This window comes from Oryza brachyantha, chromosome 10 (assembly GCF_000231095.2).
Source record: "Oryza brachyantha chromosome 10, ObraRS2, whole genome shotgun sequence".
NCBI lineage: Eukaryota > Viridiplantae > Streptophyta > Magnoliopsida > Poales > Poaceae > Oryza > Oryza brachyantha.
Genome location: NC_023172.2, coordinates 7800533 through 7936192, shown reverse-complemented (window position 1 = coordinate 7936192; position 135660 = coordinate 7800533). Strand labels below are relative to the sequence as shown.

The 135660-nt window shown below is 41.5% G+C and overlaps 5 protein-coding genes across 10 annotated transcripts; 3 read left to right on the top strand and 2 right to left on the bottom strand.

Moving 5' to 3' along the window:
• The first annotated feature begins 33988 nt into the window (after positions 1-33988).
• LOC107305057 (probable polyol transporter 6) lies at positions 33989-40901 on the top strand. Of its 2 annotated transcripts, XM_040528181.1 has the most exons (3): positions 33989-34165; positions 38706-38864; positions 39217-40901. In XM_040528181.1, the coding sequence occupies exons 2-3, from the start codon at positions 38765-38767 to the stop codon at positions 40638-40640; spliced, it is 1524 nt and encodes a 507-aa protein (XP_040384115.1). In that variant the 5' UTR covers positions 33989-34165; positions 38706-38764; the 3' UTR covers positions 40641-40901. The 2 variants fall into 2 exon arrangements, with proteins under 2 accessions (XP_040384115.1, XP_040384114.1); XM_040528180.1 differs by lacking the exon at positions 33989-34165 and having other exon boundaries at positions 38432-38864.
• Positions 40902-54431: 13530 nt separating this feature from the next.
• Positions 54432-59011, top strand: LOC102722147 (NAC domain-containing protein 83-like). Of its 2 annotated transcripts, none has more exons than XM_040528325.1 (6): positions 54432-54558; positions 55564-55736; positions 56787-57034; positions 57128-57289; positions 57637-57973; positions 58353-59011. In XM_040528325.1, exons 2-6 carry the CDS (start codon positions 55571-55573, stop codon positions 58619-58621), a joined length of 1182 nt encoding a protein of 393 aa, XP_040384259.1. In that variant the 5' UTR covers positions 54432-54558; positions 55564-55570; the 3' UTR covers positions 58622-59011. The 2 variants fall into 2 exon arrangements, with proteins under 2 accessions (XP_040384259.1, XP_015697473.1); XM_015841987.2 differs by lacking the exon at positions 54432-54558 and adding an exon at positions 54720-55390.
• Positions 59012-66020: 7009 nt separating this feature from the next.
• On the bottom strand, positions 66021-67743 carry LOC102712939 (putative UPF0496 protein 5). Its single transcript, XM_040528463.1, has one exon. The coding sequence runs from the start codon at positions 67489-67491 to the stop codon at positions 66358-66360; it is 1134 nt and encodes a 377-aa protein (XP_040384397.1). The 5' UTR covers positions 67492-67743; the 3' UTR covers positions 66021-66357.
• Positions 67744-87920: 20177 nt separating this feature from the next.
• Positions 87921-92282, top strand: LOC102721865. The gene is made up of 7 exons (XM_015841921.2): positions 87921-88099; positions 88226-88750; positions 90722-90848; positions 91251-91393; positions 91609-91671; positions 91753-91818; positions 91932-92282. Exons 2-7 carry the CDS (start codon positions 88580-88582, stop codon positions 92007-92009), a joined length of 648 nt encoding a protein of 215 aa, XP_015697407.1. The 5' UTR covers positions 87921-88099; positions 88226-88579; the 3' UTR covers positions 92010-92282.
• A 58-nt stretch (positions 92283-92340) lies between these two features.
• LOC102712667 (pentatricopeptide repeat-containing protein At2g01390) lies at positions 92341-97026 on the bottom strand. Of its 4 annotated transcripts, none has more exons than XR_005812593.1 (4): positions 96277-97026; positions 94349-95422; positions 93028-93215; positions 92341-92943 (listed from the first exon to the last, which is right to left on the bottom strand). XR_005812593.1 is itself a non-coding variant. In XM_006662226.3 (2 exons), the coding sequence occupies exons 1-2, from the start codon at positions 96947-96949 to the stop codon at positions 94440-94442; spliced, it is 1656 nt and encodes a 551-aa protein (XP_006662289.2). In that variant the 5' UTR covers positions 96950-97026; the 3' UTR covers positions 93880-94439. The 4 variants fall into 4 exon arrangements, 1 of the variants encoding a protein (XP_006662289.2); XR_005812594.1 differs by having other exon boundaries at positions 93028-93206; XR_005812595.1 differs by lacking the exons at positions 92341-92943; positions 93028-93215 and adding an exon at positions 93242-93298.
• Positions 97027-135660: the final 38634 nt, after the last annotated feature.

The following is a 135660-nucleotide window of genomic DNA, read 5'->3' as shown; positions in this document are numbered from 1 at the left end:
GGAACGGTTCATGGGGATGATCCCGGGCGAAGGCGGTGGTTTGGATGGCCTGGGGTGGCTGGGGGCAGGGGACGTCGCCAGGATTCGTGGGCACGCGGCGGTTCATGACTGACAACTCTTTGGGCCTAGGTCCCCGATCATATAGATGGACAGATGGGCCGCACGGCCTGGCACGACTCAGACACGATTAGGCCCATGCCGAAATTCATCGGGCTGGCATGGCCTGATCAATACGCCGTCTAGATCCATTGCACGTTGTCTAGATCCATCTCACCCAGCGGCGTGCACTAGTGATCAGGAGAGCTTTTCTCTAAAACCATCATCTCAACATCTAGCACTAGGAGAGGACAAATCATGTTTTTTATAAGTGCTACACACAACTTGTAGTTTCTCCACAACTGGTTGTCTTACTCTATGTTCGGGCCATATGCATCATCCTCAACATTTCACTGCTAAGTGTCATCGATGTGATCCCAGCTATGCACAAAATTCCCGAGTTAACTATCGGTATACACATCAATCATATATGCTACTTTTGATGTATATCATATACATTATGTTGTTTAGATGCCTATATGATAAGTACATGACATGTTTTAGGCACTTTACGTGTTTATTTTTATGATTTCTTATGTAATAAATTAAATGTACATGTGCGATATCTCTAACATTTCAACATCAATGTGAAAACAATGTGTACCATCTCTTCAGATAATTTTGCAAAGGGACTTTGTAAATTTCAAATATTTTTATAATGTTTTGAGGTTGGAAAGAAGAGGTTATAAACATATATTTCCATAAAGTCGTTTTTACAGCAATTTCTTTATCACATATAGTGAGGCAATAACTTAAAATCAAAATAGGAGATTTGGAAAGCACGAGAGTATAGAATATTGCTATATACTCTCATAGATAGTTTTTATAGTTGAGAGCAGGGTTTTCAAAACAATTTTAGAATGCCAAACTAACAACCAAACTTGTAATTGACTCCTACGTTGTATCCTGCCTCTAGAGGCTCCTTAGGTTTAGGGTGAGACATGGGTCAATTTGATATTATGTTTTTGGGAAATTTGCTAAAATTTGATAGCTGGGTGGGTTAGGGATATGCTTTAAAGCCTTACTTCTCGTTGTTCATTGTGTATATTATTCATGTAAGGATGTACCAAGTGACAATCAAATGACAATCTACACTAGTATGATGTAGATATAAATAATTCCACTAACTTGTCGTCTCCTACATTCTTAATTTCAACAACAAATTCACCGAAAGACAACTTTATTCCATCAGAAAATACATGAGGATGTAAAGCACTAGACTTCAAGGTAAAATTTGTGACACCCAACCTAAAAGATAATGCACTATCATTCTAATACAAACTCGGCAAAACAGGTAGCTATCAACTAAATGACTAATAGATATGAGGTAGAAGCACACATTCACCACCACAAACCAACAGAATCTGTAACACTATCAGATGAGATCAGATACACTTTTAACTTAGTAGGCATGGACTACTTCATTGGTTCTTCCCTAGGGGATTCAACAATGTTGACGCCGAAGAGGCGAAAGCCCCTATGGATGTTGTTGAGAACAGACCCAGCCATCCTCTGTGGCTTCACCTCCTTGTTGTTGGTGACGCTGAATGTGATAGGGTGGCTCCTTCCTTCAATGGAGGTAGCATTGACGGCCATGGCTATGCCAGTTGATAAAAAGACACCAGTAGAGGTACCAGCAACCAAGCCAATGGGTTGGCCAGGGTAGTGATGTTGCATGTGCCTATTGAGTGCATCTTTACTGAGGAAATCCCTTCCACACTTGGTGCAATCATGTAACATTGCCCTCTTCTTGTTGGCCCATGAGTGTAGGTCTCTTAACATTGGTGTCCAAGAACTAGAGGCATACCTAGTGCCCTTCCGCATCTTGGTTGCCCATGTCTCCTTGTTATTCCCCATATGACCAATAGGAGGAATAGTGGGTGGTTTCATAGCAAGCGTTAAACCTGCCTGCTCATGTTGGCCAAGGGTAAGGCTCAGAGATACGAGTTGTGCCTTGCCATGGGCCTCAATGTGTGCCCGCCTTGGCAGCTCTGGTGCTTCTTCTAGACCATGGAAAACGTTCCTCTGGCTCTGGTGGTTGGTGGAGGCCCAGTTAGCTAGCAGTCCAATTGTACCAAGATCGTCGGCGTTCTTCAATGAGCTCTCACCTGATTTTCTCTTTTTTTCCACCATGGTCACCAAATAGGAATTAGAAGACAAATCAGTTGGCACCACAACAGAAGAGGAGGATGCCAAACGCACCTGCACACGACCACCATCTCCTTCTACTTGGATCGCATCAGAATGAGATTGCGCAGGAGCAGCTCCCTGGATCCACCCCTCTGTTGGTGCCGCACCAGGAGAGGAATTTGATCTAGATGATTGTTGCCCGTAGCATCCGCCTACAAGCTCGTCTGTGTTTGCCCCAACATGGGGTGGTGAAGAAGGCATAGATTGTGATCCGCGACGCCAACGCGCATGAGTCCCGCGCCGCTGGCCACCTATTATGGCGCAACGCTCACCTCCCTCGGCCGGACCGCAGAGTGACCGGCGTTTGGCATGGAAGTGGTGGCTCGCGGCGGAGGGTTTTGATTCCGGCGAGGGAATCCGGACGGGGACGGGGGCCATGGGCAGCACCGGCTCGATTGATTCACGAACACTTCTCTAGCCAGAGGATACTGCTGGCGTTTGGCTGTAGTGTGAGAGAGCGGGGTTTCATGCATGGTATTAAATAGGAAAAGAGGGGGCGGGGGGTGAGCTGGCTCGGGTGGCTGCACCGCTAATTCTTCCAGATCAGTGCCCGCTGCCCAACATCATCCTTTAGATGGTGCTTCGCACTCCTTATTTTGTTCCCTTCCGCTGGCTCGGCGGTGGAGAAATCTTTTGCTCAAAGGCAGATGATAGCCATTGCATTTAATTGAATCTATTTCAGTGAAGGCAGGAGTTGGAATCTGAAAGGTAAATATCCAAATATTAAATTGAAATATTTACAATTATGCCGAGCAACATACCATTTATATATGTACATAAGTGAAATATACATTTTTCAATAAAAAACTATAGCCAACAAATCCGCAAACATTTCACTCTAATCATCACATGGGCATCTACCAATACTGATTACGTGTATTACAGAAATGTAATGGTCAAAACAAGGAATAACATATGATGGAAAAAAATTAGGACATTACCTTAATTCTGTACATATTCACTGCCATATAGGGCCCCTAAAACGTGCGTATAGCTCAAAATTTTACATGCCGCCATTAATAACTAGTTAAATGTACTCATCGTTTTTAAGCATATGGTTGCTGTAGTATCTGTCATTTCTATCCTTATGAACAATATTATATCTCGCAACAATACCCTGTAGAAATGTGAAAATACTAATCATGTTACGACTTAAGAAGAACAATTCAAAATCTGACTCAATCTCGAATAGGGAGCTCTTGACTAGTTTATATAAAAAAAGCCACAATTTTGTTCCAAAATTTGTAAATTCCTGATGATATCAATGTTGTTTCCCAGATGACCATTTGTATTTACAATATGAACTGGAGCCCTGAATCAGCCGGTACAGAAGCTCTGGCACCTCCATGGCATGTTCCTCGGTATTAATCACCTTTCCTGACCATTGTACTCCAGATGTTTTGATTGGAAAAGGTGTAGGTAGAGCGGCTACTCCAGTTGTTCATGAGTTATTGTAATTTTGTCAGCATTCCCAAATTTTAAAAGCAACATATGTAATACTTCTGAATTCATGTTGTCTAGAATGTTTCAAGTAATTCAAATTCCTTTAGAAATTAGAATCTTTACAGTTTCTATGGCATCAGCTGCCTTCTGTACGTCACTTGTATTGTAGACGGAGCTGGCAAACACTATTGCAAAAAAGGAAATACCAGGTTTTAGTTGGCATAATGATTAACCAATCACGACCACCGTTGTGAGCTACCATCATAATTAATTGCAATTGAATCATTTTAGTTATCCCACAAGGTGAAACTAGTGTTTCTAAGAATGGCTAAGTATCTCTAATAAATCTAGCAAGATGACTGTATAAGACCTAAGCAAGTCAAATTACCTAATGATATTTAAAAATAAAATGCAATTTTTGAATGAAAGCGAGAATTTAAATGTAGGATCAACATTCTCAAAGGATTTTGGTTATGCATGACTTGCCTCTCTGATTTTTCAACTCTTCTAAACCTTGTTCAAAGAAAATAGGTTTCTCAAAAACATCGGTAGCTAACGAAAAAACAAAACAGGCAAGAGCAGTACATCAGGATACATCCCAAGCACACAAAATTACTACTAAAAGTTTGATCTTTTTTTTCTATGAATTTTGCAAGTTGAATCACCTCAAATGAAGGCCAGATGACTTAGTTATGAAATTTTGAAGTTTTAATCTATTTAAATCCTTTAGATTAATTACTAGATGGTTTATCATGCAATGAAGAATAAATTTTAAATAGAAAAAAATTATTGCGTCATCAAATTAAGAGAGAGGAGTCAAGAGCCACTGGTAGGTGGGCTCTAGCTATCAGAGAGAGCAGAGAGAGAGATCCAAGAGATCAAACGACACAGATCGATTGACTAGGTTTGACCAGGATACGAACAGCTCGGATTGAATCCGGGCTGGATGCCATCCAGGCGAAAACGCAACCGCACAAAGGGTGGCCACATGGCATAGTTGGCGGGTGAGGTGTATGGGCACGCCGACATGCCGTTGGTGGTGACTGGTGACGCCAATGGTAGAAAAGAAAGACACTGGGACAAGAGGACAACGTGACAAACTCAGCACGCTATGGCGTGAGGGGAAACAGCGGTGAGCGATGATCGGCGAAGGCGCACAGGCGACGGTTAGGAGCCAGGATTCCTTGTGTCTAGGTGATGTCGAAGGTGGCAGCTGTGTCCTTTGTTGATGACAACAGTGATAGCGGCGACCAGCTGAACGTGATGCGCAACAGCGGTGCATGGTTTTGTGGTCCACCGATGGATATAAAGCAGGGCAACCTTCCAACTTGGTTTCAAACAAAAGATAAGGGCTCTGGGGTAGAATATATTGGTTAGGGAGTGAAGGTCCTAGCTGGACACATCCGGTAGATGGCAAAAAAGGAAAATGCTCATTGGAATTGGAAAACATGAGTTTGGTGTCATCCAAAATTTGGGGCAAACAAGAGAAGAAAGAGAGGGGATCAGAAGCCCTTTACAAATTTTGGAATCAATAGCCTGAATTTACTCGATTTGGAAGGGAGAGGGTGACATGTGCAAGTTGGTCTCTGACTCGAGGTAGGAGATGTATCTGACTAGGGGACCCCACCTATTGGCAAGAAGGACAGATGATGGAGGTTGTGGGCCTTGCTGGGCTGGTATGGATGACAGAGAGGAGTGAGAGAGTTGGGCCAACTTTGCCCTAGTTGGCCTAAAGAGAAAAAGAAAATATTTTTCTTTATTTTAAACACTAAAATGATGTTTCATTAACTAAAATTTTTCCCTTGCTTCAAAAATTACTAGAAAAATCCAACCGACTTATAGTTTAGCAAAATATTTAATAAAATGTTATGTGGCCACTTTAGGATTTTAAATAATTTCTCAAAATGCCTTATTAAATTATTAATTTAATTAGTGGATTTTTAGGATGTGGCACATATCCTGTCATGGAACGGTTTCCTTCTCTTTCTTCATTTGCTCACTTACCGTATCATCTTTTATCCTTTGTGGCAACTCATTTAATTCTATGGATATTATCCTGGTCATTGCATTGTGAATGCCCTAGGGATGATAAGGATTAGGTTTGCACATGTTTGTGTTGGAAAGGTGGCATGGTGCTTGCTGGCTATAAATACAAAGCCTCCTATCAGGTAGTATACACATCGACGAGCCAAAGCCATCAAGTCAACATCCAGTGATATATGCCGACTACATTGCCACAACATATTCCACCTCATACTTTATACTCTATGATAACCTTCATCAATATCTATAAACATGAGTAGAACTATTATCCATATAGAGGATCCATACATGAATAGAAATCCCCAGCTCTTTTTCCTTATTACATCAATGTGTATATCCTCATACAAGACATATTGTAATCCTTCAAATACCGTAGTAGGGATCTTACCCATCGATAGTTCTTATCCGAGTTTAGGTGTTGGATCTTCCAGTAGGTTCAATTTGGCCATGTGAAGATGTTCACATTTTGATAGTAATCATCACCAAAGAACCAGTACATCTGCATGTCTACTCGTTATCAACCACACTCTCACATAATCAAGATCACCACGAAGGTTTTGCTATTGCAAACAATAGAAGACATTCACAAGAAGAAGCATAATACAATCAAAATTATGAATAATTAAGGTCATGAATTTTGGGTTCCACAAATTGATCTAGCGGTGGAACTTCGACGATAATGAAATCTAAGCAAAACCTAACTTAAATGATGAAGGCTACTGAATATATAACATTAAGGACGTCCAAGGGTTAGCTCTAAGGGAGTTGACCCCCTAGCCCTAGCCCATGACACAATTACAAGGCCTAAGACTGAAAACATATTCGGACTGGATGAGGTATGTGGCTTGTTTTAGTCATTCCAGATAACTTGGGAGAAATTTTGACTTGAAGCTAAAATCATCAGAATTTGGCTCCATAATCTTTTTAATGAGTACATGTGGGTCTCGAGAAACCTTCTGGATGTCACGCCCAAAAATTTACACCAAATTTCTAAACAATAGCATGTATTAAATCTCGGTAAAGAAATCAGCCCGAGTACACACTATGACAAATTAATACACAGTTCCACGACTTAAAAACAAATAAAAACAATTATCTATCGAAATGCAGCGGAAAAAGAAAACAAACTAAACCATCTGATCTTCAACTTCAGCTGGCGATGACAGCTCCACACCATAGGCATTCTTGACGGCGGATTGAACCTCACTCCAACCTTACGGACGACCTTTTGACTGCAACTTTGGCACTTCCTCCGGTGGGGAAAAATTAAGCAAGGCTGAGTACAAACCACTGTACTCAACAAGTAACTCCCAAGAGAGAAAGAATAATGAATGCAATTGGATAACAAGGATAGGCTAATGTTAAATTGCATAAAAGCAACATTAATTTAGCAAAACAGATAAATAAAATAGAATAAAAAAGTAGAGTAAATAGTTAAAATAATCATCCACTGTTCAACACCACGTTGCAACAGGCCCAAACCACTGCCAAACGTTACACCACGTAGCGATAGGGTCAACCCTCTCCCCAACGTTACACCACGTTGCGACAGACCCAAACCACTGCCAACGTTACACCACGTTGACAGGGTCAAACTATTTCCAAGTTCATCAAGTTATTGAAAGGTTTACTAATCCCAGTGAATCTGTAAGTTCGCCCCATAACCGCGAGCACGGCTATTCGAATAGTTTTACTCTGCAGAGGTGTATAACTTTACCCACAAGACACAGTTCCAGTACACTTGAACATGCGCCGGTGTATCACCACGATACCACGGAAAGAAAACTGTGATAGGACCCGTCACATAACCCTCCCTATTTAATCGCACCTCACTTCAGGTTTCACCCCCTCCTTTTCACCAAGTCGGGGCAATCCCCTCTTGTGCCTTGGTGAATCCGGAAGCAGCAGAGGCTTTCATTACACCATGATTGCCCGTCCATACTCAATCACGTCCACCCTTGCCTTGGTACGTCAAATAGTTCGAAGTTATGCTCCAAATCCCACCTTACCCATTTTGGCTTGTGGTTAGTACGGGTAAGACTTCCAGGGTTTCCCGAGAACCAGTCCTTAATTGTCATGGGCGCGACTCTCAAAACCATGCACCCACAGCCTACCATAAACAATATTTTAGTTGTATTTAATCCACAACGGGAGATTAATCATGATCACAACCATTAAAGGTCTATCAGAGTCTAATCAATAATTAAATAATAATTGGTCAGCAAGTTGAACTAAGCATGGCTAAGCATTGACTAACCCTAATTCTAGTCAAATTAACCCTGGGATGACAATAATAATGAGTGGGAATCAACGGCTATAAATAAGGGTGTCCTAAATTTTCTTGGTGCTCTCGATCCCATCAACCCGGTTGAACTCACTTGAACTCAATGCACTAAGCAATGCATTGGTGGCTTGAGCATTCTTATGCTCATTCTTGTCATCTTCTTCGGTGGGCGCGGTTGGATTCTGCAAAACATAGTCATTTTCGACTATCCTCCAAATAGATGGGTTAATAGACTTTAAGTGCATCTTCATCCTATGCTTCCAAGCGGCATACTCCGTACCATTGAAGTACGGGACTCTTCCGCTATAAGAGGAATAGGATGTAGATGTGGAGTATTCATGCCCGACAGCGGAGTAATCACCACTTCGGCCATGAGGAATAATCGCATCATCACCCTTTCTCTCTCCCGACAAGATCTCTCCAAGCGGTTAAGCCTAATAAGGAGATTAGGCTCTGATACCAATTGAAAGAGTATATCAAGGCCTAGAGGAGGGGTGAATAGGCGATTTAAAAATTAAACCTAAAAAGCGGAAGGTGAGACGTTCGGAAGTGTCACGCCCAGAAATTCCTCACACGAATTTCTGAACTTAATTGTGTATTAAATCGCTGTCCAGGACCAGCCAGGGTACACAAAAAGACAATGTTGATTACATGACCATCGTTCTTAGAAACAACTAAAAATTACACTTATTCTAGCGGAATTCCAGCGGAAAGAAAAACAAAGGGGTAGACTAGCTCCAGCGGGTACGGCTCCAGTCCACAGGCAACGCTTCGACGGTGGAACAGCTCACTCCTGAGAGGCACCTCCATCGGACTCGACTTCTAGCTCTGGGGTGGGAAAGTTAAGCAAGGCTGAGTACAAACCACCGTACTCAACAAGTAACACGGACAAGGGGGAAAATAAATGATGCATAGGGATTAACAAGGACAGGCTAGGGTTAGTTGCAGTAAAGCAGCAGTTAAACAAATAACGTAAATTAAAAGAACAAAGGTAATTAAGTACAGTAAAACATAAGTAAATAAACAGTTGTAAAATACCACAACACTGTCCAACGTTACACCACGTTGCAACAGGCCCAACCACTACTCAACGTTACACCACGTTGCAGTAGTCCCGGGTGATAACCAATTACTCAAGTTATTAGAGGTTCACTAATCACAGTGAAGCTGGGAGCTCGCCCGTAACCGTGGGCATGGCTATTCGATTAGTTTATACTCTGATCAGAGGTGTACTACTGTACCCACAAGACACGACTCCACTACACTTGAACGTGCGCCGACATACCACCACGGCATACCAGAAAGGACACCGTGATAGGACCCGTTACACAACCCTCCCTATTTAATCGTACCACACTTCAGGTTTCACCCCCTCCTTTACACCAAGTCGGGCAGTACCCTCTTGTGCCTTGGTAGATCCGGAAGCAGCAGAGGCTTTCGTTACACCACGATTGCCCGTCCATACTCCATCACGCCTACCCTTGCCTGGGTACGTCAAATAGTTCGAAGTCATGCTTCAAATCCCACCTTACCCATTTCGGCATGTGGTAAGCACTTAATTACTTCCAGGATTTCCCGTGAACCGGTCCTTAATCGCCATGGGTGCGACTCTCAAAACCATGCACCCACAGCCCACCATTATCAATATTTTAGTTGACATTAACCCGAACCGGGTAATGAATTAATGTCTCAGCTATTCAGAACTAAGCATGATTAAATGTGATCCCATGAGCTATTTGTTCTAAGCATGGCTAAGCATTAACCTAGGTCTAACTCTAATCAAGTTACCCTTGGTCCAGCAATGAATAAAGTTGGATAAACAACGGCATAATAATAAGGTTTACCCAAAAATAACATAATGTAAATATTTTGACTAAAACGATGCACATTTGAAATAATAAAGCGGGGAATTTGCAATAATGGGTTCAATATGTTCAAGGATGAGTGTCACTTGCCTTGCTCTGGCTCTTGGGGGACTTCGGCGACGATCTCGAAGTAAACCGGCTCTTCGGCGGGGTCCGAATCTAAGCGACAAAGCACAAAAATAAATAAAACAGGCACAAACACTACTGAAACAGCAAAAGAAACTATTTTTAATGGATTCTTGACAATTTTATGAATTTAACGAAATTTGAATGGACCTAAACGGAGACTAGATGAATTACTTATGAATTTTAGAAGTTTTCTGGGTTTTTTAGCTAAACAGAAAAGTCCTAAATCAATTATTGCGCACTTAATGGGGCTGCTGACGTCAGCGAGGAGAGAGGAAGCTGACGGCTGACAGGTGGGGACCACCTATCGGTGAGAGAGAGGGGAAGGGAGAGACTGACACGCGGGTCCCACGGGAGGAGAGAGGAGGAGGGGCACGGGGACGGCTGACGGGTGGGGCCCATTCGTCACCGAGAGGGGAACAGAGAGGAGGGGAGCAAAGCGCGCGGCTCGGGCGGACGGCGGCGGCCGGCGGGAGCTGCGCGCGACGCGGCGGTGGCGGCTCACGGCGACGGCGACGGCGGCGCGACGGCGACGACGACCGGCGTTCGGCGACGGCGCGACCGCGACGACGGCCGAGGCGGCGATGCACGTGGCGTAACCCGGCAGAGCAGCGGCGACGGCGGCGCGACGACGACTGGCGAGAGGCGAGCGCGGGCATGCGCGAGCGCAGGTGACGGCGATTGGACGACGGCGTCGTGAAGGCGACGACGACCGCAGCGGCCGGCGGCTAGGACGAGCTTCGCACCCGTCCGGCGACGGTGCGCGGCTCGGCGGCGGTCGGCCGGGAAGGGGGAAGAGAGAGGGGAGGAGGATGGGGACGCTCACCGGCAGCGGCGAACGCGCGGGCGGGTCGGCGAGGTGGAGGCGGAGGTGGCGACGCGGGTAGGAGCGGGAGATCGGCAACGGCGGCGGAGATCGACGGGTGACGGCGAGGGGGCCGGACGCGGCGGCGAGCGGGCGGCTAAGGAATGCGCGGCACTGGGGAGGCTCCCTGGCGACGACGAGGGCGGCAGCAAGTCGCCAAAAGCGAGGCGGAGGTGGTGACGCAGCGGGACGGCGGTGACCGGCGGCTGGCGACGAGATTGCGCGGCAACGGCGAACGACGACAGCGCGGCGGCGACTCGGGCGACGACGAAAAGTGAGCGACGGCGCGCGGCGGCTCGGGATTTAAAGGGCGGCGGCACCGGCTAGGGCGGGCGGAGGTTGGAGACCGAGTCGGGCACGACGCGGTCTCGGCGGCGGCTGCGGCGGCGGCGCGGAGTCGGACTCGGCCGGTGCGGCGCGGGCGCGGGCGCGGGAACGGTCACTGACAGGTGGGCCCCACCTGTCAGTGGCGCGAGAGAGGAGGGAGGCGACGCGGACTCGCGGCGCGGGCGCGGCGCGACGAGCTGGGCTGAGCGGCGGCCCAGGCGGGGCGCGCGCAGGCGGAGGGAAGCGGCCGGTGCGGCTGGGCCGGCCGAGGGGGAGTGGGCCGGCTCGGCAGGGTCGGCTCGGGAAGGAAGGAAAAGAAAAGAGAAAAGGAAAAAGAAAAGGAGGGAGGAAAATTGGACTTCGGCCCAATTTGAGAAGGAAGGGAAAAAGAAAGGAAAAAGGAGGGAAAAAGGAAAACCCCACTTTTGCCGAGTTTTAAGTTAATTTGTTTGGTCGAATTTTATACTTCTGCAATTTGAATTTAAATCCAGTTAGTCGATTTGCGAGCCTCGATTTAATTAAATTAGGTTCTTTTAGAGGGATTCTTCCTGAGTTAATTAAGCCAATTGTTATTTACGGATTTCTTTTTACGGTTTAGGCTTAGGACGAAACTCCGGGTGTGACAAACCTACCCCCCTTAAACGGAATCTCGACCCTGAGATTCGGAGGCACTGGCGAAGAGGTGCGGTTGGGCGGCCTTGAGCTCATCTTCTCTTTCCCATGTCGCTTCTTCTTCTGAGTGGTGACTCCATTGAACTCTGCAGAATTTGATCACACGGTTCCGAGTCTTCCTTTCACTGGTTTCTAGAATCCGTGCTGGCTTCTCCACGTAAGTTAGATCTTCCTGTAGATCGATGTGCTCGGAGTTGGTCTGTTCTTCAGGCACACGTAGGCACTTCTTGAGCTGCGACACATGGAACACGTCATGGATTCCGGCCATGTTAGCGGGGAGTTCCAACTGATACGCAACTTCTCCCCTTCGTTCCACTATCTGGTATGGTCCCACAAAACGTGGTGCCAATTTTCCTTTGGTCTGAAACCGGTGTACTCCTCACAAAGGTGTGACGCGGAGGTATACATAGTCTCCTGCTTCGAAGGCTAAGTCCCTTCGACGATTATCTGCATAACTCTTCTGTCTGGTTTGGGCGGTTTTCAATCTTTCACGGATTATTCTGACCTTCTCTTCGGCCTGGCTTAGAACTTCAGTCCCAAAAACTTGGCGTTCTCCTGTTTGATCCCAGAAGAGGGGTGTACGACACTTCCGCCCATACAATGCTTCAAAAGGTGCCATCTGCAGACTGGCTTGACAACTGTTGTTGTATGAGAACTCTGCATACGGCAAATTCTTATCCCAAGTTCCACCAAAGTCGAGAGCGCAAGCTCTGAGCATATCTTCAAGAATCTGATTTACCCTCTCGGTCTGACCATCTGTCTGTGGATGATAAGCCGTACTGAAATTTAGTCGGGTCCCCAATTCTTCCTGTAGCTTCTGCCAAAACTTTGAAGTAAACTGACTTCCTCGGTCGGAAACGATCTTCTTCGGTACTCCATGTAGACACATGATCCTAGCCAAGTAAATCTCGGCTAACCTTTTCCCCGAGTAGGTGGTGTGAACTGGTATGAAATGAGCGACCTTCGTCAATCGATCAACAATTACCCAAATCGAGTCATGACCGGCAGCAGTCCTTGGTAAACCAGTGATGAAATCCATCCCGATTTCTTCCCATTTCTATTCTGGAATCTGGAGAGGTTGCAATAGTCCTGCTGGCCTTTGGTGTTCTGCTTTGACTCGTTGACAAACATCGCACAAGGCGACATATTCTGCTATTTCTCTCTTCATACTGACCCACCAAAACTTTTCTTTGAGGTCTTGATACATCTTGGTACTCCCGGGGTGAATAGAGTACTGGGTTTGATGAGCTTCTTGGAGTATCAACCCCTTTAACTCCTTGTTATCTGGTACACACAACCTGTTTCCCATCCAGATTGTCCCATGTTCATCTTCTGAAAAATCTCGAGCTTTACCAACTCGCATATTTTTCTTTAGCTCGGCTATCTCCGGATCATTTGCTTGGGATTGGCGAACCTGATTCACCAAAGTGGGCTGCGCTTCTAGGGCTGCCACAAAGCCTTCTTCGACTAAACCCAAATTTAGTCGTTCAAACTCCTGTTGTAACTGCTCACAAATTTCCGTTGACATCGCAGAGCTGCAGTAAATCTTCCGGCTCAAAGCATCTGCAACTACATTTGCTTTGCCTGGATGGTAATGGATACTTAGATCATAATCCTTGATCAATTCCAACCATCTTCGCTGACGAAGGTTCAAATCTGGTTGTGTAAAGATATACTTTAAACTCTTATGATCCGTATACACTTCACACTTGTTACCGATCAAGTAGTGTCGCCAAATCTTTAGGGCATGCACCACCGCTGCTAATTCCAAATCGTGAGTCAGGTAGTTACCCTCATGTGGTCTCAACTGACGAGAGGCGTAAGCAACCACCTTTCCTTCTTGCATTAGCACACATCCCAGTCCTGATCTGGATGCGTCACAGTAAACCTGGAAGTCCTTCATTTGATCCGGCAAAACCAACACGGGTGCCGAAACCAACCTTTGCTTGAGCTCTTCAAAACTCCTATCGCACTCACTGGACCACTTGAACTTCTCTTCCTTTTTCAACAACTGTGTCATTGGCCTGGCTATCTTCGAGAAATTTTCAATGAACCGGCGGTAATAGCCCGCAAGTCCTAAGAAACTCCTGATTTGGGAAACCGTCTTAGGCGGGGTCCACTTGATCACTGACTCCACGTTACTGGGGTCTACTGCTACACCTTGGGCATTGATCACATGGCCAAGGAACTTCACTTCATGCAGCCAAAAATCACACTTGCTGAACTTGGCATACAACTGGTGTTCTCTTAGCTTCTCTAGCACAATCCGCAAATGTTGCTCATGCACTTCTTCTGACTTGGAGTAGATAAGAATGTTGTCGATGAAGACAACCACAAACTTATCCAGGTATTCCATGAACACCTTATTCATGAGATTCATGAAGAATGCCGGGGCATTAGTAAGTCCAAACGACATTACCGTACACTCATACAAGCCATAGCAAGTAGTGAATGCCGTCTTAGGGATATCTTCTTCCCGAATTCTCAACTGGTGATACCCTGATCTCAAATCGATCTTGGAGAAAACTTTGGCTCCCTTCAACTGATCAAATAGGTCATCAATCCTTGGCAGAGGATACTTATTCTTGATAGTGACATCGTTCAAAGCACGATAGTCCACACACATTCTCTTAGTTTTGTCCTTCTTCTCCACAAAAATAACCGGGGCACCCCAAGGCGAGGTACTCGGTCGGATATAACCTTTCTGGAGCTGTTCATCCACTTGCTTCTTCACTTCTGCCATCTCATTGGCGGCCATCCTGTAGGGTCTCTTATAGATCGGTGCGGTTCCTGGTACCAAATCGATACGGAACTCGATCTCTCTTTCTGGCGGCATTGTTGTGAGATCATCTGGGAACACTTCCGGATACTCTCAAACCACTGGTATGTCTTCCAACCTCTTTGGGTCTTTGGCTTTTTCCGAGCGCTGCTCTTCGGCTTCCATCTGATTCAAACAAGTCCTGATTGATACTGACTCCAGCGACTGATAAGTCACCACTTTACCACCTTCACCGGTCAAGGTGACTGTACGCTTGGCACAATCAATCACTCCTTGATGCTTTGTAAGCCAGTCCATTCCCAAAATGACATCTAGGTCTTTAGATTCGAGAAGGATGAGATTGGCTAGAAAGGGTGTCCCTTGGATTTCTATGGGCACATCAAGGCTATAAAGGTCGGAAAACATACTATGCCCTGGCGTATTAACCCGCATCGGGTTTCTTAACTTTTCCCTTTTTAACCCAAGCAATCCCACAAACTTCCTTAAAATAAAAGAGTGTGTAGCACCGGAAACAAAAAGTACTGTAGCAGGTACGGAGTTGACAGGGAACGTACCCAGTATTACTTCTGGCGCAGCCTGTGCTTCTTCGGCGGTGACGTGATTCACGCGAGCTTGCACGAACCTTTGCCCACTGCGCTTCGGCTTTGGGCACTTGTCAGCAAAGTGACCTAGGTCGCCACAGTTGTAGCACACTCCAGGCTTTGCACCTGCATCCTTCCTGACTGGGGGAGGTTGAGCTGTTGGTGGAGGAGCATTCAGATGCCGGGGAGCTGGTGCAGGGAGAGCGCGTTGAGATGGAGCACGCTGGGATGAACCGCTGGAGAAGTTGCTGGGATTGTAAGGACGATGTTGGCGGACAATGAAGGTTGATTGCCCGTGCTGCTGATTCGAGGGATAGGAGCCGGTGTGGAATCGGGGCTTCTGAGGAGGCGGCTGGTTAGACCTGAACTGCGAAGCCTTCCTCTTTCTATCCATCTGGAGGTGCTGGTCCTCTTGACGGATGGCCTTGTCTACTAGTTTCTCAAAGTCGGCATAGTCGCCCGAAAGCAACTGCTTCTTCAGTTCATCATCCAAACCTCCGAGGAACTTTTCTTGTCTTTCGGCGTCGGTGCGGACATCCTCGGGAGCGTATCGCGCTAGGCGATTGAACTCATGAAGGTACTCAGTCACCGTCTTGGTACCTTGCTGCAAAGCGCGAAACTCACGCTTCTTCTGGGTGACTATCCCATCGGGAATATGGGCCTTGCGGAAGTTAAGACAGAATTCCGCCCAAGTCACTTCCGTGGTAGCGGTGCGGGTAACCAGGAAATTATCCCACCAAGCAGAGGCGGGACCCATCAGTTGATGTGCGGCAAAGGAGACCTTCTCTTGGTCAGTGCACTGCAGTAGGTTGAGCTTCTTCTCAATAGCATGGAGCCAATCACTTGCCTCCATGGGGTTGGTGGTGCTTGAGAAAGTTGGGGGACGAACACGGAGGAACTCTGGTAACTTGGACTGCACAGGGGGTGGTCCCTGCTGTTGCTGGTTGTTCTGGTTCTGATTTAGAAGCTGGTGGAGCACTTGTTGGTGTTGCTGCTGTTGCTGTTGCATCTGCTGCATCATCCAAGAGAGCATCTGCGTCTGGCTAGCAAGAATCTGGGCAAGCGACGGGTTCTCTGGTGGAGGCGGCGGGGGCGGTCCTCCGGTGCTGGACTGGTCGGTGTCGCGGTTGCCGTGGCGGGTGTTCACCATCTGCGGGGCGGGAGGAACAGAAAGAGAAAGAAGAAAAAGAAACGACTAAGCAAACAGGGGTTTTATTTAATTAGTGAACTGTAATTGTCTTGCTTAAGAAACACACTTAAAACCACACAACTCCTGGCGGCACAACCATAACCCCACTACTGCTATGGTTCACCACTAGCCCCAAGCGAAGCAAACCTAACACACCAAAACTAGCACACAACGACTAAAACGAAGCTAAGGGCGGCGTCTAGGGCACGGAAGGAGAGCGACGATCGACGACAGGGGACGGATCTTCTTCCTCGTCTTCAGAGCGGCTTCTAGAGTTGCTAGGGAGACCATCTTCATCTTCACCAGAAGCAGACTCACGGCTGCTAGAGACTGAGACGACCCTGTTGTGGTTCCTTGCTGCGTTGAACGGGGAGACAGCTTCCTCGGGCACAGGGGTCGGAGAGGTTGGCACCATCTGCATCAGGGGTCTTGGTTCATCCGGGGCACCGGGGTAAGACTGAACTCTGGGCGGCCCACGGGTTCGCTTCCTTGCCGTCGTGCGACACCTTGCACCTCCGGGCTCTGGGAGTCCTTTGAGCCTGGCGTTCTCCTTCTTCAAGCGGTCGACCTCATCTTGCAGACGAACGATCTGGGTGAGCTTGGCGTCGTTCAAGGCCTTGGACGCTTCGTGGAGGTCGTGATGCATCTGGTCGAGGCCCTGCAGCACCGTGCACATCCTACCGAAGGTAGGGTCTTGCTCGCTTCGGGCAGACCGAAACCTACTGACCATGGAATTGGGTCCACGACCAGGGTGATACCGGTAAGCCGAATGTCGAAACGTCAGGTCATGCCTGGCCCTGAGCGTTGTCATCAGACTATAGGCAGCTTCCTGGCAGGCATGCTCATGCGAACCTCCAGCTCCTTCTGCTTCCAAGTTAGGGAGGAAACCGGGGATTCCATGTAGCTCCAATCTGACTCGGTGGGGAAACTCGCTTTCCAGAGGATGGATCGTGGTGTACTCCGGCTCATAAGGGTATCCTGCCGTGAACGAGACTCTTGCCAACTCTGCCACGAATCCAGCCATTCCGTTTCCACGATGATACAAAGGGTGGTCAGCCATCTAAAGAACACAAGGATTTGGAATCAATAGATGCAAAATTTTACTTCAAGATAAATAAATCATAAAAGAAAGAAAGTAAATAAAGTTTTACCCGTAAATCGATTTACTCACGCTTTTCAATCAAAGGGGTTTTGTCTTTTTAAATCACTCACGCTTTTGAAAAACACTAACCCATTTTCAAAACACTCCCACTTTCGCAAACTATGCACAAACATGAAAAGCAGAGGGCTCTTAGGGTTTCCATTGAGCTGATCCTACGGTCAAAGGAGGCTCTGATACCAACTTGTCACGCCCAGAAATTCCTCACACGAATTTCTGAACTTAATTGTGTATTAAATCCCTGTCTAGGACCAGCCAGGGTACACAAAAAGACAATGTTGATTACATAACCATCATTCTTAGAAACAACTAAAAATTACACTTATTCTAGCGGAAATGCAGCGGAAAGAAAAAGGGTAGACTAGCTCCAGCGGGTACGGCTCCAGTCCACAGGCAACACTTCGACGGCGGAACAGCTCACTCCTGAGAGGCACCTCCATCGGACTCTGCTTCTAGCTCTGGGTTGGGAAAGTTAAGCAAGGCTGAGTACAAACCACCGTACTCAACAAGTAACACGGACAAGGGGGAAACAAATGATGCAACGGGATTTACAAGGACAGGCTAGGGTTAGTTGCAATAAAGCAGCGGTTTAAATAAATAACAGAGCTTAAAAGAACAAAGGTAATTAAGAACAGTAAAGCATAAATAAAATAAGCAGTTGTAAAGTACCACAACACTGTCCAACGTTACACCACGTTGCAACAGGCCCAACCACTACTCAACGTTACACCACGTTGCAGTAGTCCCGAGTGATAACAAATTTATTCAAGTTATTAGAGGTTCACTAATCACAGCGAAGCTAGGAGTTCGCCCGTAACCGTGGGCACGGCTATTCGAATAGTTTATACTCTGATCAGAGGTGTACTACTGTACCCACAAGACACGACTCCACTACACTTGAACGTGCGCCGACATACCACCATGGTATACCGGAAAGGAGACCGTGATAGGACCCTTTACACAACCCTCCCTATTTAATCGTACCACACTTCAGGTTTCACCCCCTCCTTTACACCAAGTCGGGCAGTCCCCTCTTGTGCCTTGGTAGATCCGGAAGCAGGAGAAGCTTTCGTTACACCACGATTGCCCGTCCATACTCCATCACGCCTACCCTTGCCTGGGTACGTCAAATAGTTCGAAGTCATGCTCCAAATCCCACCTTACCCATTTCGGCATGTGGTTAGCACTTATGTACTTCCAGGGTTTCCCGTGAACCGGTCCATAATTACCATGGGTGCGACTCTCAAAACCATGCACCCACAGCCCACCATTATCAATATTTTAGTTGACATTAACCCGTACCGGGTAGTGAATCATTATCTCGGCTATTCAGAACTAAGCATAATTATATGTGATCCCATGAGCTATTTGTTCTAAGCATGGCTAAGCATTAACCTAGGCCTGACTTTAATCAAGTTACCCCTGGTCCAGCAATGAATAAAGTTGGATAAACAACGGCATAATAATAAGGTTTACCCGAAAATAGCATAAAGTAAGTACTTTAATTAAAACAATGCATATTTGAAATAAATATGTTCAAGGATGAGTGTCACTTGCCTTGCTCTGGCCCTTGGGGAACTTCGGCGACGATCTCGAAGTAAACCGGCTCTTCGGCGAGGTCCGAATCTAAGCGACAAAGCACAAAAATAAATAAAACAGGCACAAACTCTACTGAAACAGCAAAAGAAACTATTTTTAATGGATTCTTGATAATTTTATGAATTTAATGAAATTTGAATGGACCTAAACGGAGACTAGATGAATTACTTATGAATTTTAGAATTTTTCTGGGTTTTAGCTAAACAGAAAAGTCCTAAATCAATTATTGCGCAATTAATGGGGCTGCTGACGTCAGCGAGGAGAGAGGATACTGACGGCTGACAGGTGGGGACCACCTGTCGGTGAGAGAAGGGGAGAGGGAGAGACTGACACGCGGGTCCCACGGGAGGAGAGAGGAAGGAGGGGCGCGGGGTGACTGACGGGTGGGGCCCACTCATCAGCGAGAGGGAACAGAGAGGAGGGGAGCAGACCGCGGCACGGGCGGACGGCGGCGACCGGCGGGAGCGGCGGGCGGCGCGACGGCGACGGCGCGACGGCGACGACGCGACGGCGACGACCGGCGAGCGGCGGCGGCACGACGGCGACGACGGCCGGGGCGGCGACGCACGGCGACGGTGGAAGGACAGAGGCGACGGCGACTGGCGAGCGGCGACGGCACGGCACGCGCGGGCGCAAGCAACGGCGGCCAGACGTCGGCGACGCGGAGGCGACGACGACCACGGCGGCCGGCGGGAGCGGCGGGATTCGGCCTCGTCCGGCGACGGCGCGCGACTCGGCGGCGGTCGGCCGGAAAGGGGGAGAGAGAGGGGAGGAGGACGGGGATGCTCACCGGCGGCGGCGAGAGCGTGGACGGGTCGGCGAGATCGAGGCGAAGGTGGCGACGCGGGTTGGAGCGGGAGATCGGCAACGGCGGCGGAGATCGTCGGGTGCCGGCGGCGGCGGAGAGGTCGGAGGAGCTGCGACGGGCGCGAGATGTCCACCGGCGACGACGAGAGCCCGGGAAAGGTCGGCGACACCGAGGCGGAGACGATGACGCGGCTAGGCGGCGACGACCGGTGACTGGTGGCGAGATTGCGCGGCGGCGGCGAACGGCGGCAGCGCGGCGGCGACTCGAGCGACGACGGAAAACGAGCGACGGCGCGACGGCGACTCGGGATTTATAGGGTGGCGGCACCGGCTAGGGCGGGCGGACGTTGGAGACCGAGTCGGCGTCGACGCGGTCTCGGCGGCGACTGTTGCGGCGGCGGCGGTTGCGGCGCGGCGGCGGACTCGGACGCGACCGGCGCGGCGCGGGCGCGAGCGCGGGGAAACGGTCACTGACAGGTGGGCCCCACCTGTCAGTGGCGCGAGAGGGGAGGGAGCGGCGACGGACTTCGCGGCGCGGGCGAGCGGGGCCGGAGCCGCGGCCCAGGCGGGAGCGTGCGCGGGGAGGAGGCCGGAGGCCGGTCGGCTGGGCCGGCCGAGCGGAAACGGGCCGGCTCGGCTGGGCCGGCCCGGGAAGGAAGGAGAAGAAAAAGGAAAAAAAGGAAAAAGAAAGAGGGAGGAAAATTGGACTTCGGCCCAATTGGGAAGGAAAGGAAAAAGAAAGGAAAAAGGAGGGAAAAAGGAAAACCCCACTTTTGCCGAGTTTTAAATTAATTTGTTTGGCCAAGTTTTATACTTCTGCAATTCAAATTTAAATCCAGTTAGTCGATTTGCGAGCCTCGATTTAGTTGAATTAATTCCTTTTAGAGGGATTTTTCCTGAGTTAATTAAGCCAATTGTTACTTTCGAATTTCTTTTTACAGTTTAGGCTTAGGACGAAACTCCGGGTGTGACATGAGCACAACAACTCCCCGCCGAAACGTATTCCGCCTCGGCACTGGATTGGGCGACGGAGTTTTGCTTCTTGGAAGACCAAGAAACAAGGGACCTACCCAAGAATTGGCAAGTTCCCGATGTGCTCTTCCTATCCACCTTGCACCCGGCATAATCCGCATCAGAATAACCAATGAGATTAAACCGTGCGCCCTTAGGATACCAAAGACTAAGATTAGGTGTATGAACTATATATCGAAGGATTCTTTTAACGGCCACAAGGTGACATTCCTTGGGAGCGACTTGAAATCTTGCACACATACATACGCTAAGCATAATGTCCGGCCTAGATGCACAAAGATAAAGCAAGGATCCAATGATGGAACGGTATACCTTTTGGTCGACGTCTTTACCTTGCTCGTTGAGGTCAAGATGCCTATTTGAAGGCATGGGTGTACGGGCCGGTTTGGCATTCTCCATGTCAAACTTCTTGAGCATGTCCTTAGCATATTTGGTTTGGCAAATGAATGTTCCCTCCTTTAATTGCTTGATTTGAAGACCGAGGAAGAACTTCAATTCGCCCATCATGGACATCTCAAAGCGCTTAGTCATCATCTTACTAAACTCATCACTAAAAGCTTGATTAGTAGAGCCAAATATAATGTCATCGACATATATTTGGCACACAAATAATTCTTTTCCATGTCTTTTAGTAAAGAGAGTGGTGTCGGCTTTGCCTATTTCAAAGCCATTTTTTACAAGAAAATCATGAAGGCATTCATACCATGCTCTAGGAGCTTGCTTGAGCCCATAGAGCGCCTTGTGAAGCTTGTACACGTGATTTGGGTACTTGAGGTTTTCAAAGCTCAGCGGTTGTTCTACATATACCAACTCATTAATAGGCCCATTAAGAAAGGCACTCTTCACATCCATTTGGTATAGCTTGAAGTCATGGTTAGTTGCATAAGCAAGTAATATCCGAATTGACTCAAGTCTAGCAACCGGCGCGAAAGTTTCACCAAAATCAAGTCCCTCGATTTGTGTGAAACCTTGCGCCACTAACCTTGCCTTGTTTCGTGTAACAACGCCGTTTTCATCTTGTTTGTTGCGGATGACCCATTTTGTACCAATCACGTTTTGCTGTGGTCGTTCTACTAGCGACCACACTTGATTGCGCGTGAAATTGTTGAGTTCTTCTTGCATGGCCATCACCCAATTGGCGTCTTCAAGTGCCTCTTCCACCCTAAGTAGCTCAATAGAGGAAACAAACGAGTAATGTTCACAAAAATTTGCGACAAGAGATCGAGTTGTTACCCTTTATTTATATCACCAAGAATGTTGTCGGTGGAGTGGTCACGATGAATGCTTTGATGAACTCTTGGATATGGTACTTGTGGTACTTCTTCACGGCTTTCTTCATCTTGCTCATGGATTGTTGGTGACGGTGGTTCTTGCACTTGTGATATTGATGGCTCAACATGTGTTGATGAAGAAGGGTCATCTCTATTTGACACTTGAGGACGTACATCTCCAATAGCCATCCTCCGTATAGCTTCGTAGGGTATTTCTTCTTTATCTAGCACATGAGAATCAACTTGCTCCTTTTGGGAGCCGTTAGTTTCGTCAAACGTCACATCACGCGCGATCTCAACAACACCGGAGGTCTTGTTGAAAACACGGTATGCACACGAATTTGACGCGTAGTCAAGCAAGAACCCCTCATCCACTTTAGGTGCAAATTTGGATGCTCTTGCCTTCTTGTTAAGAATTAAACACTTGCTACCGAAAACTCGAAAGTATGAGATGCTCGGTTTGTTACCGGTAAGAAGCTCATAGGAAGTCTTCTTTAGAAGGCGATGGAGATACAACCGGTTGATGGTGTGACATGCGGTGTTGACGGCTTCGGCCCAAAACCGATCCGACGTCTTGTACTCATCTAACATGGTCCTCGTCATCTCTATAAGTGTTCTATTCTTCCGCTCTACTACACCATTTTGTTGTGGGGAGTAGGGAGCGGAGAACTCATGCTTGATGCCTTCATGATCAAGATATTTTTCAATGTTGGTGTTTTTAAATTCACCACCATTGTCACTTCGGATTTGCTTGATCTTGACATCAAACTCATTTTGGGCTCTTCTTGCAAATTTCTTGTGTCTCACTCTTGTTATGCAAAAAGAAAACCCAAGTGTAACGTGAAAAATCATCTACCACTACAAGACCATATTTGTTACCTCTGATGCTTATGTAAGCAATCGGCCCGAAGAGGTCCATGTGTAGAAGTTCCAAAGGTCTTGTGGTGGTCATCACATTCTTGACGGGGTGTCGCGCTCCAACTTGTTTCCCGGCTTGACATGCACTACACACCCTATCTTTCTCAAAATGCACATTTGTTAGTCCTTCAATGTGATCCCCTTTTAGATGTTTGTGAAGATTTCTCATTCCAACATGGACCAGTCTCCGATGCCATAACCACCCCATGTTGGACTTGGCCACTAGACATGTCTCAAGGTTCGCTTCTTTCGAAGAGAAGTCAACAAGATAAAGCTTGCCCTTGAGAACACCTCTAAAAGCCACGGAGGAATCATTCCTTCTAAAAACGGTCACATCCATATCGGTAAATAGACAATTATATCCAAGCTTGCATAATTGAGAAACGGAAAGAATATTGTAATTTAGAGATTTTACTAAAAGAACATTTAAGATAGAGAGGTCATTGGAGATTGCAATCTTACCCAATCCAACGACCTTTCCCTTACCATTGTCTCCAAAGACGATGTTCTCTTGAGAGGATCCATTTACATCAAGAGATGAGAACATCGACTTTTCTCCGGTCATGTGGTTGGTGCAACCGCTATCGATCACCCAACTCCTTCCACCAGAGACATATTCCTACAAGAGTTCAACTTCTTGCTTTAGGTACCCATACTTGCATGGGTCCTTTTATGTTAGTGACAAGTGCTTTTGGCACCCAAGCAGCTCTCTTGATAGAAATATGTTTGCCCCGAGGACCAACATAGCGAGCCACAACACGACCATTGGCATTCCTCCTAAGAACATAAGATGTGTCAAATGAACAATGAGGCATATGAGTAATAGTGAGGATACTTTTGACCTTGACAAAGTTGTCAAGCCCTGTGATCTTCTTGATCATCACACTCCTATCAACTATTCGCTTAGGTGGAGAAATGTATCCAAGGCCTTCACGGTTGTGGTTATCACATTGGTACCCGAGGTACTTCTTTAGGGCCTTACTACCCATGTAGCACTTGAGAAGCCCATTGTTGAGTAACCCGATGAGCTTCTCATTTTGAGCGGTCATGGCTTTCACTGCCTTGGCGTTTGAGGTGCAAGCATCAAGGTCATGGTCCTTGCATTTAACACATGGCGTTTGAGAGTTCCTAGGTGTGATGGCCCGGAGCATCTTCTTCACAACATAACTATTCATCATGTCCTTACACCCAAGTCCCTTGATCTCGTTGACGATCTTGCTCAACCGGTCGTACATCTCACTTGGGGTCTCCTCCGGCTTCAACACGAACCTCTCCAATTGTCCCTTCAAGATTTCCACCTTGGATTCACGCACCCCGTCGGTGCCTTCATGGACATTGCGGAGGATGTCCTAAACTTTCTTGGCGCTCTCGATCCCATCGACCTGCTTGAACTCACTTAAACACAATGCACTAAGCAATGCATTGGTGGCTTGAGCATTCTTATGCTCATTCTTGTCATCTTCTTTGGTGGGCGCGGTTGGATTCTACAAAACATAGCCATTTTCGACTATCCTCCAAATAGATGGGTTAATAGACTTTAAGTGCATCTTCATCCTATGCTTCCAAGCGGCATACTCTGTACCATTGAAGTACGGGGCTCTTCCGCTATAAGAGGAATAGGATGTAGATGTGGAGTATTCATGCCCGACGGCGGAGTAATCACTGCTTCGGCCATGAGGAATAATCGCATCATCACCCTTCCTCACTCCCGACAAGATCTCTCCAAGCGGTTAAGCCTAATAAGGAGATTAGGCTATGATACCAATTGAAAGAGTATATTAAGGCCTAGAGGAGGGGTGAATAGGCGATTTAAAAATTAAACCTAAAAAGCGGAAGGTAAGACTTTCGGAAGTTCTGGTAAGTAGCTTCGGAAGTTCCAATCCTTGAGGGGATTGTACTCTCCGTTGAGGAGCTCAAACTTGAGCCGGGTTCCACAACCCTTTCCTCGGGGGTGCACTCGTGCACTCCCCCTCACTCGAGGTATCTCTTCCCTTTCGAAGGTGAGATTCAACCTTCACAAACCTTTTCCCGGCGCACCACAAGAGCTTTGGTGGCTCGAGGAATGACGTCTAGCCGTCTAGGTGTCCTTAACCACCAAGAGTAACAAGCTAGCAAGGAGATCTTGGGATGAATCTAGTGCTCACGAAATTTCTCACGAAATTAACACCAAGCACTCAAAACAACCAACTCTCACACACACAAAATCCAAATCACTTAGATCCGTGGAGAGGAGGAAGTGAGAAAGCAAGGCTCAAAGTGAATCTCAAGAAAAGCAAGCCAAGGGCATAGAGATGAACATGTGAAGCAGCAACCCTAGCTTGAGGGGTTAGGGGTATTTATACCCCTCTCAATTTATGCCCGTTGGGGGCAAAAGATTCTTTCTTCGAAACTTCCGGAGGTCTCCTTCGAAACTTCCGGAGGTCTCCTTCGAAACTTCCGGTCAGTTCAAAATAGCAGCCCATAACACTGAGAAAATTCAAAGTCAACTGTGAAAAGTGAAGTCAATGGAAGTTCCGGTCAAGACCTTTGGAACTTCCGTGAATCTTACAGAACCGATTCTGGCTCCTTCGGAACTTCCGAAGGTCTTCTTCGGAACTTCCGTGAATCTTACAGAACCGATTCTGGCCCCTTCGAAACTTATGATCGTCTGTTTCGGAACATCCGTGACTCTTACAGAACCGATTCTGGCCCCTTCGGAAGTTCCGACAGTACCTTCAAAACTTCTGTGAATCTTACGGAACCGATTCTGGCCCCTTCGGAAGTTCCGACAGTACCTTCGAAACTTCCGTAAATTCCAGCACAACTTCAAAAAGATAGCAAAAGATCCACTTCAAAAATATTTCCGAGCACCGGATTCATTTCTAGATTTCATTTGCACACCCCTCTTTATAGTACGGCATTCAAATTCAAAGTAAATACACACGCCAACACGAATATACCGACTTTACTTCTCTTTTCACGTGGGCGGCGCAACAACAACTTTTTCATAAGGACTATTTATACCTTCACATTCTCACACACGTCATTAGTCCTCATCATTTAATTGTCATTAATCACCAAAACAAATTATGGGCCTAGATGCACTTTCAAAACCTACGACAAACAGAGCAAAACAAGCAAAACAGGCTATAAAACTACTAAAACCGAGAAAGAAGCTATTTTTATGGATTCTTGATATTTTTCTGGATTTAATGAAACTTGAATGGGCCTAAACGGAGACTAGATGAATTAGTTATGAATTTTAGAAGTTTCTGGTTTTTTTAACTAAACATAAAAGTCCTAAATCAATTATTGCGTAATAAAGGGAGGCGCTGATGCCAGCGGAGGAGTGAGGAGGCGTCGACAAGTGGGGGCCACATGTCGGTGGGAGAGAGGGGGAAGGAGGAGGATGACAGATGGGGCCTGGGGAAAGAGAGGACAGGGGAGGTGGTCGGCGGCTGACAGATGGGGCCCACCCGGCGGTGAGAGGGGTTGAGAGAGAGGAGACCCGGCTGCTAGGCGCCATGCCTCCGCGCCACCGGCCGCCGACCGCCACCGTCCGGCCACTCCCTTCCCCCTCCGTGCCGCTCGGCCGCTCCATCCGCCCCCGCCCCTGTTTCCTCTCTATGACCGGTGGGACCCACCCGCCGGTCACCACCTCTCTCGGGGCCGTGGGCCCCACCTGTCGGTCCCTTGCTTCACCGACTTGTGTGCCCCGATGACATTCCTCTCTCTCTCCCTTTCTCTCTCTGACCTGTAGGGCCAGGCTGTCAGCCCTCTTTCTCTCTCTCATGGGCCCCACATGTCATCCCCTCTACTTCTCTCTCTGTCACCACCAAGTGGGCCCGGACTGTCAGCCGCCTCTCTCTCCTCGCTGACATCATCTCCAATTAATTGCGCAATAATTCATTAAGATTTTCTATTTAGTTTAAAAACACAATTAATATTCTAAAATTCATAACTAATTCATCTAGTCTCTGTTTTAGTCCATTCAAGTTTCAGTAAATCCAGAAAAATGCCAAGAATCCATTTAAAATAGTTTCTTTCTCTGTTTCAGTAGTTTTATAGTCTATTTTTGCTTGTTTTGCCATGTTTGTCGTAGGTTTTGACCCCGTAGCAGCACCGTTCGTTCTTGAAGTCGTCGCCGAAGTTCCTCGTGGGTCTGAGCAAGGCAAGTGGCACCCTTATTAGATCATATTGAACCAATGTTTACGAAATCCCCCGCTTTACATTCAAACATGCATTGTTTTAATCTTATTATTTTATTTATCTATTGGGCAATTACCTTTATACCCGTTGATCCCACTTATTATTATTGTCATCCCAGGGTTAATTTGACTAGAAATAGGCTTAGGAAATGCTTAGCCATGCTTAGTTCAACTAGCTCTCCTGTTATTGTTTAATTAACTGTTAAACTTTGATCGCCCTTTAATGGTTGTGATCATGGTTAATTTCCTAATATGGATTAATGACAACTAAAATATTGCTTATGGTGGGCTATGGGTGCATGGTTTTGAGAGTCGTGCCCATGGCAATTAAGGACCGGTTATCAGGAAACCATGAAAGTCTTACATGTACTAACCACAAGCCAGAATGGGCAACAGTGAGACTCGTAGTCTAGCTTGTCCCTATTCAACGTACCGAGGCAAGGGTGGGCGTGATGGAGTATGGACGGGACATCGTGGTGTAACGATAGCCTCTGCTGCTTTTGGATTCACCTAGGCACAAGAGGGGGCTGCCCGACTTGGTGTAAAGGAGGGGGCGAAACCTGAAGTGTGGTGCGATTGTCTAGGGAGGGTTAGGTGAAAGGTCTTATCATGGTTTCAGTACTGAGGTATCGTGGTGATACATTGGGGCATGGTAATATGCTTGGGAGCCATGTCTTGTGGGTAAAGTTGTACACCTCTGCAGAGTAAAACTATTCGAATAGCCATGCCCGCGGTTATTAGGCGAACTGACAGATTCGGTGGGATTAGTGGAACCTTTAATAACTTGATTAATTTGGAACTGCTTTGACCCTATCAACATGGTGTAACGTTGGCAGTGGTTTGGGTCTGTCGCAACGTGGTGTAACGTTCGGCAGAGGGTTGACCCTGTCGCTACGTGGTGTAATATTCGACAGCGGTTTGGGCCTGTTGCAACGTGGTACAACGTGGTGTTATCTTTACTTTACCTTTTATTTCAGTCTATTTTATCTACTGTTTTGCTTAATTACTGTCGCTTTAGTGAAAAATTAACCTTAGCCTATCCTTGTATCAAATTGCATTCATTATTCTCCTCTGTTGGGTGTTACTTGTTGAGTACAGTGGTTTGTACTCAGCCTTGCTTATTTTTCCCCCACTAGAGAAAGTGCTAGAGTTTCAGTCAGAAGGTTGTCCGCAAGGTTGAAGTGAGGTTCAGTCTGCCGTCAAGAATGCCTGTGGTGTGGAGCTGTCTTCGTCAGCTGAAGCTGAAGATTAGATGGTTTAGTTTGTTTTTTTTTCGCTGTATTTCGATAGATAATTGTTTTTATTTATTTTTAAGTCGTGGAACTGTGTATTAATTTATCATAGTGTGTACTCGGGCTGATTCTTGGACCGAGATTTAATATGCTATTGTTCAGAAATTTAGTGTAAATTTCTGGACGTGACACTGGATCAGTAAATAGGGGCGTTTGAAGTTGATATTCTCAAGATGACGTCTGAATCCGAGTACAAAACGTGTGAAACTTTATTTCTTGTCTTGTATAGGCCAAAAATGACGTGGGAAGTATGAGTTGACTAGAGAAATGTCATGATTTGGTCCCCAGTCAACTTCATTGATCATCCTCATATTCCGTACACTTGACCTCCTTTGCTTACTTGTTCAATTAATTCTACAAACGATAACACATCGAATCCATGGTGTAACATCCTTTGTTTAAATATATAAAATATAATTCGAGTTAAGAAAGTATACACCTATGTTTTAATAATATATAACATAGGTTTGGTCGAATCCAAGTTGGTCATGTCTTATTAATCCTCCCCTTCTAGATAAAAAATCGTCATCTATTTGACATATTTGTTAGATCCAATAAACTTATCTTTGTTCATAATAATTATCGACGATCTGGATCTAACAGTAATACTACAGGGTAGATAGCGAGGCACAAAAATTAGTGATAAGAAGTAGACAAGAGGTTACCTAGGTTCAGGCTCTCAGTATGTGAGATAATGTACTACTCCTGATTGGATGTTTGTATTTTGGTGAAGAATAGATCAACAATGAACTAGCTGATCTAATATAATGTGCACCTCTTAGGGAGCACCCTACCCCCTTACATACCGAGGGACATAGTTATATATAGAGACCTAATTTGATACGATTAAGACCTACCTAGCCCACATATGGTAGAGTCTAGCAATCTGTGCATACAATCCGGACATTACCAAACTCCTAACCGACCCGGTAAAAGATTACATTGTCCTTTCTTGTTCGGTGTCCTTTCCCTATTCAGATACTTACAAGTTAAGGATACTCCATATGTAGATATCAAACCTCTAAAGATTATTTGATTCTGAAAGTTTGACATGTTGAAAATAATTTCTTGTACTACGTAAGGCACAACACTCCCCTTCTTGAAGAACAACCTATAGCTCATTACCACAACTAAAGGCACCATATATTGAAATATTAGTTCTCATATGTTTCTATGCAAATTGCACCTTATCAAGAAAAAGAGGTATTTGAAAATCTTAAGAAATGTATACTCTGTGCACTAAATATTCTACATTGTTATCAATCTTTTCAGTAACATGAAACTTCATATGAGAAGGACACAACAAAACATAAATAGCAAATGATTTCTTCTATGAACAATTGAGTGGACATGTATCATGTAATATATCCTAAAGCATTTAGAGAAGATGAAAGTCTAACTTTTTCATTTACTAGAAATGTGAATAACATGTTTAAAATCAGCAAAATGTGGTTCAAAAATATATCTGACAGGTTCATTCACTAATGGTGGCATGAGTATAAGTGGGGCATTGCACAACTCTACTTTGTCACAAAGAATAACATCCAAATCATCTTATAACAAATAATTTTATTATAGGGTTCTACTAATGGTTTCTCTAAACTAGCATGAGTAGTGGATAATTATATTTTCTCTTGAGCAAACTTATGTTGCTTAAGCTCAATATTGTTAAATGTACCTATCACACACTCCTTAGATGGAATAGGAGTTTGTCAATCAAAACATCCTGAAACAACCTCGGACTAATAAATATATCTTCCTTCTCCGTGTCTTATGTCTTGTCCTCATCAACTACATTGTGCTCCAACACCTACAAAATATTAGTATCGATAGCAACGGATACAACAAGTGACTGCTCCTCCAAAGCACATAATTCACCGTTTCAAGTAGTTGCAGAGTAACTAACTATTCTCTCGTAAGAACTTTCATATCATTCCAAGTTAAGGAAAATTTATCCTACGAAAATGTTAAATTTTGCCTCCAAATTAAATCATCAGAAGTGAATACACCAGCAACACTCCTTCTGTTTCTGACACATTTGGCGCTAAGCAAACATGTTATGAGTGTATTATTCCCAATTAACGTATGCTTTAAAACCAAACCCATTATATGTACTCCCTCTATATTTTTAATTTTTAATGTATGACACCGTTGACTTTTAGAATCACGTTTGACCATTTGTCTTATTCAAAATTTATATCCAAATATGCAAAATTATAATGCATAATTAAAGTTTCTATAATAATAAATCATATTATAACAAAATAATTAATAATTATATATTTTTTTTAAATAAGACAAATGGTTAAACGTGGACCTAAAAGTCAACGGCGTCATATAAAAAAATATGGAGGAAGTATGTGTCTATTGCGTGGCATGATACGTGGTGTGCCGCCGCCTGTCCATACCCGTGGACCTGGTCAACGGATCACCGTCGGCCCAGGTGACGCTGACCCATGGGGTCCACCTGTCAGCACCGTTCCCGCCTTCACTGATGTCAAGGATTAATAATTTACACAATAAATCGTCAAATATATTTCTGTGTACTAGAAAGGATCGTTATACCTATAAAATTTATAACTAATACATACGACCTAATTTATTTAAGTCCATTCAAATTTCATTAACTTCATAAAAAAAATGCCAAGAATAGATTAGAAATAGTTTCTTCTACTGTTTTTGAGTGTCCATTGTACTGTATGCATGCTAAATGTGTTGAGTTTATTGAATATTTTCCATACATTATGAAGCATATAAAAGGGAAGTATAATATTATTGCTGATGCTTTGTCTACCAGGTATACCTTGTTATAACAACTTGATTATAAGTTTTTTGGCTTAGAAACAATCGAACAATTGTAGAATTCATATGTTGATTTTAAGGTTGCTATGCTAAACTGTAAAGAAGGTGAGAGCTAGAATACATTTATTTTTCATGATGGATTTTTATTTTGAACTAACCGGCCCTTATGCATTCTAGCTTGTTATGTTCATCTTTTATTGTTGGTGTAGGTTTGATGGGACACTTTGGTGTCAAGAAGATGAAAGATGTTCTAGCTGATCACTTTTATTAGCTGAAAATGGGGCATGATATTGAAAGATTTGTTTCTCGCTGCATGAGCTCTGTCAAAAAGTAATGTTTGAATCCACATGGTTTATATATGGTTTTTCCTATATCTAGTGTTACCTTAGGAGAATATTTATGTGGACTTTGTTCTAGGACCTCCTATGACTAAGAGTGGGAAAGGAATAATATTTTTGTTGTGGTGGATGGCTATAAATAGATAAATAAATATTAATGGTATATTTTAAAACTGTGCGAGTTAAGATGACATGGATTTCGATTTGGGTCAGACGCTTGGTGGAGAGCTTTTCCAGTTTATGTCATGTTTTTCTTATCAACCAAACCATGGTCACATATGACATCGTTGGTCTCAAACTAATTTCATACGCACGGCATTAAAGTCATCGGAGTATCTATATACGCACCGATGTACATGCGTACAGTACATAAATTTCGTAGGCGCACACAAGGCATATACGTAGTTAGTAAATGGTGGATAAGCCCAAAATTACATTAACCTCATTTAAGGTTATAAAACGTTTTGATCATTTTAAAACTTATATCGATATTAATCGATTTGTATATATATAATGCTGGTATTATACATTTGAACAAAAAATAAACAAAACATCGGTTAGCCAAAGCGTGTGCATGAGCTTTTGAGTAGTACAAGTTAGCAAAACCTCAAATTCATCGTCAAAATGATCCCACAAAAAACTGCCGCGTGCATGAGCTTTTGACCTAGGTCTTAAATGCATTAACACAATTAATATCCACGACATGCGGACACACACGATACCCAAATAGAATCAGTAAAGTGAGAACACAATTTACCTTTTAATTTTTTTCAAAAAATCCATGTAAAATTTCAATTAACAATAAATCTACAATCATAGTAGCACTATGATTATGTTTCCACTTTTTATATAAAAATGAAACCAAATAAATGTTTCACCTGAATAGGGTGAGAAATTCACGTTTAGTATAGATTTTAATTTCAAAGTGCAGAATCGCACGACATATATAAGGCTTGCGTGGGGAGAAGAATGGCTGGCACAAAGGAGAGAAGAAATGGGAAAAAAAGAGATATGAAAATAAGAAATGGAAAAGAAAGAAAAAAATGAAGGAGAAAAGAAAGAAAAGGGAAAAAGAAGAGAAAAGAAAAAAAGAAAAGAGAAAATATGGAGATTGGGAAAAAATGAAAATTAAAAGGTTCCTAGTAGTGGTATCTGTGTAGTGTTTTAAATTAAATATTTTCATCAAATAAAAAGATTAATTGTAGTATGACTCTTGAGAAATTATTGAAAATGACATGATAGGTTTTAACGTGTCTCGATCATCCTTCGTTGTTGAAAGACTATCTGTTATTTAATTTGTTTATGATGTTAAGTATAATTTACTGTTCTGAACTCTAAGTTTTCTGATGCGACGTACACTTTCTAAATTATATTTTGACCATAATTTGCTATTTCTAACTTAACGTGCAAAATTTATTTTAATCTTTACAATTAAAATTAACTTAAACTGGTGCATCACACAGATATTTTTATACGTGTACATGCATACCGTACATATAAATTTCGTAGGCGCACAAGGCATCCACGTAGTTAGTAAACTGGAACTAATGGATAAGCCCAATCGACGATTCGACGAAGTGAATGGATAAGCCCAAAACTATATTAACCTGATTTAAGGTTATAAGACGTTTTGATTATTTTAGAATTTATATTGATATTAATAATTTTCTATATATACTAGCTAAATTTCCGTGCTTTGCTATGTAAAAATATAAATTATACACATGTTAGTACTGTTTGGAACTTGTTTTTTAGAGATAAAAAAATAGAACCAACTACTATAGTTATAGATGGCATATTCACTGTCACCATCGCTATCCTTGTTTAATAGTATAGATAATGTTGGTATATATATGAAAAAAAAAAACAAACAAAACATCGGTTAGGCAAAGCGTGTACATATATAGCTAGAACAACAACTATAGCAGTTAGCCAAAGCGTGTGCATGGTCGCGTGTCATGCAAATTAACCGGGAAGAGATAAATTAAGAGAATTTTCTAACAGTGACAACCCCATCAAGCAGCTGCCAGGCAGCCGGCCAGATCATGCATATGGTAACTGATAACTAATATCGACCGCTGAAATGCAAAAACGACCCAGGTCACATTACTTCTCTTCAGATATAAGAATGAACCGACGACGTGTGCGAGCGAGAGACGAGAGATCGATAAACCCGCCCTCCATCCATCCGGATTCCGGCCGGCGTTCGGTCAGTTCCGGCGTCTTCTCCGGCGGCGGCTGCCGTGTTTCTGACCGGAGTCAGACCGGGATTCTTCAGAAGTGATCGATCGATTGCACAGGTGCGTGCGTGTCCACGTCCATCTCGCTCATGATCTGTGTACGTGCTTGCGATTCGTTGAATTAATGTCCTTTCGCATTGACGAACCTGTCGTAATCCCACCCGATTTGATGGATCGCCTACGCATTTCGTAGAGTTTGCTTTGGACTTTTTATTGAAATCAGTTTGATCTGGACTTGATTTGGCCTCCGCTCCGTATGAACCACTATCTGACACTCGTCTCTCCATTCCTCTGCTTAATTAGTCAGCCGTTGTTAGGCAGCCTGCAGTTTAGTTTCGCTTGGACTTTCCTGGATTCATGCATTCTCTGGATATATATCCAGACTATGATGGGTTCTTTTACCGTCTTATCCTCATATTATTCTTAGTTTCACGTGTGTATGCTTTCTAAATTATTAAATGATCCGTTTTTTTTAAGTTTATATATAGAAGTTCAGATACAGAAGTTCATCTGAATATATCTATATATATATAACATATGTACAAAATCATCGAAAATATTCGCGTTTTTTTAAGTTTATCTGAAAATATATATAGAATATATATATATATATATAATGAAAGTTTATATATAGAATGGATGTACAAAATCATCGCGTTTATTTAAGTTTATATATAAGTTTATCTGAAAATTTAAATAATCTTTCATTTTTCATCTTTCATCATTTACTCCATTATATAGGAGTAGTTAACAATGCGATGATTTTGCAAAACAAAAAATGTTTATGACGAACAGGATAAGTAAACGATATATATGTACATGAGTATTTAACAACGCGACGATTTTGCAAAACAATAATTGTTTATGACGAGTAGGATAAGTGAAGGATATATATGTACATGAGTATTTAACAACGTGATAATTTTGCAAAACAATAATTGTTTATGACGAGCTGGATAAGTAAATGATATATATCTACATGCAGACATGCCAAACCAAAAAGGATATATAAACTCGTACTAATTAACTAGCCCATCCACAGAACAACAGAAGTGTTGTGTCAGTGCACGTAGCTATCCTCCGACTAACATTAGTACTAGCTGTGATACAAGAGGTTCAGGGCTAATCGTGATACAACTTTCTTATTGGATAAACGGCAATTAATTAATTAATTCTGCCTGGTTGTAAGGATAATTACATATATTCTATTTCTTGTTTAATATTGTGTCGTGCCCATGCATGTTAATTAATTTCGATGTTTGATCAGCTCGTTTTGTCTTTTGTTTCGATTGTAGTATTGTTTCTGGCCACGTATGTACACTGCACCAATGCATATGTGCATCTCTGCTTTTGCATGACGACACGGATGCATCTAAATATTTTAAGTTAATTAGTGCACACCAATTATCCGGTACATATGCTTAATTAATTATTTTGTATAATAAGACTATAGCTATTTGTTTGACTTCTTCCTAAACCAAATGTGGTCTTCTACCGGTTGCTTTCAGTATTGATATTGCCTGATTTTGTATGGAAATTATACTCCAAGTCAAAGATGCTTCAGCTGCTTGGCCAGCCAAGAAGAAAAATACAAACAGATAATAGATCATGATAAACATTGCTGATCCTATTCTTTTATACTCCGTATGTGCAACTTTTAGTATTTAAAAAAATTGTTCCAAAATCTAATTGTGTCTATATTCTAATATCAACCAATCACAATCTTCAACTATTTAGGATGCGTTTGGTTCATGGTCAAGCAAAGATAGAACATAGCCATTCATGTTTTGAGGGATATGGTTATCTATTTTTTTTTGTTGCTGAGTAGGATTAGCTAATTTTTTTTGTTTGGTTAAAGGGATAAGAAGAGAATATGTTGAGCCAGTTTTTTTTTTGACACGATGGATAGTTGTTATAGTCACCTTTGGTGAGAATACCTCAAAACAAACAATATTACTCTCTTAAAAGCAATCTGAGTTTATCAATTCTAATAGCATGCAACGAAAAGAGATCAAAATGAAGTAAAAAAATCATACAGTACATGAAAGAAAAAAAAAAGAAAGAAAGAAAAAAGCACATCAGCACCCAGTCATCGTCGTCGTCGTAGAATCATCGTCGTCGACCCATCACCGTCCCTGCTCGACGCCGCTCGCCGACAACTGTCCCGCGCCGGCTCTCGCGTTGGCCGCCACCCCCGCGCCGAGCGGCGAGCGCCGCCCCAGCTTGCTCGACGACGGCCACGGCTCTCGCGCTGGCCGCCACCCCCGCGCCGAGCGCCGCCCCAGCTTGCTCGACGACGGTCGCGGCTCCCGCGCCGGCCGTCGCCCAACCTCGCTCGACGCCAGCCGCCGCTCCTGCTCCCGCGCCCGCGCTGCCCCTGGTCGCTCGACGCCGTTCGCCACCCCAGCTCGAGCGCGGCCGCGGCTCCCGCGCTGGTCGCCATCCCGGTCGCTCGACGTCGGCGGCGGCTCCCGCGCCGGCCGCCGCGCCCGCTCCCCCACCGGCCGCCGCCCTTGCTCCCGCGCCGGCTGCCGCCTCTGCTTTCTTGCTTTGTCCGGTCTCGCACGGGAGAGTGACGCGAAGGAGGCCTGTGCTCGCTTCGTCCGGGCGGGCGGCTGTATCCGGGCAAAGCTCTCCATCCAGCGTGGGCCAGCGTATCCTCCTTTCGCCTAGCAACCAAACACATCTAAAAATCGGATGACCAAAGCATATCCACTCGTATCCTGCTATTGAAACACATCCTTAGTTTCTCCATTTGCTTCTTTCGCATGACTAATCATCACGTTCCCTCTGGTATAATTTTACAAAGTTCCCCAGTATTTATTTCCAACTCGGAACCGAACTATACTTAATAATATCTTACAATAATTGAGCGTATAACCAGATGCTCTCCTAAGGGACTTCGCAAATGCAGCCGCTTGTTTAGTTTCTACATACATGGTGCCAGCAGTTTAACAACTACACAGTGCAAAAAGGGGAAATTAAAAAGGCAGCTAAGATGAAAAAAAATAAATAGTATTGTACTATTCTTTATATATATAAAAAAAAATCCATCTCACACACTCAGAAGTCAGAAAGAGGTAAGAGAGATGTGTCCCTGATAGGATGTTGGTTATAGCAAGTGAACATGGTGAAAGCAGCTCAAAAAGATGGTAGTTAGGCACCAAAAGTTTTCAAACACGTCGACCATCCATGCATCATCTGTTTACAATTATCTGGATTGTTCCAGATATTCTCAGAAAATACTCTTTTAATGATGTGGTTGTACCATAGTATTCATATCATAACACAAAGCTACAAAAAGGCAGTGACCATCTATATGATCTTGTATGTTTGACTTAACAAGCACACAAAATCCCAGAAAGGATGAAACAGGCCCGAACTGAAGGGTTCCAATCCAAAGCCACATCATGCAACCAATAAATCAACAAATAGCTTTCAATCCAAAAATAAATAAATAAATAAATAGACACCAAACATATTATTGTATCACTGTTATGATCAATATACCCCCAACAAACATGATAAGAGTACACGTACATTGTTTTGGTGTCATCTGAAGTCTGAACCCAGGAGCAGATAAACAAAAGAGCAGAGAAGAAAAAGGAGCTCTCTCTCTCTCTCTCTCCATTGTTGACCTTGAGCTCAGCTCATCCATGGATAAGATCCACTCGGCTGTCTCCCAGAAGAAGCGTACAAAGCTTCTCTCCCCCGTTGAGCTAGCTGTCCATGGCTGTTGCAATTAAACAACTCTTTGTCAGCAATATTGCTCTCAGCCAAAAACACCTCTGTATTCCTGTAGAGAAAACATGCACCCCCACTGTGTTACATTCTTTTTCAGCGTGTGCACTGTTTCCTTCTCTTTTTATTTCAGAGAGAACTTTGGAGATGAGAAATTGATGGGAGATACACTCTCATAGCATCTGATTGTTAGCTTATCAACAGAGCCAAATTTTAAATTTTAAAATCTAATTCTGGAGTTGATTTTTGGGCCTATTTGTTGCAGTCTTGGTTTATAAACCACTTCGAATATAAACATAAAAGTTTTACCAGTAAATCAGTTATGGATGCTTCAGGTTATTTTTCAACACCTTATCAACAGTAGCTTAAACGATCAGTACTAACAACTGTTTCCAGCACGTAGAGACAGTGGTGTGCTACCATTATACAGTATTGCACTGTTTTAGAGTCTAGGAGAATAAATATCTCTGAAACTTTATACGGAATTGCCGTGTTCCAAACAGAGCCCCTAGATCTTTTTTTTGCCGTTTACTCTTTCGTTGTATTGTCCACTCCATTTCCCATCGGCTAATCGCAAGTCGACAGTGGTATGCAGACTAGCGTACCTACCATTACAGGGTCTCAAAAAATAAAGTGCACAATTATTCAGTCAAAAACAGAAAAGAAAAAGGAAAGAACATATACACCTGCAGCCATCTGCAAAGCCATCACAATTTTATTTACATTTCTTTTCTGCATGCTTTACACATTGTGGAGTTGTGCACTATGTCAAGCTATAAAGAGGCCGGAGTAGAAGAGTTGTGTGGCTTCTCTTTGTCTTTGCTGAATTAGTTGAGCTCTGGGTGTTTGTTTGTTTCAGCTCGTGTGTGAGTAGTGTGACAGACAGAGCAGGAAGAAGACGACGCAGCAGCCGCCGCCATGGGAGGGGAGAAGGAGAAGCAGAGGGACGGCGAGAAGAACAAGTATGCCGTGGCGTGCTCCATCATCGCCTCCATCATCTCCGTCCTCATGGGCTATGGTAACTACCATGGAACACTCCCCTCTCGCTTTGTTTCTCCGACCATGTTTAGCGGTGGAGTCAGTAGCATCTCGTAGCCCGGACAACCAGAGGTGTGTGCTAGCGATATATAATTTTTTACATGTGTTATGACATAAGTATAGTGAAAATGCTGGTGACGGAGCCTGGATGGTCACCCGACATACCATGTTGAAAATAGTTCTTAGAGTTACCCGTCTAGTGTGTTTTCAATAGAAATTTAGCGAGGTTAAGAATTTACTGTTGGATCTTGATCTGTTTGATCTTTTGTGAGTGTGGTGTTTTCTATGTAATTGGAAAAAAATTTGACATTTGTCAAAAAATAAAAATGCAGATACGGGTGTGATGAGCGGGGCGATGCTGTTCATCAAGGAGGACCTGAAGACGAACGACACGCAGGTGCAGCTCCTCGCCGGCATCCTCAACGTGTGCGCGCTCGTCGGCTCGCTCACCGCCGGCCGCGTCTCCGACCACGTCGGCCGCCGCCTCACCATCTCCCTCGCCGCCTGCATCTTCCTCGCGGGCTCCGTCCTCATGGGCCTCGCGCCCAACTTCGGCACGCTGCTCGCGGGCCGCTGCGTCGCCGGGGTCGGCGTCGGCTACGCGCTCATGATCGCGCCGGTGTACGCCGCCGAGATCGCGTCCGCCGAGATCCGCGGCTCGCTGACGTCGCTCCCGGAGATCTGCATCAGCTTCGGCATCCTCATCGGGTACGTCGCCAACTACCTGCTCGCCAAGCTGCCGCTGGTGTACGGGTGGCGCGCCATGCTCGGCCTCGGCGCGGTCCCGAGCGCCGCCCTGGCGCTCGGCGTGCTCGCCATGCCGGAGTCGCCGCGGTGGCTCGTCGTCCAGGGGCGCGCCGAGGAGGCGCTCGCCGTGCTCCGCCGCGTGTGCGGCAAGCCCAGCGAGGCCGACGTGCGGCTCGCGGAGATCAAGGCCGCGGCTGGGCTCTCCGAGTCCGAGGACGGCGTCGCCGCGCCGGGCAGCGGCGGCAAAGGCGTGTGGAGGGAGCTGTTCCTGCACCCGACGCCGCCGGTCCGGCGCATCCTCGTCGCCGCCCTGGGCGTGCACTTCTTCCAGCACCTCACCGGCATCGAGGCCGTGGTGCTGTACAGCCCGCGCATCTTCAAGGCCGCCGGCATCGCCACCCGCAACGAGGTGCTCGCGGCGACCATCGGCGTGGGCGTCACCAAGACGGCGTTCATCCTGACGGCCATCCTCCTCGTGGACCGCGTCGGCCGGCGGCCGCTCTACCTATCAAGCCTCGCGGGCATCATCGCCTCCCTCGCCGGCCTCGGCCTGGGCCTCACCGTCGTCGAGCGCTCGGCGCCGCACCACTCGCCGGCGTGGGCCGTCGCGCTCGCCATCGCCACCGTGTTCACCTTCGTGGCGTCCTTCTCCGTGGGCGTGGGGCCGATCACGTGGGCCTACAGCTCGGAGGTGTACCCCCTCCGGCTCCGGGCGCAGGGCGCCAGCGTCGGGGTGGCCATCAACCGCGTCATGAACGCCGCCGTGTCCATGACCTTCGTGTCCCTCTACAAGGCCATCACCATCGGCGGCGCCTTCTTCCTCTTCGCCGGGCTCGCCGTCGCCGCCGCCGCCTTCTTCTACCTCCTCTGCCCGGAGACGCAGGGGCGGCCACTCGAAGAGATCGAGGAGGTGTTTAGCCAGGGGTGGGGCGCGCGTCGCCGGACGTCGGCGGCGGCCGTGGAGCTGCCAGCCTCCAACTCCGGCTGCGGCGGCGCCATGACGGCGTAGTGCGACGATGTGTACGTGCAGCACAGTGCGCGCGCGCGTGCATGAGATAACAGCGGTGTCCGTGAGTTCGGAAAAGAACGAACGTTCGCTAGTTAGAGATGGAAGTGGAACGTCCATTGCAAACGAGCTCGCGGTTGAAACTAGCCACGAACAGCGACGTCTCAGTGTGAGAGCACCTATATGCGTATTGACTCCTCGAATGCATGCTTAGTGGATTATGATTTTGCAACTGTAAATAATAAAAAAAAATATCTTATAGCACTGCACCAACATATGCCTTCTGTGTGGTGAAGAAAATGAACATCAATGTGGTATTAAAATTTAAATAAGGATAATACATGATTGATGGGTTTTATGGGTAAAAGGAAAATATTTTAACATTAGAGGAAAGAAGTTGATTCCATGAACCAACATTTCTTAAAGTAGTTCGAATAGCCCACCAATATTCATACCTACAAATCAATGCACCTAAAAGTACCACGTACTAAGAATCGCTGCATCCAACGTAGAATTAATTAACGTTCGTCATAGATGGAGAACCGAATCATGTCATTTATCATGTTACGGACCAAGAACATCAATCCATATAATTAAGAACAAATTGAATATACAATAAAAATATAAACAAACACTGTCGTTTAGGCAATAGAGGAGAATGCGTCATACCATGCCATGCCATTATTTACAACAGTAACCTAGATCAGTGTGCCACTTGAAGAGGACAAAGATGATGGATGCTAACCTTGGGTAACGAGCGACGACGATGGTGACATCCTGATCAGCTGATCTGGTGGTGCAATGATAGATACCAGACCTCATAGTCACGGCCACCTTCAAGCTCACTCTCGTCATTGTCACATACGAGATTGTGGTGGTTGGATCTGGTGCCACTCGAGCTCTAGATGACTTGACCCAATGATGCATGATCGAGCTCTAGATGGTTGAATCCAGCAGGAGCTTCTGAACTCGAAATGTGGACGAAAGAGTGGACGAAACTCCCAAAATTCCATCAGGGATGAGAAGCTATGGGCGAGGGTGATCGATGAGGATGGAGCGATTAGACGTGAGGATGGGTAGCCGCCACTCGCTAGGGAGACATGGCTGCTGCTCACATGGTGAACTCGCCATATTTTCCCTGATTTTGTACATATTTTCGCCATAATTTATAATTTTTCCCTGATTTTGTACATATTTTCGCCATTCAATGGTGAACTCGCTGATGTGTTACTGATTTTAGTCATATTTTCACCATTCAATGGTGTTTTTTCTGCCAACCTTTTCGTTCCTGATTTTTTTTTGTTTTCTTTTTGCACCTATTTACTTATGTATTACTTTGCAGTAGTATAGTTTTTTTTTTTTGCGAGTCAAGTGTGTAATCAGTCATTTTAGACTCAGTTCTCGTATGCAGCGAGTTTAGAGTTTTCAATGTCTGTAAATATATAAAATTAATATAAGATAAATAATATTTGTCTTTTTTATAAAAGAACATGGTGCCACAAATATAGACATTCCTAGATAAACATGTGAGTATTCGTGTAGTAACTCTCCAATCCGGTACCCCTCCGTGTTTTAATTTATGATATTTTGATTTTTAGACTTGATATTTGATCATTTATTCTGTTCAAAATGTTAGCGTAAGTATTCAAAAATATATATGGTGCTTTAAGTACTTTTAGGAATAAAATAAGTTATAGAATAAATGATGTGTTTAAAAAAAATTAAATAATACAACAATCAAACTTTATATAATTAGCGTCATACGTACATTTAAATGTGTAGGGAGTATAATTTAAGATGGACCAAAAGCTGCGGTGTATCATTCGTTTGGGCATTGTGGCCCAACTAATTAATGGCCGTGTTCTTTCATCATTTCGGCCCTAATTTAATGTTCTGGGCTGCAGCAGCACTCTGCTGGCCCAACTAATTAATGCTTTCCATTTTTCTTTTCATCTTCCTCTGAGAGCATGACACGTCTGAACTAACGAGAAACTAAAACATGTTTCTGCTGCTTGCAAAATGCATCTTATATTATAATCCCAAATACTAATTAATCCCATCGGATTAATCCAGGTATCGTTCTCGGTTGGTCGATCGCATGTTTTAATTTTGTTTGAAACTTAAGGAGTATATTGGCTAATACATCAATATAAAGTGGGCAACTACTTAATCACCAAATATTTTTTCAAAGGTCTTTCTGATGATGATTTGCTAAAGCAAGAGTAGGTCAATTGGCAGATTAGTCCATTCAAAGGGCACATCAAAGTCATGGAGGCTTGCGTACGTACGTGCGTGCACTCGGTGGACAATGGTCAAGTGATCTTCCGTAGACCAGTTTCATGGGTTTCAGCTAATTGGCAACCGGGTATTTCCCTGATTTGGTAATTAATTTCGTGTAATTACATGACCAAAGTGTACTGTCTGATTGGAATCCAAGAGAGGCTAGAATCTGGTAGGAAATTTCACCTCAGAGAAAATTTTTGACATGAAGGTGAAAAGGTCATGTAGTTAGGTACAGGCCAAAGAGGCATTACTGTGAGTAGTTAATATTATTGGATCATGCATATACATCTTTCAAGCTCGGTTTACTGATGGAGAAAAATAGAGTCTAGATGTTTGGGCAATGGTTGTGTGGGGGTAGATTTGAATAAAAAAACAAATTATGCTAGTAGGAGCGTTTGCTATTTGTTCGGCTTTTTACTTACTAGAAATGATATAATTTTTAATAAAGCTTTAAATAAATTTTATTTCGGGGTACTATTCGGAACAACCTATTGGCTCCGATCATGACCATGCTACAAAAGTGTGATTGCTGTCAATGGGTACGTAAACCTTAAATACCCACTCTTTGTATTTTAATCATTATTATTATTTAGATTAATCATTGCATTTTACAATCAAATATCCATAAAAAATATTAAGATTATAATTACATGAAAGATCATTTCATTGACAATTTAGTAATATATGTACTTACGTGAAAAATACTTCTCATGGAAAATCTAGTAATATATGTTATTTTAACGCTATATATATTAATATTTTTACTTATAATAACTTAATTAATGCCTAGAGATTTGGCAGCTCAAAAAACAAATCTGTCTATATCTATCACCGGGTCTGATTAGCCTGTCGTGTATAGGAGCCGGATGCCCGCACCAAACACCTATAAATTAACCAACATTTAGACTTGCTTGAAAGGAAGCTTCCTGTGAATCTATTGAGTATGGTCACAGTCAGCATACTACTATTTGAGAAGTAGTAATTGTCTCTTTCTAATGGTTGACAATTATCTATTAATTACAATATGTTATTTTTAAAAGTACCCTCGGATATTATGGTTGAGCATGCGCCTGGAGAAACATTATTTCACAAACGTATGCGGGGAGACTAATTACAACAGTAAATTTTGCATCACCACGGTTTCTATTTTGAAATGCACACTCTGTTGATTTTTTTGACATAGGGCTTGACCATTCGTCTAAAAGAAACATATATAAGTATCTATTATTTTTTTATAAATTATTAAATAATTACACTAAATTTTTAAATAAAAAATTTTATGTCAAAATAATAATGCGTTCGGAAAAAAATAGAGGGAGTATTGTATGTCCGCAACACTCTATGGTGGGATAAATTTGCACAAAACAGGCATGCTAAGAATATTATAGAAAGCCAAGCTTTAATTTGCACAAATTTGTGTGTTTTAATTAGTACATTGTTTAGAAGGTTGGTGAAGAAATTCAACAGAAAACAGATCATGAACTTATAATCTAGTCCACTACCGCTATATCAGAAGAGAAAAAAGGAAGAAAAGTACAGACACGTTCATGTACTTATATTTTTTATTCTATTTTTAGATGAGGTCAATGCAGCTTTTTATCATACCAGTATGAACACACAATGAAACAAAATGTCCCTCGAATAAAGTGGAATAATTAAGGTGGAAAGTTCCACTAGTTAAAGAAAAGCGAATGTATTGATCTTACCCAAAATCTGATGATGATTGTATTGATTTTTGCCATATTCAAGATGCGCAATCAACAGTGAGAAATGAAACAATTACCCCTGCATGTTTTCGGTTTTCCTATCACACAGATGTAAAACATATTTTGTTACAGCAGATAGTAGCATCTACCACCCTAAATAGAGCTTAAACATCACCCAAAATATTTTGTTACAACACATAGTGCCATTGAGCATGTAGTTATGCTTAGAAAAGAATAATATCTTCTTAAGAGATTATAAGCCCCCAGTTTAGAGGCATTTGGAATAGTAAATAACAAATGGTAAAAGTTTTGGCATTGCATTTTTTCATGTTGGTGTTTAAAGGCATGCAAAAGTTACCAACTTTTTGGCAAAAGTGAGAGGTGGTTCGCGTCCCTATATATTTTTTGATAAAATTTGCTACTCTAAACTGCCAAATGTTAAATACAAAGTTATCATTTTTTACCCTAGTGTTTAGACTCATTTTACCAAAAAGTATTTCAAAATAACAAAACTTTTACCATTTTGAAGGATCTAAACAGGGGTTTTAGCCCCGACAAAAGAGGCTAGCTCCATCCATGCCCGAGGTGGCAACCAAACAACCTTGTGTTTATCATATCGGTGCTAAAACAACACTATTAGTCATTGAGTGAATGAGGCTAAAGCACAGCCGAACACATGAAAAAAACATTGTAGACTCTAATTAAGCTGTTTGGGAACGATAAGCATGGGAATTTTTGATATGCTAGAGTTGAAAGAGAGACGGAAAGAAACAAAGAGAGTTGCTCATCAGTCATGATCATCAATTCATCATGCACTGTTGCATTTACACGGTTATTGGCCACCGGCCTAGATGCTTGTACCGAGTACAAATGGAGTGATGAATCCACATGTGAAAAAGCTTCGAGAGCCAGCTGCGCGCCATGCACCAACAAAAGAGAATTAATTAGTAAAAAATTCTAAAGTAAGACAAATAACAAAAAAGTACTACACAATTAATTAGTCTAAGGCCAGGTTTAGTGGGGTTTATGGAATTTTAATCTCATTAAATATGATGTCATATAGATAAAAATGGTGATGTGAGTTGAGTTTTCTTATAATCAAATTTATGTACACAGTTACCTAGAACATGAAATTATATTGAAACCTCCAGTAAGAGTAATTTGTGTTATTTTCACATATTTAATTAATTCTTATTGGTCACTTGGATGCAATATTTAAGTGATATGTTAGCTTATGAAACCATGAAGTAAAATTTTACATTGACAACACTTGTGTCATTCATCTATTTAATTAAATATATTTTGATGATATGACACTATTAAAAACCACACAATAAAATCTTGCACTAAGAATTGCCTAAGTAGTCCAGACGAAAGCATGCATCGGTGTTAATCAGCCAGTTAGAGGGTGTTTGTTTCCACCCAACTTTTTTTTAAGTCCATGTCACATCAAATGTTTGGACACTAATTAAAAGTATTAAATAGACTATTAATAAAACCCACACTATACTCTGGACTATTTCGCGAGACGAATCTATTGAACCTAATTAGTCTATGATTAGCAAATGTGATGCTATAGTAAACATTTGTTAATCGTGGCTTAATTAGGCTTAAAAATTTTGTCTAATGAAATAGTCTTTATTTATGCAATTAGTTTTGTTATCAGTCTATATTTAATACTCCTAATTAACGTCAAACATCCGATATGATAAGAGACTAAAAAATCCCTGTTCCAAACAGTCGTTCTTGGGTAGCTTTGGCGATCAATTTTTGTTTACTGTAACACATGATAGGACTCGCTCAATTAGTAGTACTACAAGCCTACGATTTGCACAGAACAAGCTTTGGTCATGCAGTACTACACACTCCAAAAAGTAGTACTGATAGAGATCTGGGTGTAAAATTGAGATTAAATGATTAATAATAGTAGCTAGATGCAATCTTTGTTTGTTCAACGATCTTTGCATTGTCAGATGCGACACTGGTTATACTTAATGAACAATGCAATCTTTATTGTGTCTCTTGCATACTCATTTTCATATTTATAGTTTTGTCTCCATGTTGAACGTTTCTTTTAAACGCTATAGGTCAAATAAATGACATTTGCATCCATATACGTACGTACATTATCTCGTGATTTACGTTAGATAGACTACATTTACCCCCAGCACCAACATATATGTATCAAATCTAATTGCTTGCATAGAAAGACAATGCTCTTGAATATATACTCACATCACAGATTACATCTGAATCCACCATACACATATATATGTTGCCATGCCCAGATACTCCCTCGTTTTTTTAAAAAAAAAACGTTTTGGATTTAGGGCATTAGTTTAGACTTCAATATGGATATTAATTCAATCATTGAATTTCGCAATCAACTATTTATAAAACTATTTTAATGTATAATTATACGATAGTGTTTTTTGTTGTTGACAAAGCTAGTAATGTTATGTGACAAATTTTGTTGTAGGACACTTAAATTTTATGTAAATTGCTAATGGACAAAAAAAGTGTCATTGTTGGAAGACATCATACCTATTGTAATTAAAGAAAAAACCACGTTGAAATGGTAATTTTGCCCCTCGAGTCAATACATGTTGCTTAGCTTATGGTTTGGAGCAGATCACCTATTCACCTCTCCTTGACAAAGTACCAATTATATTATGAGAAAATTTTCAAAACTTCAAATTATACATTATTGAAAATTTTAAATTATACATCACGCAAAAAATTCAAAACTGTGATTTAAAATTTTGAAAAATTTGCAAGATGTGTTTTTTGAAATTTTCTAATAATGTACTTTGGATTTTGAAGGGAAACAAGGGAAAGGTGGTCTGCGTCGGACCAAGGCAAGCTACATGGACTGGCCACTGGGGAAAATCGCCATTTCAGCGTTCTTTTGGGTGTCCTAGTCGTAACACTATTTACCATGTCCACTACTATGTTACACATATTTTAAGTGTCTTACAGTAGAATTTGCGTGGTATAAGGTCCAAATAAAAATAAATAAATACTATCTCCGTCTCAAAATATAGATATGGCTTTCTAACAAAGCAAATATGTACATGCTTTTGTCTAAATTTGTTATATATAAAAAAAATGTCCAATCTCGAACTAGGTAGGTAGCCACATCACACGTTTCAAAAGCAACATCTATTAGATATATAGCGGATGTTGCACACTTAAACTATGCCAAATTTCATAGTACGTACACGTACGTTTAATGTCTATGCCCACATGTTTTAATTAATCTCAGATGGATAAGAGCCAGGTGCCCCGTCAAACTCCTTTTAAAAGCCACCATTAATTCGGCCATGTCCCGTACGAATTAACCTTCCGACAAATGTACTTCCTCATTTTCCAGTGTTCCATGGAATTAGATTTAACCACTTGTCTTACTGAAATTTAACCACTCGTCTTACTGAAAAGCCTACAAAGATATTAATTATTTTGTTATAATTTGTTTTTTCAAGGTTTTAAACATGACTTATATTTTTTTTATTTGTGCATGAAATTTTTGAAGACAGATGATCGAACGTAAGTTCAATAGTTGAAAATTTGAGTTGGTATACATTGAGTTTTGTCACAGTCAGCATTATGTATTACTACCCCCTCTGTTCCTAAATGTTTGATGCCGTTGACTTTTTTATACACGTTTGACCATTCGTTTTATTCAGAAAATTTTATAAAATATGTAAGTTATATATATGCGTAAAAGTATACTTAACAATAAATAAAACGTTATAAAAAATTAGTAATTATGTAAATTTTTTGAATAAAACGAATGGTCAAACGTGTATTAAAAAGTCAACGGCGTCAAACATTTAGGGACGGATGTATTATTTGACAGCTACTCAAATATTTTGTTTCTGGTGGCTTACACTATACTAATTACAATAAGTTTTAAAACTATGCTCGGATATGGTAGTTGAGCATGTGACAGGCCAGGAGAAACATTTCCCTACTTAATGCTGGTGATTGGAGACCAATTAGTTGCATAGTAGATTTTGTAGCATAGGCTCTAGCTTTTCACTTATGCTTATACTTATAAACCAAAATTTAAATTTTAAAACTTAAATTTTGTAGCATAGGCTCCAACTTTCTAGTGTTTGCTTCCATATCACTATGAAGACGTATATAAAGGTTATATATATAAATTATTTTTAATTATCAATTAGAAATTTCGCTTGTGCTTATAATAAGCAAAAAAGATTGGGCTGTGAAATTTGCTAAAATCATGCTTACGCATATGATGTATTATAGAGAATCAAAACTTGTGTGTATTAATTACTAGTTCTGTGTTTCATATTATAACATGTTTTGGTTATGTCAAGATTTATCTATATATCAAAATATATATTGTTTATATATATACACACATTATTATCTATATAAATTTAGACAATACTATACAATCTTCCATTGAGAAACTGAGGTAGTAAGTTGAATCTTTGGTTGGTGAAGTAATCCACGGAAAACAGATAATGTATCTACCGAAAGTTAGGTTGAGAAAAGAAAAAGGGCAAGAAAAGTACAGAGACGTCAGTGGCTTTTTTCTTGAAAAAATCTTTTTAAGTGAAGTCAATGCAGTTCATTGGTCAGATCAGGATGGATACAGAAGAATGATTTTTGAACACTAAGAATCCCTCCTTATAAGCTGACCCGTAGTAGCTACTATACCTAAAATATAAGTATTTTTAGTTTATTAACAGAAATTAAGGCTGAAAATAAAATACTATAGTGTCATGTAATAAATGAAGAATGGATGAGTGGGAGGATAGATAATGATAAAATGAGAAGGAAAAGGTAATATCGTGAATAGTATAAAAAATACTTATATTTTGGTATAAGATTTAAGTATCAAAATATTATATTTTAGGATGGAACGAGTTGTCCCACTGAAGGCATGATCTTGCCCAAAATCAAAATAAGGATTTGGCATATCACGATCGATCTGCAATCAATAGTGTGATAAAGAAACAATTATAGTCTACATGTACATTTTTCTATCATGCAATGTCATACAAATTAGCACTCACTTTTAATAGATTAACCCGATCCGTCTTGACTGAGCCACAGTCAGGCAACCCTCGATTTGGACACCTAAACTAGCAGCATCTCTCCATAGTAGCAAGTTAGAAATACTAAAATTTGTGCAACCAAACATCTCGTAAATGCTAAAAAAGCATATGAGACATACAAACAACACAGCCCATAAATGCTAAAAAAAGCTAAAACATATGACATATATACAAAGCAAACATTGTTTTGGAATAAGTATAATCCGTTTAAATTTGATATATATGCAAGAGTTTGAAATTAAGTGGTAGAGTTGGTCAGCAGTCAACTTCATGGTGCATTTGCAAGGTCGTTGGCCACCAGCATAATGCTTGGACCAACCTGAGTGATCCACATCAAAATGTGTCATCCTCGAGAGAGCCAGCTGCCAACAACTTAACCAAAGCAACAAACAAGACAAATTAACAAAATCCCTGGAGTCAAGTACTCTTTTCAAATAGATCAGATGCATATATATATGTGTGTGCACATGTTGGCTTGATTAGCTTAGGATAATTAATTTTGCTTAAGTACATGATGATCAAATTAACTCATCATCTAGATATCCTTGGCTGGACTCGATTCATTTTTCTTCAGAGCAAGCTGGTATTACCCCATTTCGATTACTAGAAATGTTAAGAGTTTACCAGGTCTGACAAAGGAGGAAAAGGAAAACGAAACAAACTTGAATATCTACTATTTGACATTATATACTCCTAGCTTTTTCTTCAGTGGTTGACATCATAATATGTTAGTTTTAAAATCATTAGTAGAGATATTGGGAATATGCGTTGAGAAAAACTATTTGACCACTTAATATTACAAAAACTACATAGTAACTTTAATATATAGCGGCACACCCACAGAATTATAATTAAGGGTCTAATTATGTTTGCACAAATTCATGGAGAGTACAAATTTGTGTAGAATATGATGTAGTAGCTAGCAACTTTGTGGGGAGAACATCCACGGAAACAGATAAGGTTCCAACCAAAAAGAAGATTCCTAGCTATGACATGTTGTCCACTGCCACTATCTCAAAGAAAATAAATAAATAAAAAGAGAATAAAGGGAAATGTACGGACAAGTCAATGCAATTTGTTTGCTAGTTCTGAAGTATGAACACAAGAATAATTCTTTATCCAACATCCTATGAATCTCTCCTTGAAAGCTGGCATGTGGACCAAGAATATAGTGGACAGGTCTCCATCTCTTAGCCAAAATCAGATAAGGGTTGTTAATTTTTTTTTCCTTTTTTCTGCATATTCCTTGATCTACTATAAATAATGATGAAGAGATTATATATGAGTATTCACAAAATCTCATCCATTCTGTATAAAAATAATTTCATCTTTTTGAGGGAACTGGCAGGAGTTCCGCCATTTCTATAAAAAATATTCTATAAGTAGTTGGTAGCTTGTGTTGAAGCGAAGGCTCTGTTTAGAATATAGATGCCAAAATGATGAGATTTTATAAATGTTCGTACATGCTCGACCAATAAAATGTTCGCCCACAGCCTCAAAAAAGAGGCTAATTAACACTTGCCAATCTCTTGCTATGGCGTATTGTACCTTTTCTATGCAATTTGGGCAAATCCTAAAATTTGGTGTATTCTACCTTTTCCATGCAATTTGGGCAAATCCTAAAATTTGGTGTATTCTACCTTTTCTATGCAATTTGGGCAAATCCTAAAATTGGTCCATTACATTTTGCAGGGTTGCAGTAAAAAGATGGGCATACAGTCCACTAAATCGGACGACAAACTAAAGGGATAAATATCCATAAAGATATATCCTAGTGCTGAAAAGAACGGATCAAATTAAGAGGTTACAAGTCATGGTCGATGACCACCACCTTTATGCATGCTTTCATTCCACCACCCAAGTAATAAAAAACATGACAAACAAAAGGCCCATGGTACACGCCAGCTTTGTCTGTCATCATTGTTCAGCCACGTTTAATTACCCTCGGCTTGCAGCCATATGCAAGTGCTCTCTCCGTCCCAATTTGATCGTCGTCTAACAGAAAAACAAAAATCTCGGTTTGATCGTCGTATTTAAGTTGAACGGTTGTTTTTCTGGGGAGAGACGTGGATGTTGCTTGATTCGGATAAAAATATGTGCGTTCCCGTTGAGAATTACTCATTTGCAACATGCATCCAAATCACGGCTCAATCCGCATGGCACCAAGCGACATAGCACCTTGATCGATAAGGTTTAACTTCAGAAAAAACGAAGGCTACGTTATCCTTGGTCTTAGTGCGAGATGTTTATACGACGATCAATAGGGAGTATTATTTAATCTCTTAATAATTACAGCTCAAAGTTAAGGACGTTTATGGTGAACAATGTTGGCTGGATAAACTCTTGGGATTAGTGCATTCTTATCTTTTTGACTTCTGCTTAGAGCAAGGCTAATAATATAGTCAACAAGCTGGCTATAAGAATCTTTATAGTCTCCTTATAGTCCACTCATATAATGGTTAGCTCTTTCATCTTTAATACATGACCTACATGTCTCTCTCACATAGTATTTTGATTCTTGTGCCTGAGCTGGCTATAAGCTTATAGCCAGCTTCTCCTCTCTCTCCTCCTTTCTCTCTTCCACATCAGCATTTAGCTGACTTATAGCCTGCTATTATACTTGCTCTTATATGCTTATAAGTCACAATCTAAACTCTTAACATTGAATTTTGAGTTTTCTCACCACGGTTTATTTTTCAGCCTTAGCTAAGATCCCTAAGAACACATGTATAAAGACTTTATTCATAAATTATTTTTCTTTTATAAATATGGCATTTGATTTTCTTTTCCTGCAAAATCCAAAGGATTACCCGGCCTTTTGTATTACTAGACCTACACCCTGAAGTTAATTACACACACGAGTACAGTACTCGCCCTTCTAAATGATTACCGCTAAGTTTACTGCATGAACAGCGTTGCACAATGAATTGGTATAGTAAATGTCCAATGCACAAATATCACATATTCGTTCTGTCGCAATATAGTATAAGACGTCTTTGTCGATCTTCCGCATAAATCCATGTTTAGAAATTTTGACTTATAATTAAGTTAATACTATATGTGTTTAATGCCATACAGGCAGTATAATTAAATTCGTATTATACGATACTTATTTATAATTATTGGTAATATGTATTAAAAAGAAGTCACTGAACATAAAAAGCTAATATAGCTTATACATTTTTGAACGAAGCGAGTATCTTTAATATCTCATAAATAAATACCTGTTCAGAAAAAATCTCATAAACAATACTCGAAAATGAGGATAAAAACGAACATACCCACAAACGAACACTGACATATATATTTTTTTTATCCTCTATTATCGTAGTTAGTATACGAGAGAAAAGATGCAGTTCCACTATAAAATCAATGATGAAAGGTATCAAGATTGCGAGTGCTGAAAGGAACCTATCACTGGAGAAAGCTACTATGAGCTTCAGGCTGCCACCAACCAACAAGACGACAAACAAATGGCGGCCATGCAACACTACACGCCAAAGCTTTCTCGTGCCATCGTCTATGCATGGTTTCCATTACATTTTTTTTACGTCATTAGAAAGATAATAATTAACTTGGGTATATATCCCATTTATGCATGCAGCAATTAATTAATATCCGAGTATAGTTATTGATTGATCTCTTAATTTAGTAGTAGTACTGAAAGTTACATCGTGGTAACTAAGATGAACACATGTGAACCATCCGATCGAAGATAAACACATGCTTCTATATTCCATTAATCTACGGTGAAAACTGGATAAACACTTGGAGAATTAATTACTCCAGACATGAGGAGTAGCAGCTATCGCCAGTAGTTTTAAGAGAGCTGCTCAATTTAATTAGAAAAATGGTGCTCCGAAATAACCTTTTACTACTCCACTACGCTGTGTAATTTAAGATAAAAGATGAAAGTTTATTTAATTTTTAATAGACTATTTTATGGTATATTTTAGAATTAACTATTATAAAATTAAAAATCTACTTTAAAATTTCTAAGATGATCAACTCTCTTATGAATATATTTTAAAATATATAACCAGTTTAAATAATCTGAAATATGGATGGCAGGCTACAAGAGCATGTATGGACACGTAGTATGAACACTACTTTTGACTTTTGTCTTCCGAAACATGGTTAACTGCATCATTATCCCTCATGAGCTGAGAAGAATAACAAGAACCCACGTGAATCCTGAACGTTCGACCCTCTGACATGCGGGACCCACCGACAGTATATTTGACGGGATCGTCATCCTAAGGACGGACGGCCACGATCCGATCCCCCGAGCTGCCGTCACCGTCCGACGTGGGCGCCGGGCCCACCGTTGACGTCAGCGCCAGGGCGGAGAGCCGCCGGCCCGCAGCAGCTGCTGCAGCGCGGTGAGGTGGCGTGGCACGGCGCGCCAGTGCGGCCGAGGTTAACCGTGGTTTAGGCTGGCTAACTGCGGGCGGGTTTAGACTAACGCGGCGGCGCGGCCCGGCCCAAACCACGGGTTTAGTCCACGTCCACCCCGCGTCCGGTCGATGACAGAGCGGGCCCACCACGTCCTAGCCCCCACCGTGTCAGCGACGATACCACCTCGCTCGCGGCGCGGTGGGGCCCGCCCGTCAGCGGGTGGGGGGTGCCGCGTTGCGTAGGTGGTGGCACTGGCAGTGACACTACTAGTGGAGAGCGAGGAGTATAAAATGCGGACACGCGGTCCGCCACCACCCACCCGCCCGCGGGGGCCTCTCGCGCGATTCGTCGTCGTCGTCGTCGTCACCGCCACCGCGGCGGCGGGAGGCGGCGGAGAGGCACCAGCACCCCCCGCCCAATCGTCCGTCCGCTCCTTGCTCTTCGGTTCGTCATCATCATTTCGGGGGGTTGGGGGGGGGTATTTCGGTGTGGCGTGCTTCGTGGGGGATTCGGATCGGGGGGAGGGGCCCCGGGGGGGGGGGGGGGGGGGGGGGTCAGGTTCTTGATTCGATGCGCGGTTCGGGAATCGGGGGTTGGGAGACGGGGGAGGAATCGGGAATTGGTTTGGTTTGGTTTGATGGGGTTTTGCCGGTCGATTCTCCTCACCGCGTCGCTTTTGGGGGTTTATCCGGGGTGAGGAATCGTTTTGATGTGCTCGGGTTCTTGCTTTTTTGGGGTGATCTTCTGTGCAATCTGACCTCCCGAATTAGAGTTAGTTCTGTATTTGGGGTGGGATTTTCTTCGACTTGATTGCGGAGCTGAATATTTTATTGGTTGTTCTTGATTTATTTTTTTAAATTATTTTGTTTTTCGCGTGTCTTCTCCTTGCTTGATTGGTTCGTGAGTATGCATTAGTTTATCTTCGTCGCGTTCGTGGAAATGTAACCAAATGTAAAAGAAAAAAAAAGAACTAAAAGCTAATCATGTTCTGTTTGGGCTTCTCTGTGCCTCTTCTCGTCTTCGTTATCTTTGATGGCTACAAAGTTGTTAGTGCATAGCTGCTGCGGAAGAAAATAGATCATGAATTGCACATCCATCTTTTACCAGATTGTGTGAAATTGATAAAGATCCAGTTATGGCATTCTTGTCCTTTTATTATGTCGTTTATCAAATCAATTAGCAGGTGTATCTTTTTTCCGTGCAAACTATGTTCTCTTTCGACATTTTTGTCAGTCCAAGAATCGCTGAGACAACGAACCTTTTACTAATTATGGTGGTGAGCTACTGAGTTCTAGGTTTGCTTTATTATCTGATAATTTGGCAATTGGTAGCTCTGCGTAATGGTATTGTATATGTGGTAGTGTTCAATTTTGGTAGGCATGGTACTAGATTTAAGTAGTGCGTCGACTGAAACTGGTTCTTTCTTTTTCTTTTTTCTTTCTCTTCTAGGACAATCATGTCTCCTTCAGTTCCTGGGTTACCATTACTTAACATCAGCATAAGCAGTTCTTGGAGTGATGAGGAACGTGTACGATTCTTGGCGGAGAGGAAAGCAGAGCACTCTCTGCCAGAAAATGTAATGGTGGGGGTGAGCTTTCACCTCTTTGATCCATGGGACTCAGGTTAGTGTGCAATCTACACAGAAGATAATTATTATTATGATATTTTCTGTCGTTCTGGATTAATGGTATTTGTGATCTGACTTTCATAATTGAGTCGTTATAGACCCTGAAGGCTTCTTTGTTTTGTCCTTTTTGAGTTGTTATATACTTTAGTGCAGTGTATTGTAAGATTGGGCAGTATGACAGCATTTATTTCTCAACTGATAACTAAAAAAAGAGAAACCTGCATGAATTGATACCTAGTAATATTTAGGATTAAAAGGCATAAACAATACTTTATACAAAGGCAGAAATAAATATCCTGAGCTGTGATGAAAACAGGGTTCATGTGCAGGAAAGCACTTCTGCCCTTGATTATGGCACAAATTGCCAACGTGAAGTGCTCATAGACAGATAGACTACCACAGGATGTTATATGAGATTTGTCACTTCACATTACATTGACCATTTTTTCCCCATTTTTCTTTATAGCTTGTGCACCAATTTACTACCCCTGGTTTTGCTGGAAATATCTGAATGACATTCTTTGATTATTAAATTATGTCCAATGTATCACTTGGCTAGAACATTTTAACTCTGCCATCATTACTAGAGTATGCAATCATGAAAAGTCACTATTTGCCAGTTAAACTTAAGTTTGGGAGATATCAGAATGCACTATATGCCATTGGTTGTCATCAACTTTTGTTTTTAATTGGGATCACTATGCAAGCAGACCACATGCTAACATTTCTGGGCTTAGGTTCATTTCAATATTAGAATGCGTACCTAAGTTGTTGATCTGTGCCTTTAGTATCCCACATTATGATACATCAACGGAAGTTGAACGCATGGTACAGTAATAAATCAACTGAAACCATATATTAATAACACTATTGCATATTTTATATTAGTATAACTTGTACCTGGTTTCATTTTGCACTAGAACTAAAGTTTATCCTTTTTGCATACCATAATTCCACATTTTACTGTTATTGCAATGATGTTTAATGGTTTATTATCTTGTTGATCCGCAGTAAAGGATAATCTGACAGATAACTTCTCTTGCAGAGAACTTATGGTACATGAATTTTTCAGATGATCAACAATCCCCTAAGAATGGCGAAAATGCTATTATAAAGTCAAAAACTGGATACTGGAAAATTGTGGATACTGTTAGAATACCAACAAGTACTGCTATTGTGGGTATGAAAGTTAGGCTGGACCATTATGAAGGTGAAGCACCATCTGGTAAGAGAACTGGGTGGGTGATGAATGAATATCTGGTTGAAGAGAATGATGAAGCTAATCTACCACAGGTAACCCATGGTTGTTGATTGATGTCTTTTTGCATATAGCATATAAGTTTTTTCTCCAGGGTCATTGATTGATGCCTTTTGCATTTTTTACAGGACTACAAGAATTTGTGTACAATATACTTTCAGGAAGACAAAAAATTAGATGCTGGCAATAAACAGATATGCCTGAGTGCAAATGCTCGTAATGATCGCAACGAATCTTACCTTCAATATCTTGCCGAACTAGAAGAGCAAAATGCTGCATCAAACCCCCAGGTTTGTATCCTTTTCTTGTAAGTCATCCTTAGAAATACCCCTGAATCTTTTAGTTTTGCTCATATGTTTTTCATTTTAATGCAATGTATACTTTGATCCATGATTGTTTGTCATGTAAAATTAAGATATAGCTATAGCACTGTAGAATCCTGTCATTGTAATTCACATTTTTATTTAAATTTTGAAGTATTTAAGGTTTTCTCCTTTAGTACATACAAAACTGTTGTTTGTCAGGGCATGCTCCAATCCGATCTTTTACTGCTTATTGCTTCGTTCCACATTACTAACTGTGAATATCTGACCAGATGTGGGATAATACTAATGAATATTCAATCTATGTATGCCAGGCTGTATCTGTGAACGAGGAAAATGTCTCTTCCAGCAAAGGACTGGATAGGCAGAAAACTAACGCTTCAGATGACCAGTCTGTTAATTATGCCCCCTCTAGTGAAGGCTACATAGAATTGAATGATTTGTTAAGCACAGATGCCTCTGCATCAAGTTCAGAATACTCAAGTCGACGGACTATGATTTCTGAAGAGGATGAGTACTTTGATTCTGATGCATTTCTGAGGGAGATTAGGAATGACCATAACACAGATAATGAAGAGCATGCAGACAGCAAGTTTAGCGTAACTGTGCCTAGTAAATCAGATCACGTGGTTATCAGTCCCCCAGAACAAGGTAAGATATCCCTTCTGTTGCTTGTACTAGAAACATAGTGTAACCATGTACACGACCATTTGAAAGTTTATAACCATGAGAGCTTGCAAGTGTTCACACAAATAATAGGAATCAAGAACTATCGATAAAGCTAAGTTTACAGCTGCAGTTACTGAAATTGTTATGCAATGTTTCTTTCTTTGTTTCTCACTGGTACTGGTGAAATTCTTGATTAGCATGCTTGTTCAACAGTATTATTTTGCATACGAGTAATGTGTAAGTTACTCTTGTCTAGATTTACATGATAACTTCTCAGCTCATTAACTTCTTTTATTTATCTTGTTTATACAAAAATGTGCTCGGCGGATTTACACTGAAGTTGGCATCTCTATGCGTGCAGGGTTTGTTGACAACCTTGATAACCATGCCATCAGAGCTGGAGATTCACCGCAAAAGTCAATGCAAAGTGGTAAAGCAGATCAACACTCAATTGAGGAGCATCCGCAGAACATTCCTACACCTTCCTGTTTTCCGATAGGTCATGTCAAACGAAGCCGTTCTAGTAGTTCTAGCAGCTCTCAGGGTACCAGCAGGTCTCCCCAGAGAGAGCGATCTACCAAAAAATTTGGGAAATTAGGAAAGAAGTACTGCTGCTTTGGATCATTCTAGTCGAGTCCATAGCATTTCTATATTCTGTACAGGAAGACACGGACTGGTTGCCTCAGCAAAATTATACGAGATCTTCTGAATTCTGATAGAACATAGTCAAAGAAGACAAAATTTTGAAGCAACAATGACAATGATCAACAACACTACGAACTGTGGAAAGTTACATTTTTGTTTTGTTCATATAGTGTGAAGATATCATTATCTTGATGAATCTGTCAAACTGAAGTGAGCTACCTTTAATTTCATTCTTGATTGATAGGGGCAGATATTCACTGATTCCTGTTTCTGAAATGAAGATGGCAGTAGTTTCTTATCATCACCAGGTGCTCTCATTTGTAAACATCAGCAGTACAGTTTTGTATGATAGAACTTCACACTTTAGTAAGTAAATACTGATTGCCCAATACTTGGTTATCCTGCATGAGATAATAGCTAGCTTACGATGGCATTCTGGAATGTGGCTCGTGCTTTTGATTTTATGAAGCAATACTCTGTGTGGCCTGTTACCTGTTGATAAAAACTAGCTGAGCTGCATAGATGTTTGCACCTGATTGTTAACCATTTCATTTACATGTTCTTCAGCTTCAGGTTTTCTTATTGAGTTGTTAATTTGGGTTTAGCTTTCAGCACATTAGCAACAGATAAGGTGAGGGTTCATTTGCCATGTGAATGAATTGCTGCAAATTGTAAACCTCTTTCCGTAGTATGGTCATGCTCAGGGTACACAAAACCGCCGGAGAAATCCAAACCGACTAGCGATGGAGCTACGGTTACCGTAGAAACTGTAACAAATTTAAATTTGAAAAAAAACTGATAAATTTGAATTTGAAAATTTTGAATTCGTAAACGGTGAAAACCAAGATATTGAAAGGGCATCTAGGCCCCTAATTTGTTTTGGTGATTAATGACAATCAAATGATGAGGACTAATGACGTGTGTGAGAATGTAAAGATATAAATAGTCCTCATGAAAAAGTTGTTGTTGTGCCGCCCATGTGAAAAGAGAAGTAAAGTCGATATATTCGTGTTGCCGTGTGTATTTACTTTGAATTTGAGTCAACTAGGAATGCCGTACTATAAAGAGGAATGTACAAATAAATCTAGGAATGAATCCGGTGCTCAGAAATATTTTTGAAGTGCATCTTTTGCTATCTTTTTGAAGTTGTGCTGGAATTTACGAAAGTTCTGAAGGTACCGTCGGAACTTTCGAAGGAGCCAGAATCGGTTCTGTAAGATTCACGGAAGATCTGAAGGATCTAGAATCGGTTCTGTAAGATTCATGGAAGTTTCGAAGGTCTTGACCGGAACTTCTGTTAACTTAACTTTTCACAGTTGACTTTGAATTTTCTAAGTGTTGGGGGCTGCTATTTTGAACTGACCGGAATTTCCGAAGGAGACCTCCGGATGTTCCGAAGAAGGAATCTTTTGCCCCCAACGGGCAGAAATTGAGAGGGGGTATAAATACCCCCCAACCCCTCAAGCTAGGGTTGCTGCTTCACATGTTCATCTCTAGCTTGCTTTTCTTGAGATTCACTTTGAGTCTTGCTTTCTCACTTTCTTCTCTCCACGGATCTAAGTGATTCCTCCTCTCCACGGATCTAAGTGATTTAGATTTTGTGTGTGTGAGAATTGGTTGTTTTGAGTTGGTTTGAGTGCTTGGTGTTGACTTCGTGAGAAATTTCGTGAGCACTAGATTCATCTCAAGATCTTTTTGCTAGCTTGTTATTCTTGGTGGTTGAGGACACCTAGACGGCTAGGCGTCGTTCCTCGAGCCACCGAAGCTCTTGTGGTGCGCCGGGAAAAGGTTTGTGAAGGTTGGATCTCACCTCCGAAAGGGAAGAGATACCTCGAGTGAGGGAGAGTGCACGAGTGCAACCCCGAGGAAAGGGTTGTGGAACCCGGCTCAAGTTTGAGCTCCTCAATGGAGAGTACAATCCCCTCAAGGATTGAAACTTCGGTAAAAAGTCTCCGTTTACACTCGTGGTGAAATCTCTCTAACTTGTTATTTAAGCTTTGCTTTTGGTTGCGCGTACTCTAGTTGCTGTTTGTGCAAAGCTTGGAGGTGGTTTGCTTATTTGAGGTTTGGTTGGCTAGATCTACTCCTTTTCTCGTTCTAAATCTGGTGCTGTCGGAAGTTTCGAAGATCAACGGAACTTCCGAAGGCCGGAAGTTCCGAAGCCACTAACCAGAACTTCCGAAAGTCTCAGCTTCCGCTTTTTAGGTTTAATTTTTAAATCGCCTATTCACCCCTTCTAGACCTTAATATACTCTTTCAGATATGTCGGCAAAAACCGAAGCCACGAGAAAACCATGGAGAGTGAAATCCAAGGATAAGAATTAAAAAATTCAGAAAAATAGTGTAAAATTATATAAAAACAAAATAAGTAATATCCTATAACGGTAACAGTTATGACATGTTATTTGGAAAAAATGAATTTCGCTATGACCTCTGACATTGCAACAATTATATATATGACAATTGATAAGTGATAATTAATATAGAACACAAGTGGTAATTTAAGTACATCACAATACCAATAATAAGTAACACAAATGTTACATTGTCCATTTTTCCTAGGTACGTCTCCCTACAAAGTACAAATATATACGTACAGATAATTTAAATAGTAACTATTAACTGTATCATTTTTATTTTTCATATAACCTTAACCCTACGACATACAAACATAAGTCTAGATATCTACAAATCCTTTAAATACTAACTAACAACTTCATTTCGCATTTTTCATGCAACTTTATACGTATAAACAATTATTATAAAATGTGTACAAATCCATTACATTCAAATATCCAAACCATTTAGATCCATTTTAAATTATATATTCACACGTGGGCAGAAAATACAAAACCGTCGGTTGTCCGAATAAATCACCAATTAACGTATGGTTATCACGGTTTGGAGTGGTAACCGCGCCATTAAGGTGTCAGTGCTAGCTCCAACACCTGGTGGTTACTACCCCCAAACCATGCAGCCTCCCGGTTGGGTTCTGTTAGGCCGTCCTTGCACGGTGTATTTTTTTTTCTTTTTTTTTTGCCAATTTTTCATTTTCATTTTGTTGCTTTTCAATTTCTTTCTTGTTTATCTATTTCTTTCATCAAAGATCAGTACAAAACATATTATTTTAAAAAAAATCAATTTTTAATTCGGTTATTTTTTGTCCTAAAATTAGTTATCGATATCACACCTTAGTGGAGGCCTCGGTTACTACGGCGGTAACCGTGGTTTCGTGAACACTCGCCGTGCTTGCTTATTCTACCACCAGCATCAGCATTGTCCAACAAAACCTTCAGAACCAACCTTTACTCCTTAGCATGTGTTTTAGCTCTATGGATTCTCCTTGATATGGTAGGTTGTTAATCGGTGCATTCTGTGCAGTTTTTTTCTCTGGAAATCCGATGCTTGAGTTGCAATGCTCCGAATTGTTTCACAACCATATTCACATACATGATTCAAGTTCAGTTAATTATAAACAATGACAACGTTGCTTAATAACAAAAAAATTGTATATTTTGTGCTAAAAAGTTAGCAGCGTTATTGATTAAAATACGGATAAATGATATTTAAACCCTTTTATTCTAGAGAGTGCAATTTAATTGAAACCAGGTGCTATGTTATTAATTTTCTCGTTGGTAAGGATATGCAAGGGGTATTGTAAGAGTAAAATTCATGGTTCTTTGTACCAGGTAAATAAATAGAAATGATTTTACTTTGGACAGGTTGTAGAGACTTTAAAATGCATTTATTTTGGGATGTGGAAGTATGCTTTGTGGTAGAATATTTTTTAAAAGAGTTTTCAAATGGGACTAAATTGTAAAAATCCAGCATGCATGCTTGTCAAGAGGACAACATGATAGCACCCTGGCCATCTCAAAGAAATATTTTGCAAAGTAATTTCAAATGTGCAGGTAACTGTAAGTGATTTGAACAAAATATGGAGCAGTATATCTCACAGTTTAGCTGTGGCATCATGGTTGCCAAAAACACAAGTTAATAAAAAGTTCAAAAGAGAAGCAATATCGCATTTTTTTTCCCTGTGGTAAAAGGTTTTCCGATCCAAGTGTGTTGGTGCTACTTCTCGTCACTGTCTAGTTACATGGTGAATTTGGACGGCTAAATTAACACCTCCGGATTTCCACTTTTATTTATAATTATGAACTAAAATTTAAATTTTTAAACTTAAATTTGAAGCTGATTTTAGGGGTTGTTTTACCAAAGTTTATTTTGCAGTCTCGACTTTTGAATCGTGCATAATATTTATATCAAAATTTTATTTATAAATTATTATTTATTTGTAAATATGACATTTGGCTTTTCCAATCATTCCTTGGAGTGCAAATGGTGTGGATTAAGCATTTGCTGCTCCTTTCAGATAAGATATGATTTCTATTATAGAAAATCTAACAAATGTCATTGTCAAACACTTAATTCTAATAAATGCCATTGACGAGTGTGAGTTCTATAAAATATCATCATACATACGAATATGTCTAAAAAATGTCGTTGTCGTTAGGGTTCTGTCAACTTTTTCCGTTAAGTGCTATAGTATGAACAGTCTATTTAACGGCAAAAAAATAAATGGAAACCTAACGGCAATGACATTTTCTAGACAAATTCGTTTGTATGATGGGATTTCTTAAAGCTCATATTCGTCAATGGTATTTCTTAGACCTAGAGGTTTGTTAATGGTATTTTTTAGATTTTCTCCTAGTATTATTCATTTCCTTCAGGGTTTGTATTTATGGAGAAGACACCAATCGCTTTTCATGGACGGATATAGTTTGCCCCTCTGATTTTTTTTTTCGCATAAACTGAACTACCGCCTACCGGTGTCCTTTTGTTTTCATGTTCTTCAGAATCTTTTAACAAGTTTAACGATGATAAAATCTGTAACATTTTAAGATAAGATGCATCAATCGGACACACACTAGAAATACTAAAACGTACTACAATTCAACGGAAACTCAACAGCAACTAGCTTTTTTTTTTTTCGATAATGGAAATTGATCAACCCTGTACATCAAAACATGTATCTGGTGATTGGTGAAGCAACAACTAGCTGCTACTTGAGCTAAGAAACTACGGAAGCAGGAGGAACTATTGGAGGCTGCAGTCAGACAAACCGTAACATCAACGACGCCATGATTGAATATTCTGCTCATATCAGGTGTATGCTGGCTGTGGTTGCTTCTATATAAAGAACTACTCAACTTTATTTTATATATGTTTAACCAGTTGCCTTATTCAAATTTTTTTATTAAATATGTAAAACTATATATATACATAAAAGTATATTTAATAATAAATAAAATGATATAAAAATGATTAATAATTATGTAATTTTTGAATAAGACGAGTAGTCAAACGTGTATAGTATTAACGAAACCGGCTCATTGTTTCGCTGAAAATCTCTCCTATTGTTGGCCTCATTGTTTTGCTAAAAATAAGAATAATAAGCAGAGCAACTTATGAAAAATAAAAATAATAATTTATAGTTAAAATTTTTACATGTGTTCTTAGTAGGTTGAAAATAAACTACGATGAGAAACCCTAAAATTAGCTCCAAATTTAAGTTTTAAAATTTAGATTTTAGCTTATAAGCATAATCATAAGAGAAAATACGGGGACATATTTCTCTCAATCATCAAATAATTGAGTAAAATGTGATCAACCTAATGTTTAGCATGTAATAGGGAGGATATAAATGAGTACAAAATATTTTTTTAAGTAAACATATTGCCTGTCATCGTCTTCCCCTTGGTTTATCAACTACAGCCAAGATTTGGGTTGTTTTTCGTTGTTAACTATTTTCCATCATTGGTTTTATATTGTTAAGAACATAGATACATTTTTTCCATAAAATTTTCTTAGTTGCTTCGTTTATGTGGCTTCGGTTTATCAGCTGTAGCTCAATAATTAATAACCATTATGTCAAGCTAATAAATAGCACATATTAGAAACTAAACTCTGATTACAGCCTCGAAATTATCGATTATGTCATACAAATAGCTGAATTTCTTTACCACATGAAGCCTCACCTTTGTCGTGTGAATCAACATTTATTCCACTGCTGCAAACACCATGGAATGGATTGTAAAAGTTGAGCATACCTAATCTGTATGCAAACATTTATGTGGCCAAATATTGATTTTGGAAATGTAACAGACAAACAGAGAATTTTGTATATCGTTTTTTTTTGTTATCAAATTTTATCGAATAATACAGCTTGCAAACAGATAAACTTGTTTGAATCATGTGAAGACTTCTTTTTATACAATTTTGATTCTGTTCACTTGATCTGTAGATACATATCACCAGACAAATGCTGACTTTAATACTTTTAAACAAGCAGCATTTGTCCTGAACTTAGTGTCCTAGCTCCATCTATCATGAAATGCAGTAATGCACTAACCATCTCAAACAAGCTGCAGATTATACATCAGATAGGGAAAACAAATTGACAAGCATGCCACCTTTTAATTGAAAACAAAACATGTGAATCAAATTTCATGACTCGGGTGACAATGTGGCATTTGCAGGGAGGATGTGACCAAGAAGATGCTGCAAGTTATCAACTCATGAAGCATCACAATCTGTTGCATGGAATCTCTGTATGTGACAAAGTATTCGGTTCGTGGCTGCTATCAGCAACTTAAGTCATTGGATTCTCCCTAACTGTACTGATAAGTGACAATACCCTCCAGACATCCCATTGCCATTTGCTGAGTTTCTGAAAAAGACATATTCAGGGAGATTGTGGAGCATCTTCATGACATTACTATGTTAGTTGATATCCGCAATTGAGTTAACAAACAGATAAAGGCTTGCCAAAAGGCAAAACCAAATTGCTGTAAATTACTAAATTTCACAAATATTATGAAAAAACATAGACATTATATATGAGTACGCAGGGAAGAAAGTATATTATACCAATGAGATTTGGTTCAGTCCAACAAAAAGTAACAAAAAATACCTTGAGGTACCACTACCTCACAGGATCAAATCGTTTCTGATCGTTGAATCTAATAGTGGGAAACGATTTGATATCTTGAGATACCGGTACCTCAAGATACTTTTCGTTGTACCGGAGTAAATCTCTATACCAATACTACATACCAGACTGCCAAACTTTCAGCAACCATAATGGTTTCCTTACTTCTCTGTTGTTGTCAAAGGAAACCATACCTTCCATGTTGGTTGATATATCAATTTATTTGCAATTTCGTCAGTCTAAAAATGGTCCAGGAACTCAAAAGGATTCAATTTATTTGTAATTTCATCCAAATTAAGTGTCACCATAACACCAAAAGTCGAACCAAATGATAAGACTAGTAGCTAGCATCAATTTCACCTGCTGCAAAATTTCAGCAAAGTGCACCTCATATGATCATATCACAACTTAACAACATAAACATAAATCACACCACAACAATAAACAATGGACAACTCTCCGATACATTTTACTGGTGCCAGAAGAAAAATGGTAATTTTTGTACTTTGTTAAATACTTGATTAGCGATATTTTGTAATTTTGTTTTCTTTTTGCAACAAAGATCACAACAAAAAGGACAATATTACCCATTCACATTTCTACGACACAACCGTCCGATAAAAATGATCAACGGTATGAATTAAATTCTGCTATCAGCAAAATACACCGGAGTCAGCCCCGCCCCATGAACAATACCTTGCAATCTTGAATCATGCTCCCCTAAGGGTCAATTGCTAGGATGGTGGATGATCCTTTGCAGCACGACGGTCCTCGCTTTGCGGATGTCGCGGCTACACCGGTCTGCCTGCTCGCCCAGTTCATCCACGCTCTTCATGAACACTTCCAGCTTCTTCTTCACCTCCTCGATCACGAATTTCGCCGTCTCCTCGTCGCGCTCCGCGAACTCCACGCAGTCGACCATGGAGCTGATCTGAACCTCCAGGTGGTCGACGACCGCCCTGATGCTGTCGAGATCCTTGATGGCGATGAAGGTGCCCACCTGCATTGCGCTCACCACCTCCTTGTGTCCCTGGAGCGCGTCCTGGTACTTCTTTAGTAGCGAGTCCATCCACTTGCCGGCGGAGCCCACCGGCATGGAGGCCGCGGCGGCGAGGGCCGCCGCGACGGGCGGCGCGGCGATGGCCGCGGCGACGACAGAGCAGACGAGCAGCGCGGCGAAGGTGGTGAGGAAGACGATGCTGGACACGCGGCGCCACACGCGGACGGACCGGAGGCTGCGGTCCAGGCGGCGCTTCCGCTGCTGGAGCTTGGCCACCATGGCCGTCTGCTGCCGGTACACGGTCTGGAACGCGGCGAAGAACTCGTCCGTGAAGGGATCCCCGGCGGCCTTGAACTGGCGCAGCTCGGCGAGCGTGCTCGCGTACAGCTCCGGCGCCGGCGCGGCGTTGCGGTGGCGCTGGAGCGCGAGGTGGAGGATGAGCTGGGAGTCGCGGGCGCGGTGGAGTGAGTTGTCGAGGGCGGCGAGGAAGTCGAGCGTGTCGAGGCTGACCTCGAAGTAGTCCTCGACGAGGTCGAACAGGTCGGGGCTCCGCCACACGTCGCGCTTGCAGTCGAGCAAGACGCGGACCACCTCCTGGTTCATGTCGACCAGGCAGCCGGTGACCTCCCGGAGGGATCCCAGCGACATCGAACGCACCTCCACCCCGGACGCCACCGCCGTGATGGCGTGGCTCGCCCGCCGCCGCAGCTCCGTGTCGAACGTCCGCAGCTCCGGGTCGCCGCTGCACGCCGCCTCGTACGACCCCGGCTCCTCCTCCTCCTCCCCCATCGCCGCCGCCGCCTCCGACCTCCGGCTCGACACGAGCCGCCGCGGCCTCAAAGCGCTGTACCGATTCCCCATCTCGTGATACGAGAATTAACAGAGCAAAGATCAAGAAACCGAGTTGCGAGCGATCTTTGTAGCCGGCTGAGTGCGGGGAGTGAGGCGAGAAGAGAGAAGGGCGGTGGTGGTGGGCGTGGATGGCTTGCACGCATTAGGAAGAGAGGAAGGACGTCCAGCCAGGAGGAGGAGGAGGAGGCGGCGGCGGCAATGGCGACGCGGGGAAGCAACCGGAGCAAACGAAGCGCACCGCGCCGCACGTGCTCTTCGTTTCCCAGGAGGGAGAAGAGCGGAAACGCGTGTAGCAGGCTAGCAGCTGGACGCTTTATGACATTCACAGCGGAGGCCACCGTACGGAGTGTCAACTTGATTAGATGTACGGTATAAAATTTGATTGCTAACGAGACTAGCATATTATTAAAGTAGAGTTAATAAATTGATTCGATATATATGTCTAAGTTATTTTTCTTTTTAAAAAATAAAAGGGAGTTGGTGGTGGGATAGGTGCTAGATTCACCATCACCACTACTCTCCTTTATAGTAGTAGATACAAGGTGGTCTCACAAGTGATTTAAATTTTTTATTTCAACCCCTAATCTCAATTTATACGGAAGTGCAAAACTTTAGAGGAAATCTTAGTTTGCTGGTAATGCTTTTACTCATATATTTTCTGTATATATATATGTGATCCCATGGTTGTAACATGTTCATCAGAGCGAATGGGACATTGGGAAAATTACAGTAGGCATTAATTTGTCAAGGCGGACAAGGCTAGTCATGTTTGCAAGAAGCAAAAGCAGTTAGGGGTCATTACAAATAAGAAATAAATTTTGAATAAAATTTTTATATACAGATTCTTAACTATTTAAAAGCAAATACTGAGAAAATAAACCAGGATGAAAAATCTTAAAATCAATATAGTTAAAGTTTTAAATTTTGGCTTATAAATATAAACAAAAGCGAAAAAACGTAACACTGTACTGCGTGAAAAATAAAAATGCAGCTACCGGTTCACGGTGCGCCACAAATAAAACTAGTAGAAGGCTGACTGAGGTGGTGTTTAGATTGAGAAAATTTTTGAAAGAATTGTCACATTAAATGTTTGATCGGATGTTGGAAAGAGTTTTCGGACACGAATGAAAAAACGAATTTCACGGCTAGCCTAGAAACCGCGAGACGAATCTTTTGAGCCTAATTAATCCGTCATTAGCACATGTGGGTTACTGTAGCACTTAAGGCTAATCATGGATTAATTAGCCTCAAAAGATTCATCTCAAGATTTCTTTCATAACTGTGCAATTAGTTTTTTTGGTTCATCTATGTTTAGTGCTTTATTTAGGTGCCTAAAAATTTTTTAGAAAAAAAATTTAGGAACTAAATAGGGCCTGAGATGTGTAGCTTTCAGTCAAAGTATAGTGGATCCATCATCCAAGCATGTTTGGTGCGTACCACCACTTTGTTGTCCCTATCAAGCTAGATAGATGCTGTCAATTCAACTAACTCAGTTGATTATGACAACTAAATTAAGCGTGGAAGGATTAAGCGGATAATTTGCCGTCCCTTGATGGCGATAGATCCACTCGGTTGTAGGCTGTCTTGAGTTCGCGGGTACAGTCGTGGGCCGAAGATCAGCACATGGGCTGATTTCTGACTGGGCTGCAGGCCTGTGCTTCTGCTGCCTTCATGCTACTTGTTTCTCGTTTTGCTTGGAGATGCAGAAATGTTTGTTTACAAGATTCAGATCAACTCTCATATGAATAAAATATATTCAGGACTCCAGTATGGAGAGGTCTGCTTGCCTTCTATTTTACTCCTTCCGTCTCAGAATACTTCCTCCGGTCTCGTTTATTTATCACCTGACCACCTTTGAAATTTTTTTATTTTTTAAACCTTTTTAACAAATACTTTTATTACTAAACCTCCGGGAAAAATATTTTCACCGCATGAATTTTTTGGCCATGCCACCAACATTGACATGGCGAAATGGCTTGTCACGCTATTGTCGATGCCGTGGAAGCATTGTCTTGTCTTGCCACGTCACTGACATTGTCGTGGCAAGACTGTTATGTCATGCCACGCCGTCAGCACTTGCGGCACCCAAAGGTTCAGTTTTGGAAATATTTTGCCGGTGGTTTAGTAATAAAATTACTTACTAAAAGGTTTATTTAATAAAAAATTTTCACCACCTTCAGGGGTTTGCTAATACTATACACTCCACGGTATAAACATTTCTAGAATTTAAATTTTAATTTAGAATATATTGAAAGTATAAGCATATAATAATTTAATCTATCGCATAAATAAATTATGACATTGTAAAATGAAAGCATAGCAAGACATGGATCAATCAACATGAACAGATCTAATCTAAACATGTATGCGAAAGAGCTATACACGAATAGATTAAACAGATGTAGAACTAGATTAAACATAATTAACCTATACCGAAGGTTGTTCCGAGGAGGATTGGGCGCAGCATGGACGAATCGTGGCATAGATGGATGTTGACGATGGCGAGCCGCAACCGATCGACGAGGAAGACGAGCCGTCATGGACGAACAACGAGCAGTCACGTGGAGCGCCTCCTAAAAACCTTATTCGCCCTCTCCCGGCGCAGGACTTCACGAGGACGATGGTTCTAGAGACCTGCTCTCCCGATCGCCGGTGCACACAGGCGAAGGGGATGGACCAGACGACGGTGACGGCGCAGCACACAGAAAAAGGCAAACACTAGATTGTTTTCACGTGTATTTACGAAAAGATATCGGTTCGGTATATATAGGAGGTGTGATCAGTACGTCTACCATATCCGGACTCTCACGCATGGAAAATCCGATAAGTTTCCAAAACTAACACCAAAATTTCCGTTTATCATTAGGTGAGATTTTGTGATTTTCTAGGAATTAATCCTCACATGGGCCTTAGCCTATTATCCAATTCCTAACAGAATATAAGCATTTTATGCCAATTTTTATTATTTGAATCATTTTAATAATTTTAGAGTCAATCAAATGTTTACAAAGAAAATCTAATATAACTAATTTTAAATTTAGAAAATTTCACAAAACCTAGGTTTTGGTGCATATCTATTGCAAAACCCCGGTTACTGTAATTTGTTTCATGAAACCCTATATTGGGGCAAAATGTTTCAAGTGGCCACGTGTTTATGTAAAATACTTATTTTCATTATGATATATGATATTTCTAATATATAAGGTGGTCCAAAATGCACATCATTCATATCTAATTATTTTCTTACTTATTCGCACAATGCATGATTGTAAAAACTTATCACAATCATCGCTACTAATACTAATGACATATTAAACAATTATATATAAAAAGGTTATACTATCGATAATTAACACATATTGAAAATGTGGCTAATATATATATAGTTAGAAATATCACATACTGTTTTTTAAAACTATTATATATAAATATATTAGCCAAATAGATAATATAAGCTTAAATATGGGGTTCCTTAAGACTTAAGTCTCAAAACATGAGATTTTCCGAAACAAATCACTGTACGTAAGGTTTTATGTTACACGTGCCTCTGAACCTGGGGTCTCATCAAATTTACTCTAAAATTTACTACTATTACTTAAATAACTAAAAGAGAATATTTAGCGTTTTCTTACGCTGACCAGCTGAAAAATATTTATCCTAGTTTTCACCACTGAAGGTCAGCGGTAAGAAATGTCAAAACTCTTGGATTGAGCGATGAAAACAATTGACAATGTGACATGTCCCGTATGGGGACACGATCCCTCTTCTTGTGACTTTATGCCTGACACGGGCCGGCTTTAAGTGATGGTCCACTTCCATTTCCCTCTGCTGACAGAGCTGACGCACAACCGCACAAACACTTGTTGTTTTTAGCGTAAAATATTCCAAATTTATACCGTCTTGTTTCTAAAACATAAGTATTTATAGGTTATTTATCAGACATTTAGAAGATATTAAAATATTTTCTTTTATTTATTTCAGTGTTTTTAAAAAAAAAGTAATTTGATTAGATTCTCTTTCTAAGCATTTGATTGGATCCGAAATAATTGAAATCACATGAATTAGTGCACAAATATTTATATTGGGGTATAAAATTTGAATCTTAGAAATGCTTGTTTTGGTCATGTTTTCTTTTATCCACTATAATTGTATGGAATATGAGGAATATTAGCTTTTAAGGACAAAGGTAGGGATTGATAATGAGATAGTTCGGCTCGTTTGGACTCATCCTCTTTTCCGGTATAGTTTGCCCACAAATCTGAATTATTAAAAGACCACATCATCATGAAATTATAGCCGTTCGATCAAAGCCAATTAGCTTTAAATATGTCGTCACGTATACATGGATTTCAGCGTATTTGATCCACCCATCCTCTTCAGCCCAAAGCCCACCATAGAGACAAAATCATATATTTGGTCACAATCCATCCGCAATTTTATTGATAGAGATGCCAACGGTTAGATTTAATACTAATATTATTAGATACATACCTTCTATTTTAATCTAGCTTCAGTTATACTCTATTTCTACTATTTGATGTGATCAATAAAATACACCTTATATATTTGCATGTTAATTACTCTGAAATTATGTCTTTACATTATCTTTTATATGTCCTTCATTTGGTAATTGTGCTTACAATCCATTACAAATTCAAATTCTTAATTGATGTTATGGTTCTTATTACAAATCTAAAACTCCACGCATGTCAATGGTTTATACTAATGTTCAAATTTTGAAAATTTCTAATATACCTACAGCAACGCGCGGGGTATCAACTAGTTATCTTAATAAGCCAGCTCGGTTCATGTCACTAACCTTAACGAGTTAAAATGCTGGCTCGTTTCAACTTTCGAGCTAACCCATTAGGCTCATTAACGAGTTATATCTTACTGAAATAATCTATAATTTTAAAAGTACACATTTAATCATATAGTAACATAATAGTAGACATTAGCTAATAAATAACTCATTGAATACATGTAGTTTGGATGTAATTATGAGGATTAAACATTAGTTAAGAAGCCTAAGTATATGAAGATATAATGATATTTTACCCTAACGAGCTAAATGAACAGCTCACGAGCTAGCTCGTTAAGATCATGAGCTAAAACCCAACTCGTCTTGATTCATTAAGATACAAATTCAAATTAACCCGAGTCAAGGTTTGTCACGCCCTGAGTTTTACCCTAGCTAAACTTAATTAAATAATGCATTAAAAATAATTTATTAATTAAAGTTAAGGAGAAAACTCAGTGTAATAAATTAATTTAATTAATTAGAAGCTTTTCGGAATGTTCTAAAATGTCCTGAAAATATTTTAAATGATTAACAGGATTTAAATTTAAATTGTAGTCAATAAAATTTGCTCTAATAAACTTAATAAAAATCGGTAAAATTAGAGACAATTTCTTTTTTTCTCCTCCTTCCTTTTTCTTTTCTTTTTCCCTTCTCTCTATTTCCCTTTTTCCCTTTTCTTTTTCTCTTTTCCTTTTTTTTCTCCTCCTAGCCGATCTAACCTCCCTCTCTCCCCTTGTGCACGATCTCCACCCCACCTCCCCTGTCGTACTCTCCTCTGCCACCTTTCCCGTGCATCCTCCTCCCCCTCAACAGCCGTGCAGCCCCACCTCTCCCTCACGGTACAAACTAATTCCAACCTCTTTTTTTTATCTATTAAAATCTTATCTATTTCTTTTTAATAGGAGATTGATAACTAGATTGATCTCTAGCTCCCCCTATAAATACCCCCCTACACCCTTGCCTCTTTTCCCCGTCTCCCTCTCTCGTGCACCTCCTGCCACCTCCTGTCCGGTTCGCATATATTTTATTCTTACGAATCAATCTAAATTCATCTACCGTTTCATTGTTTAGGTTTTCTAGCCGAATAGCGAGGAACAACACCAATCCGTCGCTGATCTCTCCACCAAATGTCAGGTTCGCATACGTTTTACTCATGCGAATCAATCTATTTTCTATCTACCGTGTAATTGCTTAGATTTCCTAATCTAATTAGCTAGCGTGAGATTGATCTACAGTGCGGACTTTAATTTTGTACGTGTAGATTGAATTTACGTTAAAGTCGTCTAATTTTAGTTTAGCGAGTCGTTAAATCTCAATTTATCGGGTCGTTAATTCTTGTCGTTGTTCCGCTAACAGTGCACGGTTTCGTATTTCGGATCTGATTCGTTGTACGAATTTCTAATTCGTGCACGTGTTAGTTCTTTCAAGCGAAGGCACATTCTATTTGCAACTTCCCAATCCGCGACCCACCCGGCGCTCGAAGTCTCCATCGCCTCCCTCGGCCCACTCCTCCTTTTCCTCTCCTCCAGCCCAACTCCCTTCGGCCTCCTCCCTGCGATCCAGCAAGCCGGCCCAACTCTCCCCATCGCTCAGCCTCTCCTCTCTCTCTCTCCCGCCGACAGGTGGGGCCCACCTGTCAGGGTCATCCCCAATCTCTAGCCGGTGCCCGTGCATTGCCGCGTGCCCGCGTTCGCGCTCGCCGTTCCTCGCCCTCGCGCCGCTTCGTCGTCGCGCCGCCGCCCTCTGCCTGCACCCGCGTCGCTGAAGCTGTCGTCGCACCGCTGCGTTGCTCGCCCGCGTGTGTCGCGCTACGCCGCGTGCTGCCGCGTCACCCCGAGCTGCGCCACCAGCCGTTGCCTCGCCTCGTGCCGTGCCGTTGAGCCACGCCCTCCACTCGCGCGCACCGCCGCATCGCCGCGCCCCGGTGCTGAGCTGCCTCGCCGCCTCGCCGCCGCGATGCCGCCTCTGCTCATGCCCGCGCTCCACGCGTCGTCGCCGCGTACGCTTGCACCGCCGCCTCTCTCGCGCCGCCGTCGTCGGCCGCAAGCTGCCTCTCCTCGTGCCATCGCCAGAGCCGCGTCGCACCGCCATCGTGCGCAACGCCACGCCATCGGCCGCCGCGCCGCGCCGTGTCCTCGTCCAAGCCGCGCCGATAGCCGCGCGCGCTCGCCACTAACTACCTCCCCGCCTCCTTCACCTCCGCGGCATTCCATCGTCGTCACCGTCGCATCCCGGCTGCCCATCCGCCTCCTCTCGGCCACACCACCCCGCGACGCCGCTCGCTCGCCCCGCCACCGCGGCCACCTTGCTCGTGTCGCGCCCGTGCCACCGTCCCGGTTGCCGCCTTCCTTCTCTCGGCCGTCCTCCGCGAGCATGTCGCTCGCGCCTGCGTTGTCGCCGTGCCGCACCGTGCGATCGCTCCGCCGTGCCTCACCCGCATTCAGCGCCGCATCAACGCCGTCCGCGCACTGCATCCGCGCTGCGTCGGCCACGCCTCGCTGCGCGCCGCCGCCTCGCTCCCTCACGCCGGCGCAACCACCACTCTGCTTTCCCCAGGCACCACCAACCGCCGCCGCGAATTCTGCGAGCCCGCCGCCAACCACCTCCCCGCTTCTCCCGACGCCGTCCCCTTTCCCGCGCCCACTGCCAATGACCTCCCCGCCCTACGCGCGGTAGCCGCCACCTATAAATCCCCCTCTCCTCGAGCCGCCGGCACCTTTTTCCACACGTCCCTAAGCCGCCGCTGCGCCCATTGCCTCGCCGCCGCCGGCCGAGCTCGTGCCTCACCGCCGGTCGCCGTCGCGAAGCCGCGTCATTGCCCATTCCCGCTCGACGCCGTGCTCGCGCCACCCTTTGGCATCGCCGCCTTCTCCCCTCTCCTTCCTCCCGGCGCACTCGCATCTCCTTTCCCCGACGCCGCTTCGGCGGCCGCTGCTTTCCCCTCGGCCGCCGCCTAGCTGCTTCGCGCCGCCCTTTCCCCGGCTACCGTGTCGTCCCTCCCGACCGTCGCCGCCGTGCACTGCGTTCGGTCTCCGCCGCCCCGGCCATCGTCGTTCCCACCGCCGGCCTTCGCCGTGCGCCGCTCCCCTTCGTTGCCGCCGGTCGATTCACCGCCGCTCTTCCCCCTCCGCCGGCGAGCCGCCGTCATGGCCGCCGCCTCTCGTCTCCTCCGCCGCCGCCACTTAGCCGTCCGCATCGCCTCTGCGCCGCTACGCCGACACCCTCGCCCACACCGCCTCCCCTCCGTGCGCGCGCCGTTCACCGTCGCTGTCGTGCGCCGTTGCCGCCGTCGGCCATGCGCCTCCTCTCTTCCTCGGCCGCCGCCTAACCGCGCTGCTCCTTAGCGCCGCCCCTCGCCGCGCCATCGGTCATCGCCGCCGTTCGCTGCCGTCGGTCCGATGTCGCCGTCCGCCGCTCGCGCCGCCGCCCCGCCGCCTGCCGCGCCGTTCGGCCGAGCGCCTGCGCTCTTCCCTTCCTCCTCTGCTCTCTCCCTCTGTCAAGTGGGCCCGGCCCGTCGATCGCTCTCTCCCACCGTGGGCCTCACCTGTCTGTCCCTTTCCCTCTCTATCTTATGGGCCCCGGCCCGGCGGTCCCCTCACCTCTCTATCTTGTGGGCCCGCCCTGTCAGCCGAATCCCCTCTCTCTCCCCATGGGCCACACGGCCAGCCCGTCTCTCTCACCCCGTGGGCCCCCTTTGTCATTCTCCTTGCCCCGCTGCCAAGTGGGTCCCCTCTATCAGTGAGTGTCCTCTCTCTTTGCTGATGTCATTGCCTCCAATAATTGCGCAATAAATCAGTAAGATTTTCTGTTTAGTTTAACCACCCATAAAACTTCTAAAATTCATAGCTAATTCATCTAGTCTCCGTTTAGTTCCATTCAAGTTTCATTAAATCCAGAAAAATGTCAAGAATCCATTAAAAATAGTTTCTTTCTCTGTTTCAGTAGTTTTATAGTCTGTTTTTCCTTGTTTTGCCTTGTTTGTCGTAGGTTTTGACCCCGTCGCAGCGTCGTTCGTTCTCGAAGTCGTCGCCGAAGTTCCTCGTGGGTCTAAGCAAGGCAAGTGGCACCCTTCTTTGAACATATTGATCCCATGTTTATAAAATCTCTGCTTTACATTAAACATGCATTGTTTTATGCAAATCTATTTATTGTATTTATCTATTGGGCTATTACCTTTATATCTGTTGATTCTCATTTATTATTGTTATCCCAGAGTTAATTTGACTAGAAATAGGCTTAGACAATGCTTAGCCATGCTTAGTTCAACTAGCTCACCAATTATTATTTGATTATTGATTAAACTTTGATAGATCTTTAATGGTTGTAATCATTATTAATCTCCCGATGTGGATTAATAATAACTAAAATATTGCTTATGGTGGGCTGTGGGTGCGTGGTTTTGAGAGTCGTGCCCATGGCAATTAAGGACCGGTTCTCAGGAAACACTGGAAGTCTTACACGTACTAACCACAAGCCAGAATGGGCAACGGTGAGACTCGTAATCTAGCTTGTCACTATTCGACGTACCAAGGCAAGGGTGAGCGTGATGGAGTATGGACGGGCAATCGTGGTGTAACGAAAGCCTCTGTTGCTTCCGGATTCACCAAGGCACAAGAGGGGACTGCCCGACTTGGTGTAAAGGAGGGGGTGAAACCTGAAGTGCGGTGCGATTGTCTAGGGAGGGTTAGGTGAAAGGTCTTATCATGGTTTCCGTACTGAGGTATCGTGGTGATACGTTGGGGCATGGTAACATGCTTGGGAGCCATGTCTTGTGGGTAAAGTTATACACCTCTGCAGAGTAAAACTATTCGAATAGCTGTGCCCGTGGTTATTGGGCGAACTGACAGATTCTTTAGGATTAGTGAACCTTTTAAATAACTTGATTAATCTTGGAACCGGTTTGACCCTACGCAACGTGGTGTAATGTTGGAGTGGTTTGGGTCTGTAGCAACGTGGTTTAACGTTGGACAGAGGGTTGACCCTGTTGCAGTGTGGTGTAACGCTGGACAGTGGTTTGGGCCTGTTGCAACGTGGTGTAACGTTAGACAGTGGATGATTATTTTAAATGTTACTTTACTTTTATTTCAGTCTATTTTATCTACTGTTTTGCTAAATTACCACATCTTTGAGCAATTTAACCTTAGTCTATTCCTTGATACCCTATTGCATTCATTATTCTCCCTCCTCTTGGGTGTTACTTGTTGAGTACGGTGGTTTGTACTCAGCCTTGCTTAATTTTTTTTCCACCAGAGCAAGTGCCAGAGCTTGAGTCAGAAGTCAGAAGTTGTTCCCAAGGTTGAAGTGAGGTTCAGTCCGCCGTCGAGAATGCCTGTGGTGTGGAGCCGTCATCACCAGCTGAAGCTGAAGATTAGATGGTTTTAGCTTTGTTTTCTTTTTTCCGCTGCATTTCGATAGATAATTGTTTTTATTTGTTTTTAAGTCATGGAACTGTATATTGATTTATCATAGTGTATACTCGGGCTGATGCCTGGACCGAGATTTAATACATGCTATTATTCAAAAATTTGGTGTAAATTTCTCGGCGTGACAAGGTTGACACAAGTCGATCCGAGCCATGAGCTTAGAGTTTTTTGTCCACCCCGAGAAAAAGGGAGTAATAGTACAATGTGATATGTCATTTGTTATTTCTCTCTAGTTTAGTTATCTATTATCTCCATCTTTAAATATAAGGGATTCTAAAGATGAATTTATTTAGATAAGTTCTTGTCTAGGCTCATCACTAGAAACCCATAACTTGGATGGATGTGGTTTAATGGAAGATGGCCATTTAATTTTATGAGGTGTTTGGTTCATGGGCGAGAAATTATACATGGCTACTAAAAAGATATTCTCACAATATGCAGGATAATTGAATCCGGCTGATTTGGCCTGACAGACATCCATATTTTGCTCTACAATGCAGCATTTTTATTAGATGTAGTGGGTTTATTTTTTTAAGAAGCTTCGAATGACTTTTTCATCTATACAATTTATCCAAGGTGTGATCCAATTACACCATTATCATTGTTATAATTAAATATTTAAAACAAGATGTCAAATGATTATATACATAGCTTATTGTTGTATATTTGCTCTACTTTTTATTCATCTCTTATGTATTTGCACCTATTTTGATATCATGAGTTTGGCCGTCCCTGTTTTGAATTGATTATTAATATTATTATTCTTTCTCAGCAGCCATCTCTAACCAAAAGTTAATGAAACCAAGCAATAAACCAATAATTCGATCAGCTTGTTGTTCACATGTTCAGGACAATTAATTTACTATCATTTTGAAATACCAAAACACTCAAGATGGACACCGCAGCAATTTGTTCAATGATTTAAGCTCTTTCAGATCACAGTATGCTCCATAGGAAAATGTCTTGAACCTCAAACTTTAAATGTTTCTCAAAACAATGCTCCCACCATTAGAAAATATAAGGCTCGGTTTGACTGGAAACAGACTCCCGTATCAAAGCTTCGACCACCAAGTTGTTTTCTAAAGACTATTATTATTACTTATTAGTAGTGAAATCTACTTATGAATGTACACTGTAGACCATAGACTTATCTCAGCCGAAGAACCACATACCAAATTCTATATGGAAAAAAAGTCACGTACATGTAGATACAGGATATGGTAGAGAAAGGAATTTGTATCCCATAAGTAAGGATTTAGCAATCTAATCCGAGTACAGTAAGCCTACCCAGTCGTATTGACTAACGACTTCTCAAAATCCTACATGGATTCTACCAATATTTTCTTGCATAGTTTCTATTCTCATCTACTTAGTTTTATATGAAAAAATGGTAACTCTGGGTATTAAATATGAAACCCCTGAGAGGAGAGGACAATCCAATAAGGTTTGAGAATCACATAAGTTTTAGAGATATATATAGGGGGTAATTAAAAGCCACCCAAGACAATTCTATCAAGTCGATATGGAGAAGACCGGCAATGTCATCCATAAACGTGCTCATGATACCATGCTGATATAGTTGCATACTGGAGTAGTATTTTTTTTACTGATATGAGATCGATATAATGACGAAATTGGCTGTGACGAGTGGGAGTAGTGCTATTACCCACTATTATAGGCCCCAAAAATGTATTAAAAAAGTATGTCCTCGTTGCTATAGTTCCTCATATACTTGGTCGAACCTACGTCCTTAAATACCGTAGTCGGATATCTATGCGATGATTAAATAGAAATTCAACTGTGCTATCTTTATTCATGTAGCACCATATAATAGTGCTAGTATATTTCTAGCTTAACAAAATAAAATAACTAGTGCTAGTATATTTTTAGCTTAACAAAATAACATTTCACTCCATTCTTTTTAAACTCAGCTCTTAAATTTTTAGACCAAAATGAGGGGCATATTATCAACATATATCAGGTAGTAGAATTATTATATTACTTATTAAATATTTTACCTATCCCAAAATAAATTTATTTCTCTACTTTAACTTCAAATAAGATAAACTTATTTTTAGTACGGATGAATTGTGTTACTGCGTTTAAATCTCCCTGGCATTAAACCCGTGGCCTACTAGCCACCGTATAATCACACAAGAGATATAAATCACAAATTGGAAATTTCCCCGACTAATGATTCACTGGTTCATCCAAAAACGAAGATCACAAAATGTCATTTTTTTTTTTTTGTTGCAGATTTCGGTGTTTCCAAAGACTAGAGAAGAAGCCGACATCGCAATTGTGACTTTCTAGAAAGCCACGCATCACTCTCCATCTCACCAGGGCCCACACATCAAAAAGAAAAAAAAAGAAAATAATAATCCTCATCGGGCCCACACACCTTCCCGCGCCATCGGACGGCGGAGCACCCCGCTGATCCGGCCACGGACGGCCCAGATCGACCCCCGCGCTGCGCCGCGTCGGCGTGCAGATATCTCCGGGCCCCGTGGGCCCGACGCGTGGGACGTGACAAACCCCCTATCTACCATCGAACCCGATGACGGGTGGGGACAGTATGGGCCCACGTGTCGGGGACACGAGCGGGTGAGGCCATGGGTGGAGGGGGTGGGGGCGTCTGGTCCGGATAAGACGGCCCCCTGCCTCCGCATTGACGCGGGTGACGTCACGCTGAGACCCACGCACCTTGCCCTCCCCGTGACGCCGGACGGTGACGGCGTTAGGCCTCTCGCGCGGTGGCCCCCATCGTGGGGCCCACCTCCGGCTTGGAGAAGGGGTTTTTTAGTTCTGTTTTTTTTTTCTTTTTTGTCGCTGAGTGGTCAGGTGCTGCACGCAAGCTTTTGCTTTTATTTTGTTTATTTATTTGTATTTTTTTTCTCCTGTAACGCTGTTCTGTTTCTTTTTTTTTTCTTAGACATGCTTTTGTCTCGTGCTCGTCTACCGTGTGGTTAAGGGTTCGCTAATAAGGCTAGATTGTAGGAGTAACATGGTGCGGATTTTGCTCGTGAAATCTTTTTTGACAAAACTTTCTTTTATATACGCATAATACTGCTATTGATTTTTTTATTTAACATGACTTTTGAATCATTTAACCATTTATCTTATTAAAAAAATTATATTATATTTTTTATATTAAAGGTACTTTAAGCACTACTTATAATTTTGCATATTCCAATAAAATATAAATTTAAAGGTCAAGATTGTCAAATAATAAAAAAACGGAGGGTAAAACTGACAAGTTGCTATTATGTAGGCTTAATCAACTGCTCATATTAACTAACAAATACTCCCTCTGTAAAACATAATAACATATACTCCCTCCGTCCCAAAATAAACCAATTTTTCACTTTTTATCTATAATCTTTGACTCTTTGTTTTATTTAAAAAAATTTTACGATTGATATTTTTGTTTTTATTAGATGATAAATCATGAATAGTACTTTACGTGTGACTAATTTTTTTCTAATTTTCTGAAAAATTTTTAAACAAGACGGATGGTCAAACGCTGGGCACAAAAACTGAAGAATTGATTTCTTTATGATAGAGGGAGTAGAGTTTAAATTTTATCCAATAATATAGCTCCACCTACATATTCATTTTAATGAATCACAATCATCCCTCATTAAAATTTTTCACCCACTTTCTTATATTGGTAAGCGGAGATAGTACTAACTCCGTTTTAAAATATAAATATGTCTAGATTATTTAGTGGAGATTACGGTTTAAAACAAAACACTATAGTATCCCTTAATAAATAAAAAAATGGATGGAGGTAAGCGGGTAGGTGAGATAAAATAGAAAGAATTTTGAATGAAAAATAATCAATGTGACAAGTGGTACTATAAAAAGTGCTAGGAATACTTGTATTATGGTAACATGTTTGAATTTTAAAAATACTTATGTTTTAAAACATATGAAATATGAAGTATTGTATAAACACTGCATTTACAATGACATAGGTTTGAAACCAACTCTCTCGATCCTAAAATAAATTATTATTTTGGATTCAAAATGTACACCTAAGTGAACACTTTGAAATACTTCTCTCACCTACCGCCTCTTTTTTAAATTTCTCTAAATCTTACCCTCAACCAACTAAACATCTCTCATTTAATTAGAAGTATCTTAGCCATTGTCTCCCATCATAATTCACCAGGTCTCTTCAAAGTAGTCAATTATTTTATAATACAGGGAGTAGGTACCAGACCTGATACATATGTATCAGGCATGTTTGAACAATTCACTATTCCATCATATCCGCATAAACTTTTCATGTTAAAAATAAATTATGGTTAACTCATGTAAACCATTGTACTTACTCCGTTCTATATTATAAGATTTTATGTGTTTATATTCATGTACGTATCTACTACTACTATAAAGGGAGTAGTGGTGGTGGGTGGTGGTGAATCTGCCACCTACCCACCATCAACTCCCTTCTATTTTTTTAAAGAAAAAAGTTGAGACCTATATGTTAAACCAATTTTATTAACTATATTTTAATAAAATGCTAATGATATTTTTTAATAAGATTTCGTTGCAACGCATAGGTAATATGCTAGTTAATATATATGTTTTTATGTGTCTATATTCATTAACGAATTTAGGCAAGACCAAAAAGTCTTATAACATGGAACGGAGGGACTATGTCTTAAACAAATTTGTAAATTACCCACCCCCACCCATTCCGTAATGTGAGATACTCATAAAATGTTACTGCCGCTAAGTTTTCTACATCGTAGTGATAGTTTAGGACCCCTTTGATTCAAAGGAATTTCATAGTAATTTTAGAGAATTTTATTTCTATAGAAAATTTTCCTACAATGCCCTTTGAATCAAAGGAACAAACCATATGAAATCATATAAAATTCCTATGCAATGCATCTTCCTATACAAGTTTTGGAGAAAATTTAACGAGAGGTTAAACCTCATGGAAAAAATCTTTTAAAGGCCCCTTTGAATCACATGAATGAAAAAACAGAGAAAATAAGAAAAACATAGGATTCTGACAAAAATGTAATTACAAAACAGAGAATTGCAAAATATAGGAAAAACATAGAAATTGCCGTTTGATTGGACCCCAGAAAAAACACAGGAATTTAAGAAGAGATAAAGACTCAAAAGTATATTTCCATGAGGTTCTACCTCTTGTTAGATTTCCTCCAAAATTTGTCTAAAAAGAAGCAATCCATAGAAATTTCATAGGATTTCATATGATTCATTCCTTTGATTTAAAGGGCTTTGTAGGAAAAAAAATTCTATAGGAATGAAATCCTCTAGAATTCCTATGAAATTCCTTTGAATCAAAGGGGGCCTGAGTCTATATCTCTCCTTAAATTTCTGTGTTTTTTCTGTGGTCGAATCAAATGGTCATTCATATATTTTTTTCTGTGTTTTGCAATACTCTGTTTTAAACCTACATTCCTGTCAGAATCCTATGTTTTTCCTATTTCTTCATTTTTTTATTCATGTGATTCAAAGGGACCCTTATTATACAAAATCGGGAAAAAAAGAGAAAGATTTTTAAAGCATTGCAACACTAGAAAAGGCAAAAGGAACGAAGGGAAACAACCCTGGAATAGAAAAAGGTCAAGTCGATGGAATTTGGAACTTAAATCCTCCGGTGATAGCATTTACTAACAAGCTCCCTTTGTTGAAACAAATTCAATTACTAACTACGGCTCCCATATTTTTCTTATATTTACGCTTATATATCAAAATTTAAAATTTGAAACTTAAATTCAGAGCTGGTTCTGAGATTTATTTTATCGTAGTTTATTTTCCCAGATTTGTCTTTACACATCTAAGAACACGTATATAAATATTTTACCCACCAATTATTTTTTTATTCATTAATAAAACATTTCACTTATGCTTATTTTCAGTGAAAGAATTAACACTTACAAATCTCTATGTCCATATTCATAATCACAAATTATTTTTCCTACAAATGCTTAGGTTTAGTAATGGTTATTTACATATACTTTCTCTTTTCAATGTTAGACTTCATTCGCCGGCAAGACACGAGGGAAAACCCCTTTTTTTAGCACGCTTCCCAAACTAGTAATTATGACGTTTTATGGAAAAAGAAAAGTTCCATCTGAAAGTTAACTTAAAAATTAAATTAATCTATTTTAGATTTGCAAAGACTAATACTTAATTTACTATTCATTTCATCCACCATATGAGCCAAAAGTAGTACTTATAACTTTATATATACTATTTTACTATTATGGAATGGGATGTTAAGAAATAAATATGATGATCTACCTTTAGCTATGGACTAATCATATAGATTAAAATATATTATCTCTCTCCTCTCACTTATCTTTTGCGAGAGAGCTAGAACTACCGGATATAATTTATGGATTCTACCTTATATTCATTACTATCTTTATACATGGTGCAAATTAAAATAGCAAAAGATCAACTATATGGGTCCTATCTATATGGACTAGGCTGCATTCTTCCCCCTTACTAATCTAGTTTCTTTCATTTTTCGTGCACACACTTTTCAAACTGTTAAATGTATAATTTTTTGTGAAATTTTTCTATACGAAAGTTCCTCTAAAAATCATAACAATTTATTTTTCAATTTTTTATAACTAATAATTAATTAGTCATGTACTAATTTATTTGTACATTTTTCGCTTCGAATAACTAAGCCATTGCCAAATGTGGCATAAGTAGTCCATATACATCGAGCATGCCCTCACTAATAAGATGCCTCGTTTACGTGATCATTATATTCTTCTTTTTCCCTCGCTCTTAAATTTTGTGCTTGTTTGGATTGGACCAAAATTTTGCCATGCTAAAATTTTCTTTACTTTCTCACCTTGACGAAGCAGAGATGGAAGAACTCAAATTAACAATCACAATGCAATCATGTATAGGGTCAAGAAAATTTCCACTTCATGTAGGTGCCAAGAACTAAAGGCCAAACACAACACATTTACTATGAACGGCCTAAACCGACTTCTGTATAAAATCTTTATAAAGAAAACCTGTCAATTCCTAATAGTTTGTGTGTTATCTACCTAATCGCAAATGTATTTCAATGTTTTAGACAGAGCGCGGACAGTAATGCATAACAAATAGCCTTCAAATCGAGATCCTCCGCAGAACTGCGGACCAGATTTATAGACTCCATATATAAGTGATTTCTAATACAGAAACGAAATAACAGAGAGGTTGCTCAACCGTCGGTACCATGGTTTCAAGTGAAATACTTCATTTCACTTGAAAGTGATAGAAAAACTCAATCCAAAAACGACGAATGTGTCTAAATTCGTTATACTAGAAGATGTCACGTCCAATCCTAGTAGGCTAAGTTTTCTTTTGAGAAAAATCTAAAAATGTCATTGACAAACGTCTAAGTCTAAGAAATACTATTGACAGATGCGAATTCTAAGAAATGCCATCATACAAATGAATTTGTCTAAAAAATACAATTACTGTTAGGTTTCCGTCTATTTTTGCTATTAAATACACTGTTCATACTATAGCACTTAACGAAAAAAGTTGACAGAAACATAACGGCGATGACATTTGTATTTATTAGATAAATTTGTTTATATGATGGTATTTTGTAGAACTTACACTTGTCGATAGCATTTCTAATAGTTAAGTGTTTGTCGATGGCATATTTTAGATTTTCTTTTTTTGGACACATGAAGTAGCGCCATGTAAATAAATCTGTCATATTTTATTTTGAGGACATAGCGAAGCTATTACGACTTCTTCCTTTTCAAAATATAAGACATTTTAGCTATATTTAGATTCATCTATTAATTAATATATATTGTTTATATATATGTCTAGATTTATTAACATCTATATAAATTTAGAAAACGCTAGAAAGTTTTACGTTATGAAATGGAGATAGCATATATTAATAGAAGAATTGGTCAACAGTTTTGTGGTAAAGCCCCTTGTTATGGATAAATTACACATAAGACCAGAAATAGGCAAAGGACTCAGTAACAATTAAAAAATAAAAAAAAGGGGGCAATGCGGTCCTTCATTGAGCTCTGCACGGTGGACACAACAGGATGTCAGTTGGCTGGTTGTATTGTACTTGTAGGTAAACGACCGGATCGATCCTGTCAGCGACAGAGAGGAAAACACAAATAACTGCAGTGGAAACCGATAAGTATATCTGGATCACTCCAGGAGTTAAGCCATAGTTGGTGCCAGGCTGAAGCTTGATAGGCGTTACAGTCTCATATTCTTTCCTCGTACTTGTAAGTCAAAATTTTAAATTTCAAAACTTAAATTTAGAGTTAAATTTTATGTTTTTATCATAGTTTATTTCTTAACCATTGCTTTTAGATAGTTAAGAATATATATATATATAGAAAGTCTCTATCCTACTATCAGATACATACTCCCTTCACATATAAGTTTTACACCCTAATTATTTTGTAATCATTAATAAGCCATTAATATGAGGACGTGATCAACTCAGATATGATCATATCAACGTTACACCTTGATGGCCCAAATGTGCAAGCATTCTAAAATGCATATATTTGAACAAAAGATATTGCACAATTAGTTGTGCATGGTATCGTTTGAAGAACTATTGGCTTGGGCAAAATGAACGGAAGCGATACCTTGTGAACTATCTGAAATAATCAAAAGCAAGTCACGTACCTTTGAATTTGTTTTTGGACAGACGTCTTGTAATTGTATCATAGACTGGGCCGAGGTGGTGGACTATAGCTAACCCTAGAACGTCTATAGACATATATATATATGTATTCAGTGGCCATCATTGTTTTTAGTTTGTGTTTTGTTTAGACTATTTGGTCGTCGTAGTTTCACCACTAGATCGGGACCTCAAATTAAAGATATTAATCTTTTATGTACAACTCAAATTGCATTTATTTTGATCTAGTAAAATTTTTTTCGATTGTTTATAGGAGAAAAACTTCATGATGAGATCAACTACATGAGATCGTGATTGGGGACGACTAAACGTGCGGGTGCAGTGGTTGTGAGGTAATGATCACTGATCAGTTGTCTTAAAATGTAAATGTCTTTGCGTCACCAAATAAAACCTATCGAAAGATAAAAATGTTAACTTATGCTTAATAAAATAAGTCAAAAGATGATGATATTAGTTGCTTGACAAATAAGAGTCACCGAAGAAGATGGAGATGGCTACCACCAACGTTTGTTGTACACCATGGAGAGATGAGATGACCAATGTTACTAAGATTTGCCCAGATCTAGCCATGACCCAGTTGACGACAATGACGAAGAATCCGAAGACATGCCAACGTTGATGAAACCACTAAAAGACTAAAAAAATCACCGAAGACATGCCAACCCATGATGCTAGAACGAGCACGGATGATGTCTAGTACAACCACCTCAAACAAAAAAACAGTACTATGAGAAAGACTAAACAAATGAAAATAACCGAAATGATGGATATGCAAAGAAGACATGCTCCGACATATCTCTCCCTTGTCTCTGAGCAATGCCCCTCGGATGAGGAGAAGAAGGGATCTAGGAGGGAAGAGGAAGAATAGCTTCCTCTGCTCGAGTGAGAAAACTCGGTCTCCTTAAGCTCATCACTCAGACCTTATTTTTTCTTACTGAAAGATGAATGATAAAAGATTTAATTTTTGTGATAGCTATTTAAATGAACAAATGATAAAATTAAGTACTACAAATTAATCTAATTTTTTAAAAAACCCTATTTAGCAGTTCAAGAAATATGAATGCAAAAATCAAGAAAAAAATTAAGGAAAATCTAAGAGCAAAATGCAGGCTCACTACTATAGCTCTTGCCTACTACCCCATATGTGTCCACCACCATGTAAATCCGGAATGAGTCCAGTAGTACTACCGCCACAAAAACCGCGGTCTACAGGGGACAAAAAAAACCGCAGAAAGAGCCAAAGCGAGGAGTCAAAGACCCGGCCCGCCAAAAACCCGGTCCACGAGCCAAAAGAACTCGCTACCCGGCTCCGAAATTCAAAACCATTCGAAATCCTGCCCAAAAATAAAACCCCCTCCCCCCGCCCCACCCCAAGGGCAGCCCCGTCATTTCGCACCACCTCTCCCACGCCGTGACGCCCCAGACGGCCGCCGTCAGCCACGCGTCGTGCCTCCATTGGCCCGCGCCGGCTGCCCCGGGATTCATAGCAGCAGGCACGCACAGTGGGGGAGGGCCAGGGCCAGAGTAGTAGTACTACCGGCACAAGAAAAAACACACACACACACACATCCACACCACACTCCTCTGCTACTACTACTGCTCCCACTCTGCTCCCAATCCCCTCGCCTCCCCCCGCTAGGAAGAAGGCTCCCCCAATTCGCGGCGGATTCGGGCCTCCGCTTTGCCGCGATCTCCGAATTCCGGGTGGGTGGGGGTCTCCTCTCCCGGATTGGCATTGCGTTTCTTGATGCGTTCTTTTATTTCTTTTCTTTTTTTCTTTTGGGTGGTGGGTTTCTGATCGGGAATTGGCGGTGTGTTTGTGCTGTGCAGGTGGGGGGTTTTTTGGTGTCCAATTGGTGCGAATTGTGGGTTGTGGTCGATCTTGTGGCTGGCCGGAGGAGGAAGAGGGGGTTTCTGGATTGGTGTGGTTTTTTTCTTGGAGTGATCGAGATTCGGGGTTCCTCGTGTGATGCGGCGATGGGCGAATTGAGGCGGAATTGGAGCGAATCTCGGGTCCCCGATGCCTGATCTCTGATTCTTGGTAGCTACATTCTCCTGATTGGTGCGAATTTTTGGGGGAATTTCTCGGATCAAGAATCGGCCCGCCTGTCCCTGCAAGAACAGGGGAATTGGGGGAGGGATTTGGAGGCGGGAGCGATCGATCCGGGCGGCGGCGGCGGCGGGATGATTGCGGCGGTCGGCCGGGGGCCGGAGGGGTGGGGCGAGGACGAGATGTCGGTGCTGCCGCGGCACACCAAGGTGGTGGTCACCGGCAACAACCGCACCAAGTCCGTGCTCGTCGGCCTGCATGGAGTCGTCAAGAAGGCCGTCGGCCTCGGTGGATGGCATTGGCTGGTAAAATTCTCCCCCAATTTGGTTTGCATTCTCCATTCCACAGATCTTGATTCGGACGCAATGCGGAATTGCTTTTCGATTTTGGTTCTGCTTTTGGGGTTTTGGGGTGCGCCAATTGGGATGGGGGGTTTAGCCTGATTTTGCTTAATGAGCTAATCCGGATTAGTTTCTTTGCAATTTGGATTGGTGCTGTTTTGATCCGATTATTTCGGGTTCGAATTGCAGCGATGCCGATGTTTCATGATTTCTCCGTTTGCTGATTGAGCAATGGCGAAGGTCTTGATTGCTCTAGATCTTGTTATGCATCTAGGGTTCCAATTAACAATTCTTGGCTGTAAGGCGTTCTGGATTGAAATTTGGATCCTGTTTGCTCACTGTTTTGGTTGTGGTCCTGGTTGCACTGGGGAGATCTTTTTTTATTCCCCCCACTGCTCCTGATCTGTGTTTCAATTAGGCTGTCAGCATCAATTGTGGAAGTTGTTGACCAAGATTTGCTTGTAGGTTGGATCTGGAGTATCTAGTTTCAAATCTGATAGCAATCAGTGCTAGATTTTAAACAGATTTGAAATGAGCAGCTGCATTTGTTGGTAATGGGTAGAAATGCAATCAGTGTTTTTTAAGTTTGTCAGTTGTATGGGTAGAATGCCGTATGGTTCCCACCACTGCATGGAAACTTGTGAGGATATTCTTGGGAATATCCTCATGTCTTCCAAATGGAATGGATCAATTTTATCTTGTAGATGGAAGGGAGATGGTAATAGGATGTTGTTTTTTCAAGCATCTATTGTGCTCCAATTTTTGTCCATAGTTCAAATTACAAGATGGGATTTTTGTGTGACAAATACTATCAAGATTTTGTCTTTTGGTCCCACAATGGTATGGTTGCAAGTGATATATATAGATCCAAAATCATGTTTTACTGATTTCATGTGATATGCTTACAAGTATTATTATGATTTGTTTTTGGTCCCACTAAGTAAGTAGATCCAAAATTCATGTTTCCCTGTTTTTCCTGTGATGTGCTTATCTTATTCTTGGTCACATATGCTGGAGTGAAGCGAACTAGAGCGAAATACTGACAGGGCGAACCTATCAGATGTGTTGGACATATAGATATTGCATGATTTGGACGTCGCACCTAATGTGATTTTTTTTGGGTGTCATGTTTGGGTTTGGTTATGTCTGCTTCTCTCTGTTATCTTATTGGTTTGTTGTCGACTGTTGTGTTTACTACTATAACTGATTTTATGGTCTTCCGCTATTCTTGCACCAATGTCTTATCTACATTATATGGCTCATGTTCTGTTGGTCACAGTGTCTTTTCGATGTGCATCAACAAATAAATTCTAGTACATTGAAATGAGATGATTATACATAGGTAATCACAATTTTAAGGCATGTTTATATTCTGTGGGTTTTTGTTGAATCATTAGGATTTATTCAGAGCTTTAAACCAAAATTAAATAACCAAAGGAAACCCCATCTGAACCCTCACTTTCCTGACATATTTTCATCCCGTTCCTTGTAGGCAGCCCTGTGTACTGCCTTTTTGCATTTTAGACCTTTTTTTTGTAGAACATTGCTCTGCACTGAACTATAATAGGATACTAGCTGCATGCCAATGTTTTGATGTGGATAACACAAATTACTATAGTATTACTTAAAATAAATAAAAATATATTTTCCATAAAATATGGTACACCATCCTTTTCCATAGGGAATATTCACAATAATTTTATTATATATATGGTTATCCATTTAGATTTTTATTAATAATAAAAAATAAAAAGCTCAACAGTTGATTTGCAAAATTTATGACAGGGGTGGGTGGGGTGACAGACTCATTCATTTAGAGTATAAGATTATATTATGCACTGTTCAGCACAAGGGTTTAATTTTCTTTCAGGTTATTGTTTTACTGCAATGTTTGCTTGATTTCAAATTAAATGATGTATTGGTTCGTTGTGCTAGGTGCTTACCAATGGTATAGAGGTAAAGCTGCAAAGAAATGCTTTAAGTGTGATTGAACCCCCAACTGGCAATGAGGATGATGATAAGTTTGACTGTGAAAACATGCAGTGGAATAGTTCAGATTTGGGTAAGATCATATTCATCCCACACACATGTTCTTGCTTAAAACAAATTTCCCCATGAATTTAAATGCTTATATTCTAAATGCTTTTTTCATTATGTTAGCGTGATCAAATTCTGCCTATTTATTAACAACAATGTAGTATATTTTGATCTATCTTGATTCTTGAGGAAGGATCACATGTTTCAGAACAAATTAGGCAAGGTTTACCTGGTGTCAGTGCACTGCATCAGAGCGATTAGCCCCTAGAATTAGCCATGAGCGCCGTTTCTGTCACGGACCAATTAAGCATTCTGAACAAACTTAAATAATGGCACGGTTTTCTTTACACCTAACCACGTCCCTTCAATTTTGGTTGCATGCGTCTCGTTTGTAATGTTTTTGTCTTGTTTAATCTCATTCTTGCAGCATCCGATGACGCACAATCACCAAAGCCACAGAGGTCAAGGAGCAGGCAGCATAGGGGGTTCCATGCCAAATCCTTCAGCCGCTCCATGTCTTGTGATTCCCACTCCAAGGCGTCCTTTTCTTCCTCGTCAAGGGCTCACACGGTGCGACTTTTGCTTCCTTGGGCTCTGTGCTTGCAACAACCATTATTTGGAAAACTCTAATCACTTTCCAGCAATATGTGTCAATGCTACTGTAGCTATGCCCTGTCAAACTTTGTACTATCTGGGCCAGACTCCTTTAGTTAGCTGTAATATTACGTGTTCTCCAAGATGATGTGCTAGTTGTTTGCTGAAGCTTTTAACTGTAAACTTTGCAGAAAGTTGACCTGAGCAAACTGGAAATGACTGCATTGTGGAGATATTGGCGCCACTTCAATCTTGTAAGTAATGATTCCCAGGTCAAGCTCCACCAGTTGTATCAAAATATACTAGAACTATTGTTCTGACTACGTGCCGAACAGGATGCTAGCCCCAATCCATCCAGGGAGCAGCTAGTGGATGCTGTCCAGAGGCACTTTGTGTCACAGGTTGATAAGCAAGACTCATCTCTGCCAATTTCTATACAGCAACTTGCGTAATGTTGATGAAATGTTACTGAGACATCCTGGTTCTCTTGTGAATCCAAATTGCCATGTTGAAGCAATTGGATGAGTTGCAGGTCATCGTGGGCTTTGTGCAGGCCGCAAAGAGGCTGAAGACAAATGTGAAAGTGGCCTGATGGAGAACTGCTCGTCAACTAACAGATTCAAGATAGGATGAAAATGTTGCTATGCTATGTAATATATGTGCATGAGGTTGCTTAGAGTTGGATGGCTAGATTAATGCACAACTAAAAACTCTTTGTTCATCCTTTTTATGTTAGCTCCCTGTGATGTAGATATGCAGTATGCTGGCAAAGGATCGTGCAACCTCTAGCTCAGTTATCTCCTGCTGACTGGATGTTAATTGACATGACAAGTTATAAATCAGCTTCTCATATTTACCCTGGTCATTTATCACCATATTTTGGGCATATATACCCAGCAAAAATTAAATTGCTATTGGCTAAATTTTCGAGGATAACTCAAAGCTTCCATGACATGTTGATATTGATAATAATTTTTACATTGTCTATAAAGAATTTGAGCCGTTCATATAACATACCTGTAGAGAACTATTCAGAAAAAGGTGCAGGAGAATGATGAACAGGTTCAAATTTCGTGAAACCCTTTTGCAATAGCAGCCAAGAGCAATAGAGAAAGCTTGTTGAGGGCTGCCCGAGTAAAGGTTGCATAAAAGTGGCAGCACTAGTCTTCACCATGTGCACCTTTAGAAGCTGTCTACTGATGAAGGACAACAGCACACCAACACATTGAAATGGAAAAGGTGAACAGCTCATGTAGCGTCTGCTTGTGCAGTCATGCTCGTGAAGATGTTGCTTTTGGAAGGTAAAAAACCATCAGCATAAAATTTTCAACGACTCCAATGATTACTAGACAAAATGAACCGCTTTCCAATTGATGTAATGCCGATAGGGTTAACCTATGGCTCTTGCTTTGTGTATGCAATCTGCATTGAGTAAGACAACTTCTGATCACTAAACAAACCCATTTCAGAAAGAACATCAGTGTTACAAAATGGTGGTCCTACATGGACTGCTAATTTAATGACATCTGCAAACAACAAAACGAATCAAATTAACCACAAAGTACAAATTTTACAGAATTGTACTGGGATCATTAAGATTGGAGCTATACCTTGACATCTTCATCTACAACACAGTAACTCATCAATAATATGTTCTCAGCAGCACAGAAACTTTGGATAATATGAAGCCAGTAGTTGGTTTGGTGTACCAAGTGAATGGTCCTGACCTCATTATGAGTTACTGAGAATACCAAAAAGTGGACAACAAGCGAAAACAGTGCTGCAAGCTCTGCATAATCTTGAAAAAAAACGGACTAAAGCTTGTTGGGCTGCCAATAGTTGAACTGATAGATACAAAGAAAACACTAGACTGAAAGAATCCTACATGTATAAAAGGGAAGACTGTTTCATAATTGGTATCCACATTAATGCCTAAAGGAAACCCTAATCAACTGTTCGAATTAACTAAGTAAGTTAAACTGCTCCCATATTTAGAGCAAATATTGATACCACCCCTGCATATTTTTTCTAAGACAAAAAGTATAATAGAAATGAATATGTGACTACTATGTAACACAACAACTGCATGCATCAATACAACACTATAAAACAAGTTGCTTCTCAACCTTAAAATCTGTAAATTACATGTTTATTTAACCTAACATTCCTGGTTATGCAAAACAAAGTTACAAAGTTAGGTAAATTAATTGTGTCACTCTTTAATTGTGGTTCCTGCCCAATGGTAGTTTCCATATTAGCAGGGAATAAGCGTTTTCTTGAAGTTCCTTTATTTTTTGTGACATGTCTTCATCTATATCAATTGTATCAAAGCAGGATCACCAATGGATCACTTTATTAAAGTAAGTTTGGAAATACTTAAGGAATTTGGTGAACACAATAAGCCAATTTCAACTAAACAGGGTATTTCACTATTTTTTTTTGAACTGGCTGTAGGTCTCCCAAAGTTCACAGAAAATTGATTGAAAACAAAAATTAAAAGATGACATAAGAACTCTCCAAGCAAATATTGATCTCCTTTTTTACTGCCTAAAAAAGACTATGGGCCCCTATCTTTATATTGCATTAACTAATAGTGGTTTCAACAAAAAGAGGAGGCCAGGGAAGTCCACGCAAAAAGCACAACAGGGAGTTCTTCCTAAACTTGATTTTTTTTCTTAACTTCCAAGCTTTCGGATTAAGTTTTTCAAACAAGATGCTTCTTTACTCCAATGGATTTTGCCGGTGAGCAAGTACTAGCATCAAGATTTGCAGTTTCAAGGTTCTCAAATTCTACAGAAACTTTTGTAAATCCTTTCAATTTAAATGTTACCATCCTTGAGGTGGCAATCCTACCAGGTACAGAGTAAGGATTAACACATTCTTTTTTACTCCATGTTTCGGTATATTATAAAAATAAAAATAACAGCAGACCTGTGTGTCAGTAGCATCAAGTTCAGGTAGCAATAGCATCAAGTGCTGGAAGGGGATTCAGCTAACCAAGCCTGAAGATTTGGACCATCTTCTAACCATGAAAACTACAAAACAGATGGTTACATAAGCTATCTTCAGGCAAATGCTCATTGTGGTACTGAAGATTCCATTGCATCTCCATTCTTTCTCTTCGGTAATGTTCAGAGTCTTGTTTCCTCCCAGCCATTTGTAATCCATGTATCACTACTTCATATGTACCCCGACATGCAGATATTCCATTAGCACTCATTTGTGAGAATAGTTGAAGTGCCTTATCAACCTTCCCAGCTTGAAAATAGGCACTCATAAGTGCAGTATACGTAACAACATTCCTGTCTGTAGTCAATAATCCAAAAATACGCACTGCATTTGAAGAATGCCCAGCACAGGACAGTTTCATTATTAATATAGATGCTAGATATGTCCCAAGATTGTAGCCAGATTTAATCAATATTTCAACAATCTCAAACACTAAATCAAATGAACCATTTCTGATGTAATGACCAAGAAGGCTACCATATGCAGATCTGTCAAGTTCATTGCCTATTCTTATACTGTAACGTAGAACTGCACGCCCACATGATGGTCTGCTGTTTGCACAGCAGGCTTGAATAATGTCAGAGAGGATGTGTGATTCCACCTTGATATTCTTGCAAGTCATTTCATTTATCATTTGTTCTATAGCGGACCAGTTTCTAGCAGCCAAAAGGTATAGAATCGTACTTCTGACAGTAATGTAGCCCGGATCAGTAAATTCTGGGTCACATTCAATGCCTTCAAATGCAAGATGAGGATTCACTTCCCGAAGAAGATTGTCACACTCACCACCTGCTTTTAGAGCTTCAAGTGCTTCCAAAAATATAGGTCGGCGGAGAACGATGAAATTTTCCTTCATGTATTGAAGAACTCGGATCATCACTGATGTCTCACCAGCCCTGGAACATTTCTGAACTAGAATATTGCAGAGTGCTTTATCTGGCTCTACACCAGCTTCTTGCATCTTGCCCATAATTTCCATAGTAGCATCAAATTTCCCTAAAGTAAACTAGATTCATGTTAGTATATGATGAACATAGATCATAACTTTATGCAGTCAACATTATATGTGAAAAGATTAATAAAATGCAGCACAAATCAGAAATTAAAAGATTAATCAAATATGTGATGTATCATGACCTGTTACAATCAATAACTGGAACTGGAAAACAGTTGCACACATCAGAAGTGCATTGAATTTTGACGAGGATAATTGATTTAATTTTCTTTCATGCTCTAATAAAACAAATAAAAAATTTCAGGCAGCATAATATGAACAATACAAGGAGTCAAGTACATTGTAAAAGTTGTAGAGTGGAATTCATAAATTGGAGATGAGGGTTTTGAGATTGACTATTGCACTTCCGTAAGCTAAGAAACTTTTGCAGCCTAGACTGTATTTGCCTCTCTACGTACAGGTACAGAGTATTCCAGAATACTAACAAGTGTTCAACGTATTGTTCACAGGAAATTGAGCATGAAACTAAATTATATGACTCAGTTACTAAAGAAGCTCCAAATAGATACCGAGTATGTGTTAAGAAAAGGATGGATGTTGAGAATAGACACTAGACAGTTTCCGATAAAAGGTATATTGCAAGACCAATGAATACAATAAGCATTTCCTACAAGTATGGATGGTGAACTACATCCAAAAGAACCTGCAGAAACCTCACAATCCGCTGAAAAAATATCTAAGCATCCAACCAATACCTACCTATGTTCGTCGAGCTGAACCATATGGGTCTTCCATTAGGCATTTCATCGAACAACAGACCAAACAGCTCAAAACAACATTGCGCTATAAAGAGTAGAGGTAAAAAACAACATAAGCATTTGGTCGAACACCTCACCTACGTTAGCGAGATGCTCGATGAGCACCGTGTACGTCTTGCAGCTGGGGCGCAGCCCCTCTGCCACCATCTCCTCGAAGACCTTCCTGGCATCCGCCGGCCTCCCGGCGTCGAACAGGATCTTCACGCACGCCGTGTAGCTCACGAGAGTGGGCCGGCACCGGCCTTTCCTTGCGCGCATCTCCTCCCACACCCGCATCGCGCCGTAGACGTCCCCGGCGCGCGCCAGCCAGTGCATGACCGTGGTGAAGGTGGCGGCGTCGGGGTCCACCCCGGCGCGGAGCATCTCGGCGAGGAGGCGGAGCATGGCCGGCACGCGTCCGGCCTCGCCGAGGAGGTGGAGCATGGAAGTGTAGGTGAAGCGGTCGTGCCGGAAGCCGCCGCCGGCGCCGGCGCCGGCGGCGAGGCGGAAGAAGAGGAAGGCCTTGTGGAGAGGCGGGTGCGTCTTGAGGACGCGCGCCACGGTGTGGGAGTCCCAGGCGAGGCCCGGGAGGGAGAGGAGGAGCGGCCGCGCCGCCGACCAGGGGTGGTCGCGGAGGATGGAGTACACGCGGCGGACGACGTCGCGGGTGTAGACCGGCGGGGTGGGCGGCTCGGCGGGGGCCTCGCGGCGGGGTTTGGTGGGGCAGCGGCGGGGTCTGGATGGGAGGAAGTGGCGGCTGCGGCGGAGCATTTCGGCCGGCGGCGATGATTCGCTACGCTATGGCCTATAGGGTTACGCCCTGCCGCTTATTACTGATTTTTTTTTGTCTTCTTTCCTCGCTAATTTTCTTGCAGGCCACTGAATAATTGCATAGCAACTCCAGCTGTTCTACCCCTCCCCCATAATTGATTTTTTTTGGCAATTTAAAAAAACAATCTCCAATAATTTGTTATCCGACTTCCCCATATTTGGCAAGATCGCATATCTCCACGTTTGAACGTATATTTGAACGCTGATGATGTACGCGCATGCAGTCGTGACGATGCAAGGATGCATGCTTCCCGCGTGGATGCCACCCGCGCCCCCGCCTGCTTACCGCGCCCATGCAGACACCTCCGCGCACAATCGGCAACTAGGGTCCTGCCGGTGGAGACCATCATCGAGGCCGACGGCTGCTAGGGTACGATCATGTATTTTTTTTATTCTTTTGTATGGTTTGTCTAGGTTTTTAAGGTTCAATTCTGCCTGCTGCTACAGATGCTTGGTTACGATGTGGGGGATTCTATATGTGGATTAATTGTAATTATTCTCTATTTGTAGATTCATTCAAATGGAAGTATGCAGATCTTGGAAAGACATGTTGACGCGAGATGATCACGTTGCTGGTTTAGATGACCTCACATTCCCGATGACACAAGAACTCAAGAAACTCACGATCTTTCTTCTAAAGTTGAACAACTTGACGTGCAAGTGCAGCCAATTCAAGGTGTTAAGCCCCCTCATAAAACAAAGGAATTGGCTAAGAAGACAAAGAATTTTGGTCCAAATGAGGATATAGATGCTTGGTTGAATGTGCGCAAAAATCCCATTATCAAGGCCAATCAATCTCATTTCACGTTTTGGTTCATGCTTACTTTGAGAAAAACAAAACAACAACAGATGTCAGGATAGAGAGTTCCATTATGCATAGTTGACTGATAATTCACTATCAAGTGAATAACTATTGTTCGTGCTATGAGACGATTGAGCGTAGGAATCAAAGTGGAAAAACTATCCAAGACAAGGTTTGTTCTCACATTGTTTTTTATTTTGTTTGTTTGAAAACATATATGCATTGACTAGTTAACATGTACAGATTGCATACGCATGTGAGATGTAAAAGGAATTAGACAAGGACAAAAAAACATTTACTCTTGTACCATGTTGGAACAAATTAAAGGATGAAGACAAGTGAAAAGCTAGGATGGTGGGATTGGCTAAGCAAGAGAAGCAAGCAACCAAGAAAAAACAGAAGATTACACATAGACTCGACACCAAGGAATGTAGAAGCCACAAACACCGAGCAAGAGATTGCAACGGTAGAACCCGAAGAAATAAAAAGGCTACAAGATGTGAAGAAGACAAAAGAAGCCCTTAAGCAAGGAGGTGGCGAAGCTTGCATGGAGGCTCTAGACAAAATGTGGCCTAAGAAGGACACTTTTGATATATAGAGATAGAAGAAGAAATAGGAGAGGTTTATAGGTTCACTTGAGCTAGAGAAGAAGCGGCTGTTAATTGAAGAAAAAAGAGCTAAATCGGATTTGATGAAAGAGGAGAAAGAAATTATGATAGTAGACATGAGCTCCCTCACCCCGCTGTAGCAAGTACTATGAGAGGGTGACGTATACGGGCACAATCAAAGCAAAATGTATGTATTGCATCAAAAAGCTTTCTAGAGCTACGAGGAACGGGACTAAACACCTTCATGACCATTTGAAGAATTGTGTGCAAAAGAAGATCAAGCTAGAGAGAAAGACTTTGACACAATCCTCTTTAAGGTTTTCCTCAATAGATTCAAGGAATTTTATAGTTGAGAACTATACATTTGACCAAGACATAGCTAGAAGGGAATTATGTGCAATGATAGTTTTGCATGAGTACTCTTTAAGCATTGTTGATTATGTTGGCTTTAGGAGATTTGTAGCTGCACTTTAGCCTCTTTTCTTAATTGGGACTAGAAACACAATAAGGTATGCGTGTATATCTAGTATATTACCGGTTTGTAGTGCTTTTGGTCAAGTACTAGATGAATTTCCTAATGTTTTGTGTGATTTCAGATATGAAATTATGGCCCAATATATGTTTGAGAGGAAGAAAACCATTGAGTATATGGCTGGAATTCAATCTAGAGTGACTATCACTGTTGATTTGTGGACTTCAAACAATCAAAGAAGAGGTTATATAGCTATCACAACACACTTTATTGATGAATCTCGGAAACTTAGAAGTATTATTATGAGGTATCTTCTTTGACTTGTCACATGCAAGCGTAAACTTTATTTTTTATGGATGGAATTAAATCTAATCACAATTTTGGTTCATCTACATGTAGGTTTATCTATATTCTTGCTCCTCACACTGCTGATGTCATTTATGAGCAACCACATGAATCATTTGGTGGAGTGAAATGTTAATGAAAAGATATCCACATTTACGCTTGAGAATTGTACTACTAATAATGCAGTAATCCCTATGTTTGTTAGAAATATTAGCAAAAGCAAGTTTCTAAATAATGGGAAAGTGTTACATATGCGTTGTGCTGTCCATATCCTTAGTTTAGTTGTAAACGATGGATGAGATGAGTTGAAAGGTGCAATTGAGAATATTTGTGAAAGTGTAGCTTATTGGACAACCACCTAAAAAAGAATAGAAAAATTTGAGGACATAGCTAAGTATGCTAAAGTTACCATAGATATGCTTAGTGGTGTAGTGCCCTACAAGGCCGCTTTCACGAGAGCAAGCCATGTAGAAAAGCAATATTTGTCTTTGCGAAGTGAGGAAGAATGGAAGTTTGCTGAGGATGTTGCTGAAAGGCATAAATTGTTTAATGACATAACTGAGGTGTTATCTGGAACTAAATATGTAACTGCTAATATTTATTTCACCAAGATTGCTAAGATTAGAAAGAAAATTAGGCAATGGTCAGTTTGTAGCAATCCATTAGTTGAGGCCATGTCTGTTAAGATGGTAACCAAGTTTGATAAGTATTGGTCTGGCATTTAAGAACTAATGAGCATTGCAACTATTGATCTTGATCCTTGCTTCAAAACTCTAGTGCTACTTATGTGTTATGAGTCTATACTGGGTACAACTGGTATAGAATATGAGGACCAGTTACTGATGTGAAAATCTTATTGGTTCAATTGATATGTGAGTACCATGTTGAGGAGGATGAAGATGTTACAGAATCAACACATTCACTTACTAGCTCGGATGATTTCTTATCCAGCCTTAGTGCACGCGCTACAACCAAGAGACCTACAAGAAATGAGCTAGAGCATTACTTGGATGAGGATTTGGTGGAAATTCACACAAAATTTTCAATGTTTTAGATTAGTGGAAGGTGGTTGGAACTCGATTGCCTGTTTTGAGAAAGATAGCAAGGGATATATTTGTCATTCCTGTTAGCATATCACTTTAGAATAAACTTTTAGCACTAGTGGGAGAGTCCTTAGTGAGCCTCGTGGTCGGCTCACTACTAACATGTAGAAGCTATAATGTGCTCATAGGATTGGTTTCAAAACAAGTACAAAGATATATATAATCTGCATTTGTTGTCTTGCAATTAGTTGATTTCCTTCTAATAACAAACCAATTATTTACTTCTTTTATAATTCTGTGTTTTGCAGATGATGAGAAGGACAAACAACAAGCTACCTTTTGGTTTTGTCTTCAAGACATAAAAGAAGGTCTTTAGATTATTACTTCCTTCGCTCTTGAACGTTGTCTATCTTTTCACTTGTGTCTCTGTTATGTAACAACCATAAATAAATTGATTGCTCCCTAATTTGGTTTATAGTTTGTGTACTGAACTATTTATTTAGGAACTTGCTATTTGAGAATTGAGATTGGAACATGATGGATGTACTTTGCTATCAAGAATTGAATTGATGTTGTTGGAGGAAATCCTAGGAGGCTGCATGGAGCGTATGGACTACTTGTCATTTAGGTTGTGATTGTTTTGCATGTGTCATGTCATTATGTGTGAACACTTGAAGTCTTGATCTTTTGAACTTGTAACTGTAATGTAGTTTCTATTGAGTGTCGTGGACCTGTAGGCCGATGTATTTAGTTCTTGTCATTAAACTTGTTGGAATGATATTGTTGTTGTTGCCTGGAGCTTGGTTAATGCCTTAATAGGTTTTTGGACTATTTGAATTGTCATATTATAATGATTGATTTTGCAATGTGGTTACATGGCTTGCTCATTCATTTTACCATGTGGCTGAATCTACGTATCTCGTAGCCTTATATGTTTTTGAATCGTAAATTTGTAAATTCTAATCTATGCATTTAATTGCACCACATACCTTATTGTGTGCACAATTATAATTCATACAACGAGTACCCATCGTCCTTACGGGTGTGGTTATAAGGAATTTTGTACCCGTGGACGGGTGTGGGTGTTTTAGTGGGTAAATTAGTTTTAGCAGGTGCGTATCCGCGGGCTGGGGGTATGTACACACAATGTGCCATATAGTGACAAGGTTGATCCAGGCCTGACTCTAGAAAGGAGCGGTGGGTGCGACGACCTCAGGCCCATGAAGCTAGGGGCCCACGCCCCGCGGATATACCCCTAGCTTGGTGTCAACGTTAATTGGGCCTAGGGCACAGGAACAGACGATTAGACGAAGACGAACTGACACTGACTCGTCTTGTCTGGTTCGTCATGGCGTCGCCTTGTCTGATTGCCTTGCCAGTCGCTGGCTATTGTCTCTGACTTCACTTCTCCAGTCCAGTCGAGTACCGAGCAAACCACCTGTCCAGCCCCACCGCCTCTGTTAGTTCTCAGTTGTCAGCATGTGAATCTGTGATTTGTGTTGTGAAGTGGTACATGCAGCAGGAAGCCAGGAACTTGCCAATCTGCCATAGGAGATGTAGCCTTGTAGCAGTGCAGGTACAGACGTACGCTATAGACCATCATCTATCAACTATCATGCATTCATGTATTAATCTATAGATTAAGATGAACTCTTTTAGTATTTGAGCAATTGTTAATTGTTAAATTACTGATTTACATCATAATTTACAACTATTGCAGAAATTAATATGTTGCCTAAGAAGCATTTACCAGGCGCTCAGAAAAGAAACAAAAGAAAGCGAGAAGATCAATTTATACACACAAAAGGGTGCTATACACAAGTTTTTTTAGCACCAAACTCAAATAGGGGTGTTCCCAACGACAACCATGAGGACGCAGATGTCAATGAGGATGATGCGGTATTAGAACAAGAACCTGATCAAAGTTTAAATGCAGAAGTGGATGTCAATGAGAATGTAGCAGTGGAAGAAAATTTACTACCTTCATCTGAAAACATGGATGGTAATGAAAATGTCCACCCCTCATATTTAGTTTTGATCCTAGAGCATGGGGTAGTCTTGACAATAAGGAAAGGGATATCTTAATTGAAAATGGGCCTATGAGAGCACTGAATCTAGAATTTCATTTGGACAATCTTGGTAGACATTTCTCATATGCTTATTACTCCAGAAAGTTAAGTAATGGAGAGGTTGTTGATAGAAAGTGGTTAGTTTATTCTAAGCATGTCGATAAAGTTTATTGTTTTTGTTGTTGGTTGTTCAAATCAAATGATACCAAGACTTCTTTAGCACATGATGGAATGAATGATTAGAAACAATGTTGAGCATATGAGACACATGAATACTTGGCATGATCTTCGGTTGAGGTTACGTAAAAATAAGACAATTGATGATGAATTGCAACGGGAAATAGCAAAGGAAAAGGAATGTTGAAGGGAAGTTATGATAATAGTTGTTTCTTCTGTGAAATTTCTTTCTAAATATAATTAGGCTTTTTGAGGATCAAAGGAGAAACTTTATGAAGATAATAATGGCAATTTTCTCGGCACAATTGAAATGATGGGTGAATTTGATCCAATTATGCAAGAACACATTAGACACATTCAGAATAGTGAAATTCACCATCATTATCTTGGACACAATATTCATAATGAGTTAGTTTCTCTAATGGCTCATGCTGTGAAAAGTGTTATCTTAAGAATCATTAAAGATGCTAAGCATTTTTCTATTATATTGGATTGTACCCCAGATGTGAGCTATGAAGAAAAAATGACTTTGATTGTGCGTTGCGTCAATATGTCAAATCACACTTCGAAAGTGGAGGAGTTCTTTCTTGGGTTTTTAAAAGTGGTTGACACTTCACGACTTGGGCTATTTAATGAATTAATGAGTGCATTGGGCTCTCTTGATTTGAATGTTGCTGATGTGAGAGGACATAGTTATGATAATGGTTTTAATATGAAGGGAAAACACCAGGGTGTTCAGAAGCGGTTGCTTGATATTACCCAAGAGCATTATATATGTCTTGTGCATGCCATATTCTGAATCTTACCCTTTGTGACATGGCGAATTCTCGTAGGCAAGCTATTCCATTCTTTGGTGTTGCGCAATGTTTATATACATTGTTTTTAGGTTCTACTAAAAGGTGGAAGATTTTGCTTGACAATATTCCAAAATACACTGTCAAATCTTTGTCTATTTTGGAATAGTCTGCTGCTGATGACAAGGACTCGAACAATCAGTGATGCTCAATCTTTGGTAACTGCACTGCAGCGCTACCGCCAACGAGTGCAAACGGTGGCAAGACGGCGAGGTGCATGTACGACTATAGATTAGAAGAAGGCATACAACATTAGCGATGGGAGACGAGTAGTTATTTTATTTAGTATGTACATGACTTATCACCTTCTTTTTGGGCTGCATCTGCGTGCGTGGGTCGGTGGTTCCACCTTACGGGCTACGCATAAACTGAAGAAAACAAGGAATTGTTTCTCTTATTTTAGGTAATCGGGTATGTCGGGTATCAGAGATATAAATCCGATTTACCCAAAATAAATTTGGATTTTCAAACTTATAACCTGCAAATACAGTTTGGGCATTGGATTTCGGTTCTTTTGAGTTCGGATCAGTTTTTTCAGGTTTGGTCTTTAGATGTCGGGTTTTATGCCCAGTGCTATTCTTCACCCCTCCTACAACCATGTACCGATGTACGTACGTACTCGCTGTGCCTACTGATCAATTGCTGCTCAGATCTACGTTCAAAAGCAAGCGGCAATGGCCAAACTAGGGAGTTCACTCGATCAGCACTTAGCTTGTAGTCCCGTCGTTTTCTTTATTTAATGTCGTTGATTTTTAGATTTTGTCTTATTCAAACTTTTAAATAAATATGTGAAATTACAAGGCATATTTATAGTGTTTTTAGTAATAAATTAAATTACAACAAAATAATTAATAATATGTAAAATTTTTAAATATGATAAATGATTAAACATAAACTTAAAAATAAAAATACGTCAAATAAAAAAAAGCAGAGGTGCTATATATCACTACTGACTTGTTTACCTTGCACGCACAACAACAACACTACTACAAGATAGCTTAGTCGATCACACTTAGGATTGGTAATGGGCAAGGTTTTTGGGTTCTTTTACAACCCTATTTAATTCTTAAAATTTTTAGTTCAAACTCTATACAATTTTATTCCCAACCTGTTTTGAATCCGGACTTTAAATTTTATAGGCAAAATGATTGGGTCCATTACCACCCCTAATCACAATAGGAATGCGGCAAACTATATGTAAAAATAAAGGTCCCACACGATCACTGTGCTTACAACGTCCGTGTCAGATTATAAAATATTTTATTTTTCCTATATATATATATATATATATATATATATATATATATATATATCTAAAATCTTAAAGCCGCCCCCCCCATTTTGAGGCCTCCGTAGCGATTTCGCTGGCGTTGCCGGCCGCCCGTCACGACGCGTTTCCCTTGCCTGTTTCTGCCTTCGTGTGTGCTTGGTGCACGGTGCACCGTGTCATTGCACATGGGCCCTGCTCCGGTCTTGCCGGTAGGGGCCCTCCTGGCAGTGCCCACATGAGCTTTTTCTGGTTCCTAGAGCAATAGCTTTTCCCCAGCTCTGTGATCTCTCTCCTGCTTCCTCGGTGGTGATCGTGGTAGTGGAATGGGTCTGACACTTTTGTGCTCTTTTGTTCTTGTGTCTTTGACTTGTGGGGTTACAGTGTGGTGGGCCCGATTGTTGGTCGGATGGGTCTTCTAGGTTCGGTGTGTTTTTCTTTCCCATTCTCAGGTTCCAGCAATGCTACTGTTATTGGTTGTTTTTTATACTATGGGACCGTCCTTTGCGGGCCCCGCTTGTCAGCAAGTTATTTTCCATTCTCTTCTGTTTGCCCTACTTGCTTTTATTGCTGCGACGTGCAACCCAGCCTATCGCGGCCAACGGGCATGGTTTGGTGGGTTTCTTCATACTTGTTTTTTGTTTTGTCCGTTCGCTGTTTTGTAGGGTCAGATGCTTTGGGTCCTGCCTGTTAGCCTGTACGTGTTGTTTCAGTTTGGGTTCCGGGCGATGGAGAGGCCCTCTTGCCACACTGTTTGTGGAATAGTATTTTTGACTTTTGCCTAGGGTGCGCTCTATCTCTTTTGCTTTGTTGGGTGGTGAGCCGGTGATGGAGCCTAGCAGGATTTTTTTTACTATTACTAGCCTACTTACCTATTGTTTTGTTTGTTTCTTCCCTGTTTTGTGGGCTCAGGTGCTTTGGGCCATCTTTGTCAGCTTGTGTGTGCTATCCTGCTTGGGTCCTTGCTGGCGGACAGGCCGAGGTTGCAAGCCTTACCCCCAACGCTCATCGTAGAGGCGCTGCCGACGACGACGAGGTCGAGAAGCTCTGCTGTGGGTGTGTGTCGTGTATCGTGCGCTCACCATAAACTGCTCGAGCTCGCAGCCATTTTTCCCAGCGGCGGCGAGGCTAGGGTGCTTGGCGACGACGCCCTGCGACTGCTCGAACTGCACGTCGGTATGGGGGAGCTGGTCGACCTAGGTGGTGATGCACAGGCACGCCACATGCGCCGACAGCAGCTGCTCGTGCAGTGGGTGCCCCAGTATCTCCGCCTTGCACCACGCCCCGTCCGCCTCCTCGGCGCCGCCCATCGCGGCCGCCTCGTCCTCGCGCGCCTTCCTCCATCCATTGCTACACCCTAGCCGTCACCATCAACCCCACCCGCCGTACCCGCTGTCGCCGCCTCCACCGCGTCGTCCACACCAAGCGCCTGCATGGACATCTCGTGCGGGAGGTGGCCATGGAGTTTGTTTCTGGGTCCAACGGCATCCTTTGAGGTCTCTACTGTGCCCCTAGATCCAGGTGATGCTCCGGTCACTATCGTCACTCTCTTGCGCGTGCTCGTGCTCGTCAGTCTATGGACCAATGGCTCCGGCTGGGACAAATCCTCGTCGATGGTCACGTCTAAGCGGTTTTCCCTTCCGCATAAAAAAGTTCCAATCTTTGCCAAGATTTTCGCTGATCTGGAGAGGATTTGACTGGGTTTTGCGGCATGTTCGTCCATATCCGCAGAGTTCTTGGTTGTTTTTTATGGGGTTTTTGATGGATTGTTTCCTCTGTGTTGTTTGCAAAGATGGGTCCCCTCACAAGATCCTTCGGGTCCACAGCAGTACAACACTACCATCTTTCTTTGTTCTTTTGCTCGGTACAAAATGTTTACATGATGTTTAGGGCCAAGAAAATAATTTTGGTCATACAGGTACAATAATTTGTTATGAAATAACTTGCCAGATGATCCTCTCCACGACTCCACCTACCCTTTTACTTCTGAAGTAATGTCTTGATTAGGGCCACTCGATGAAATTCCTGCCAAAAAAATTGTGATAAAATATTGTAGAGGAGAAAGGGATTGATTTTGGAAAGTTAAGAATAGGGATTTTCATTTTTTGTTGGAAGATTTCACTAATTTGTAGGTGCTGACCATCTATAGTAAGTTCATCCCTTACAACACTGATATGCTGTTAAATGATAGTTTACTCCTACTGGTTCTGTCTTTATTCCATTAAACGTTCTGTTTGCTGTCTAAAAGCTATAAGCATTCTGTTTGTTATCTAGAAGCTAAAGCACGTGGATGATCATAGAGGAAGGGAAGGAGGGATGCCATTTCGAGGTAAATACTCATTAATTTTGCTATTTTCATCTTCTTTATATAACAAGACTGAAAAAATATGCTAACGACAGCAATAAGGCAATAGAAGGTGAGGTTGATGTTCTAAGCGTCGGTTACAGAAGTTTGGATTTATTTCAGTTATTTTCATGCTCTCTTCTGTCCTATAGGCTGATGGGGTGATGATAGGAAACTTCCAGGTTAATGCTTCAAGCTGTCAGAATGGGCAGATCAATGGTACTTGATGTATTTCTGTTGTAATCTTAGCTTGCCATTTTACCATGAGGTCCATGTATTTCTTTTTGATTTGTACCATGATTTAAAGAAATTGGGCAATAGAAAAAAATCTGTACGAAATAATGGAAAAACCAAAGATTTAATGTTGTATTGGATATTGAATTAGACTTTATTTAAACCTAACTCAATGATAAGATTGGTGTTTCGGTACAAACTGGTATTGTTTTCATTGGGTTGCTAGGTTATCGATGGAATCCTATTTGATCAGATTCGTGTTTTTCTGTATAAAAACATTTTGAACAAAGAAAATGTGTACGACGAAAAATATCGAATTGCAATTAATGATATGTTCATCTTCACTACAGTGCATTAACATGCTAATAGGGTATTTGTGAAAATGCCTCCCAACAGTACAATCGCTTATGCTCTTTAATCATGCTGAGTATTTATTAAAGGTATGCCAACTTTATGCAGTCCTAATGCTGCTTTGCAAATCCTAAATAAGTGCTATTTCAACGGGCACTACTGGTTAATGACCTATCAGTCTGATTTATAGTACCTTCAATATTAGCTTATGCATGTCTTTACAGAAGATGGTTTCCCATCTTAATCTGTATGTGCAGAAATGGATGCTAAATCCCAGTGGTGTATATGTTAGTTTGAAGTAGCTATTCATTTAACAATATTTTAGCAGTTGAAAGAGTTAGCAACTACTCCAGCTTGTGAGTGGATTCTTTTCCTCACAGCTCCTGTTATATCAATTTATTAATACGTCAATGATTTTTTTTCAATCAAAGCTGGTTAATGTCAATAAGATTCAAATCAGTGTAGTTAATAAAGAAACTATAACCATAGGGGGAGAGAACCAACCAGGCAATCGTTGTTACTGGTGGGGTCTTCGAATTTCATGTTGTGATTGTTCTCTTTTTATTTGAGCATCAACAGATCATGACAAGGTTAATCAAGAGTTTGTGCATAACAAACAATTGCAAAACAAGTGAACAATTTAAGAATTACCAGCAAGGAAGTTTAACAGTACAAACAAACCTTTTGGCCTCTTTGATTAACTTCGTATTTCAATGATATTGTAGGCTTATACTCAGCAACTTTAGGACATCAGGTTGAAGCTGGCTCAGATGGATCAGGGTCTCCAGCGTGCTCGCTCCTTGGTGTCTTTTATAATCTTTTGTGCCCTAACTAACTAATGATAATATTTGGACCATTGCAACGTAGCTGAGCTTTTAGTTGGATTTGTTCAGTAACTTGCCTGGAGGAGCACCAGGTGGAAACATCAGCACATGTGTACTTCATAAGGTAATTCTCGGTACACTACATACAACGTTGCTCATGGACAATAATGAAGTCAAAATTCAGATTTAGCCTGCAGAAGGTGATTTAATCATCATGCTTCTTCTCAAGTTGACAAACGACCGTTCATAACCTAACAAATGCATTTAAACAGTTTGTGGCAGTCAATATGTTGTGACTAATCTATCTTCCACTTCTAGAAGCCTAATGACCTATAAGCAATCGTCCATAGCCTGTGAACTACATAGTAAAGGAACTGTTAGGAAAATAGACGCATAACCGAGAAACAGATTTAACGTGAAAAACCCTTGCGGGAAAAAACCACAGGTACCAACCGGTAATAACCACTATGAGGTGATGATTACAATATCAGTGGAATACATCAGGCCATCGCACCCTTCCCGTGCAGCTTACAAGAGATATATATAAGGGGAAATCAAGGAGTCCTAATAGGAAAAGCCTGACAGAATCCTATTAGAAAACTAATCCTACTCCTACTACAAGTAGAAAATGGTTAGGAGAAACCTACTAGGAAACTAATAATGTATTCCAAATAAGTGGATTGTTGGGAATAGTCCCCTATTGGAATATTAGGGGGAGTGGCACCAACTTAAAAGGGGAGGGTCTCTCACCTCATGGGTGAGCTTTTGGGGTGTAGAAAGGCTTCCTTCCCGTTGGGTCGGCGTCTCCTGGTTTTGGGCCAACAAGTGGTATCAGAGCTAAGCCTGCAATCTCTCTAGTGCGCGTGCACACTCGTGTGGTGTAAGCCCGAAACCCAGTGGACCGCGGGTGTGAGGCCCGTATGTGCCTATGTGTTGGGCCAACAAGTGGTATCAGAGCTGGGCCCCCACAATCTCTCTAGTGCTCGTGCACACTCGTGTGGTGTAAGCCCGAAGCCCAATGGATCACGGGTGTGAGGCCCGTAAGTGCCTAGGCCGGTCAGTGGACCGCGGGTGTGAGGTCCGTATGTACTCGTGTGTGGAGCAGCAGGTCAAGGCTAAGAGGCACCAATGTGTGACGGGGGAGATTGTTGGGAATAGTCCCACATTAGAATATTAGGGGGAGTAGCACCAACTTAAAAGGGAAGGGATCTCTCACCTCATGGGCTAACTTTTGGGGTGTAGAAAGGTTTCCTCCTGGTTGGACCGATGTCTCTCGATTTTGGGCCAACAGGACCAATTATTAACTAATAGCTATGTACGACAATCTGTCATGTTTATGTTAGGAATCTCTCCTCTCTAATCGCTTGTGCTAATCACTAGCACTAACAAGGAACACTTGTTTGAGTCGGTGGACAGACACACGCGCACTGAACAAACACTCAAGTTTTTGGTTGATGCGGCTACACACAGCACACATCTTTTTTTCTTTCATTTATATAGACTGAAAAATACATGCAGCAGCCAACTCACTTGGCCGGAACTCACGCCACACTCCAACATGCAGATAAAATGCAACAAACCACTAATTACACTACACGAGGCCACCACTGCAAGTATGCAACGTGTAGATGATATGCAAACCTATCAGTCCTATATTTTCTCCTGCCACGAACTCTCTTCATGGCCTGACCAGGACTGCATGCAACCAGTAATCACGACTGCCGCCAAATTAATCTATACACGAACTAGCAATTCAGCAGCACTTGCACGTCGCAGATATTGGCACCTTCCTTGACCGCATCGCATGGCTCACAACACGTACGTATCACACGTACTGCCATGTATTCTCGCCGGTACCGCTCACTACTACCATATGCAAAGCCTATACAGATAGTTCGCTACATGCATCTAAATAAAAATATGCACTAATGACAAGATTATTGCTAACAGTTTACCTCTGCTGCTATGAAAAGTGTACTCCTTTGAATCACTATGCATGGACATGTCTGTGTGCAAGCAACACATTAACAATCTATCATGTTTATCTCTGCTGCATATTTACCTCTTCGACACATTAACAAAGTTGTGTTGTAGCCTAATTCACCCAACTCTATGCAAGCGGCGCGCCAAGGTGCACCCCAGGCTCTATACCGTTAAGCTATTGGCAGCTCAGCTAGAAGGTCAGTTGCCCTGGTAAAATAGGTCATTCAGTTTTGCAACATTGATAATTGTATTGCATCATTATTTAGATTTAAAGAATTCTGCTTGATTTATGTTGTGATGACCCTTATCCATTTTAACGTAGGCCTGTATTAGGAATAATTCAGTGTTCGAGAGAAATCAATCTTCCTTCTTGTCTAAAGTCTTCAAGACCGTCGGGAATTGAGGCTTCCGTGGCATTTTCCGCTGGCGTGTAGCTTGCAGCGTGCCGACGCGTGTTCCCTACCTTCTTTGGCTTTTCGTGCTATAGGCGCACGGTGGACCTACTTCGTTCATTCTGTGCCTCCTCCTGTGCGTCTTCTTTTATGGGTGTTGTCTGTTGTGCCGCCTCGTGCTGGGTTGCTTCTTCTATTTTCTGCCGTTGCGTTTTGATGCGGGCCTGCTGTTTACAATGTACTGTTTAACAGTCTTCTGCTTTTCTTCCTCTGTGTTGTGTGTGTTTGTTCCATACGTCTTACCTGACTGCCATGTGGGTCATGGGGCTGCTGTGTTTTTGTTTGTGCCTGCCATGGAACAATATAAATATTGGTCCAATTTATACTTTCCAGACAAACTTTTGAACCGAGAGAAGTTGATGCAAGCGCGTAAAAAGTATATGTTTTTATTCAATATATGTACTCAAATGAAAGATTGAAAGCTATGTTGTACTGCTATCAATATTACATTTTGATATGCAAATATTGTTCACAAACTAAATATCTTTCGAAATGTTGATTAATACATAAAATATTCCTAACTAAGAAAAGCGATATTTTTATTATCTTAATTGCAGGTGGGTTGGCAGGGCGCGCAACGCGCGCCGTCCACTCTAGTATATATATATTTTGGTATGAAGTAGCTAAATGCACGTGCTTCGCAACATGTCATTGAAAATAGCAAAATTAAATCTTATTGAAAAATACTTTTATTTGGTTGAAACAAAATTACATGTGTTTAAAAAACAAAAAACATTTTTTTCTGAAAAAAAAACAACCATGCCAAGAAAACTGAGTTATAGAGCTAGAGCATTCAGACATGTGTTGATATAATGGTCCAATTGACAGAAATGGTTTATCATCATCACTACCTTAAAACTTTTATACTACATATATAAATTTAGTGAGAAATTAAAACATAAATAAAAACATAGGTAAAAATTAAAACATATTACCAATTGAGTGGGTAGAAGCAAGAACTAGTTGTTGCCAAAAATGTTGGGCAAACGGCCATTGTGGTTGCACCACATGATGGCTAGGAGGATCGTGCTTGGATAAAATCACTTGGTAATAATTGCAGTATCTCAAGATTAAAGATCTTTGTGCGTGTAGCCGGCCGGGAAGGGGACGGAGTACGGATCATATGGCTCGAAGAATGGATTCTCTGATGCCACTAGTTTTTTTTTCTTAACAAATCTGTTCTGTATGCTTCAAAGACAGCACACATGCATATATAATTCTCATTAGCATCTTTAAATATTGGACCAATATATTTTTATATTAATGAAATTACCATGAGTGCAACCCGGCCATGGACACGTAACCTACCACTGATAGAATAATTAGCTGTAGATTGTAAGCACCCGAGTTAAGTGTGTTGGTTGATTTATCGGTTAGCCGATATTTAGAAAATGATATAACCACCGTAATCCTATCCGTAATCTATCTCTAACTCTAAAATTCGTAACCCTCATGGGCCGTAACTGTGATCGGTGGTTACGGGTCAGAATCAAATTAGGAAAAGCCCCCGAGGCCCACCAGTGCTACATAAAAGAAGAGGAGCCCACGGGGACGCTCGTGTCGGTTATTCTCGCAACTAAAAATTCGAAATCAATCTCTCCCGATCAGAGACGTCCAAGAAACATACCTGACAACGACACCACAACGTCCCCATTGTGAGGTAATCTACTGGTAAACGCCCTCTGTAAAGTTCAAAGTCGTACTCCAATAGGCTGACCTCCAGTCGTCCTATCACAAACCGCTACGCTGCCCACAACTGTAGAAGGAGGGGACATACAGCGATAAGAGCATTTGAGGCCGTCCGTATGCTGGCGTCGCACAGTGCTCGATACGTCGCCGCTAGCACGGCAGACCCCCCAACTCCACTGTGGCACGCATCCAACATCTGCATCTGCGATGGCCCGTGTGTACCTGATCATGGCCTTCTCCACTAGGTGGCCTGACGACGTGCCAGTGAACATGACCCACCCAAACAACCAAAGCAGGTAGACCTCCAAGCTACGTCGCACGAAGTACTCATTGGCGTGGGGGGCTAGCTTGTCCGACTGCAAAACAATAGTTGAGGTTACAAGACATACAATCTTAATTTCTTTGTCAATTTACATGTGGTTATTTACCGTGAACTGCAGCAGCTAGTGCTTCGTCGGCCCCGATGCCACGCACGGATCCATCGTGTGGAGTCCGCCAAGCCCGTGACGACGCTGAACGGGAGCGAAACGCTGAAGGATGTCTGCACGTCACCCCTCCATTCCATCCACAGGGCCAACCGCATCACCTGCGAGAAAGAGGCCCAAGAGATAGGAGACGTCCTGTAGTGTAGGGGCAACCTCTCTGCACGGTAGGTGGAAAGTGTGTGTCTCTGGCCTCCATCTGTCGACCAGAGCGGCTAGTAGGGAGCGATCGGCCAACCACCGCTTCATCGGGTCCGCGTTGCCGGCTGATGGCTCAACATGCTGGCATAGTGGAAGCAGGCCTGCCTCGCGTAAGCTGTAAAAAATATATTTAATTAGTTCAAATCTATTCTAATCAGTTACAATTGATTTCATTAACTGTTCGAACATATTTTTTTCGTAATGGAAAAGGACAAAATACCTCGGTACGTGGCGGGGCTCAAGGGGGTGCCTCCCGGTAGGTACGTGGACGGAGCGTGCCAAGAGTCGAGTTCCGCTCAAACCTGTGTTCCCGTGTCCCTTGGGGAATGACTCAATTCTTGCTTGCTTTTATACCTCTCTTCTCCAACTCTTCAGTAATCATCTTGCCAAATGAAAGACCGGGGTTAGTCATATATGGTCCTATGGCTCTAAACTGCTCCTGAAAATATTTGCAACTCCCGTGCATTATGAACTCAACGATTGCAACAAGCGGAAGACCTCTCACACCCCGCATCACCCAATTGTACAACTCTGCTAGATTGGTCATCATTATCCCATACCTAGCACCACCACGGTCATGGAATAAGGATCATTTCTCTTTAGGTCCATTCTCTATCAAATGTGAGAACTTCCTAATGCCATTTGCACGTCTTCTTCTGATGGTAGGTCCATCACCAGGGAGTGCACCTAAGGCTTGCGGCGCTTCATCTCCAGTAGGTACTGGCCTTGTTGACTATTCTGAATTATATTTTGTTGTAAGCTCATCTAACTTTCTCCATAGTTTGTTGAACTTCTTTTCCTGATTCTGCGCACAAAGCCTCTTAAATATATCCATAAGTTGTTTGTTCTTGAATTGACAGTAGAAGTTAGCACCCATGTGTCGCATGCACCACCTATTTTCCACATCTGCCCATTGTGACGCCAAACCCTCCTCCAACCTTCCATCTCTCAACAACTCAATGACACGAAGGAGGCTCGCATGCCGATCATGAATAAGGCAAACACCAGGCCACATCCGAACAACCGCATCCTTCACGCGCTTCAGAAACCAGTACCAACTATCAGTGTTCTCACTCTCAACAAATGCAAATACCACTGGTACCACCTGATTGTTACCATCCACACCGATTGCTGTCAAGATTTGACCTCTGTACTTCCTAGTTATAAATGTACCATCTATGCAAAGTATGGGCCAACAATGAACGAATGCAAACATACATGCACTCAGTGAGAAGAACACACGTTGAAGCACAGCCTGAAGCGGATTTTGAGTCGAAGGGAAGGATTTGATATCATAGAAGCTTCCCAGATTTTTATGTAAAATGACAGCTAGCAGCTTTGGAAGATTATCATATGAAGCTTCGAACGTACGACGCTCAACAATCTTCTGCTTTGCCCTCCAAGCCTTTGCATATGAGATTGTGTAGTTGTACTTCTCTTTGATGTGTCGAATAATTGACTTTGGTTCATACCTTAGGTTGTTCACAACAGCACCGTACATCTCCGCGACAATGAATACAGATGTCATGTTCCTGTGATACTTCTCAACACCTGGAATATGACAATTGTGTCTGGTCACAATTGATACATCCCAGTAATCCTTCCATTTACCCTTGTAAACATGTACCCTCCATGGACAACCATTACCTGACTGTCCACACTTCACTTCATACACTGACTTGCTTGACTTCTCCACCCAGAACTCTCTCCGTAATGGTGTTGCCCACTGCTTAACTGCCTCTGTCAAATCCTCCTTGTCCCGATACCTTGCCCCTTGTATGACCTCATTCTCCTTGTACTCCCAAGGCACATGATGCCCTTCTCTAATTTGGAGACCAGAAAAATCCTCATTCGACCATTCTGATGGGTACATATCAGTACATTATTCATCTGTCGATTCCTCATCATCAACCCTCTCATTGTCAGAGTCTTTCCTTTCCATGGCCCCAACTATTTTAGGATGTACCCCCCTTCATCCGCTACTCCAGTCGGAACCATGTCTTCTCCTTCCTCCCTTTTACCTTCACTACCTGATTCAGCTTCATCTCCTCTACGACTTGGCCCCTCCTGCTCTTGGGTACTCATTGTCTGAGTTCCCACCTTGTTAAACACTGCAATATGGATGATGGGTGGTTATCCTTGTTGCATTGTATTTTGCACATACGATCTCCATGTTTCTGCCAAGGTCACCGGCATCAATTCTCAAATATTACCTTCTTTTGCCCGGCTTATTACCACTGACAAGGTTATATCTTGTGTTCCTGGGTCGTAGCGAAATCCCCTCATTAACCAACTGTGAATAGCACCAAATGTCCTTTCAAGAGGTCTATCAATGCCCTTAACAATACATTTGAATTGAGTAAAATCTACTCCGTATGGATCATACATGACATTTCCTTCTCTATAGTACAGTCGAAACTGCACTTTATTGGCCATACCTACAATGGGAATACATTGTTTTCTTCAACACATCTTTGACGACACTCATTTTAGCGTGTTTATGAATACATATTGTTCATACGAATTATATTGTACTATATTATATCCTACCTGTAACTATATTTTTAACTACATCGTTTTTAAGTAATTTTATAACTTACATTAACTTCTCAGTAAAAACTATTCTCTTGAACTATATCATTAATTTTTAACAATAATAAGTCCATGCAATGCTTGATTGTAGGTTTGATTATATTTTAACTATAAGCGATAAATCATATTTAACTTTCAATGTTAATAGTACGGTACCAACGAGCAAACATTGTATTTTAATTATGTAAGCGACAATAAGAACATGCTAACAATGACAAAAAACTATAGCTTTACATTAACTTAACTATGCTTAACAATTTCCTTAACTACAACATAAACTACTTTTATTTTCTATTTAACATAATTATGTTTTACTATGTCTTTTTACACTATAAATAATTTTTTGTAGTCACTAAGTTATACCATAAGTTGTACCATTGCTAAATCAGTTATACACTAAATAAGTTTCTAAATTGTACACTACAAATACACTTTTAATAACTAAATTAAACAATGACTACATTAATTATGTAGCAAGTAAATTTCTTTATTATACAGTATCCATACATTATGTACGGACTAAATTATACCATCGCTAAATCAAGTATCCACTAAATAATTTTCTTGTACACTACAAATACACTTTTACTAACTAAATTACACAATGACTACATTAATTATATAGTAAATAAATTTCTTTATTATACCGTATCAATACACTAAATTATACCATCGCTAAATCAATTATCCACTAAATAAGTTTCTAAATTATACAGTATAATTTTTTTACCTACTAAATTATACATTCGCAACAGTAATTATCCACTAAATAAATATCTTAATTATACACTATAAATGAATTTTGTTCTAACAAAAAAAATACAATCGCTAAATAAACAACATTTATTGAATATAACAAATATTTCGAAAACTTACTGTAGTCCACCGAGAATTTTCAGCAGAGCATCGCCGCTCCGGAGCCCTCCCCTCAACTCTGAGTGAGTGAAGTGGGGAGGGGGCAAATGAGGAGGGGGAAGGGGGCTGGCGGCCTTATAAAGGCCGCTGAATAAACCGCCCTTACGAAGGGCGGAAGAGGCCGCCTGTAAAATGGTCAGGCCCCTTTCCCCCTCCCCCACGGGCGCGTCGGCCGCCTCCTGCAAAATTTGCACTTACCCCCTTCCCGCCCTCTGTAAGGGCAGAAGGGGGCTTAGTGCAACGTTGCCGGCCATGCCGCTAACGGCCGTCCCGTTTGGCCACCGCGCCTTGTGCCATGTCAGCATTCCGCCCTTTGCGAGGATGGGAGGAGGCTAATCCTGTGATTTTTTTGAATTGCAAAATTAAAATGGTGAATAATTTAATAAATAAAATTCAAAATTCAAAAAATCCAACGATCGGGTGCGTAAAAGCCCACAGGCCCGCATGTATTCAAGCCCAGATAGATCTCCAATTCTCCATGGATACTGTCGACACGTCACCGGCTAGATACTGTCGACAGAGGAATAAAAGAAGGCAGAATATTATAAGGCAAATTTTTTTATAAAAGAAGGGTTATCCAAGCAACGATGACGTAAAAGTTTTTAGACAAATTGTACTTTAGGAAAAATATTGTTACATAGTTTTTGTTTTATTTATTATAGAATGTATTTTAAGCGTGAGTTACTAATTTGCATATTTACATAAAATTTTTAAATAAAAAACGGACTCAATACCGTCAAATAAAAAATCGAAGAGAGCACCGGCTATATCGCTATGATCTTCCGCTGCTGTTTATTCTTTCAAGCCAAAATTTAATTTTACAATCTTAAATTTGGAGTTGATTTTAGATTTTTTTTATCGTAGTTTATTTTTTAGTCTTTACTTTTAGATAGCTAAGAACACATATATAAAAGTTTTATTTACTAATCATCAGATCGCTAAGAACACATATATATAAAAGTTTTTCAGATCGCTAAGAACACATATATATAAAAGTTTTATTCACTGACAATAGAATATCACCGCCAAAAGTGCCATGCACATGTTTAATGTGCTCTTCATATCAAATCCTGGCATATTATCAATCAAGTTTGTTCGCTAACAACCCATATCAGGCGGTGCCCTGTTTCCATAGAACGCTATTTATGAGGACAAACCAACGTTGCTTAACTACCGGTATGGTACAAAACGGGGTATACTGGGATTAGAAACCACATGCCACCCACCAGCCCGCCGCATCCAATCTGGGCCGCTACGACGTAGTTCTCCCGGCCCAGCAGAGATCAGGTGCGCGTACGAGTGGGCCGCCGTCTAGAGTCGGACTTGAACCTAGACAACGTACAAGCCTAGTCCTTCTGTATAAATATTCATACTAGAAAAGTGGCCGTATGTTTCTGCGAAAAAAAACTACGATAAATATTGCTATTCACTTTGATTTTTATAATTACCGTTGTTTTATTTATTATAGAATGCATTTAAGAATGATTTACATAATTGCATATTTACATAAAATTTTTAAATAAAACAAACGGACAAATATAAATCTAAAACTCAACAACATTAAATAAAAAATCAAAGAGAGCACCAGCTATATCGCTATCATCTTTCACTTCTGCTTATGCTTTTAAGCTAAAATTTAATTTTATCCTTAAATTTGAAGTTGATTTTAGACCTTTAAATCATAGTTTATTTTTTTAGCCATTACTTTTAGCTCGTTAAAAACACGTATATAAATTTTTATTCCCAAATTATTTGTCGTTTACAAATGTGCCATTAAGGTTTTTCCCTAAAGAAGCCAAACAATCATCTCTTGTATATATACACAAACTTTATATAGTTTTTAGCGTATAATCTCTACATATACATATTTCAAAGATGATATTTTCAATATAAATATTTTTATACTTTATGTCAAAATAAAAAATGTACCATGCGTTTCTAAAAAATAACCGAAGTGATCTCCTCAACAAGAGTGGCACCGCAAAAAGTGCCATGCGCATGTGTAATGTGCCCTTCATATCATCAAATCAAATCAGAACTATTATAAATCAAGTTTGTTTGCTAACCACCCATATCAGGCGGTGCCCAGTGTCCATCGAACGCACATTATGAGGACAAACCAATGTTGCTGAACTACCGGTATGGTACAAAACGGGGTATACTGGGATTAGAAACCACAGGCCACCCACCGGCCCACTGCATCCAATTTGGGCCGATACGATGTAGTTCTGCCGGCCCAGGAGAGATTAGGTGTGCGTACGACTGGGCGGCCGACTTGGACTCGGACTCGAACCTAAACAACGTATTCCAGCCTAGTCCTTCCGTTTTCATATACATACTAGAAAAGTGACCGAACGTTGCAGTGGAAAAACTAAACTACAATAAACATTACTCACTTCGATTTTTATAATGGCGTCGTTGATTTTTGATTTACACCTTCGTCTTATTTCAAGTTTTTGTCTAAAAATATGCAAAAGTATAAATCATATACTTAAAAGTTACTTTATTAATAAATCAAATCATAACAAAACAATCAATAATTATATAAATCTTTTAAATAGGACGAATGAACAAATGTAGATTCAAAAGTCAACGGTCTAAATTATAAAAACCGGAGGACGTATATAATTCAGTTCTAATGTTGTGATATAAGCTCTTATAAGAAAACATATTTTTAACATATATTTTGTGCGTAATCTCGGTGTCAGGTCATGATGCGTCTCACTTCGGCCCTAAATGGCAAATGGAACGCATGCTAAAATAACGAAATCAGACACGCAATAACTTTTCAAACAAAAGAAAATAGAATAGCCAACAAAAAAATTATATCAAAAAAATACGACAACACAACATTGCCTTATTTAAATAGGTACTCATAGGCAACGTGCTAGGAATAACAACAAACAAATTAAAGTGCTTTTGTTAGTCTCGAGGCCCTTGAAAACAAATATGGGCTACGTAACTATGTTGTTGGGTTCGCTCAATTCAGCCAGTATGGATACATATTCTCGATCGGGTGGCCAACGGCAGATGTGATCGTTTGTGCCAAGTAACTCACATAAATACTTAACTTCCCATGCAGCGCCTGCGTGACGAATGATTTAGTATGTTAGCATTTATTAAATAGCAATTATACTGTACATTATTTTTTTTAATGAAAAGCCGAAGAACCCATATCAACATCCCACTTTAAAAAACTTATTGCATGAATAAATCTTTTCGACCGCGAGACGGTGCCAATGGTATTAGCGCCATCCTCCAAGTCATTGTGACATGATAACGTGGACGGAGCACCGTGACATTGGTGCGCTCAAAGTCTATTCGTGCAATAAATTTCTCTAGAAATCTATTTGTAAAATAAGTTTTTAGAAAATACTAAAAAGCAAAAATTGGGCCGCTCATGGCTTGCCTCCGGTCTTTCTTGCCTTCCAACCCGTGCGAGACTACAGCAAGACGTATTCTTTTTTTTTCTTTTTTAAAATACACATATACATGGGGTATACATCACCGGATTACGGGATATACCCATGCAAACCTAGCATATCCTCTAGATCTGCCCGTGTGTCTAACTATAATGGCATACACTCTCAGAAATTGATCTTTTTTAAAAAAATTTACTGACGTAAGCCTTCCAACACTACTCTCTCCAATTTTTTAATTTAATGTGTCGATTTTTTTCATTTATATTTGACCATTTATCTTATTAAAAATACATAGTCATTAATTATTTTGATATAATTTAATTTATTATAAAGACACCTTAAACATGACTTATAATTTTGCACGTGTGTATAAATTTTATAACACAACGAATGGTCAATTGTAGATCAAAAGTCAACACGTAAAAGAAATGGAGGAAGTAATATTTGTATTATAGTTATTTAATGTGTTGATTTTTTGATTTGTATTTGACTATTCATCTTATTAAAAATATATAACCATTAATTATTTTGATATAATTTAATTTATTATAAAGACACCTTAAACATGACTTATAATTTTGTACGTGTGTACAAATTTTATAACAAAACGAATGGTCAATTGTAGATTAAAAGTTAACACGTAAAAGATACGGAGAAGTAATATTTGTATTATAGTAGGCGTATCGTACGAACCAATAAAAAAAAAGAGCTAAGCACATCATGTAGTGTACGTAATTATGCTTAATTTGGGCATATTTAAGATAAATTGCTGAACGCCCATTCCAGGCGTTGTACCAGTTGGTACAGCAAGGCATTTATTAAGAGGTTTGTTTTTTATTACTTGACCGATATGGTACTAAAGACCTGGAAGCCAGGTTAATATCAACGGTCGTTCACCTAAAAGCCCACAGGCTCATATGTATTCAAGCCCAGCTAGATCTCCATGGATGTTGCTGGTCATCAAGCCACCGGATAGATACTGTCTATCGAGGAAAAATATCGTTACATGTAGACAAAACAAATATTATAAAGGCAAAATTCAACTTTAGGAAGTGTTGCGCGAATAGTCGATAGTTATTATGCAAGGAGCTGCCCGAGTATATATAGTTCGGTTTGTTAATTTGCCAAGTAATGGTAGCCGAGCTGAACCATTTAGTTGTCTACGTTGATTTCTCTGATTTACCGGTATGTCTCGTCTATAAATTAATTTATCGAGTTTCTCTCTGTCACTATTTTGATGTACATGACAGTAATGTATTGGCAAATCAGCATAATTCTTCGTGATTAGTACCTTGAGGACTATATCGGTAGATAGACCAATTTTCATTTCATTAAACTCTACATTGTTGTTATAAATTATAGCACTAAATAAAGTGGGCCAGTTGTCGAATTAATAGAGAAGTTGGGCCGGATTGTCCAAATGATAAGCTAGCGGGCCGACTGTGGCCTGGACACTCCATCCTAGTAGGCCGGTAGCGTCAGCCCATTATACCTATTTAGACGAAAAAAAAGGAAAACTAAAATTTCTACCGTAGTGCCGATGTAGTGAAGAGGAGTAGCAGTTCCATCGAACACCCGCTAACCCGCTATAACATTACTTCCTATATACTCTCATCGCCTTTTATTTTGTTTGACGCCGTTAATTTTTCGAATTTATGTTTCATCGTCTGTCCTATTTTTAAGAAATATAGTATTAATTTTTTGTTTTATTTATTATATAATGCATTTTAAGCATGACTTACATGTTTGTATATTTACATAAAATTTTTAAATAAAATAAATGGACAAATATAGATCTAAAACTCAACAACGTCAAATAAAAAATTGAAGAGAGCACCAGCTATATCTCTATCATCTTTCGCTTCTACTTATGCTTTTTAGCCAGAATTTAATTTTTCAAACTTAAATTTGGAGTTGATTTTGACTTTTTATCGTAGTTTATTTTTTAGCCTTTGTTTTTAGATCGCTAAAAACACATATATAAAAATTTTATTCACAGATTATTTTTCGTTTACAAATATGTCATTAGGGTTTTTCCCTAAAGAAGCCAAACAATCATATGTTGTATATATACACAAACTTTATATATATAGTTTTTAGCGAGATTATACATATTTCAAAGATGATATTTTCAATATAAATATTTTTATACTTTATGTCAAATAAAAAATGTACCATGCGCTTCTAAAAAATAACCGAAGTGATCTCCTCAACAAGAGTGGCTTCCGGACCGAAAGTAACCTAACCGACCGAGCTCGACGCATGTTAACCATAGATATGAGAATAGAACATTACCGCGAAGCAAAAAAAAAAAGTGCCATGCACATGTGTAATGTGCCCTCACATATCATATCAAATCCTGATCAATCAAGTTTGTTCGCTAACCCACCCAATCATATCGAATCCTGACCTATTTTACCAATCATATCAAATCCTGACCCTATTACCAATCAAGTTTGTTTGCTAACCACCCATATCAGGCGGTGCCCAGTGTACATAGAACGCATATTATGAGGACCGATCAATCTTGCTAAACTACCGGTATGGTACAAAACGGGGTATACTGGGATTAGAAACCACACGCCACCCAGACCAGCCCGCCGCATCCAATTTGGGCCGATAAGATGTGGTTCTGCCGGCCCACCAGAGATCAGGTGCGAGTACGAGACTAGACTCGGACTTGAACCTAGACAACGTACAATGTGCGTTCATACTAGAAAAGTGGCCGTATGTTTCAGCGGAAAAAAAACTACAACAAATATTACTACTCACTTTGATTTTTATAATTAGCATTGTTGATTTTTTTATTTACGTTTGGCCGTTCGTCCTATTCAAAATTTGTCTAAAAATATACAAAATTATAAATCATACACTTAAAGTTACTTTATTATTAAATCAAATCATAACAAAACAATCAATAATTATATAAATTTTTTCAATAGGATAAAGGATCAAATGTAGATTTAATAGTCAACAACATCAATTAAAAAATTGGAGGGAGTATATAATTAAGTTGTAATATTGTGATATCAGCCCTTCTTAGAAAACCATTTTTTTGACATATTTTGTACGTAATCTCGGCCTCAGGTCATGATTTTATGTTTATCATAAAAAATATAATGTAAAGATGTCTCTCACCTCCGTCCTAAAGCAAATAGAATGCATGCTAAAATAATGTAAAGATGTCTCTCACCTAGGCCTAGCCGCTGCTGGCTATCGCTGTCCACCCCATATTTTCATTTATACTTATAAACAAAATTTAAATTTTTAATTATAAATTTTTAGTTAATTTTAGGGTTTTATAATTATAGTTTATTTTCTAGTAATTACGTATATAAAATATTTATTCGTGGAAAAGGTGAAAATATGAATGTCATTGTTTCCTCTTACGGGGCACCATGATCACCGTCACCACCGCCACCTATCTGACCGCCACTACTGCATGCGTTGAGGGGAAGCAACCGTTGCCGCCCTATTCACTTCAGAACCGACCACTACCACTGCACGCCATGGTCGCCACCACCGGCTTCCTGCCGGAGCCACCGCCTATCTCGGCTGCTCTCTCCAGCCGAGACCGCCGCTACTACTCCTTTCCCTTGCAAACCACTGTTGGCCACAGCAAAAGCACGTACTGGTGTCATCGGCCTTTCCTACGACTGCCATCAACTTTCTCCAACCCACTGCCATTACTACTTCCTATATAAAACCAGCCGAGGGCATATCAACAGCTAATCTAAATTGGTTATCTATATCTTCATTTACTTTTAGGACAGTGGATGTGACAGAAGAACTATTAAGGATGCTCTGAAGCCCTTTTCTCCTCACCTCAGAGCTCCCAAGTTCTTAATCCACTCTACCCTCTCTTTTTCCTCCCTACGCCACTACCAGGCCACCGACTCCCTTTCTAGCAGCTTCCACCGGTTCCGCAGCTCTCTGCTCTCGCCGCTTTGGCCGAGCTATGTATAGTCTTTGCGGCTCTCTCCCTCTCCCTCTGCTGTCTCTGTGAAAGGAAGAAGGGGACTAGAAGGGGAAGTAGGAGAGACTGCCGTGTGGGCCCCACCAGAGTAATTTCTTTTATTCTTTTAATTCAAATCCAATTCATTAAACAAGTTTTTCTCCTCCATTTTTAATCCAATCCAAATAATTTTTTATTCTATAATTTTAAAATTTTAAATCTTTATTTTCTATACATTTTACACATTAATTCAGAATGTTTTTTTCTTTTCTTATTTACATCATGTTCTTTATATTTAAATTAAATTCTATTTATTTTTAAAATTTCCTTATATGCCATTTTTACTATTTTAAATTTTGCTTGTTGGTTTGCTGGATTCATTCCCAACACTTGGTTGTTGCTTTCAGGTGCGGGGCCAAAATAAAATAAAGGGGATGCCATTTATTTGATTTTAGATTTTTTGAATTGAGTTCAAGTTGGTACGGTTGCCTAAGTTTGAATTTAGAGTGCTACACAGATGATAAAAATTAGATGAACTCTAAAAATTACATAGAACTTTTTTAACCGAGTTCCGGCAACCCGGGACCTAATACAGCTCCACCCTTGGTTGCTTTTTTCCTTTTTTTGAAACCAAGACGGAAAAGTTCCGCTTTTATATTAAGAAGAAGAGAATTGACCCAGTTTATACGAAAACGGGATCTGAAAACCTTACAAGCACAGTTAATTAAGGAAAACCGACTAAAACCTCATACAACGAACCACAACAGCGTAGCCTAACATAGGACGTCGAAGCCAAGCTAAACACAAGACGACACAACACAGCTCTAACATCGGAAAAGAGGTGTTATCGTTGCCGAGCTAGCCGCCCTAGCGACCCAGCAGTGACGACTTCACAACCGGAACGACATTATTGCTAGCATACCGACAAGGCGAGAAGCAACTTCGACAACCTACATCAGACATCAGCCAAGCCACCAAAGAGTCAATTCCTTCTCACGGCCAGCACCAAACCTCTAGGAAGAGATTACACCATGTCATCGTTTCCCAGCGTCGCCGCACCCTATCAGCAAGTGGCTCCGACTTTACAGAGCAAAAGCACCAAGAAGCAAGTTGCCCACCACAAGATCTAAACGAGTCCAAGAGGACGAGGCCTCACGGAACAACAAGGCAAGAAAGCTATAGAGCTAAAAAAGACTGTCAATGGTTGTTGGTGCATAAGTAGCTTCCCCTAAGCTACGCCCCCAACAAGGATACGACGCAAAGCGTCGCCGCCGCTCGTCCCAAATCAGGACTAGGTTTTCACCTAAGAAATTATAGACATGAAAGAGAACACAAAACAACGCCTCCAAGGAGGGAAACGGCGCCCACAGGCATCGCCATTGTCAAGCCAGCCTAAAGGCACGACAAAGCTTTCGCCAGCATCTCTGCACCACCCACAAAAGAATCCTTCGCATTGACGCCCAAGGAACAATCTAAGACACCTCACAAGCAATCAAACCTCAGCCAACCCTATGACAACCCTCGAACCACCAACAGGCCATCACCACGGGCCGCCAACCCACCCTTGAAGTTTCCCACGACCGGAGCAAGGTCCGGCCAAAGAAGGGGGAAATCCAAAGGAGGGAGCCAGCCCAGCCAGCAGCGAGAGGACAGACTGCCACCACATTGTCGGCCACGGAGCACCACCACCATCACCTTGCCGGTCGGCAGAGCACCACCACCGTTACCTTGCCAGCCAGCCATAGGACAGCAAGATCCAGGCACGCCAGACCACGGATCTAGCCACCCCAGCCGCCGGCCCTCGCACGTGATGTCGCGCCTGCCGCTGAGTAGCACGGGTTCCATGCCAATGCGACCAGCCGCTGCAGCCCACGCTGCTCCTCCGCGGTGTCACGCCCAGAAATTTACACTAAATTTCTGAACAATAGCATGCATTAATCTCGGTCCAAAAATCAGCCCGAGTACACACTATGACAAATAAATACATAGTTCCATGACATAAAAACAAATTAAAATAATTATCTATTGAAATGCAGCGGAAAAGAAACAAACTAAAACTCAACTAATCTTCAGCTTCAGCTGACGATGACGGCTCCACACCACAGGTATTTTTGACGGCGGACTGAACCTCACTTAAACCTTCGGAACAACCTTCTTCTGACATAGGCTCTGGCACTTTCTCTGGTGGGGGAAAAATTAAGCAAGGCTGAGTATAAACCACTGTACTCAACAAGTAACACCCAAGAGAGGAGAATAATGAATGCAATAGGGTAACAAGGATAGGCTAAAGTTAAATTGCACAAAGCAGCATTTATTTAGCAAAGCAGTAGATAAAATAGACTGAATAAAAGTAAAGTAACGAGTTAAAATAACCATCCACTGTCCAACGTTACACAACGTTGCAACAGGCTCAGACCGCTGTCGAATGTTACACCACATAGCGACAGGGTCAACCCTCTGCCCAACGTTAAACCACGTCGTGACAGACCCAAATCACTGCCCATTGTTACACCACATTGCACAGGGTCAAACCAGTTCCAAGATTAATCAAGTTATTAAAGGTTCGACTAATCCCAGTGAATCTGTCAATTCGCCCAATAACCGCTGGCACGGCTATTCGAATAGTTTTACTCTGCAGAGGTGTACAACTTTACCCACAAGACTTGGCTCCCAAGCATGTTACCATGCCCCAACGTATCACCACGATACCTCAGTACAGAAATCATGATAAGACCTTTCACCTAACCCTCTCTAGACAATCGCACCACATTTCAGGTTTCACCCCTCCTTTACACCAAGTCGGACAGCCCCTTCTTGTGCCTAGGTAAATCCGGAAGCAACATAGGATCATCGTTACACCACGATTCCCATCCATACTCCATCATGCTCACCTTTGCCTGGGTACGTCGAATAGGGACAAGCTAGACTACAAGTCTCACCGTTATCCACTCTAGCTTGTGGTTAGTACGTGTAAGACTTCCAGGGTTTCCTGAGAACCCGTTCTTAATTGCCATGGGCACGACTCTCAAAACCATGCCCACCATAAGCAATATTTTAGTTGTCATTAATCCACATCGGGAAATGGGTAATGATCACAACCATTAAAGGTCTATCAAAGAGTAATCAGTAATTAAATGAGAATTGGTGAGCTAGTTGAATTAAGCATGGCTAAGCATTACCTAGGCCTATTTCTAGTCAAATTAACACTGGGATGACAACAATAATAAGTGGGAGTCAACGGATATAATGGTAATTGCCCAGTAGATAAATAAGATAATAAGATCAAAACAATGCAGGTTTGAATGTAAAGTGGGAAATTTTATAAACATGGAATCAATATGATCAAAGAAGGGTGTCACTTGCTTTGCTCAGACCCATGAGGAACTTCGGCGATGACTTCGGGAACAAACGACGCTGCGACGGGGACAAAACCTATGACAAACAAGGCAAAACAGACTATAAAACTTCTGAAACAGAGAAAGAGACTATTTTTAATAGATTCTTGGCATTTTTTTGGATTTAATGAAACTTGAATGGGCCTAAACGGAGACTAGATGAATTAGCTATGAATTTTAGAAGATTAACTGTGTTTTTAAACTAAACAGAAAACCTTAATACATTAATTGCGCAATAATTGGAGGGATGACGTCAGTGAGGAGTGAGGGTGTGCCGACAAGTCGGGCCCACATGGAGGTGACAGAGAGGAGTGGAGGGGATGACACATGGGGCCCATGAGGAGAGAGAGGATGAAGGGGGGTGCCGGCTGACAAGTGGGCCCCGCTTGTCAGCGGCCCCAAAACAGAGAGGGGGAGGCGGCTTCGGCCAGATGCAGGAGGGAGGCGGCGGTCACTCCGGCAAGTGGCGGCGGCGCACGGCGGTGGCGGCGCGAACGGCGGGGATGGGCGGCGGTGGACGGCCGGCGACAAGGCTTGGCGACGGCACGACGACGCTTGGGCGCGACGGTGCGGCGACGCGGATGACGGCGACGCGGCGGCTGACGGACGAGCTCCGGCGACAAACGGCGGTTCCGCGGCGGCGACGGCAAGGCGATGGAGACGGCGGCAAACGGCGCGCGCGCGACGGCGACATACTAGTCGGCGGCAGCGGCCGAAGTGAAAAAGATGGAGGAAGAGAGAAAGGGAGAGGATCAACGGTACCGAGCGCCGGCAGCGGGTTGGCGTGGAGGAGGCGGAGGTGGCGTTGGGGTTGCGTGGCTTCGAGCGGCGGCGTGCGGCGGAATCGGGTGGCGGCGGCATTGGCCGAGCGGCGCGACGGCGACCAACCGATGCGGACGTGGCGGCAGGGGAGGAAGAAGGGGAGGGGAGAGGACGACACTCACCGGCAGAGGAGAACAGCGAGGAGGAGCGACGAGGGCGGCACTCTGCGGCGGTGATCGACGACGTCCCGAGCCGTCGGCGTCGGCGTCGGCGCTCCAGCGGCGGCGGCGCGCCAGGCGCGGGCGAGGCAGAGAAGGGCGGCAGCGTGGCGGCGACGGCGAAATGGAGTGAGCGGCGCGGCCGGGGTGAATTTTATAGGGTGAGGAGGACGCGGCGGTGGCGCCCGAAGGGCGAGGAGGTGGTTGGCGTGGCGGCACACGGATTGCGGTCAGCGGTTGTGGGGTCGTTGGTGGTGGGATGCGCGTGGGAGCAGCGGGATCGGCGGCGGTAGCTGCGGCCGGTGGTTACGCGGCACGCTTGCGCTCTAGCGGGCGCGAGCAGAGGTGGGCGGCGGTGATGCACAGGTGCGGGCGACGAGCACGTGCGGCGACGATGCGGCGACAGTGAAGCGCGGGTGCGAGGGCGTGGCGAAGCGGGCACACGGCGAAGCGGGCACGCGAGGCTAAGAGGGGCGGAGAGGTGGCTAGGGTGCGACTGCACGACGATGCTCGGCCGCGGCGGCGAGTCGAGGCTCGGTGCGACACGGACCCAGCGCGGGGTGAAGACAGAGGAGGGAGGCGGCGTGCGCGAACGCAAGTGCGACCCGACGGCACAACGGCAAGGCGCCAGACGTGGCGGCTCGATGTGTTGGCGACGAACACGACGAGGTGACGAGCAAACGCGGACTCGGCGACGCGGCAAGGCAACACGGGCGCAAAGCGGATGCGACGAGTGCAAGGCGGCTGCGACGATGACGCGGAGGTGGCGCAACATGGACGACGCTCGCACGGCGGCGAGGCGGCTCGGCGCGCGCAAGGCGGCATCGCAGCTCGGCTCCAGTGCGTGGCGTGGCAGAGTCGCAGCTCGGCGCCAGTGCGCGGCACGGCAGAGGCGGCGAGCGGACGCGGCGTGAGGAGGGAGACGGGCCCGATAGGTGGGCCCCACCTGTCGGCGGCCGGGATAGGGGGAGGTGAGCCGGACTCCGGGGCGAGCTGGTGTTTGGGCTGCAGCCTGTTCGGCCCAGGCTGGAAAAGGAGAGAAGAAGGGGCAAGCTAGGCCGGGAGAAGGAATGGGCTGGCTGGCTAGGCCGGCGGGATGGAGGAAGGGAGAGCAGGGCGAGCTGGGCCAGGCGAGGCGATGGGGACTTCGCGTGGGTTGGGCCGCGGCTCGGGAAGTTTGCGAACAGCACATGTATTCACATAATAGAACCAAATCATGCATGAATCAAAGATTCGTACGACGAATCAGAACTAAAACGTGAACCTATGAACTGTTAGCGGTACAACGACAGGAATTAACGACCCGTTAAATCGAGATTTAACGATTCGCTAAACCGGAAACTAAACAACTTTAACGTAAAACCAATCTACGTGCGAGATTAAAGTCCACACTGTAGATCAATCTCACGTTAGCTAATTAGATTAGAAAACCTAAACAATTAAACAGTAGATCAAAGATAGATTGATTCGCATGAGTAAAACGTATGCGAAGCTGAGATTCGGTGGAGAGAAACCAGCCGACGATGTTCTACCCTGCTGCTCGCTGCTGGACAGGAGGCGACAAGAGCTGCACGGGAGAGGGAGACGAGGAAAAGAGGTGAGGCTCTAGGGGTATTGGAGGAAAAGAGGGAGATAGGGCCGCCCAATGGAGAAACATTGGAGGAAAAAAAAGAAGCAAAAATGAGGGAGGGAAAAAAAGAAATTATCTCTAATTTTGCTGATTTTTATTAAGTTTATTTAAGCAAAATTTTATTTTCTGCAATTCAAATATAAATCTCGTTAATAATTTAAAACGCTTTCAGGATATTTTAAAACATCTAAAAAGCTTTCAATTAAATTAAATTAATTTATACACTGCTTTTCTCCTGAACTTTAATTAATAAATTATTTTTAATATATTATTTAATTGAGTTTTAGCTAGGATAAATGACATGCGGTCTCACCGCTGGCCTGGTCGCAGATCTGGGCGCACGGCACCGGATCCGGCCGTAAGACGCCGGCCCTGGCCGCCCTTGCCGTCGCGCTCGCGTATGCTCCCGCCTCTGCCGCGTCCCTGGCGCCGACGCCCATGCCGGTGCCGCCCCCTCCCCCACGGAGAGAACGAGCGAAAGGAGAGATGGCCCCGCCGCCGGCGTCCTGGCGCCCGGCCGCGAGGCTCAAGGGTGGAGGAGGCGGCCCTGGGCCGGCGGTGTGCTGCGGCCCGTGCCGCCCCGGGGTGAGCGGCGTGGGCGCCAAGGAGCTCTCAATCGTTGTTTACCCCTGGTTGCTTTTGCCGCCGGATTTCTTTTTTGCTGTTGAAACATCGCTAGGCAATGATGCTAGCGAGTGTTTGATCTTTGAATTGTGTTGGCTACGCCATCCCCGAAAGCATCGGTGCTGCGTAAAGCGTGACTCCGAGCATGAAGTGTCTCGCTCATCCTACGTGCCAAATAAAATCGAGTTTATTTTTGTAAGCGCTCAAATTAGCTTTGTGTTCAAGGTGGCCCAACTATGGTTTTGTAATACGTTAGTTGGTAAAATATTCTCGACCAAACCTTGTTTCTTTGACAGTCAAAAAAATGCCTTATATTTTGTAGAAGTATTTTTTTTTTGTTAGATAGCATAATTACACGGGGCAATTTCGTTTATGCCCCTGTTTCAGGTTCTAATACTGATTTTGCCCTCTTTTTAGGGTTTTCGTTTTTGCCCTTACTTTTTTGAATTGAACGAATCGGTTGCCCCTCCTTTCGATGGAAGGACTAACGGTGTTAAATGATATATTAAAGGACTATTTTACCCCTGCACGAGAATACCATTTTGATCCGTTTTAAAACTTAAAAAACTACTCCTAATCCTAAATATACATTGAAATTCCATTTTAAAACTTAAAAAACTAGAAGATTTTTAGCAAAATTATATAAATTCAACTAATTGAGCCTTATGTTTGAAAAGATTTTAGCTCTGTCATTGTGGGGACCCGAATGTCCCACAAAATCACAGCCAAAACTCAAAGAAAACTCAGAGCCTCTGCCTTTTATACGAGAAAAAAAACATGCGTCAAGTTTTCTGCCTTTTTTATGAGAAAAAAAGGCATTACCGAAAAAGGCCATGCACATGTGTAATGTGCCCTTCATAGCAAACCCGGACCTATTATCATGTAAACCATGTTTGTTTGCTAACCACCCTTATCAGGTGGTGCTTAATGTCCATACAAAGCACGTGATGAGGATGGTACAAACTTGCTAAACTACCGGTATGGTACAAAACGCGGAAACACATGCCACGGACCACACCAACCACCCGGCTGTATCCAATTCTGGCCCAGACGATGTAGTTCTGCCGGCCCACTCCGACTCGGACTCGAACCAAAACCATCACCTTTTCTCCTTAGCATCTCACGCATAAAGCACCCCGTAACTATGGGACAAATCGTATTCTTTTAACTTCGCATCTTCAAACTTTGCGATACTTATTTAACACTCTAAAATATAATCAAATGAAAAGTCATCAACTACAATGTTGCATGTTCTAAACGGGAAGTATTTCTAATAATTCAAATCTTATACCAAAATATAAGCATTTTATATTATTCACAGTCCTACTTCTCCCATTAATAATAACTTCACATTTAATTTTTTTCCATTTATCCTCACCTACTATCTCACCTTTATTCATTACTTATTTATTAAAGATAAATATTTTTTCTTCATCTTAATCCCTACTAAATAAATTATAAATGTTTTATTTTGAAACGGATGTACTAAGATCTTGCTCAGCAGTCAGCATTACAGTATTCATATAGCAGATGTCTCCATCTAAGTTCATCTTCTAATTTCCAGTTTTTTTTCTAAAAAGATTTATGAGTTCCTAAAAAGATATCTGGGTCTCTAAATGATCTCAAATAAAAAACATTCAACCATATAGACGTAAGTCTCGTCAAGGGATATAATTAATTTTCATGCGAAATTTGTCCTCATCCTACTTCTTGATTAAAAAAGTGATTTTCTATTCAATTAGAATTGTTTCCATTTTTACCGTCAGCTTCATAGGAGACTGGTCGTGAAGTTGATTTTTACAGACAAAATTTCCTTATTTGTTTGAAAATGACCAAAATTTTAAAGGTCATAGAACATTCATTTTATGTTCAATTGATGTGAGCCAACGTTGTATGTGATGCTTAAAACATTTCCTTTAATATGGCTAGGTCAATATTTTTTTATAATGTTTCTTTTAATATTGTTTTTAATTTATATCAAACTGCTCTATATGAGTTGACACATTATGCAACTTGATATTAGTGAATGGGCAAACTAAGAAAAATTGACCTCATCATATTGAAAGGAAAGTATGCGGGGATATCAGATAACCTTAGTTCAACTCAATGAGACAAATGAAATTTGTGTATAATCTTCAAGTTTAGGAATTTTCAAAGAATAAGTAGAAAAAGGATGTGATAGCTTGTAATGAAATCCATGCCCCAAAAACTAGGGTTGAAAATGATTCGGATGATTTCCGCTCGACTGGACCATTTTTTGGATTCGGATAGCTTCGGTCGGATAGTTTCGGAAATTTTTGGATTCGGAATCAAATTCAGATTTTTTTTCTTCGGATATGCAATGAATACAGTAAGGTGATATCCGTTGGATTAAAAAACGGTCGGATACTATCGAGTTTTTTTGGGATATCCAGACGAATGCATTAACCATTCAATCAAATCAACTCAACCTTAAGAAGTCTATCCCAATGGCCCAACATGTGTTAACTTTAGCTGGTTCTGACTAACTAGCTTCACGCAGTCTATTTGTCCATTACTGTACAACCGCCACAAATGTTTCTGTTTATAGCATTAGTAATCACTTATATTTGAAAATATTGATGAGTTACATACTTATATTAAAAATAATAAGTTATATTTCTTCAATGATATATGAAGCTAGCTTAGTTTAAGAGAATTTTATGTTCTGATTAATATTTGTCACCGTATTCGTTTCCATTCGTATTCACTCCGTATTAGTATTCGATAATATTTGATTCCGTTTCCATGTCCGAGTTTCCAATTCCAATTTCGATTCTGAAAAAATATGAAAACAAATATAGTAGAGTTAGTTTCCGACCGTATTCGATCTTTCTTGTCCCTACAAAAAAATGATCTCATATGAAGAAAACGTTCGACCACAAATGTTGTCGATCCTGTTGCACTACTACAAATGGTTTTTTTTTTTTTTTTGTTGCATAATGCCCCCTGAGGTTATAGGTGACCCATGGTGTAGGCTACCTGTGATAATATCGATTCGGGGGCTGGCCACGACCACTCAAGCAGATTCGGAGACACATGTTTAACCATTCTCTTATTCAAATTATTTTTGTGCAAAAACGAGATATAAAAGTCATACTCAACGTTTACTTAATTAGAAAGAAAATCAAAACAAAATAAATGATAATTAAGTAATTTATAAATTACAAATAATATACAAATTATCCATAGCAGATATGTTCGAGTTATAAACGTAGCAAGTCATGTCTATTGCTGTGTTCGTTTCTACCAGATTATTTGATGGATTTTACACAACAATGTAGTCTTTGAAAGAATTTTTTATATATAAGTTTGACATCTCATATTTCAAGAGTAGATTTTGAATTTTGTAGTAGTTCATTTCATTATTTATACTATTGAATAGCTATAAAAAACATACTATTTTATCTTTCGTCAATAAAAAGAACGCAACATATGAGCCATGACATGTGCTGAAGAAACATAAAATAATTGTGCCCTTTACACTAGAAAATACAATGTTGAAAAGTATGAAATGAAAGACAAGAAGATGCAGACTCACTTAAAATTAAAATTTAAAATTAAAATTTGGATCTGGTTGGGTTCTTTTTACCAGATTATTTCTTGAGTTTTGCACGCATTTTTTTAAACGGCTAAACATTGTCTTTTTTTAAAAAAAAGTTTTTTAATAAAAGTTGAGCATTTATATTTCTATAATACGGAGTTTTAATTTTGTAATAGTTAATTTCATCATTCATACCATAAAATATCTATCCAAAAAATAAAATAATCTTTCATTCTTTATTTGTATCTAAAAAATAACGCGAATTGTGCCAGATATATTTAATCTAGCTGTGTTGACCATTGTCAGTGATGGCCAGGCCACAAAATTTTCGATTGATCGATGGCTACAGAGCAGAACTATTTCAAAATTGACCCCAAGCCCTCAGGCCTTGAAGAAAGGTAAAACAGCAGATGGTTGCTCAAACTGTCCATGGGCGCATAACTTTCTCTGCTATTAAGGCGAGCTCTCGCTGTGCATGTCTGAGTACATAGGGGCGATTGTTTAGATTTTTTAAGGAAAAAGAACCAAATGTTATATTTATAAATAAAATATAATTTATGAATAAAAATTTTATATACATATTTATGGCGATATAAAAAATAACGCTGGAATATAAAGTAAGCTGAAAAAAACCAAAATCAACTTTAAATTAAAAATTAAAAATTAAAAATTAAAAATTTTGGCTTATAAGCATAGTTTCAAGCCAAACAATGAGCTTGGTTACAGTGCACATTTCGGACATTCTGTTTACAATATATTCCATTACAATTGATGAGCGGAAAGAATGACAAGATTATGTGCACATTCTGGACATCTAAAACTGTACAAGCCAATTTTCAGAGTTAATTAAGTCTGCAAAAACAAAAATGCAAGTCCAAGCCGATTTATTCATAATTTTTTTCTTTTCCAAATACATTTCTGAGCTAAGTCTGCAGAAACAAAAATGCCATGCACATGTGTAATGTGCCGTTGTGATCACTGGACAAACTCAGGTTTGATCACATATATAGCAAAGATTGTTTGCTAACCACCTTTATCAGGTGGCGCTGTGTACCTTGAGAGATCACCTTATGACGACGTACCAACCAGGTTAGACAACCGGTATGTATAAAACAGCGTATAAGGTTATCACAAAATATATAACGATGCCACCTCCGTATCCAACTTGGACCCGGACTATATGTAGGTGGTTGGTGCACTACAAGCAGGTGTGCATGAACGCACGAACTGCGGCCGAGACCTAATAAGTAAAAGGATGCCTATACGATAATACAAAATATAGAATCAATAAATTCAAAACTAGTATTGTTTGATGACTATGGGAGCTAAATTGTATTGCGGTTATTCTTGATGACCGGTCAAAGATAGAGAATTCGTTT

What these genes read in the sequence shown, in the direction of transcription:
- LOC107305057 (XM_040528181.1), top strand. Translation starts at nt 38,765, where the DNA reads ATGGGAGGGGAGAAGGAGAAGCAGAGGGACGGCGAGAAGAACAAGTAT. An exon ending in CTCCGTCCTCATGGGCTATG is followed by an intron (nt 38,865 to 39,216) that starts GTAACTACCATG and finishes ATAAAAATGCAG; the next exon opens with ATACGGGTGTGATGAGCGGG.
- LOC102722147 (XM_040528325.1), top strand. Translation starts at nt 55,571, where the DNA reads ATGTCTCCTTCAGTTCCTGGGTTACCATTACTTAACATCAGCATAAGC. An exon ending in ATGAAGCTAATCTACCACAG is followed by an intron (nt 57,035 to 57,127) that starts GTAACCCATGGT and finishes CATTTTTTACAG; the next exon opens with GACTACAAGAATTTGTGTAC. An exon ending in TATCAGTCCCCCAGAACAAG is followed by an intron (nt 57,974 to 58,352) that starts GTAAGATATCCC and finishes CTATGCGTGCAG; the next exon opens with GGTTTGTTGACAACCTTGAT.
- LOC102712939 (XM_040528463.1), bottom strand. Translation starts at nt 67,491, where the DNA reads ATGGGGAATCGGTACAGCGCTTTGAGGCCGCGGCGGCTCGTGTCGAGC.
- LOC102721865 (XM_015841921.2), top strand. Translation starts at nt 88,580, where the DNA reads ATGATTGCGGCGGTCGGCCGGGGGCCGGAGGGGTGGGGCGAGGACGAG. An exon ending in CCTCGTCAAGGGCTCACACG is followed by an intron (nt 91,394 to 91,608) that starts GTGCGACTTTTG and finishes TAAACTTTGCAG; the next exon opens with AAAGTTGACCTGAGCAAACT. An exon ending in AGAGGCACTTTGTGTCACAG is followed by an intron (nt 91,819 to 91,931) that starts GTTGATAAGCAA and finishes GCCATGTTGAAG; the next exon opens with CAATTGGATGAGTTGCAGGT.
- LOC102712667 (XM_006662226.3), bottom strand. Translation starts at nt 96,949, where the DNA reads ATGCTCCGCCGCAGCCGCCACTTCCTCCCATCCAGACCCCGCCGCTGC. An exon ending in CGAGCATCTCGCTAACGTAG is followed by an intron (nt 95,423 to 96,276) that starts GTGAGGTGTTCG and finishes AGTTTACTTTAG; the next exon opens with GGAAATTTGATGCTACTATG.